This window comes from Dromaius novaehollandiae, chromosome 5 (assembly GCF_036370855.1).
Source record: "Dromaius novaehollandiae isolate bDroNov1 chromosome 5, bDroNov1.hap1, whole genome shotgun sequence".
NCBI classification, from domain to species: Eukaryota; Metazoa; Chordata; class Aves; order Casuariiformes; family Dromaiidae; genus Dromaius; species Dromaius novaehollandiae.
The window spans coordinates 71,441,720-71,556,949 of NC_088102.1; the positions used below are offsets into that span (position 1 = coordinate 71,441,720).

At 48.1% G+C, this 115,230-nt stretch overlaps 5 protein-coding genes across 7 annotated transcripts; all 5 read right to left on the reverse strand.

The window, feature by feature from the left end:
* Window positions 1–2,521: 2,521 nt before the first annotated feature.
* Window positions 2,522–4,907, reverse strand: CHST14 (carbohydrate sulfotransferase 14). Its single transcript, XM_026115526.2, has one exon. It carries the CDS (start codon window positions 4,837–4,839, stop codon window positions 3,721–3,723), a length of 1,119 nt encoding a protein of 372 aa, XP_025971311.2. The 5' UTR covers window positions 4,840–4,907; the 3' UTR covers window positions 2,522–3,720.
* Window positions 4,908–16,482: 11,575 nt separating this feature from the next.
* Window positions 16,483–54,298, reverse strand: BAHD1 (bromo adjacent homology domain containing 1). Its single transcript, XM_064513323.1, has 7 exons — window positions 54,047–54,298; window positions 31,599–33,251; window positions 28,407–28,768; window positions 26,469–26,628; window positions 25,522–25,598; window positions 22,970–23,061; window positions 16,483–19,860 (listed from the first exon to the last, which is right to left on the reverse strand). Exons 2-7 carry the CDS (start codon window positions 33,232–33,234, stop codon window positions 19,671–19,673), a joined length of 2,517 nt encoding a protein of 838 aa, XP_064369393.1. The 5' UTR covers window positions 33,235–33,251; window positions 54,047–54,298; the 3' UTR covers window positions 16,483–19,670.
* A 16,480-nt stretch (window positions 54,299–70,778) lies between these two features.
* On the reverse strand, window positions 70,779–88,534 carry IVD (isovaleryl-CoA dehydrogenase). 3 transcript variants are annotated; one of them, XM_064513325.1, is made up of 12 exons: window positions 88,324–88,534; window positions 86,106–86,195; window positions 84,098–84,149; window positions 81,045–81,214; window positions 78,856–78,949; window positions 78,204–78,340; window positions 77,057–77,153; window positions 74,464–74,554; window positions 73,010–73,091; window positions 72,420–72,524; window positions 71,688–71,760; window positions 70,779–71,539 (listed from the first exon to the last, which is right to left on the reverse strand). In XM_064513325.1, the coding sequence occupies exons 1-12, from the start codon at window positions 88,468–88,470 to the stop codon at window positions 71,406–71,408; spliced, it is 1,272 nt and encodes a 423-aa protein (XP_064369395.1). In that variant the 5' UTR covers window positions 88,471–88,534; the 3' UTR covers window positions 70,779–71,405. The 3 variants fall into 3 exon arrangements, with proteins under 3 accessions (XP_064369395.1, XP_064369394.1, XP_064369397.1); XM_064513324.1 differs by lacking the exon at window positions 74,464–74,554 and adding an exon at window positions 74,342–74,435 and having other exon boundaries at window positions 88,324–88,521; XM_064513327.1 differs by lacking the exons at window positions 74,464–74,554; window positions 88,324–88,534 and adding exons at window positions 74,342–74,435; window positions 86,453–86,576.
* A 280-nt stretch (window positions 88,535–88,814) lies between these two features.
* On the reverse strand, window positions 88,815–94,661 carry KNSTRN (kinetochore localized astrin (SPAG5) binding protein). The gene is made up of 9 exons (XM_026110677.2): window positions 94,545–94,661; window positions 94,283–94,400; window positions 92,797–92,929; window positions 92,588–92,644; window positions 92,265–92,364; window positions 90,614–90,728; window positions 90,281–90,342; window positions 90,059–90,133; window positions 88,815–89,083 (listed from the first exon to the last, which is right to left on the reverse strand). Exons 1-9 carry the CDS (start codon window positions 94,602–94,604, stop codon window positions 88,952–88,954), a joined length of 852 nt encoding a protein of 283 aa, XP_025966462.1. The 5' UTR covers window positions 94,605–94,661; the 3' UTR covers window positions 88,815–88,951.
* Window positions 94,662–95,364: 703 nt separating this feature from the next.
* DISP2 (dispatched RND transporter family member 2) lies at window positions 95,365–110,089 on the reverse strand. Its single transcript, XM_026110680.2, has 7 exons — window positions 109,642–110,089; window positions 107,141–107,170; window positions 104,011–104,134; window positions 102,333–102,448; window positions 101,726–101,844; window positions 100,995–101,092; window positions 95,365–99,740 (listed from the first exon to the last, which is right to left on the reverse strand). Exons 1-7 carry the CDS (start codon window positions 110,052–110,054, stop codon window positions 96,321–96,323), a joined length of 4,320 nt encoding a protein of 1,439 aa, XP_025966465.2. The 5' UTR covers window positions 110,055–110,089; the 3' UTR covers window positions 95,365–96,320.
* Between the last annotated feature and the right edge of the window lie 5,141 nt (window positions 110,090–115,230).

Consider the following 115,230-nt stretch of genomic DNA (forward strand, 5'->3'; position numbering starts at 1 on the left):
AATGAGCACATAAAACACTTTTTTTTCCTTCTTTAGGCAAGCAGGCTTGAAAGGGACTCACAGCAAATTCAAATGACATCTCCTTCTGATAATTTAGAGGGATTTTTTCAGAAGCCCTCCATATAATGAGGAACTACTGAGATGGCTCTGTGTATTTTTGTGTGCTTCCATAGGGAAAAAAATTAGCACTTCAGGGCACAGCCTTCTGGCTTTTCAAGTGCGACCAAGCCAAGGAGGAAACAACTTCCAGGGGACTCCCACTTCCTTCCCCGTGTGAGCATCACTAACGAGTCGGGGAGGGGAACGATTTCCCCGGGCTCGCTGGAAGCCTTCAGATGGCTCAGCAGAAAGGCGCGTTTGCTGCCAGCTCCCTGCAGCGGCGATGCTAAGGGCTCGGCACCGAAGCCCAGCTGGCGCGCGCTGCTGGTTTCTCTGGTTTTACTGATCCTTGAATAAGCAGCACAGCTCTATCCGTGGGCACAGGGGGAATTTTGTGGCTGGCTTCCCAGGTCCGTGGCTGGCCATTGCCAACCTGGGGCAAGGCACGGGCCAGGCAAAACGGATGCAGCTCTGGGATAGTCAGCCCGGAGGCGGAAAGACAGAAGAAGCAGCTCTTTCGATGGTACCGTAGAGTAACCGGCAAGGAGAGCTGCCAACCTGGACCAGGCCCAGAAAGCAGCACTGTTAAACACAGTTTGATCAAACTGAAAGAGTTAATGGCTTTACGGTTACCTCCTCCCAGTTTGTACCAGAGCTGGTATAAAATCCCCCCTCCTGTCTGCTTTTGCATACATTTCCCAGCTGCAGAGGATGGCTGGATCCCGCTCCATGCTTCTTACTTTGAGCAATTGCTGCCAGCTACAGAATCTGCTTCTGATTTATTCTACACCAGGGAAACACTTCACAAAAGAAAGAAATGATACAGCTGCTAAGGGAGACACTTTTTTTTCTTCTTCTACTTGACCAAAAATAATATTGGGGGAAATTGTATCTTTTGCCCATGGATAAAATGAACAGGAACAACCACCAGCTGAAGCCTAAGTGATTTTTCGTATTTGCACGCGGCAGATCACAACTGGCTGACTCGCAGCATACAGATAAGAAAATCCAAGAGAGCCCGTGACCCTGACCAAGTAAGAGAAATTGGGCTTGGATGCACATGGCAGAAATATGTTTTCTCCCCCCGCTGCTTATGGGACACTCTTCCACGTGCCACACAGTTTTGCTATGTACGTGACAAATGTCTGCTCAAGCTGTAAGGACCATCATGGTGCACGCAGGTTTTGCCTGCATTAAAATGTTGCTTACGGGAGGCTGCAAGAAGGTGAGAGGAGGCTATTTTCCCTTATTTGAAGAGAAACAGGCAATCAACGACATCCAGTAAGAGGAGGCTACAAGAAGGTGAGAGGCGACTATTTTCCCTTATTTGAAGGGAAACAAGCAATCAATGACATCCAGTAAGAGGAGAGAGTCAAAGGAAAGCAAAATCCTTCTGTGCACAGAAATTAGATGAAGGGGACCAGAGAAGAAAAAGCTAATCTGGACAACAGAAACTGCAGCAGATCAAACAAGCAAGCATCACAAACCTTTAAAACTATTAAAAAATAAACATTTAATTAAAAACCCAATAGCGAAACAAGTAGGAAACGTTCTTCCCTCAGCCTCCCAGATGCAGACGATAGTAGATCCTAACTTGTTTATTCCGAGTTAGAGAGACCTGAAGGTCGAATTTAATTAAAACTCCGCTTGTCCCATGGTTGGCACCTGTTTTGCAGAATCAAACCAAATCAAATTCCCAACTAATATCGGGTGCATTTGGCTGGAGAACAAGCCAGATATCTCCAGGCAAATTCGGTGATCCCAACAGCGGGACCCAGATGTTCCCACGCTGGCGCAGAAATCAGTGAGAACAGGCAGGAATTGTGCAGGTCACGGCTTAGTCACGCAGAGATCACGATTTCACCGGGGGAATTTACAGCTACGGTAAATCTATCAAGTTACTCGGGTCATGCCCCAGGCAGGATTTTTCATCCCGCCACTTTGAGTTTTCAGGGACGTGGTCCCATGCCCTTCCTTCGGATGATTTTGGAGGCCGGACTGTGGCGAAAGGTGCCACCGCACACGCAGAGAGCTAGCGCTGCAATGAGCACCTGGGAGACGGCAAATTTTCAGCAGTTCTAAAGAAAATTAAGTTCCTTTCCTCTTAAAGAGATCCCGGGAAGCCATCAGCGCTCCGCCGCGCCTATTAACCATCTGTGCTGCTTCGTGTTAATGCCACAGCAAGCAGGCATCTATTTTTCATCAAATTGCCTGCATCGTATAATTGTTCTGTTGTTCTGCTCACTTGTACTTCCTTCTCCACTTGTTACCTCTGGTCTGACACTTAAAAAATCAGTCAGGAATTGCCTGTATTTGGTGATGGCAGTGTACGCAGCGACCTAGCACAACATGTGAAAGGCCTCTCACGGCTGCCTGAATACAAGTAAATACTAACACTGAAGGAAAAGCACTAAGTAACAGATTAATTTACATAGACATTTTATTAAAAATCAGGACACAGCTTCCCAGGAACAACATGGTACAGCGTCTTCCAAGCTTTTGCAATGTAACAGTCCTGATTAAATACAAATAGCTACGGAAACGGTGCGTGCATCTATTAAAGAAGGAGAACTGATCATCCAATTTCAGTTGTTTCAAATGCGGCTGGAGAAGGTAAAACGAGGCTGTAAAGGAGGCACATATAAATTATTTTGGTTGTTCTCTGTCATACGAGCTAGGATTTTTTTATCTTATCAGAAGTCTGTATGGCTTCGAGTCGAAGGGAAACGGAAGAACAAATTGTTAGGACTCAATGTTGCACGAAATATGCTTTGCCGGGTAAACAATTGGCACTTTCAAATCCTAAATCACAGGAAATAAGACAAAGAGTCTTTTTATTGTCTTATCACTGGCTTTATTTAAATGCTAAATAAAAAAACAACCAAACAAGAGGTATTACTAGTGTAACAGAACAAAACCAGACTTATTTAACCACCCTCTCCAGATGAGAAGATAAAGGATAGCAGGGCCTAGCTTACAAAAGCCTTTTTTTCCTATTCCCTCCCCAAAACCTACCTCCAGTCTGATCTACGAACAGTTTTAACTGCCTTGGAGTAACTTTTAGAGCATCAAGTACTATATCAGGTTCTGTCTGTGATTCAGCCAGCACTATGAAACACGGAAATGGAAGAAAAAAACTGCACTTAAAATATGGCTGCTTCTTGATTTTCGTATGGATATTTTCTGTGCCATGCTATAAAAAGAATTTAAAACAAAATAGATATACAAAAGCTATTGTGCTTAATTCAGCGGCATATGTACATATTAAAACTGGAACAATATAAAGACTAAAAAGGTAGTCTAGTAGAAAAGGCAATATATAACATTTAATATAAAAAGTGTTTCAAAAGTATAAAATTAGGAACTAATGCATAGAACAGAGTGTTTCCTTGACCCTGAAGCAACGTATTATTCATAGAAATGGTTATATTAGCAAATGTTTGCAGCGTAGATCGAGTTTACACCAGGTCCTGAAACAAAGCTGACAAAAAGCCCTTTATGTCGGTCTAACTGCTTTCGCTAGTATCAAAACCGACAAAGCAACCCAAAAAATCCACATTGCAGAGTCCTTTCTTGTACCAGCAAAACCGTATTTGGGGATCCCCTGGAGCAGGAAAAAGCTCATTGCCTGCAAAATTCGCTGGTTATGTTTGGAAGAGGATAGGCAAACAAGGAGAAATCCAGGATGTATTTCGGCAGCAGTTCTTTTATAAGCCTGCGCTGAGTATTGCATAGATAGTAATGTAGTGTCTCTGCCGTCACGGGCTTGTACCACGACTGTCTTTCTGGGAAGCGGATGAAAGAGGGCGACTGCACTTGCTCGAGCACATAGTTGGCGTCCGCGTTGAGCCTTTCGTACGAGCCGATGAAATCGTACCGCACCGCGCAGGGCTGGCACAGGTTGTAGATGGGCATCCAGTGCTCGTTCATGCGCTCGGCCTCCTCGTCCAGCAGGTACCGCAGAAACTCGGAGAAGGTCACGTCGTCGCCCGCGGACTGTCCCCCGCCCTTCCGGTACCGCCTCACTATCTCCACGCCGTACTTGAGCTGGTACTCCTTGATTTCTCCAAATTTATTCCGATAGGCCGACAGGAGCCTCTCCATGGGGTTTCGCACAAAGATGAACTTGTAGTAGTTCTTCAGGCGGTAGCTGATCTCGTCGGGCTTCATGTCGCCGAGGAAGACCAGGTCGCTCTTGTGGTCCATCTTGAGCTTGACGTCGACGCTCTCCAGGGCGCCGTCCAGGACCTTGAGGATGCGCTTCCAGTTGGAGCAGGCCACCTTGGGGACGTAGCAGTAGAGGAAGCGGTACTTGTCGCTGACCAGGAGGTGCTTGAGGACGGTCCTCCGCTGGCCGGGCGGCAGGTCCCAGACGCTGCGGGGCATGGCCCGCCGCCCGCACACGGCGCGGATGGTGCGGTTGCGCGTGTCCTGCAGCACCTGGTGCTCCAGGTCGCTGCTGCCGCCCGCCGCCCGCCGCCGCGGGGGCTCGCCGCCCGCCGCCGGGTGCAGCGGCGGCGGCCTCACCTCGGCCAGGATGCCCCTCTCGATCATGAGCAGCAGCCCGCTGGAGGCCACGATCACGGCGAACATCAGCATGGAGGGCAGCAGCACCGCCCCGCCGCCGCCGCCGCCGCCCCGCCGCCGCGGCCGGGCCCCCCCGGCGCCCCGCCGCCCCGCCGCTGCCGCCTCGCCGCCGCCGCCGCGGCCCGCCGCCGGGCACAGCGGCCGCGGCAGCATGGCCGCCGCCCGCGTCGCGGCTGCCGGCTCGGCGGGCAGCGGGAAGCGGGCGGGGCGGGGCCGGCAGTGACGGCGGCGGGCGGGGCCGCGGCCCGCCGGGGGCGGCCATTTCGCGGCGGCTCCGCCCCGCCGCCGCGCGGGGCCGGGCGCTGGCGGAGACGGGTTTACCTTCTGCCCCTCCGGCTCCGGGGAGGCGCGGCGGCTGTTTCGCCGCCTCCGGCTCGTCTGCGGCCGTCGCAACGCGCCGCAGGTGCCTACACGGATGTGTAACGCCCTCCTCTCTCCAGCGGCCACCCAACCCTACCCGAGGCCGACTTTTTAATGTATATTTTTATTAAAAAGACCCTCGGGGTTGGGGCGGTATGCGACGATTTAGGGGGAGCTGAGCCTCCGGGGTGAGCGTTGCTCGCGCGGCGGCTGCTGAGGCTCCAGCAGCGGCCTGGCGTTAGAGCCGGGCCATCCAAGGCTACGCCGCGCACTTGGCTGCTGTGCGGATGCGCGCGGCGACACCGTCTTTAATTACGCGGCTGTAGCCTGTGTTTCCGGCGATACGCCGTGGCGCGTGCGAGCGGGAGTGCTGCTCGGTTTGTGAGTGACCGTTCCACGCTGTGTTTGGCCCTTAGGTGCCAGGCCTCGCCACCGCACCGGGGCAGCTGCCGCCCTCCAAGCCTCGTCAGCTGAAGTCGCACCAAGCTCTCACCAGAGGCTCGTGGTTAGACCCAGGTAGGCAGCCCCCGAGCCAGCCGTAATGCTGAAGCTTCTCAATCTGTGCTCCTTGCTGGAGCACAGATCATTTTGTACTCACGGTGTGGCACGTGTTTTCCTTCGATGCGCTTCTAGCCCAAACCGCAGGGCCTGTGCTTCTAGGACTATCGCTGTCAAAAGCTTTTTTTAAGAGAAAACAGCTTCCACTTAGTTTTCTTTGATCAAAAGCCAAGAGCATTTTGTCCGCCAATGCAGACAAAGCATTTGCAGTGAAGTGTGAGAGCCTGCAGATAGATTATTTTATATTTTACGGTTTAATTGTGATGTAAATATAAGCTTCAGGAAGATGCTGGATAGTCTGCTACGCCAGCAGCAGCACGGCTGTAAATCTGCAGGATCTGTAGTGTTACCAGATTTGTGCTCTGCTTTCAGAGGGCAGATCCTAGGGGCTGATCTTCATCTCAACACCAGAGTAAGATGGAGTTATGCCAGTGTAGATAATCTCTGGCACTGAGATGAGACTCAGGCCTGCTTGGAAAGCCTGCATCTTAGAGAGAAAGACAGACTATAGTAAAGTCCTGCACAGGCACTAGTATTGTTTTCAAAGCAGCTAAGGGAAATTCTTGTTCTTATAAGGCACATTAGTCTGGCACCACTTTTCCTCCTTTGTTCCTGTCACTCCTAATATAGATGGGTCTAGAGTAGTTGTATATGATAACTGAGGTGTTCTGAATATGTATTCAAGACTGCTAGAAGTAGAAGGCAGCCCAAGATGTCTGTGGATTTATTTTTCTCCTAGGTATGCAAGGAAACTTTGATTTAAGGACTGCTCTTAATAGCACAGGTGTCTGATAGGATGCAAGGTCTCTATAGAAACAACACAGCCAAGCAGATACAAGGGGGAGGGGGCATTTTGTTCATTTGCAAGGCTAAATCCCATGTTAACTGAAAAAAACCCTAACTGTGTTTATACCAAGCCTGCCTAGTGCTCACTCTGGATGTTAATACATTTAATCTTCCAAACAGTTAAGCCTGGCAAGAATGTGCAAAAGTATCTTGGAATATACTTTACAATGATATCTATTTCTTCAAAAAATAGATGCATTCAGAACATAAAAGGTCGCTGAGAGAACCCAACTTTAGGCTACTGTGGTTTGCCTATAAACTTAGAGTACAAAGCACAAGTGATGGAGGTGTTTAGTTCTTTCTTACAGATACATATGGAGGATTTATAATTCACAGCACTTCTCAAAATGCTTACAGACCCCACCATTTACCTCTGTTACTTTATTCCAAGTAGCTAAAAGCCACCCCCACGCCCCTTACTTTGGCTTACTAAATATGAATTCTGGCTCTGCCAGAATTACAGGGCTCATGCAGAAGAGGCACATAGAAACCGAAGGTCTGGTGATGACAGCATCTGTGAGCATCTCACTGATGCTAATTAGAAACTGTAAGCTTGGGAATGAAGAAGCTTGCAGATGTGCTATTTCCTCTAACTGATCTGCTGTCTTCGTGGTGCTTGTGCATGATGGACTAACTTTGATGCTCATTTCTGTAATACAGCGAGGTATTTCTGCCATATTCATCATCCGGCTGCCTAGCCCAGACTAGTGCATAATGACTAGCCACAGCTAACTGATGCTATCGCTGAAGCTTGCTGGAGCGTGTAGAGCATTGTGTTAAGAAATTGCCTTCTACATGGTCTGAAATAAAATGTACTTATCTACTCAAATGTAAAATTTAGAAGTGTCTCTTCCTTTGCTTTTTCATGTTTAAAAAGACATCCGTGAAGCCATAAAAACCTATGTCCTCCTGTAACTTGGACAGCGCTTACAGTACACATTGCTGTTTGTCCCCCGTACCGGCAGCACGCACTTACAGCAATGCACAGAACAACCTTCTTGGTCCACCCCCACTGTGAGTGCCTGCGAAAACAGGCAGGCTTTGCCGCATGCCCAATAGATTAACCAAACCCAGCTGTCATTGCTATATACGGGTGAATCACAGCCTGCACTTAAACTGTGCCTTTCATCTGTAGGAACCCAAAAGTCCATATAGACGATGCGGAAGAGAGAGTCCCCAAGTCAGGATAACTTGTTTGCATCCCATGGCCATACGCAGCACCCTGGGACAAGGAAGAGCAGTGCAGCCATGCCCGTGGAGATAGTTTGCCAGATTTTGCTGCGATCCTCACCCACTCCTGGGGTGTAGCTGCAGCCTCTTTGCCACAACTGCCTTTGCCATAAGTGTGCAGTGTTGGCAAACCTGGATATCCCACAGCCAAGCACAACCAAGCTTCTCATTGCAATCCCCGGCAAGACAGTTACTGCCAGCTCAGTGAAGACCTCTCCCAACAGCGGGGGCAGAAAGCCTTAATGCATTACATTAAGCTGGGCTGCCAGCATCATTTATGCAGGGCAAACTCAGGTTTAAAAGCAGGCCATGCAATTGAGCCCTGGCTACCAGAAATGGTGGTCTAATAAGGAAAGCAGTACTTCTTAGGAGGGATGGAGAGAAAGACTAAGAGACACTCCCGTCCTTTCAGCTCAGAGCTAGGTTAGATGCTGATTGTCATCTCAAGCCCGGTCACATGCTGTACCGAGGCTCTGGTGGTCATCTGGATGAGGGCAGATATTTATTTCAATCTGAGAAACAGGAAAAGGAAGAATGCATGAGGCCTTCAAAAGCTCAGTAAGAGAAAGAAGGTTTCTTTAAAGTACAATCGCTTGAGCTGATGCCAACTTCCCACACAAGCAGAGCTCAGGGAATCTATGAGGCTCAGGGAATCTATGAGGACAGGGACCATCGACCCTCATAGGCACGTGGGACTTCTTCGACTGATCTGAGCAGTTCTAGATCAAGAAGTAAAACATGAAACCTTAGGAAGAAGAGATCTGATGTTGTGGCTGTGTGTCCAGAGATTATCCAGTAATTTAGTATAATAAAGCCTCTTAACTGTGTGGGTAAGCATGGTGAGCTGATCATGAGTTCTTATCTCTGGGCAAAAGTCTTTTTAAACAACTCAAACATGCTGGATGAATATGCTACATAATTCAGAGGAGATCATTATGATAGGCTAGGTCTATCTCCCTCATAATAAAACCCACTATTTTCAATGAAAACATGGTGCTGAAGGAGCTGCTTGTCTTGCAACTGCAGATTAATTGATACACAGCTGGCTGAACTTGCAAAGATCTTATGCTGAGCTTAATGCCATTTCTCTATTCAGGTGTGTGCATCTATGCAATTGCTTTTGAACTAAGCAATTTCAGACTTCTAGGTCTTATTCTGGAGAAGTTAGGGGCAAAATATAAAAGGGGAGATGGAGGACACATGGTGCTCCAGGCCTCCGGCCAAGGAGACCCACTGGTTTTGGCCACCCACCTACGTTATCAGAAGCTATAGCGGTTCCTCCCATCTTAGCTTTGCCCAGCTTTGCAACGCAGGGGTGGGATGTGGATGAGGAGAAGGAGGAGGGAGAAAGGGCAGGCATTCAGATCCCTGGGCATCGCACGGATAACGTGACGGAGGGCTCGCAGAGTGGCAGGAGGCCATCCCTGAATGGGCGAGAGCAGGAGTCCTCTGGGTGCTCCCAGCTTGGGGCAGCCCCCGGGGAGACCGGCCCGAGAAGGCAGCTCCAGGAAAGCTTGTGGGCCAGGCTGTGAAGGCTTCTGGGAGCCCGTGGGGAACGCAGAGGCTATATGTTATCCCTGGGGGCAACATGAGCTGTGGAGGAGCCCATGTGCCACACTTGTATCTCCTCCAGCTGGGTAGGAGGCCAGAGAAAGTTCATAAATATCACCTGGGCCAGTGCAATGGGGCCGGCAATTCGGTAACCACATCTCTATGAGTCAGAGCTTTGCTGGCACTGGCTCTTTGGCACTGGGTGCCAAGGAGTGCAGCTACTGGCAGCTGCTCCCAGCCTTGCTCGGAGGCTGGCAGCACCAGTGCAGACACTGATCAAGGCTTTGCATTTCTATGAGAAAACAATATTCAGTTGGAATCAGTAAAATTTCCCTTTAGTGTACTTCCTTCTCAATTCCCAGGTGTTTAGATCATTTCTGGTCCGCGGTGGTTGAGCTGGCCAGGCAAAGCAGGCATTTTAGCATCCATTTTCAATATGCACATTAAATCCAACAAGCCCATGTTGCAAGAGAGTCTCCAAGTCTCTCAACTCATTTGCGGTACATCTAGTGCTGTTTATGATAGGCAATTGCCTGAAGTTCACAAATGGCTCTGGCAGGGCGTAAGGAAGCTCCGAGTCCCACAGGATCCTCTCCGATGATCACCAACAGCATCGTTACTCCTTCTCCATCCAGCCTTGCACACTCAAATAGCACAGGGAGAGTTCAGGGTAGTCACAGCGATGTACGCAAATGGTAGCCGTAACCAACTTCTTGTTCACAGCAAATGAGTTTATTCCTGTTATTTAGCGTTTCCCCACTGAGAGGAACCATATGGTTTAATGTGGCCTAAAGGGCAAAGGCAGGGACACGGCAGTGCGAGAACCAATCCATACACATGGAAATTGCTGCAGGGTTTATGCTTCATTACCTTCTAAATAGTTGACTTAACTGGATTACAGATCCCATATAAATGTGCTAGATGAGGCATTATTTCCAGGAAAAAATAGTTTCAGAAGGGTTGACTGTCTCCTGAAAATACCTTGTTCGCGTTCATGCAAGTTTAGTGGCTGGTTAGCAATACTTCTTCTTCATTACATGTATTCCTCGCAAGCCTTGCCTGAGAGGCAGAGACATCTTTTAAGGAGGTGCAGGAGAACGCTGCATCTGATGATGCTTTTCTGAGTCTGACGCCTCCGAGGAGAACTTACATTCCTTAACAAAACAAAAGCAAACCCAAACATCAGGATGATAAGGAAGAGCAATGTCCTTCCTGGATGAAACAGCAAAATGGACGTAGTCAAAGCTCAGGTTCCTTTACTGTTTGCTGGGTGGCTGGCCAGCATCATCTCTCGGTGGCAATGACAAGACTTTTGGTACTCACTGCTTGAATTTGTTTGACTGATGTTTCTGCGACCCATTTAATTTCAGAGGCAGCTGAGCAAGGACTCAATCTGCTTCAGTGCCTTTAAAACCCGAAGCATCTCGTCTCTGGCACCAAACGTTATCATCACAACGCAAGAAAAATGGTGCGCGGAAAGGGACTGATCATTACCCATCTGACCTCAGCCCTGGTTTGATTCACAATATCTTTTCATGCATTCAGTAGCCATAAACAGCCCACAGACCGGCTGCGTTGCCCCGTGAAATTTGTTGGAGAGGTGATCGTAGATTGGCACCGAATGGGTGCTGGAAGACGAGGGACGATGGTCGTAAGTCGAAACAACAGAGATTCAGGCTGGAAATAAGGAGGAGCTTAACCTCGAGAGGACAGGCGAGCGGCAGAGCCTGTTGCCCAGAGTGCCCAGCAGAGATTGCAAAGAGATTCCCTCATCCAGCAAAGGAAATGCGGCCAGGAGGAAGGTGCCAACTGCTGGTAGCGCTATTCTGCTGGAGAGTTGGCCAAGAAGTAAGGAGAGGAGGCTGCCAAGTCCCCTTTTCAGTGCATCAGGGATCTGCAGTGCCTGCAGCAGGGCAGGACCGCAGGCTGCACCAGTGGTGGCAAATAGCACATGCTTTGCCTCTCAAATGCGTTTGTTTTTTTCTTCCCCCGTCCCAGGCTTCGGACATCAGGAAAAAAATGGTTGGATTTGGGCTTCAGCACAGGCTTGCTCAGCACGCCTGCTTTTCTGGGGCGAAAGCTGAAAAAAGTCACGTCCTTTACGCCAGACCTGGCTTGTCAGTGGGCTGCGGCATCACCGTTAGGTCCTGGGTTTGCTAGGAGGATGCACATTACTCTCCCAGAGGTTCAAACACAACAGGTCCCCTGGAAAGAGCTAGTGGACTAATGAGACCCCAAAGTGAGATGCTGTAAGCAAAACTTTTTAAGTCAACAAAAAAAACCGTACGGTGAACCTTATAACTTGGCACGTAGACAGCGTATTTGGAAAGCTGTGGCCGATGCTGCGTGCAGGCTGGCCCCGCTGCAGCGGGGGGCTTATTAAAAATGGCACAGAGCTATCGTCCGCCGTTTGAGCTTCAAGTCTGAACCTAAGTAGGGAGCCCCAAGCAGCTGCCTGGCAAACAGCTTCGCTATGGGACAATCCTGCGGAGGCCTGCTGCCTGCAACCCTCTCGTCTGGCCTGTGGTAGCCGTTGCTGGCCGTTCCCTTCCCAAAATCTGCCTCGCCAACCCCCAGCTCATCACTGGGGGTTTTGCTAGATATCCTATCGAAAACACCTTCCAGCAAGAGCTGTTGGTTTGTCCATTTTCTAATGCAAATATTGCAGCTCTCTTACCGCCATGGAGAGCACGAAGTGGTCACGGGGATGCCGGCCGCTTTCAGTATTGTTAAATTGATTTGCTTTCAGAAATTACTGGGTAGTCGAACGTCCTCAAATTCTAGCTTGTTTTTGCAGAACGCTCTGCAGAGGTTTATAGAGATATTAAAATTAAATATGAAGCCACAGAATAAACGGTGCTTCCATTCAGCCTGTCTTGTAAAGCCGGCTTAAATTGTCTCCTTTATTAAATATCCTTTCCTCTTAAGAATGGATGAACCGCTGTCACTAGGAGGTCTGATGGAAAAGCCACCTCATCTCTATAGCAGTAAGTTACACGAGTGCAACGCTCGCTTCCCTAGGAGTTCCTCGGCTTAATGCTCCCCATTACCTTGCCCTGTTTTAACATCATGGAGAAAATTAAGTAATTTTAGGCTGCCTTAGGGGATGGTCTAAGGTTTCCCAGAGACTGGAGCACCTGGTGAGCCCTGGCTGGCAGGGAGCCACGTTGTCCCACCTGGGTCCCCGTTGCGTGACCTCCTGGCAGACCACCCTTCCCTGGGCTGCGCGTGCTGTCCCCATCATTAGGGGAGCCGGGCACAGAGTCACCGTCTCCGCTCCCAGCGGCGCAGGCAGACGGATGTCCCAGGTAGGAGAAGCTCCAGCTCCGTATTAAAAGCTAAACCTAGTTTAAGCAGGTTTCAAGGGGGAAGCCAGCGTGGCAGCGCTATGAAAGCCCGTTTCAGGCAGCTGAGAACGCTTTCATGCCAGGCCAAATCCTCCTCCTGTATTGAGGGGGTGAGAAGGGCATGGGAGAAAAGGAAAGGCTCCCATATTTCAACCCCATAGAGGACACCAGGGCTGCAGGGGAGTCCCGTTTGAAGGAAAAGGTGAGCTGGGGTTCGCACTTGTCCTGAGCTGCTAATGCTGCGGGGGGAACATGCAATCACCTCCAGCTGTTGCTTCCTGGTCTGTCGGGCATGGAGATATCAGGAGAGGGTTAGCATCAGCTTTAGCTTTGCTGCATTCCAAAATAAAACATAAAACATGGAGTTTGTGCCAGCAGCTCTGGGACCTGACCATCCTGGAGCAGGCAGAGACAGGAATCAGCTCCATAGCTGATGACCAGCACTTGCAGAGTCCTCCCGGGAACCCCGGCCACAGCCAAGGCACCAAAGAAGAAAAAAATGTTTCCAAGTCACTTTTTCCCCCTCGCAGAGCTGAAATGGCATGGGATGGAGAAGTCCTGTTCGCCGTTCGTTCTTTGCAGGATCGATTTTCAAGGTTTGAGCCCGGCAGGAAGGTGCTGCAGAAGGGCCAAGGCAGAGCACGCTCAAGCACCAGGAGACCCTGGCCGCTCGCTCCGGGGACACGTGGGTGCCCCTTTTTCCCACAGGACGCCAGTGGCCCTGGGGCCTGATCCTGCTGGCTCCAGGACAGCAAGCCTCCTGCAGATACGTGTGCTGCTCCTCTGTCGCAGCTCATTTGTCAGCAGCTGCTTTAAAGGGACCGAGCTGGGAGAGTGACTGAGTGCTCTGTCACGTTAATATGACAGTCAGAATTGCTCCTGTCTCTTGGCTGGGATGAATTTTGCCACAATTACAGTCAATTCCAATTAGTGGCACAAAGCAGCAGTTAAATGTAACCAGGAGCTCCCAGCTCTTGCTCTGATGGGAAGACACTGTGGCAACCAGAAGAGGCCTCGAATGCTGCTTTGGGGTCACTTAGCTGCTAGTTGCAAGGAGGAAGAAAGGCAACGCCGAGCCCCATGGGGAAGCTACCGCAGAACTGCATGCTAGGAGCCCTGCTGGTGTCTTCCCGGGAAAAAGGACCTAGTCCAAAGTGAAGAAAAGCTTCAAGCCATGAAGCAAGTGGATGCACCAGCTTCCCTGAGGCTGCAGCAGTAACGTGAAAGCCTGAACTGTCCCATCCATCTCAAGGGATTTAATTCCCCAAGCATAAGGACACCCTTTTAAACATCTCCCACCCATTTGACATGCTTGTCCCAGCACCCAAACCTCATCCAAAGCCTCTGCAGGTGCCTATAGCCCTGACTGCTCCTTCCCGACACCCCAAGTGCCACCTTCTCCCAGCAATTTCCACAGGGCTGTTGTGCATTGCCATCTCCAGATGCAGCATGCTGAAAGTAAGAGGCCCTGGAGATCCGAACGTTTGCATTAATTACCGTTATAATTGGGTTCATCAAAAATAGCAGGGTTTCCTTCATTTAAGTGGCACCACTGTGACATCCTCAGCTTGCTGCAAAGCGATGCAGGATTCAGGCCCAGCCTGTCGCACTGCACGCCTGCACGCCCCAGGCTCAGGCGCTCACCAGGCTGTCCTGTACAAGGATGATCCCAGCACCAGCTGCATTGCAAGAGCAGGAAAAGTTTGTTTAATGCCAAATCCAGAAGAGCTGGATAGGCTCAGGGCAGCCTCCCTTGGGTAGCTGATTTCAACAGTAAATCCAATTTTCTTTGACGTTAATCCCAACTTTGCAGTCAACCACAGATTAGCCCATTGACAAGGGCTCACTACGCAAAAAAAGCTGGGATAGAGAAGGTTTTTCTGGGTTTGTCCTTTTTATCAAGTCCTAAGAGAGATCGGCACCACCTGGCAAAGCCCAGGAGCTGCCCAGAGGTGTAGGATACACACAGAGGGCAGCTTTGGGTGAAACTTCTGGCCTCCGAGTTACTGAAGCCCACGCTGCTACCCCTGAATCTCCACACACGCCTCTTGTTCCCATTAAATACAACTTAAACGTTTCTCCCCAAGCCGTAGAGGCAGGCGCTTTCCAAACCTGAAGCACTCAAGTAGGTTTACTTTGCAATGAAAAAGGTATGTGCAGGGCAGGGGGTGTAATAATAATAATAATAAATAATAATAATAAATAAAAAGGCAGCAAACTTTGGTTCTTTAGCAAAAAGTGGGGTCAGGAATATCACACCCACTGACCCCATACGAGCTCATCAATTTAAAAGTCGCTGAAAAAGTTCCTTACTCCCTTTGGGAAGGTGTTCACAGCCTAGTGCATGTCCTTATCAAGCAGGTTTCCTTTTTCAGCCTAAAACCTCTCATTTCGATCCACTTCTCCAGGTTTGTGCTTAACCCACCTGCGGGTTAAGGAGCAGTGCTGTTCAGGAAGACTCATTAAATGTGGTAGGTACAGAAAAGCGAGGGCAAAAGAGACCTAATCCCATGAAGCCAGGCTGGAAGCTGTTACAGCAGGGTAGGGGACGGCGATCCAAGGGGCTCGGGAGCTACAGCCGCGGCTCCGTGCACCGGATCGCCTTCAGGTCTGCCGGCAGCGCGTGCGGGGGAGAATCGCGCAGCCTCCCGCTCAAGGGCACCCGGGAGCAGAGGCAGCGATGCCGCTGCAGAAAACCCCATCCTGTTGTTGCACCGCTCCCCGGGTCGCCGAGACGGGCGGCAGGGATGCGAGGCGTAGTTTTAAGGCTGCGGTTACCGTGCCCAGCCCAGCTGCAGTCAACCACTCTGCTTCGACCCGCAACGCAGATGCTCAGCCCAGCCTCGGTGGGAAGGGCACCGAACCCTTTTGCGCTTTCCAGGGATGAGCAGCTTCCCAGCTCTTCCCACGCGTGGGGATTTTCCCCAGAAGCTGCTGCCCTTCACACATGGAGGCAGAGATCGCAGGGCTTCGGGGCGACAGGGGTGCAACGAGGCAAACCAGATTTTTTCCTCGCCCAAGGACAACTCCAAGTTGCTTTGGCAGTTGGATGCCCGCTGAGCTGAGGGGGGGCCGGCAGGCATGAGCACCGGGCCCCAGGAAGCCACAGGGAAGCCTTTCCTGGAAAGCATTCAGTTAACGCTGCAGAAAACAGATAAAGCCAGCGAAAGGCAGTTACCGAGAGCCAAGGGAGCAAGGCGGGATCGGAGGAGTTTCCAAATACCGCAGGAAGTTTTACAGAAGCTGTTTTATTGCTAAGAAAGGGAGGGATGCCCTGGCAGGGGCCCTTGGATGGCTACCTCCCTGCTTTCACTCAGCTCCTGCAAGACAGCTCTAGCTGAGCAGCTACCAAGATCTAAGCGGAGAAGAGCCACGTCGCTTCCCAGGACTGCTTCAGCAGTCCGGCGACTGCGCCCCATCACCCTGCAAAACGCTTTGCCCAAAGCGACGTTTCAGCAGGCTCCCCTCTAGCATTTCTGAAGCACAGGCCGACGCACCGAGATTTGCAGCACTGCCACAAACACCTTCCCCATCTTTAATGCTTTCAAATATTCCTACGAGGGCAGCTGCAGAGAGCAGACCGCAGGAAAACCAAAACAACCCCACTCCCCCCCAAAATGCATCCCCCAGTTGATACCCCTTCCATAGCTCCATCTGCAGTAGACAGCTCAACAGCAGGTCAGCTCCAGGCTGGGTCCCTTTCCTCCTGGGAAAACTTCTTCTCGCTCCCAAACCCTGCCGTCCGCGCTCCCATAGTGAAGCACTGGCGGTTCCCGCGCGACCAACCCCATCCTGCTTTCGCCCCGCCAGCCGCCTGTCCCCGCGTGGGCCTGGGTTGGGATTTCATGTCCGTTTCACGAGAGGAAGAGGAGAAAGCGCAAGGCTGACCTGTTTTCTAAATCAATACGGTTTTTCAAATTTATTTTTTTTTTTTAAGAATTACTTCTAATATATCTTTCTCACAGAAGGGGGGGGGTATAGGGAATGTTCTCATTCCATCTGTAAACACTGAAATACAGATCTGGGAAACCAGGGAAGAGACACAAAAAAAGTGCATTTTACAAAATTATCAACTAAAATATATTTTACATGTATTACGTTTCAATTTAAATTCTACTGACTGCATTTTCAGTTTCAAAAAATATTTCCATATCTAATAGATTAAAAAAGCATGAAATATTTTCATTATGGATAAGACATTTCGATTCATTTACATGCTGGCTGCCCAACAGCATAAGCAACCATGTGAATCTTGAACAACGTTTGTGGCCTGAAGCAGATTCTCACGCCAGAGAAGTCTGGATTTGGCCTCTCCAGACACGGGCCAAAGCCTGTTCCAGACCTGGGGCAAGGACAGTTTCTCTTCTACCTGGAGAGGAGTCAGGACAAAGGTGGAAGCTGGCAGGGAGAGGGGTCACGAGAAGGAATTTCAGCAAGTTACTGTGGTTTCCAAGGCAGGGCTTCAAACCCTTCCCTGACTATGCAGCAATGCTCGGGGTTGGACTGGCAGGTAGTCTTGAAACACGGTGTGTCTGGTGGCACCTTTGCTAGAGGAAGGTAGCTGCAAGCAGCTTGCCTGCTCCAGGCCAGATACCAAAGGAGGCCCTAACGAGTCAAGCATGTGCACTGAGGGGGTCCCCTGACCTTTCACGCCGTCACGGTGAACCACATCCCCCTGGCTGAGCTGGGCCACAAGCACCCCGCGCGATGGGCTGCAAGGGCAGGAGCGGCTCCGCTTCTCCAGCATCCTCCCTCACTGCTAAGGGGAAGAGCCGTTGAAGATATCCTTGCCCATCAGCATCAGCGGCCGCTTTCTCCGGCACCTCCTCGTCCCACCCTCCGGCACTTCCACCCGGCTGAGCCAGAGTCTCTAAAGCAATCCTGGCTCTGTGCCGATACTGCGCTGTTGCAGCTGCGGCCTGACCACATCGCTCCAAGAGACCACCAGCGTCCAAGCTAACTGTTATGGAGAAATCTGAGCAATTACTTCGACACTAACAGTATCTTGAGGTATAAATGAGATTAGATGTTTCACCCATGGATTCTTGCTCACGTACCTAGGATCACACCTCCTACAGCTGGGTGTTTTCCCCGGGGCCACACAGGCAAGAACAACAGGCTTTTCCATCATCCTCTGCAACACTGAGCAGGAATTGTCCACTGAGGCAGGGAGACGCGTGCCCTGCTGTCCTACTGTGGTGGGCATCAGATCTTTTCATCTCAAGTTTTCTTCTTCTAGACATGTTCCCCTCTTTGGTATGTAGAGCAAAACGCTGGAGAGCTCCTGTGTTAACCAACACAGGTTACACAATTTCCATTTAATGGGTTTGATGTTGTGGGGTTCTCTCCAGGCCAGGTAGGTATCAGAGCAAGCCGACAAGCCCTCCATTCCCGACGCGCCAGTCTCCGTGGTGAGTATAGGTAGTGCCACTTCCACTGACAGGACAACGTTAAAGCAGTATGAACACTTCTATCATTTAACGCTAGTTCAGAACCCCCCCCCTCCCCCCCCAAAACTGAAAATGCAGATCCCTAGTTTAAACGAGTGACTCCAGCCAGCAGTCAGCAGATATGAGGACCGATACAGTGCTGATTCACGTTCTTTGAATTAGTGCAATCTACAACCGGATCCCCAGCTTTGTGTGACTGATCCAGTGGACTCTGTTAGGCTGTCCTTTGGTTTGCTTTAGAATTAACTTGAACAGTTTGCGTTAAGATAAACTACAGTCTATCTAGGATCTATAGACATAAGGCAAGAGGCACAAATCCGTAGGAATCAGGTAGCATTTGTCAATGCAAACCTCTCCCTGGTCAGTTCCTTTCAGGAGCCACAAAGCCACTTTGGTGAGCTTGCTCGGATGCCAGGATGAGTTTGGGGCGGGGAGGCTGCAAGGCAGCGCTGAGACAGCACTGCTGATGGCTTCAGCAGTACGCCCAGGGCCAGGACAGTCACCTCGGGGCAGTTTACAAGTCTCCAGAAGAGCAGTGTTTGCCATTTCTCCCCCTGCCTCTAGCTTTCTCAAACACTGAAGACACCGAGGGGCAACAGGGGCTGTAAACAAAAAGTGAACTGAGAAGAGAGAATAAAACCCACTTCCACCACTATGCCCTCTAACAACTGCTGGAGAAAGAGCAACACTTGGAAGGGAAGACGAAGCCTGGTTTTCCCGCAGGGAGCCCACCTTGGGGACCCCCAGCTTTACAATGAGGCATGCCTGCTGGGGCAAGAGATCCTTTGGGGCTAGGTTAGGGCATCTGCAGCAGCCGCACAGCTCTCCGTAACACTGTGCTGCGAGGTAAAGCTTACGATCGTGTTGACTCTCTGCCTGCCTTTGAGCTGGAGGAGATCTCCAGGGCTGGCTGCAAAGCCCCAGTCCAGGGTGGTGAATCACAGAAAAGTTGCGAAGAAGCTGAGGGGAAGAGAAACACTAGGAGAAAAAGGGGCCACTTCTTCCCCCCGACGGAGCAAAACCTACTCAAGCATAACAGGAGGCCACTCCACATCCAGGTAGCTTCAAAGGGAACTGGTGTATTTTAGAGGAGCTCTCACTCACCAAGAATCCTCTGTCTTTTCTGCTGGGCAAAGATGACTATCCTGTGCTCTGCACCAAGGAACTGATCTCAGTCCTCACACTTCACATCAGGACATGAAAACCACAGAACTGTCACAGCTTGACTCATACCATGCACCAAAGCATCCCTCCTGCACCTTCTGACCTTTCCCACTGACGATGGCTCTGGATTCAGGTTACTGGCTTTTATCCCCTGCAAACCCCTCCCAATATATGCATCTCTAGATACATATATAGATATAGATTTACATATGCAAGTACCTATATCTATATACATATATTTATTTTATACGTATATATTTTCATTTATGCTTTTAATGAAGTGCTGTGCTTTGAACTGCTGCCTTCCTCCACAGGGATCTGCTCCTGCACACGCTTTTCAGTCCGAGGAAAGAGCGCTGGGCCCACCCGCTGGCAAGCAGCACAAGCTGTTGAGAGCGCACAGATGTCCCAGACCGTCACCCTGCCATCGGCTCTCCGGTGCCGCTCATCCTCACTGTGGTGCGGCTGAAGAGTTGTGCTACTGTGGGTTCTTCAAGATGCGCCCGTGTCTGAAGTCGTAGACGTGACGACAGAGGAAAACCAGCTCAGGGTCAGTGTCCTCGGGCACCTTGCGGTGCAGAGGTGTGGAGTACTCCTCCGAGGGAGGAACCATAATGGTTTTCCTGCCTGGGATCCCTTCGACTCGACGCTTTGCCAAGGCACAAAATCTGCAATGCAATTACATGAGAAAAGTTGTCATCAACTCATTTAATCTCTTACCGCACAGCTTTCACTATTCATGTCCGTATGTCTCGCAGGAAACTATCACAACAGCTATCCAAGGATACGAAGGGTAGGGGAAGGGAAAAGGGGAAGAGCATGGAAGAGAATTAACCTTTGCTCAAGAGGAAAATGTAAAGTAACTGTTGCTTTTTATCCCACTCTGACCTATGGGCAGTAGCACAAAGGTTTATTTCTGTGCTGGCAGATTCCATATGTTGTACAGTATGAAAGATTACTGCAATTAATCCATCTTGTTTTTACTACCTTGGCCTTGTTTTGGTTAATTAGCCCCAGCAAAAGCTTATACACCAGGCCATCGTTCAGACGGACGCGCCGGTGACTGGGTATGGCAGGGTCACACGCTCCATTTCCAGTCAACAGTTTCACAGCAGTTAGATGAATGCTTGCAAGAGTGAGATGCTCTGTGCTGACATTTTCCATTTACGAGTCAAGTAGCTGTTACAGGAGAACATGCACAACCTTCTACAACATTTCAGAGCAATCCACACTTCCCCGAGTAACCGATAAAGCCATTCACTCTGAGAGAAAGCATCTGTTCGGCCGAGCTGCATTCCAGCTTTTTGCCTTGTGGGCATCCCCGATGGCAGGTATCCCAAACATTTCAACAACAGCCGGAAGAGCACAAAACTGAGGTCAGGTGCAGAACAAGCCAGGCCACCCAAAGAGGGGAGATACCAAGGTGCTCTGAGCTCCAAGCTGGTAGGTACACTGCAGTGACAGCAAGAACAGCCTGCTAAAGCCTCCAGAGAAGTTTCTGCCTTTTGTATTTCCCACAACTCTGGCTAGACAGCAGCAACAACTGCTGTCCAGGTACCTGTTCACCAGGTAGCCACTGCAACTTGGGGTGCGCAGGTGTTACACTCGCAACCAAAGGCTTCTATGACAGCCTTGGTTTGCAGCAGCTGTGTTCCTTCAGCAAGCTGAACCCAAAACCCCAATCTTCTCCCCAGCCTGGACCAAAGCAATGCAACTGAAGGGTCAAACCCAGCAATTTTCCCACCAAGACAGCATCAGGATACAGGCCCCTCAGTGTGGAATATTTTTAGAGTTAAAGCCACTTTTTTTGTGCACAGGATGTATGCATTAGCCATTAATATACACAATCCTCAAGAGGCTCTTTCCACCCTCATCTGAACATGTGCCAGACAGCACCACCACCAAGGATGCGAGGCTCTTGCTGGTGAGGCAAGACTCTCATTTAACCAAGCTTAAGTTCAAAATCACTTATCCACATCAACCGAGCAAGCACCAAGAGAAAGCTAAATCCAAACATACGACAGTCAATCCAACAGTCAGTCTTCCTACCCTAACATATAACGGATTAAGCAGGCTGTTTGAATGAGACCTTATAGCTCATCCTAGCTTCACGTCTGAGGTGCCTCTGAAGGCAGCACACCTTACAGGGGTGATCCTGGAAGAATTTGGGCCAAAGTCAGTTTTCAAACAAGCTCCTGAAACAACCGCTAACAAAAGCTGCCATCCTTTTTGTGACCACTCAGACCAGTCCAGCTCCACACCAAACAGCGGGTACACACAGATCCCTTACAGATACATCTTTCCAACACCAACCGTCCTGTCCGCACCCCAGGCTAGAAAAGCCAGTCGCACTGTGGCAAGTCAAGTAGCTTGGCCTTTGGTCAGGGATAAACTTGTCGGGTGCCGAGCTGTTGAGCCGTTCACATGCACCAGGTAGGAGCAGCAACAGGATATCAACAGCTTCATGATGTCAACCGCACTAGCACTTACAGGATTAATAAACCAGAGCAAGGAAAAAAAAAAAAATCCCTCTTCTAGTTGGCTAGCTGCTTCCAGCCAGGCATCTCAAGCCATGTTAAAAGCCCTTTTGCAGGAGTCTGTGGGTACAGCTGAGGTTTTGTGGCCATGTAATTTTGCAGCCTACATTGGTAAATCCTTTTGAAAAGCTGACCAAGGACAAAAGCTGCCTTTGAAAGTCGTCAGTAGAGCTAGCTTGACTGGCCCACAACTCCTAAATCACTTAGAGCTCCTTCCAAGCTTCTGAGCACCTTTCTCTCCTTGTCAGACTTCCACGGAAAGAGTTCAGGCTGCCTTCAGGGAACATCTGCCCCAAGGGAGACCTCACCCACAACAGCCTGCCAACAACTACTCTAAAGGACTGAGTTGTTGGAAAGGAAGTGAGCTGTCTGAATCCAAAGCTTACCTTGTTTTTAGAGTTTTCAAAAAGGGAGCAAAATTCGGCTTAAAAATAGTTTAGAAAATAGTTTGTTTTTAGAAATCTAAACAGTGGAGCCCTGGGTGAGGAGCAGAAGGACGAAGGAAAGAGCAGTGGGGCTTAATAAATCTTCCTGAAATAAGACTACAAAGTCAACATCAAGGATCCAGCAAAGCCAAAGAGGTCATTTTGCATTTTAACAAGTGTCCATTCAATCCCAGTTTTCATTCTGCCACAGACACCTATCCATCCAAGGATGGCAGCTGTGATTATGGATGGCCTGAGGTTTTTCCTCGCCAAGATTTAATTCAATCACAAGAGTTTAATTGTAGATGCTTTAGCCACTACTCTGCATAATGCTGCTGCCAAAACATCCAAACCTGCACACACGTATACCAGCATCTAGTAGCAATACTGACAGCAGCACATCAGCAGGCGTTTTAGCTAGCTACGGCACACGTGTTCCATAATGAATGGATGCACAGGATGACTTCCAGCCTTGCTCAATTTTTATGTTACTACTTATTTAGCTCCAGCATTACAGGTCCTCCAGTGGTGTCCACATGCTGCGGTACCAATGGCATGCACTCACAGACATTTATAAGCCCCTTAAAGCACCTATAAAACACAGAGCAAGGAGATATTTAATAGAACTTGAGTGCAAGAAGCACTCCTGGATTACAGTACCAAACTGAGTAAGTGTAATCCAACCGACTCCAAGTGGACCCAAAGCCTGAAGGTCACGTAGGGTTCTGCTGGATGATGGCTGGTAACGGAAAGAGTGACAAAAGCTGGAGACAGACAGGTCTGGGGAACAGCAGCAAGTTAAGAGCACCACCTACCTGCAGTACTCTGCAAAGGTCAGCACGTAGCACTTCTCCTCTATGCAGGCAACACTGTTTTCATCCTGATGCCGGGACGCAAAGATCTCATTCTGCAAGAGAAGGTAGAGAGAGGTCACCCAGGTGGCCAGGAGCTGCTCGGCAGGCAGGGCCAGCTTGGCTTCTTCTCCCACAGTCTCAGAGCGGAGGCTATCAAAGCATGCTCGCGGCAGATGCTCTTTAAAGCTGGTTTCACATATCCTAAACACCTTCCAGGTGTGGGTCACGACTTATTTACAGCGTGCAGCATGATTTTGCCCATCAACGCAGAGGCAAAACATTAGGAGCTCTCCCATCATTTAACAACCCCTCAACACCCTTTGCGAGGCCAGGTGTCACAAGCAGTGCTAGCATTTCAAAAGCACTTCAACAGCAAGGCCACTGCCAGCTACACCACTCTGCCTCCTCTTTCCTTCTGGGGGTGACAGACAGCTTGTGGCCTTCTTCCCTGAGAAGTACCCGAGACTACTTTTCTGAATGCTGTGCTAGGAAAAAAAAAAGCAGCATTTTGAAAACACTATTCCAATACTTGGGAATAACAATGTGACAGACGAGAGGAGAAGGCAGAGTTCATCAGCACAGGCCTTGCAGAGGCCCAGGAAACCAAGCAAGAGGAAAACCCCAGCAAGAGGGGCTTTTGCTCTAGCACATCCTAAAATCTGACTTTGCAAACAGACAGACTCCATGCGCAAAGAGCCTTCAGACTGCATCCAGAAAATCCAGTGAGCAATACTCCCGCAGGCAGGAGGTGGGAGCTCTCTCCGCCCACACATTTCTCCAAGCTCCTAAGGACATTCTTCATTCATTTCCCCTTCCCTGCGCTGCTAACCCTTCCAATTCATCTGTACAGCTAAGCAATAGAAATGGAGTTTGAATAGCACTTTGCTATCTTTACTGCTAGCCTCCGATACACTGTCGAAGTCTTTCTAATCCATTTCTGTCTCAAAGATACAGGAACCCCTTTTCTTCCAAATCTTTCCCCATCCCAGTTCAATTAAAAAAAGGTTATTTTAGCAATGAAAGTGGCAATAGCCTTTTCTTCCAGGGTAATTTAGGCAACTTGGCTCTGCTGCAGGCAGGAGTGGTTAGATATGGAGCAATCCAGATGGAGCCAATTTAAAGAATTTCAGGCCTAGCTACAGCAACAAAGAAGATCTCTGCAAATAAAGATGCTCTGCACAAGTCTAAAAGCATTACCTGCAGGCTTTGCTCCTACTTACAGCCCCAAGGAAGCAGGCGAGAAGACTCAGAAAGCAGGGTTACAGTTTGGGGACAGGCTTAATCACAGAAACTGAAAACACCACACCTCGATTCTGTGCGTTAGAGGTTTTGGTCTACTCCTTAAATCAAGATTATCTGAGTCATCTTTGGCAAGCCCATCCCAGCTACTCAGTCTTGCATTTGAAGTGTTGTGTAATTAAGCAGGTGTGCAAAAACCTGGCTTAACTTCTCCTAGCCAAACCTCTGGCTCTTTCTACACTAAAATGCAACTGGTTACAGTCATGCATCATTTATGGACACAGAAAACTATACAAGGTACCGCATTTTGTTTTAGAAACTAATCTGTGCCCTGCAAGTCCGGCAGGTACAATTCATGAGCTGTTTTCCAGTCCTACTCTTCTTTTAAAAAATTAACAAAAGGCACCAAGGACTTCTGGTGGATTGAAAACAGCAGCAAATTCTCTGCTCCTTGTTTAAAAACAGCTTGTTCTGTCACCCAACACAAGCCCAAGCAAAGCAGAGCAAGGCGTGAAGGCATAATGATTCACACATTTTTTTCCTTTTAAAAAGTGAACTCTATTATACTGGCACAACATCCTCAGTCAGCTTCTAATTCTCATCACAAATCTAGATGTAGGGAGAAGGATGCATCCACATTTCTGCACCAAACACACACATTTCTGCAGTTTAAGTAGCAGATTCAGGGTTTTTTTATGATTAAAAAAAAAAAAGGCAGTATGAGACATATCTGCTCCAACATCCTACATGATACAGATTGCAAAAATTCCTGGCTGAAATTCTGCATTGAGCTCAGCATTTCTAGATGAATTGGGATACCTTTTCTTTTTTTTTTTTTTTTTTTTGGAAAGGCATCTGATCTGGTTTCTATATAAATTCATTCTCCCTTGCTTCCAAGGCAGAAGTCAAAGCAACTTTTCACTTGATGCTCAGACTTTTCTCAGAGGGCAAAAGGTGAAACATTAAGACTTAACACAAAGGTGGCCACAGGAAAGATGGAGCCAATTCTTTCATAGCCCAGAGTTTCTGCACAGGACAACAAATTTGGGGAAAGCACATATACAGGACACTGACACATCTGGCAACAGCTGCACAGCGGCCCAGAGACAGCTCCACTTTACTCCAATCAGATCTTTGGGCCCCCTGAGCTTGAGAGGCCATGCAGGAACGTAGGGGGATAGGCATACTAATCCCCTCTTCTCGCAAGAAAATACACACATCAGGAATTGGGCCAAGAGCTCCCTCACCTCCAGCTTAGCATTTGGATGGCTCACCTGGTGCATACTGGGATTGCGGCCTCCCTGAGTGTGCTCCGGTCTGTAATACCACAGGAGGCTCATCATCAGCTCCCCTGCAAGAAGATTTGTTGAAATATATCAAGACTTTAGTTTCCCCTTAGTGTTTTCCCCTTAGCATTCAGCTTCCTCCTTCTGCTTCAGCCCTTTCATTTCCGTAGCTCTCATGTAAAGGCAGCTGTGTCATGACAGTATCTGATGCTGAACTAGGTTTCGTCACGTTACTATTCCATTGTACCTTCACCCCCCACTACGTAAGCTACGTCCTCCCAAAGAGGTCAGTTCTGAACAGAAAAAACAAAAAAAAACCCCAAACATTGCCATATGGGAGAGTATCCATTCCAGCTCGCAGCTGGAAAAGACACTCATCTAAAGATTAGTACTTGCAGCACTAACTTGCAGACCAACACCAGAGTTGCCGCCATTGGGTGACGTGACCAAGGTTGGCCTCACCACACAACAGTCACTTGTTTGGGCACAAGATGCTAGTCAGACGTGGGACCTTAATACCAAACCACGCTACTTCAGCCACCATCTCTAGTCAAGTACCATCAAGAACTTCTGCAGAGAAGCCAGTGTGCCACACCACCTCCCAGCCCAGATGCAGAACACTTGAGTAAACAGTGGCTCCCAAGGTATTTGCTGCAGTGAAATAATAAGATCATTGCTAAGACATGCAGTTGGCAGATATTATGTGCTTTCACAACCAGGAAGGTTTTGATTACCAGTTCCAGGTTAGTGATTAAAGAGCATTTCAGTTCTTGGAACAACCTTACTGTAAAGCCTCTTCCCCTTCATCACCCAATCCGTCAGCGGTGAAGTATCCTAACAAGCTTGCAGCTCTGCCGAGATCCGTCGCTTCCTTATTTCCAGCTTGCCCTCATTTGTCAAGCACAGAGGCAAAACATACTCTTTTGACATAGTACCTGTTTTGGGGTCTTCCCACAATGCCGATATCTTCGCAACATATGGCATAGATTTCTTCCGGGGTCCTGATTTCAAGAGGACTGTATCTCGTACCCGGATAATTTCCCCATCTCTCTCCACAGCCTGATAGCTCTTGCGGACAGCTGGCTCGGGCTCATTCTATAGCATTGGCACAATAAAATAAAATAAAGTTAAATAAAAGAAACACCACAAGTGAACAGGCAAAAAGTTAGTTTATTGTTTGCTAGCCTAATCCAAGACTCCTTTTCTCCTGCTGGAAATTAAAAACTAAAACTACCAAGGCTAAGTGCTTCCACCCTAAGAGAGCTTTGAGAGAAGTCATACAGCCTAAGACCACTCATGGCAACTCTGTTCCCAGGGAGTCAGTTCGTAAAAGCAAAGGTCAGGCCAAACTGTTTTCCTATGAATGCCCTACCTATATTAAAAAAAAAAAAAAAAAAAAAGTAAAGGAAGTTCACCTGGGAATAACAGCCAAATGCCTGCAGGTCATACACAGCCATCATTTTCAAAAAAGCAAGAGAAAACAACTGTTTTGCCCAATACTGCTGGAAGGAAGGATCAGCTCACCCAGCTTGAGAGCAGGTCTCTCAAGAACACCTACTTCTAAAATTAATACCCTTACTTCAAACTAAACCAAAAACGGTCGTTCCCTCTATTTTGCAGGCAGAAAGTCTGCCTTCGGAGGAAGAAAAAACAAAAACAAAACACAACACACACACACACACACCACAGTTTTATCAGCCTACTTCTAGGTCTGCATCTCCTCCACATTCAAAGGGGCTGAAAACTATGCATATTTTGAAGCTATAGGCTTCTTTGATAAGAAAACAAAAAAAAGCAAGAAATATTCACATGAACAGGGCAGGCAGTGCCAGTGGGGCTGTGGAATAAAGCCTTCTGTAACGAGACCACTAATGTTTGCTTTGCACCCACTAACATTACTAAACAATCACTTTTTGGATGGCAAGCTTTGGGGATTTTCTTGATTTTTGGTCGGAAAACTGACTTCAGGGCACCTGAGCAGGATGGGCTTAACCTTCTGCCACATTGCCCGTTGTACGCAGCCCTAAAAGCAGAAGCTCCAGACCCTTTCCCGGGCGATGATCGCTGCAGCTTGAGGTTACAGCAGCGTGCCAAGCGGCCGCAGGCTTGGGGCTGCCGCGCTCTACCACGGTGGGGGCAACGCAGACGAGTCTCCTTGGGCCGTGGTTCCCCTCGCCGCTGACATTTACCGAACGCGACTCAATACTTGGTTCTCTCCCTCCTTTCCAGACAGCAGAGATGGGTGCTAGAGGGCATCCGGTTGGGAGCCGCTCTACTGTCTCGATCATTTGGGCTCTACTTGGGACATCACTGCCGGGCTACAGACACCATCAGCAAGAACAAGCTTTGAAGAGCTTCCTTTAGAAAACTGCTAAAACTTAACTCATTTTTACAAACAGGCTTGCCCTAACCCAGGAAGCAGCTGGAGCACGAACTCTCCCTAGGACGGGCTCATACACACAGCAGCAGGTGCCACCCTTATAAACGCCAAAGCCAGAAGCATTCATCATCAGGGCATTTCACCTGATCTTAGGACAGGAGTAGCAGGTTTTCCTTCCTTTCAAACTGCTTGTCATGCTGTGCAAGGTAATAACAGGACATGAGAACAAATGAGGCCAGCAGCTCAGTCTCCAAGCCCAGCCAAAAGACACTATTTACTGCTCCGACTAGAAATTTGTCCAGGAGGTTCTAGATGGCATTTAGTGACCATTTCTACCTTGAAGAGAGACTAAATGATGCAGCTCTTACTCTTATTCAGCACAGAGAAGTCTTCCTAACCTGACACCTTCCCAAACCTCCACGATCTTAGTCCCCTGAGGATGCTCATATGGGTAAGGCCATACACAGAAAAACAGTATTTCACAGACACCTACCACAACGTAGACAGCCTTCTCGCAGGCTGTGCCGACGGGTATCCAGCCATTGGTAGCTCTCCGCCTGCTAATGCGCTGCTGCTTTGGATGGGAATGGCCTCCTGCCGCTTTACTGTCAGCGGCGTGGAGACAGCCCGTAGTATTTCGGAGGCCGGATTTGGAGCCGCTGGGGGGCTTTGAGCTCTGCGGACATTCTCGGGCCATGGTCTGGGGGTCAGAGTTGGGGGTCTGCAGATGAGGAACTGGTTCTGCAGCCGGTGGCACGCTGGGTACAGGACATCCTGAGAGCGGGTGGGCAGGTGACGCAGGGTGCCCTGCCACGGGGATTGTGAGGTTCAGCTGGTCCAGAGACTTGCAGCCTTCTAGCAGAAGGGAAGAAGAGAGGCATGTATCTCACTTGCAATACAAAAAGACGAAGCGATCAAGACCGTCCTCTGCTCTCCCCTGGAATTCGCTTTATTGCATTACAGCAGCAAACAACCTTCACATCATCATTTGACGCTGATTTTGCACTGTCATTGGATTCTAAAAGCAGAGATATTTCTAAGCCCATGATGCTCCAATATGCTGCTGCTGATGACACTGCACTACAACAAACCCATCTGAAATCCCCCAAAGTAATGCCAGCCAGTAATGCACATAAGGCTGGCCAGTGTCCAAAGCAGTTCCAGCCTGTCAATATGTATAAAAGCACGGAAAGGCATATGAAAGTGATGGGAAGGATCAAACCGCACTAGCAGAAGCGGCCAGCTTCTTTTAAAAAGCCAACACCTAGCAATCGGGGAAAACAGTGAGGAGTCTCTGAATAACTCTGGAGATGTGAAACAACATAGGACAAAATTTGTAAGATGTTGCGTGCTGCTGCCTTCAGCGAAACTCCGTCTCCAAAGCAGACCAACTAACCACAACAAGTTAGTAAGTCACCTGCCTCCCCAGGCACCCCAGAACACCTCATATCCATCCAGCAGGCACAAAGCAAGCGCTCCAGCCCGGACAACAGGTCTGAGGAAAGAACGAGTCAGATCTGAATAACCTCGCATCAGCGGGAAGCCCGTTCCCAGATTAAGGAGCAGACCGATGTCGCGCACCCCTCCTCCCCAACTCCGAACACGTGCCTTTTGGAGCAGCCCAGAGAGCAGCTTCCAGAGAGATGCCTGCAGACAGCAGCGTGACATATCAACCCTTCATTTGCACCAAGCGGACGCCAACGCTGTCATACAAACACCTCAAACGCGCCAAATAAGACGGATACAACACAAGGCATTTGACACGTCAAGCGGGAACCCCTCACCTCGACGGTCTCCCCTACTCAGAGGGAAGCTGGTTGCTTCCAACCAAAGTAATCCTTTTCCTTCGCTGAAATCACCTGCTCTGGGGAAGGATCAGGGTTCAGGGACACACACACACAAAGCCAAGTCCTGAGCATAAATCCCAGTTAACATTCCGGAAGACCTCTGCATACACTGCAGTTTGCAAAGCAAAAAATCCAAACTATTTCAATGTTGCAGGCTTTTGAATGAGAGCTGCTCAGGGGAAGGAAGTGAGACTCAGTGAAGCACTTATACCTTCAGTCGACTTTCACCTGGAACGCACCACGTCCAAAAAACGTGCTAGAAAACGAAATCTTCTCGCCACGGACAAGTCTACGCCGCGAAAGACCTGAGCAGCAGGGTGATGTGCCGCTGCTACGCCTACCTCCAGGGCTCCCGCTGCCACTGCGGGCACCCTGAGAAAGCCCCCCGTTCGCGGGTAGGGCTGAGCTCCGACAAATTCTCCGCCTGCACTGCCGCGATCCCTCTGGCTGCACCAAGCCAGAAGCGTTAGCGTGCAAAACTTCGAGAACAGGGTAGACCGATGAGACCTCAGGGCACTGTACAGAAAACCGCCGGACGAGAACCCGTCGCTGAACTAGCCGTCTCGCAAGCGCTCTTCAGAGAGCATTAAAGCTGCTAGGAAACGCTGTCTAGCCCCTACCGCAGGAAGCGGCACTGTGACAGCGGAGACAGGCAGGGAAAACGGAAGCTATACTTCAACCAAACGCTCCCGAGTTTCGGCGGCTTCCTCAAACGGAGGATGACAAAGCTTCGCTCAAAGCGAGCACTCAGCCAAAGCTTCGTCCACCTACCTGAGAGTAGGTTTTAAGTGGTAAGTTATGCCACCTTTTGACTCATTCACGTGCATGTGGTCAACTGAAACATTGATGTTTACAACCCCGTTTCGACAGCCGAAGCAGCAGCCCTGCCTATAGGCTGCACTGCTTGCAAATGGCAGCGCTGTCTAGCTTGAAGGTTTCAGTACAAAGTCCTGGTGTCTAATAAACCCAGCCCAATCATTCAGTTTTAAATATTTCAAAAGACATTTTTCAATAGCAAAGCTCTAAGGTAAAATCACATTGCAGGACAAAGTCTAAGAAAAACGGGCAGGGGACAGAGGAGAGCCAGGCAGATAGCTACACCACACAGTCACCTGCCTTCATTTCAAGGTCTTGTTTTCAGACATTGCCTAAGAGCAAAGATGGGGTCACTGTTCAGCAAGTTAGCAGTCTACCCAGCACAGACACCACTGCAAAGGAGTTCAAGTATCTGCCCAAACGGTAGCCTCACAAGCTGAAACACCAGACAACCCTGCCAGATATAGATCTGTAAGAACTTCAAAGACCGCGTTGCCCATACAACTTACGCTGGCGAGAGTCTAATAGCCAAGGCAACAGCAGCTTCCTCGCACTGCTCGGCGAGGATGCTCCAGCCCCGAGAACGTGTTTCTAGCGACGGAGGGGTCACGTGGCCAACAGAGTTTTAGACCCTCCGCTCTGCAGTAGGACGGCGGGATAGTGAGAACGCTTTGCAGAGCATCTCTGAACTAAAAATCACTCGTTTACGCACATCAAAGCTAAGCGGTTAGCTTCAGCGTGACAAGTCACAAGCCACTTTCCCGCTGCCCAAATCCTTTCGTTGATTCTAGGCTTTCCCCACCAATCCTCGCAGCGGGAAAAACCCTCAGGGCTAAAAACGGGGGCAGGGGAGGAGAAACGTGGATTCTTTCCGAGCCGTGGTTCAGATCCCAAGCTCAGATGACCTACGCGCAGAGGGAGTTTGCCTCCTGGCAACGAGATGCCTTCATTAGTGACTGCTCTGACCTAACCCTCTTTACCTGGGAACGCCAAACAAGACTGGCGGGCACTTTGCACCTTACCTGCTGCAAAAGGCATTTTGTAGGGGTAGCTGTTCCGTCCTGCGTGCACGCTGCTAATCCTGCCCTCCGGCACATGCACGACTCCACAGACACTGTAACTGTTAATAGCCGTTCCTTCTCCACAACAGTATGGAGAGCTACACCAGTGAAGTGGCTGAAAATGAGCACCTGATGGCAAGGAACCAGGAGATACCAAGAGCCCCTCACAGGTAGCAGATTGTGAAAGCTCGTCCTTGGGGTAAACCGAGCAGTGAGAGTAGCCACTGTATCCACTTTGGCCATAATAAACGTAAAACCCGTTCAATGGAGTCAGATCAGAGGACTCATAGAGACATCCACAATCCGTGTGATTTCCCGGCACAGGCAAGGGAGGGAACTGCTGCGCTGGGAAGGAAGGTTGATGAAATTCCTGTTTGGGAGTCGGGGATTTCTCTCCGGGTCTTCCATACTCTGGCTTCATGGAAGCTTGTCCACCCATAAGCAAAGGCAGTCTGTGGTAGAAACCTTCTGTGCTAGCGTAGGAGTTGGACAGCGATTCGTACGGGACGGGTTCTGTCGTCCCGTAGAGCCTAGAGGAGTCCCGCTGGTCTGCTTTCCCAAAAGCACCTAGAGCAAGTCCTCGCCAGCCATGTTGACCTTCCATTTTTAAACTAGACATTTCCTTTTTGGGTTTGACACAATTCTTCCTATTGGCTTTGGCCCATTTGAGCGTGGATTTTGAACAGTGGTTCTCTGATTTGCCCTCACCATCTGATTTACTCCTCTGCTTCAGGGGTTGGTCTTTCTCATGGGTCAGCTTCAGAAACGCCACAGCGTTCAGACTGGCCAGTCTCTTTGGGGTGGGATGATAGGAGATGGCACCATCGTCCTTCTTCGTCCCATCATCAAAGACCTCATCCAGTGCATGGTCACAGCTATTGCATTTCTGACGGGGCTCATTCCGGTTCTTCCCTTTACCTGTTTTCACAGTATTTTTTTCCAAAGCAGGCCAGTTGTCACCAGCTTTACAATGCAAGCTCTTAATGGTACAGTCTCCGCCGCCTTTGACAGAGTCCCTCCGAAAACGCCTGCCAGATAATAAACCATCATCTCGTTCAAAAAGCAGATTGTTCACTGCCTCTGCATTCAGCGAGGCTAGCCTTCGCTTCCTGGGCTCTGAAGGAGCAGCATCAAGTTCTTGCTCTGTCCCTGGATAAGTTATTGTGCACTTTTCCCCAGAGGAATCGCTCTTCCCTGCTCCCACAGACTGAACTTGTTCCGAGAAAAAAGCAGGTCCAAAACCCTCCATCCAACTGGGAAGGTCCTTTTTTCTACAGCTCTGGCTCTCCTTCGACAGAGATCCAGCAACATCCTCCAGCCTGGTGAGGAGCACTTTGCAGGTTTTTTTGTTCACCGAAGGGAGCAGCCGTCTCCGCAGCGGGTACGTCTTCCGAACTTCCTGCAAATTCTTGCCTTTGCTCGTCCCCACAAACCCACCCGGACAGCTTGGAGCCTCAGTGGCTTCTCTGTCTCTTTGCTCGCCACACTCTGCCTCGGTCCTATCCATCCTTCTGCGGCCCGTTGGTGACAAAGCTTGGCCAGCAGACCTAGCTGGATGTTTCAGAAGGAAAAGTTGTTTCTTCCGGGCATGCGTCATAGGATCAATGTCCAATCCTGAGAGCAAACAGAAAAAAATAATCTATTAATATCGCTGAAAGGGACCCATTTCCTCACAGTGCACCAGCTGCCAATTAGGAAATATTTGGGGAAGCTTGTTTCTATGCACAGTAGAGCCTTTTTGGGTCATAGCCAATTAAGCCAATTAAGAGACAGGATGCAATGAGATGTGGTTTAATATTAAGCCGTAGAACATGATAATAATCAAAGGCAAGGCAGTGACGAAATGCCAAGGAGCCAGGAAAACCAGGGTACGGCCAGAGAGCTATTACGCCCAGCTATGAGTCCAAGTACATTCCCCTGTTCCATCGATCCTGCTTCTAACGCGGTGGCAATTTTCATCCCGTCTACTAAAGCTAACCTGAATGCTGATCCATGGCACACAGCAGAAATAACCTGCAAGTAGTCAAATACCTTGCATTTGCTACAGGCAGGCTGTTTCATTGCCATTTTCTGAAACATTTAAACAAAAGAAAACCAGAAGTCCACCTATTCATGCAAAAGGTAAGCTTTCTCTATTGAATGGAGATCTGCCAACGTTAAAAAATTAATTACATGCAAGTCATTATACAGGTTAGGACCCAGCTACATGCTGTTGTTGTCCTTCCCTACAGCTGCATCTATGAAAGTCATGAATGTTAAACAACCAAGTTGTCAAGCTGTTAGGCTTGAAGAGATACCCCAGGTTCTCCAAATGCATTTATAGGAGGAAAAGAATTCCTCAGCCATATGTCATTTCTGAGTTTTCATCGACATGGTACGTCAAGCCACTGTTCCAAACTGACCCAAAAGTCTAAGCTATGAGAAGGAAGAGAAAAGGAGCTGCACCAGGAACAGGAACTGCTCTTCTCAAGGCATGGCTGGGCTGTGCAATGCCCAGCACCCAGGTGAAACTGCCGACAAGGAGGACTTCTTTGGCACCTGTGGATTTCCCAAGCCAACTTGCAGAAATGGACCAGCTCTGATTTTTCGTAAGAGGGAACTTTTCTTTTGAAGGCAGATAGCACGTGCTGACCTTGGGAGGAGAACGGCCTGCTCCAAGCAGCTCGTAGGGAGCTGCCTGCACGGGAAGGTGGGGAGGGTGAGCTGAGGAAGCACCAAACCCAAAACATCAGTAGCGGAGGTTGGCTGCTTACCTATGGTCACATAAAGAGGCCTTCTGGCCACTTCAAGAGCATGAACTTACTACTAAGGGGCCTCTAAGCAAGCACTGCTGGAGGAACAGCACCATCTGGACAGTCCCTTCAGCCACACGCTGACTTCCCGAGTTATCCACCACCCTAAACCTTTTTTTGCCCTCACCCCCTGTTCCATTTTTAGCAGAACGGTGACTGTGCTTTTGCACTCTTGCATTTCGAATTCAGCAAGTGACCTGTAGAAGGGTTTGGGTCAGATGTTTGAGAAATTAAAACAATTTTGCAGGCTGAAAGAGCACACACTCGCAGGAGAAGCTGCGTGTTAATGCCGAGAAAGGACACACATAGGTGACATGAACCTATAAACATAAGAAAAAAAAACCCTGAGTTATATCAAAATAGTTTCAATTAGGCCTATACTTGAGCACAGGAAAGGACGACCGCCTGCATTTAATGGCATTTATGAAATAGGCAGATTCCTTTTTATCAGCACCAAAGCATCAGTCTTCATATTAGCATCAATCCAAGAGCAAACCAATCTTTCCTGTGTCAGGCATTTGAAGGGAACATCCCACAAGTGGCATCGCAGTCGACGCCGCTCAGACTTTTGATGCTCACAATTAAAGCTACTGTTTTTGCAGTGATTAGACCAAAGCTACAAAATTACACGAACAGTTCATTTGATATGGCTTAATCAAGCTGATAATGAGATTATCTGTTTGAAATAAGCCCAGCGCCTTTCAATTGACTTAGTTATATATGCATTAACTACAAGAAAACTAGAAGTTGAAAGGCATGGTGGCTTGCACATTGCTTTCCCAGAGGCAAGACTCTTCCCGAGATTTCTCAGGGAAGCAGACCCTACAACAGCCCATTACGCCCGGGATAACTGCCGGGGCTAATGCCCAAACAGCAGCGCTCCATGGGGAGCAAACCTTCACGTATATCCGTGTTGTTCTGAGGAGCAACGCAGCTTCCAGAAATTAGGAGGACGGTTTTCAGTTTAGACAGGCAAGTCCCGGCCCACCAAAAAATCAGCACCCTCCACCAGCAGCCAAATTAACTGTGCGTACAACCTTTGGGTTTCTGCAAGAGGACTTGTTTAAGAGGGAATGAAGCAAAGGTGGTGGCGGGCATGGCGATGGTAGGCCAGGCACCCTATACACACTGCCTGAGAAGGACCACTTCTACCAGGCTATGTGGACCATCGCTTTTTCGGCAACTCTCTGATCTTGTTCTCTGCCGGCCCCATCAAGAGACAAAAGCGTTCAGCGGTGTCAAGGGCGGGGGGCAGTTGAACATCCAACCACCCTGGTTGCCCAGAGGAGATCACTTCGGGCCTCGTGTGCCTTTTTCCTCCAGCTCTCACCACACTTCTGCAAGACACTGATCTTCTGGCCACTCACAACACATCCTTCACTTATTCAGGATTTGAATGAGTTAGAACAGCTATTAAAAAGTTAATTGGATACCTCAGATACCCCCTTGTGCGCACTTGAGTGGTCGGTCATCCCAGAACTGCTCTAAAGTTGGAAGAAAGAAAGAAAAGAAAAAAAAAAGTACGGTACAGATTGAAGGAAAGATTTCTCTCACAGTAAAACTGAGAGTAATTAACAGCACAGCAAGCATCTTCCCCATTAGACCCTGCGGCGAATGCCACAACAAACAAGAGTTTAAATAAAATATCTTTTCTGGAACCTAAACATAGGAACGCTTTAAGTCACAACACTCCAGGTGACAACCGATATCTTCCAACGAGCATTTCTTAGAACTGCAAAAGGAGAAGGAAAAATGAAGAAGAAAAGAAAAAAAAGCCTCCCGCTCCAAGCCCTGGAAATAAGATCTACGTTCTAGCACAGAACAGATAGGAATATCTGGCCATGCTGTATTTATAGCCGACACTCAAAAACAGCTTTCGTCGCTGACTGACTACAATCCGGAGCGTCCAGAGAAACCCTTGAGTTTAACACGCAAAGATGACAATAGAGATCTCCAGACAAAAATGCATTAAAAAGGAAGAGCACCGAGACTCCGCGCCACCCATATGGAGAGTTTCAGTCATGTAGGCCCTTTGATACGGTGAGTCTTAGGCACGATAGTAGTTGAACAAGCATGGGCAGCTGCTTTATTGTTTTTATTAAAAGCAGGTTATGTCTGCATGTATCTCCTCTTCTTGTCATCTGCTCTCTTGAAGTTTTTGCTCCCATATTCAGAAGTTAGCTTTGCTCATACAAGGCACTTACCTATGGATGAAGAACTAAATACCCACAAATCTGTAGAAAGCCACAAGAAACCGCACACATTTTGGCATTAGAGCCAAGCAAATCCTTTAAGTGACAGCAAAGAAAACGTCAGCTTTATCCGGCAACAATTTTGCAGTATTTTAACCCTCTGAAGTCTGGCTTTGTAGCAGGAACACAGGACAACACAGAGAAATACAACTGAAGTAACTCAAATAATACCAACTCTATATTTGTGCTCTCAAGAGTTTCCATGACGGGTTCTTTCACTAAACATCATCTCAGCCACGTTTTTCCCCAAGCCTCTCAAGCACTGGGTTTGGAAACCACGAGAAGATCATCTTTCTAGATCCTACTCCCTTGAAAAACTGAAGCCAGGAGTTAGGTGAATTCTGTTCACCTTCAAAGCACAATTGCATCTCAATTGCTCTATGCTGGCTCTAGAATATCAGTAGAAATAAACTGATTTTTTAAGTCTGTAAGTGGATTAGTTACACCACAACATGTGGTTAGGAAGGTTCAGCTTCTACATATGGAACTTGCCCATTTTACCACCACAGTAAGAAAAACTGCCACAACCTGCGGACCAATTTGCAGAAGCCGGAGCAGAGCTTTATTTTTCCTTCTAAGTTTCTCTCTTATTTTCTTTCCCCTGACATAAAATTCTGATGGAAGTGGGACCAATGAGGTTTATCATTCAGTAATGAATCTTGTTATTCCAGGGCAGCTCAGGGGCTACATGCAGTATTCATTTATTATAAGCCATCGTGACTTGAGGCAGGAGGAGAAAAATCCATAGTTGGCTCCATATCTCACAGAAGCCAACTGCAACATCTTAGATCCTGTCTTAGCAGCTTGCTCTACCAAACCCAAAGCTAGCTGTAGCACACTGCAGTACCAAGAAATTGCTGCAAACAACCAAAGTCACTTGTATTACATACGTTGCATCACTCTATGGATTTTCTCTCCCATTCCCTTTTCACCAAGGATAAAATAGCTGAACTGGCTTATCTGTAATTTATTATTCCTTTCTCTTCCCCCAGCGTAATACAGAGGCAGAACTTCCGAATGATACTCAAAACCAAACATCTGCCTGTCAAGTGTATCATGATTTTAAATCAGTCATGCAAAGTCTACCAAGATGAGCTATTTACGGTCTCCTTTCAGTAGGGAAGGGAGGACATCAAGGCTGCTCTTCCTCTTTCTGCTTATGTATTGCTAAGCTCCACAAAGCAAAGACTAAACCTCTGGGCACAGTTGGGTTTTGAGGTCTCAAGAAACCTTGATATAATCTGAAGAACTGCAAGTTCAGACACCTCAGCCAGAACAACTCATTTAACCACTCGTAGCTGAGGAGCTGGATTTATGGCGAGGAAAGATTTCGATCCAGCTCGATCAGGAGCAAGACAAGCTCCACACCACAGCTTGGTCTATCCGGCTGCATCCAGAGCCCAGCAAGCGTTTCAAAGCTAGTTAAAACCACTGACTTCTTCCTCAGACTAGCCCAATTTTAAAGAATTATCTGGACATCTGTTGAACCCAAACCAGAACCCAGAGCGTGGGGGAATTAGACAATGCACAGGTCCAATTTCCTGCTAGAATAAAACTGCTACCCAAACAGCAAAATCAGAAGAGAGTTGATGCCTCATTAGCAGGAGAATAAGCAAGTGTGTTAACAGCTGCATCTTCTGTAATCATGCAGCTGCAGCATCTGTCTCCCCCCCCTCTCTCCCTTGATTGTAAGTGAAATTAGAAGAAACTAGTCTGGGACTACCCTTTCGAGCCCCATTTCCTTTCCAAAGCTTTACTACGGAGATGCACTCGCTCCAAGGAGACGATGCCAAAAGCGAGGAGTTTTAAAGCTTTTAAAGCTGCTCAGCCATTTGGCACCGCAGTAATGCACAAAGAGTTACGACGACTCTTCCGTTTCTGTGCACGGCGTTGTTTGGTCTGCTTTCAGCCCTTGTCTACTTGAAGAAGTTATATCCGTTTAAATTGGTGCGGCTTATGCTATGACGACAGCCCTATAACTGCAAACGTCTTGAGGATTGGCACCTTCCCACACACTGCTTTTAGAGTCAAATGATTCTGGGCGCTATAAAGACCACGTTACGTGAAGGGAGTCTCCTAGGAGCTCTTGGGAAGCACAGTGAAATGTGGGAGCATCAGGTCTCCCCGGCTGAATTACCCAAACGCCAGGAGAGTCATTTCAATCTCAAACGCTTAGAAAAATTACAATTGTTGCGGGCTGCAATTCAGCTTCCCGTGGTCCAGCCTCAATTTTTCTCCAAAGCCCCATCAAAAGCTCAATCATCCACATCCTCCAAAGAAAACTGTTTATACAGAGCTCATTATACTGCCAAAAAGGCTTGTTTTTCTCTCTCTTCAGCACAGACCTAATCATCTGCCAGTGCCTTTTCAAAACCATGCGGATACTGTCCTGCAGGACTCAGTCCGCACCTCCTTAGCTTCAGAGGGACATGGGGAAAAAAGGGATCTGGGGTTATTCTAACTCTCGCACGGTCAAGAGACGATGTCTGGAAATTGTATGGGGCTGAGTACTGCTCATTCCACTCCCTGGTCCTGCACCAGTAATTACAACTTTGCTGTGCTCCAGCCACGTAGCTAGGAGTGTCGTAAAGCATGCGTGGCCCGTGATAAATTGCAGCATTCAAAGCGCTGCAATTATAATCTGATGCTTGGAAAAGACTGCCCTACCTGTCTGAAAGCGATGACGGGCTGCGAACGAAGCACGCGAGGGTGCAGCCCGTAGCTGCGCGGCCGACCGCTTGCACAAACACGAGCTACGGTGAACACCCCGGCAGAGGAGCACGTTTCTTGGGAGGGCCCGTCGCAGCCTTGACTATCTGCTCGGAGATCTTGCCTAGTGGCAGTGCTCCGAAATGCTTCGCAGGGAAGCCAAAATTAGATTTCTCCGGCTGTTTGCGCGCTCTCCGCAGCCTCAGCAAGCAGTGCTCACAAGGAAAAAAAAGAAAGAAAGAAAGAAAGAAAAAAAAAATCACCGCTGTACCACTGATGCCTGACCAGGCAGCATGCATTACTAGCACTGGGATAGGGTTTGCCTGTCCTGGGGAAAGCGGCCTTTTCACATCCTCGAATGCTGGAATTCAAATTCCCTGGCCAAAGCGATTCGGAAAGTCCGAACAGGCAGGTTGTCCTAGCAGGGAAGGCGTTTTGCATCTGCTGCATCTCCTCCACCATCGCTAACGGCTACAAGCCCCGGTGCTAGCTAGCAGCAACACGCACGCTCAGGCTACGATAGCTGCATTTCATTGCGCGGATGGGCCCCCAGCTAGAGGGAGGTTGAGATTCAGACCTTCAAAAGAAAGGCACACGTTGTCCAAGAGGTTTTTTGTTATTATTATTATTATTTTAAATCAACAACTATTCAACCAGCTTGACTTGCAGAACAAGCTTTCGGCACACAAGCCGAATTAAACAGTTTACGCCTAGGTAGTTGGGGAGAGTCTTCTGCTCAATACCAGCGGAAAAGAATTAAATCCTGCAGCAACAGTATCATAAGTCTGGGGGAGATAGGGAAGATGAAACATGAAAATATTTCAACTTGAAACTGATTAAATTGAATTGTAGCGAATTGAAATAGAGGACAAGTTTCTCTTTTTGGGCGGCTACTGTCACATCAGAAACGCACCATCTTTCCTTTCCTCATTACAGATGGTGTAAAGCTGTATTACTGTATTTTGTTGTCAGGGAAAGGCTACCACTTCAGCTAAACAATATTCAGTAAATACTGTAGTAAGGAATAAAGGTGGGAAGTAAAAACATGAAACGGGTCACCAAAACCAGATCAAGCCCTGTAGCCCCAGCCTTGGCTGAGCAGCAGAGTGAAATCGGTCCTGGCGAGCGCAGAGCCCTAGGGGCAACAGCACAGCCACGCTTTCGTACCCTCTCTCGAGCAGCGATGCAAAATGCGATTATCCACGAGAAAAGCCACCCTTGCTCCTTCCTCACCTCCCCCAAGCCCAGCTGAATGCATGAAAACTGCGACTAAATCAGAGCTCGGGCTTTTGCTCCATCCCCTCCATTTGCTCCAAGACGTACAAAACAGCTGGCTGCCCTCACTCGGAGGAGACGCGTCTCTTGCTTTTCAACAGGTTAGAAAGGGCGTCTTGGGACAAGAATGAAGATTTGAGCTACGCGATGCCTTTGGAGCGATATGGCATGCAGCAGTTCCCGATCAACGTTCCCGTTCTGCACCCATCGCCCAGGCACCCTAGCAGATGGCCTCTCAACAGCCACCAGCTTTGGGCAGCCTCACCGGCAAAAAGCGAGATTCCCGCAGCGGCCGGCATCGCTAAGCCCAAGGTCGCTCCTTCTCCAGCGGTCCCCTGCCTTTCTCGCGCTTCAGCGTTTCCATCCTGCGCACGGCGAGGTGGAGCGACAAACGGCCGGCACAGCACCCCAAGCAATTCGGGGGGCCTGGGCAAAGCCAGTAACGCGGTCACGTTAAAGACGATCGTACGAGCAAACGTGCACGCAGAAGACCATCCCCTTTCCCAAGCAGAGCCAGCCATCCTGCTGGATTTAAAGCAAAGGTGCCAAACACTGAAAAGCTGGAGGCAACCCCTGGCGCTTGCAGGTGCAGATGCGCACGTGAAGGTACAAGGCCCGATTTGTCTCCAGATGGACCCTTTTGAACCCAAAATGCTCAAGCTTAAGAGACACTTTGGCATCTGGCCTTAGCCATATCATTCCTCAGCAAACTGGTTATTATGGTTTCCGTTTAGCGAAGATAGGTGGGCTACAGAAGGAAGCTAGACCAGGTGAGCACTGCAACGGGCAGGAGCAGCACCCGCTGGACCACCCGAGACCAAGGAAGGAGAAATTTAACAGATTTTTAAAGCAGAGTTATTGGTACCAAGTCCCATTTGGGAGAGGCATATTTGGATTCGACAAAGCTTAGCTTAGCTTGGCCTGTTTATACCACTGATTTTTAACTACGTAGACATCTGTGAGATACTCTTCCCCTCCCTCTCCAAAGTGTTTATACCAGGAGCCCTACACCCATTTCGCAATTCTTATACGGGAAAAAAAAAATCCCAAAGACCGTCAGCAGCAAGCACTGCTACGTATCACAGATACATTCAATATCAGAGGATTCCCAAGAACTTGAAATAGGCTCAGCACAAAGCTGCCTGCGCGACAGCGACGCGAGCAATCCCCAGTAAGCAGCCTGCAAGCAGTCTGAAAAACCAAGTCAAAAAATATTTCAGCACAGCTTTGACAGTCATGCTTTCAAAGGAACACAAGCTTTGCCAATCAAGTTAATAATAAAAAAAAAAAAAAAAGCAAACCCTCAGCCCTGCTCATCTGATTTTCCATATATTCAAAATGCAAACTAAATTCCTTCGCAGCAGAAGGCTGAGTCTGGTAAAATATCAATCACACGTCAGTTTGCTCAGAAAACTCTGGCACGATTCCTGGTTACGGGGACAAAACGGAATAACAAATTATTCCGCCCTGAATTTATTTCGAAGAACACAGTGCAAAATTTTTTCCTAAGGTAGATATTGCAGCTCTCCTATATATTATAATCGCCCCCCTCGCCCCCCCCAACCAGTCCACAACGGCACTCCAAGCAGTGCAGCTTAAAGAAACCGAGATGCACCATGATCTCACGTGCATGCGCAAAGCCGAGCTGCCACCAGGAACCCAAGGGCAGGTGCCTCCTTGCCAGCTCCTCTCCATTTTGCAAAGCTGCCGTTGCCATCCTGCGTCTGGATCTGGCCTTTCTCTTTCCGTCTCTTCTCTCCGGCAGCTCTGCCTCCGCAAAGGTTGGATCTCTTAACTCTTTCTAGCATGGGAACTCTCGGTACGGCACCCTGGAGATGCCAGGACTATACAAAGTCAAGAGTTGCTTTAGGGAAGGAATACAAGCAACACAGAAAACTCCTGGGAGAGCAGGGCACTCCTTCAATACCATTTAATTAACCGTTGAAAAAATCTGATCCAAAGGTGACTTCTCAGGAACAATTTCTTTTTTTTCCACCCTCCCTTTAAATATCGCAGCTCATTTGCAGAGCTTCAGAGCATCCTTCAAAGCTGCCCGACAAGGAAGAGCCCCACCTCGGTGCCTCAACCCTTCGCGTCACCACTCCAAGAACTGACACCAGCAGTTCTAATCCCCGAGAGAAAAGGGCAGAAGAGAAACTGGATTTTAAAATTTAACAAATTGGGGTGTTTATAGCCTTGGCTTAAATTTCCCAAGCAGGAAAAAAAAAGAAAGAAAAAAAGAAAAGAAAAAAGCTGTGTTAAAGTAACAAGTTCATCTTATATTTTAGAGGACCCCCCTATATATAACTTTTCAAGAGAAAGTCACATTTATATGACTCTATTCTCACTTTCCTGCCATCACTTGAAACATCATGCTCCACACACTTCCCCAGCCTAAGCATACAGGTGACACATTCATGCCGAGCAGGTTTGCACCTAGAGAACTTCAATTCCAGCCCAGAAGTTAAGCTAAAGAAAGACGCTGACAAAACTTTTTCATTCCCACTCGAATCCACACAACCAAGCATTTGCCTTCCCAGTATATCATAAACCACACGGTTGTGCTGAAAGCTAAATGGACCTTAAATCTGAAGCTGACCTCGCTGCGTTTGAACTTAATCCTGGGGGAAAAAAGTTGCAGCTTCAGTTATTCTTGTCCTAAGGCTCCTCAAATTGGAGGAGACTTCTGCAGGTCTAGAAACTTGGATCTAGAAGATGGGAACAGTAAAAGCCCAGGAGAGCAAACCTCTAGGCTACCCGTTACCATTGCAGAACCTACAAACTATTAGTTGTCCACATAAGTCTCTTGAAGAAGCTAGCCAAGCTAAAAGCAGCTCTGTAAAATATTTGTATATGTTTAAATGCATTTTCATGCATATCATCGTGACACAGTTGCAACTAAAGCAGAATGGCACTGCCAGTTCTACCAAAACTTACGCTAACACCTTTCTATCCTTTTTTAGGGAAGGCAAGAAAGTTCCTCTTAAAACGTTTCACAACTCAACTGTTTTAATACATAAGGTCAGTCCCAAAATTATCATACCTGAATGCTGCTGTGGCACCTTGTGATTTCTCAGAGGAGAGCAAGCGGCTTAAATCCTAAGTTGGCCTTAAGACACTCACCTGTATGCCTGAACTCAGATATGCCTTAAAAAAAAAGAAAAAGCACAAATCATGAAGGGCAGCTCTGTTATGGGAACCAGCACACGGAAACGCATGCTCTGATGAGCCAGCGGGCACAAAGACGGAAGATGGCTATAGCCCCAGGGGCTCAACACGCAAACGGGGTGCACGGGAAACCCCAAGGTGCAGTCACACTTGCACGGGAAATAAATGAGATTTCAGTTTTGAAACTGAGGTTATTAACGTCTTCATCAAACTACACCGATGCCCCACCAGCCACTAAGCGCTTCAAGTTGATTGCTTGGCGATTACATTTTTCACTGCTAAGTAATTAGCACTTTGCGGGTTTTAAGTGAGGAGCCTTTGTTGTTTCGCAGAACCGTTACGGGTCCGGGGCAGAGCTGCGCGTGGACCACTTGCTACGGCAAACATCACAGCTGCCCAGCTGCTCCTGGCCAAGGCAGAGCAATCGTTGCCCCCTGCGCAACCCCCCCCCTTCTGATAACTTAAGAGGGGCTCCAAGCCCGCATTGCCAAGAGTGCCGAGCGGAGGAGCGGAGCCAGAAGAGCATTTCCACCACCTGGAACAGCCAGCAGCTGGCACGGTATTGGCATCAGCGACAAAACTCCCATGGAAGACAGTTGGACGTTGTACGTCTCCATGCAAGAACTGTTAAGAGAGATTACAACGCCAGCCGTGGGTAACTCGGACAGCAGCCGCTCTCGAGGGCTAGGCACCCGATCGCTGCTTCTGCACGAGCCAGTTTAACTCCCATCAGAACCTGGCCCAGCTCTTTCAGCCTTTGCCCGCATCATTAGAGCGAGATTTAAATACACGCATTTGCTTGCATCCCAGGTTTGATCAGTCATGGCAACAAATATCACCTTTAAATAGTCTGGACAGCATTTGCAGACCCGTGCTGGGAGTGATTTGTTTTATATCCACTCATTAACCTACATTTATCTACCTACACATGCATGACACTATTTGGCCATTTAGAAAGGGAGTGATTAAATGTGCTTAGTTTTCAAAGCAATAGGTATGATAAGATATTTTCAATAAGCTTAGCCATTTAAACTACCTGAGACTGAAGTAGCTTTCAGGTTGCATTGGCTCTTGCATAGCTGGAAGGAAAGCGAGTTTAAAAAAAAAAAAAAACCCTCCCGCGCAATTAAGGATAACAAATAAATCACACGCTCAGTCCCAGAGCTCTGGACCAAATTATTTGGGGTTTTGGTCGATGAAGGTGACCCGTGGGGGCCCAGTAAGGTTTTGCTCTCTGGTTGCAGCACAGCTCTGTGACCTTACACGGAAAATGAGCTAACAGCAACTGTCTACAACAAGAAATATTTGGGAATCACCTATCCAACCTGTCTCGTTACTGCCATCTCATCTGCCTAGCGCTCAGCAGAAGGAGCAGAGCCCAGTGCCTTGCTCCTCGCTTCTTCCGACTCTCAGTAGCCAACTGGGGATACACGGCTCAAAGAAAACCACCGTAAGGTGAACTCGAAACACAGCCTTTCCCCCAACCTACCAATCCAGCGGCAAAACAGAACGTACTAAGCAGGCTCCCCGGCAGCAGGCCTGAGACTACTCAATATTTCATGAGCAAGTCACGTAACAGACGCACCTGCATGTAATACTAGGCGAGCGCGCAAGCATGTCAGACAGGCTAAGGGTTCAAATAGGCTCTTGATAGACCAGTGAAGCATTTAAAAGATAAAGCAAATGCCAATTGACAGGGACAAATACAAGGTATACACGCTGTACGGGCGGGAATCATCAGCGGCACAAATGCATGATGGGGAAGAGCCAGTCGAGAGCAGCAGGGCTGAAGGACATTTAGATGTCTTCTCCTGCATCTTTCCTTCCTGCTGGGCTAGGAAAGCACCAGACCATCTGGAGAAGTTGCTGATGTTTTTAAAAAAAAGTTAGAAAAATATCCCTCAAGAACATTTAGGTACGCTCCATCCCCTGCCCCATGGCCAGAAGCTGTTTAGCTCACATACATGACAGACAATTTTGGGTGCAGACAAACTCCCAAGTACCAAGAGCTACAATTTGCTTTGAGACCAGAACAGTTTCATTAAAGGACTTGCACCTTCAATGCAAACGGCATCTACAGTTACTCTGACTTTATTCAAACCCGCAAGCTTTGCATGCAAGCCTGCAGCTACAAGACAGGCCCGTTTAGACTTTGGCCCCTTAAGCATTGCCTCATCTCAAGGGCAGCCTGGTAACATCAAGTCTTTGAAGACTTAATTTTTCACATCAGTGCCTGTCACCATGAAGAAGTTTTGAAGTTTTAACTATAAACCAGTATCAGATCTCTGGCAAAGGAGAGTAATTAAGACTTCCTCTTTGGAGCCACAAAGGCTGTAAGCAGCTCAATCTAGATTCATGGAAGTGTCTTGGGTGTCTCCAACCGGATTTTGAGGAAGGTCCCTTGAAGCCAGACTGCATCTTTGAAATATCTGAGCGTATCGAGCACCGGGGGGGAAAAAAAAAAAATCCTACAAGTGCTGTTTTCTTCTGCAAATGACAGTTCTGATATTTCAAAGACACCCTGTGCTTCCTCCAAATTCAGCTTTGAACAAAGCATACTTGGGAAGGGGGAAAGAGCACTTTTAAGGAGCTCCAAGCATTACTGAAGCCAAGAAACCAAAAACCATCAATATTACCCCTCGATCATCAGCTACACGATTTGGGAATACCGACGGAGCTCCTAGAACAAAAATACACCGAGATGCTCGACGGCCAAGACGCTCAGCCCCAAGGACGGCTCCCAAGCACCCGCGCTCGGGTGCCTACCTCCCCACGGCCACGTTGGGCCCCAGCAAGCCTAAACGCTGGAGGTTTGAGCCAAAGAGGGTGTGATGCTGGACAACAGCTGCAGGGAGCTTGGAGCCGAGGCGTTTCTGCCTCGGATTGCACTTACGACACACCAGGATACAATATACCCATGCAGGATATCCCCAGATACCAGGATTTCAGCTTCTGCTTCAGCTATTTGTCACAGTAAAACATTTTAAACCCAAGCACACTAGCAGCATTCTTGAAACTAAAATGACAGATAATATCCTGCATTAGAGCCCCAAAGCGGGAACCTTGCTACTCATTTCAATAACCAAGATAAACATTTTATTTAATGGCTGTATTAACAAGCAAAAAACACATTTCTCTCTGCGAAGCGAGGCAGACTAACAATTTCAGCCTGTATACGATTTAAACTCTCAATTAAAACAGAATTCCTTCCCAACAGGGAAGAAGCCCTGTTTCTAAACAGAAGCCGAGCGCGATTTCGGTCTCCCAGCTTGCAGACTGCTCCCCTGCTCCCTGCTCTCCTTTGCGGTAGCAAAGCCGACTCACGCTACGACGTCCCGCCAACGTGGGACGTGTCGAGAGCCTTACTGGGGGTCTCTGCCGTCGGGGTCGACGGAGCACGCTGACGGGGCTCAGCAAAACGCAGCGGAGAACCTAGGCAGATCTAAGCTTGGTCTAAATGGACCTACACCGCCGCCGCGAGATGCAGAGTTGGGCTCTTCCCCGACATGCCTGAGGACCTCACGGCTCTCCTTGCACACCTCTGAAAGGCCAAACGCGCTCGAGCTAGTAAGCGTTCCCTGGAAGTTGGCGTGCCCTGGGTAAGGCCAGGGTTCGATCAGGTTGAGAGGTCGGAAGCCGATACCCGAATATTGATCGGCTTCCCTAATCCACAGGCAACGCGTATCATTGCCCTGGCCCTCCGCAACAGCACATAAACACTCCGCAATGGGCAGCCCTGCGGTGCTTTGCTACTCTCCTAGGAGACTGCTGACCCAAAACTTTAATTTCCCTTTAATTTTTCCTAAAGATACATGGGAAGGCTCCTTTGGGCAGAACAGGGAGGAAGCATCCTGCAGCTTGCTTTGTTCATTCGAGAGGCCAGGCAGGTTTTCCATACGGTTGCACAAGTTTGCCAGCGTGCCAGGAAGGAAAGAGGAGGAGGAGCACACTATGTAAAACCATCATCTAGATGGGAAAATGAAAAGCCCTAAGAGCTGGAAAAAAAAGCCTCTGGGCCAGCACCTGAAGCCACTTTCCTGTCCTTTTCTCATGCTTTATCTACAGACAACACACAGTCCTCAAAGACGGACCATCTGACTCTTCAGTACTCTGCTCTACATAGGGTTATCACAGCTAACTGGGTTTTAATCATGTTTAAGGACCGAAAAGTAAGAATACTGCTGTTTTGCTGCCTTTCCCTCCACTCTGTGGTCCATTTCCTGCAATTGCCTCTGATGGTTTCCCTGGAAACATATGCAAGCTTAAATTGGATTGACATTCACTTAGTGGACAGATGGAGTTTTCAACAGCCCTACGCCGGAAATTCAAGGCAGAGACTTGGGATAAGTTATGTTATCAGTACCAAAAAAAATAAAATAAAAACCCAAACGTCACAGGAAGGTATGAATTGCCTAATTTGTCCGTGACAGGCTTCAAGGTAGCATCTCATCCAAGGTCGGAGATCACCCGTTACGCTTGCATAAAGGCACCAGGCACTGAGCACTCGGCAACGCTTTTGTTTATGGGGAAGGATTTAATTTTTGTTAAGCACGGAGAAAACAGAAGCCTTAAGCTCTTTAGTGGTTTCAGGCAGGACAACCGCTGCAAGTTATACGCCTGCCCAGCGTAGGCGAGAGCCTTTTGCAGGTAGCAAGGCGATTATCGGTATTGCATTTATACTACCAGTACCAAAAACTTTAGCGCTAGGCGCTGAAGCTGTTCCTAATAACTACGGCATAACAAATGCTGACTGACAGTCTCCAAGCCACATCACACCCCACGTCCTTCCCAACACCGAGAGGCACAGGTTTCATGTCACACCTTCGCAGCCCTAGAGGCCACCGGGCTGCAATTGCAGAAAAGCCGGTAATTTATCCCGGAGCGGCACCGACGGTTCTCCCTCATTCTGGCTCTTCACGCAGTTCCCGAACCCAGACCGGCTGGAAGCCGGGCGGTCTCGCAGCCGCCGTAACCCTTCCAGCGGGAGCATCTCGTGCCACCAGCGTCTCAGCACCACCCGGGGACCTCGATGCTGTGATTTTATGTAAACCACGATAACACAGATGCTGGAGAGAAACCACCAGCTGAGTAGTTTTATTTCGAGGGAACTGAAGGAGGATGCCTCCTTTTTATTCCCCCCCCCCCCCCCAAAAAAAACACACACTGTAAATAAATTTTCAATACTGATACACGTGCAGCCACCGAAACCCAAGGTCTTTGATCCCAATCGAGCCTGCTGAGCTGGGCAAGCCGCACGCTTTCAGACCCGAGCACGAGAAAGCCCTTCGAAAACCGGCTTTAGGAACAATGGGTGCCAGAAAGCATTCCTGCGACGGCGGCGCTTACAAAGGCGGGAGGAAACACCAAGAAAAAAGAAAAAAAAAAAATCATAGTTTTCTTGTTTAGTCGCACCTTTGCTCACAAAAAACGGGACACGAGGCACACAGCAACCGGCAGCCGCGGACTAAAACGTCGCATTTCCCCGAGCTGACACATGCAAAGCAAATGCCAGGCTCTTCTATGCCAAAAATCATTGCGGTTTGGCCACGCGGGAGCCCACCTGCCCGCAGTGCAATTTCTCTAAGCGCTCGCACCCACTGCATGCAGAACCGGACCCAAATTATCAGCGCGTGACAGCGTAACAACCCCCCCGTCCCAACCGCGTTACGCTCCCTTCGACAGGGGAAGGAGCCCGTTGCAATACACGTGCATCCCAAAGCATAAGTAAACCGAATGCCTTCATGAAGGCGCGTCTTTAAATCAAAGTGTAAAAGAAAAAAAGCGATAAAAGCAGCGTTCCTAGCCACGCTCATCGCAGAAAAACTTCGAAGTACGGCCTCTGGGGCATTGCACTGCGTATTGCCCCGTTCCTTCATTCCAGCAAAAAGGCTCTTGCAACCTGCCATAGCCGGAGAGGCCGTTTAACAGCTACCTAGGTACAAACCCTGCTCACCGCTCTGGAAAATCCAGGCAGAAAAAAAATCCCAAGTTGTCCCACATCATGCAACTCAACGCGTATAAATGATGAGCTGGATACGCGAGCAGTAACTGGCCTGCCGGCCAAGTTATCCTCGTGTCAACTATTCCCGTTTAGCCAAATCCGCACAGAGCAGAACGGCTGCCCCTCGCTGGGGGACGGCTGCCGCAATCGAACTTGAAATATTCTTTGCAATTTAAACGATTAAAACAAAGACTTAAGGGGAAAAAAAAGTTTCGGTTTGCTTAATTTAGTCAGCTGACTGCACTCTGCATGTCTAGCCACTTTCTCCATGCACTCCTATATTCTCTATTTTTTTTTATTTTTAGGGGTTTTCACCCACGTTGCAAGAGAAGAGATAACATTCAAGACCAGGCTAATTAAATTCTAATACCACAAATACTGACAGGGGACAGAGAACAGGTGCAAAACAAATCCATTCTTAAACAAGATTTAAATTCATTCTGCTTAATTACATCCTTGGGTTTGACTTTTTACGGTAGCATCAGCCTCACTTGGTTTTACATTAAGATAAATATTTCCCCCATGCTGTTATTGCAATGGAAGATTAAACAAAATTAAAAAAAATTCTCTTGCATGAGAACATTGCTGCAACTTTTTGTTTTATTTCACCTTTTTGTAATCCAAGCATTACCACTTCACACTAGAACACGACGTCTGGAAATTAACTGGGTAATGGCCTATTTCAGTGTCCCAAACAGTTATATTTCTTTCAGCGTTCAGAGATAAAAATAGTAGTATTAGGCTTAAGTGCATTTTCCCCATTTTAAAAACCGCCAGTCACCAGAAGGCGGATCCTGAAGCAAGCACAAAGACTTACAGGGGTAAATCAAAATGGTCTTGTTAGAGTTGCAGATAATTCATCCGCTCATTAAAAACCTCGCCTTTGGTCCAAACAAGAACGGAGACTGCTGTGCTGGACAGCTATGAACATTTCCAAAGAAACATCCTCCGCCCCGAAGGCTCACAGTCTTAAACGCGAAACAAGGGGCACAATTCTTTGTGAGCAATGCCTACAACGCCTTTTTTTTAATTATTATTATTATTTTTAGTGCAGCTCACCTCTAGAAGTTAGGACTGTTCCCTGGCCTTCGCAGTCAGGGGAAAAAAAATCTGAGGATTTTGCAGTAATAAACAATTTACTTGCTGCTTACTCGTCTTCAAACAAAGTGACATGCCAATGCGATAAAAGGTGAAACACAGGCCTAAAACAGACTGGAAGAAATCCCTCCGGATCTGGAGGTAAAGCCCCTGAAGACTATCAAAATTCCCTAATAGTCATATACAGAAATACCTTGGCCGACGGCGTGAAAACACACGGCTTGTATTTTAAGCTCTTTTTGATTTTACTACTTCTTTGGGGTGCTGATTTTTCTATTTCCCAGTTATCCGAACTGTTCTGTATGTTATTAACAATACGATAGTTGCGACTAAACGAGTTGGGCTGATCGGGCCCAAAGCAGGCAGGGTTTTGTTTTTTTTTTTGCTGTAGCTACTTCTACGGGGTATATCGCCACGGTTAACCGAGTATTAGATAAGGGAGAGGGAATCTGCGCGCAGCTGCTTTTGGAGACAGCATTTGCACATCTGAGCATCCCTTCAACTTCTTGCAGCTCCAGAGACAGTCACGGAGAAACCTTCATTTGCTCGGGGTCCAAACCTGGTGACAGAGCGCACCTGCAAGCTCGCCTTCGCCTAGGATCACTCACTGTTTTGCAGTCGTTTACTTGGGACAGGGTCACTGTCAAGAGCTCGGTCTCAGCGCTGGGGGATACCAGACCGGCGTTTGCAGAAGAGCACATTTCCCCCCAAATAATCACCCAGCGCCATCGAAATAAGCCACCCCCCCGCTGCCCCAGCGCAGGCAGCGGAGCACACCGTCGCTATTAACAAAAATCAGTTTACATGTTCTGCCCAGCACAGAGGGGGAAAAAAACGCCCCAAAGAAATAACGAGGCTGTCGGAACGAGGACAGAAAAAAGCTGACGCGGAGCACAGCGTTTCAAGCTAGAAGGACAGAGCGCCTAACCTTAAGCTGCTCGATTTGGTCTGACGGGAAAACCTCAGCAGCTTCTGGTATAGCAACCCGCCAGCCACAGATGCCACCGCACTCTCAGATCAAGCGCGCGCGTCGGCATTAAACCCTTGCACGTTAAGCATCTCTAAGGTGGCAGGTCTGGTTTTGGAGAAGGAGACGCATCACACCAGACTGAGACAGCACTCGTGGCTCAATGCCGACGAACAGTTGCGACCGCTTTTCCCCCCCCCGCAAATACCGTATTTCTCAGGGGCATTACACTGCTCGGTGCGATTGCCGACCGAGAGCAAGCGGAGCGCTCCGAGAGGATCCCCCTCCCACAAAGTTGAGGGAATCATTTTCACCCAAGCGCTCAGCGTTTTTGGGCTGATTTTACAGCTATAAGAAACGCTACGCTTCGCAGGGAGAGCAATTTTGCTCCGCTTGAGAACAGCACTTTGAGAAACTATGCTGCTGCGCTGAACCCGCCAGAAAAAAAACAAACATATATAAACCCACGTTCTTTGCATTTAAGCCAAAAGCGTCCCGTTCAGATTACCAAATTATTTTCTCCCACGAGCGGATATCCACACACCTCCAGCTGAAGCTCGAGGACGATTCAGGTGTGACAAACATGAAAGATGGCTCAGGGTGAATATGTTATTCCCCTTAAAGCGATCCGTAGCATGCCGGCGTTTAAATTGCATTAAGATTTCAAAAGCCTCTGTCCATCACACGGTCCGCGCGCTCGTGAAAGGCACGGCGAGGCAAACCGGGATCCTCAAAATAAGAGCTGGGAGCCCAGACGGCACTTCGGCGCCCACGGCATCAAAGAGCACATGGGTCCCCGGCCAGAAGCGACGGCCCAGCGTAAGCGGTTCCCAGTTGGGGCAAAGCGACGGGCAGATTAAACAACCAGGCTGCCGAACGCCCAGCAAAGCCCTTCGCTCCGAGGTTTGCGGGCCGCGACAGCGGCGCCTTCGGCCAGGGCGCCGGCACGAGGGGCAGCTGGATGCTTTAAAAACCACTAAACCCAAACCGGTGCCTCTTTTCACATAAGCACGCGGGGCAGAGAGGCAAAGGGAATAACCCCCCAAACCGTTAACGCTTCCCCCGTTTCGGTGTCTGCCCTGGCAGGCGAAACCCCCGCGGCAGCCGTCGGGGAGAGGACGGGCAAAGGCCAGCGGCCACCGCGCTCTGCCCGCGCCGGCGTCTCGTCGAAGCAGCTGGAAAAGAGGGAGCCAGCGAAGCCGCCTCCATTAGGAGCTCCGGCTACACAAAAGGAGAAGAGGAAACGAGCTCAGCCGCCACCGGAGCTACCGGCAGGGAAGCGAGATGTCCAGGGGAACAAGGGAAACAGGGGGCGGAAGAAAGAGGATGCAAGAAGAAAAAAAAAACCAAAAAACTGGAGAGCCGCGAAGCTGGCGTAAAACTCCCCCACCGGCCCCCAAACAGGCTCCGCGCCACCTGCGCTTACGCAGCTAAACCGCTCGCAATTTCAGCCCGGGCGCCGATGCCCCGGCACGGATTTACGTGAAACTCGCCCAGGGAAGCCGCCGGCTCAGGCCGCGGTTTTATTTCCCCGCCGCCGTCGGGCTTCGCTGCGACGAGGCCCCCGCTGCCCCCGTCCCCGAGCGAAGCCCGGCCCGGGCGCCGGTTTGGCGGCGCGGCGCTTCGTCGGGGCGCTATGAAAAATAAGATATATGGGGAATCGCCCTGGGGCTGCCGTAAGCGCTTCCCCGAAGGAGCCGACGGGAGGGAGCGACACCTCGCTGCCCCCCCCCCCCCCCAGGCCCGGGAGGGGGCTAAAGCCCCGTCTCCCCCCCGGGCGTCCCCTCAGCGCCCCGGTGGCGGCCGTCGGGGCCCGGCCGGGGAGCCGCTGTCAGGCCGCCGCCGCCGCCTTTGTCCTGCCGCGCCGTCGAGGCCGGACAGCTGCGGCCCGGCTCGCTGCCCCCGGCGGAGCGGCTCCCCCCGGGCCCGGCCCCGCCGCCGCCCGCACCTGCCCCGGCGCGGCGCGGCCCAGCCCCCCCGCCGCCCAGGCCGCGGCGCCCCCCCGCCCCCCCGGGGCCGCCGCCGCGGAAAGTTCCCGCCGCCCCCCCCCCGCCCTGCCGCCGCCGCGGCACCTGTTCCCGGCCCGGCCGCGCCGCGGGGGAAGGCGGCGGCGGCGGAGGCGGCGGCCGCGCCGCGTGGGGACTCACCGGGGCGCGCTCCCGCGCCGCTCCCTGCGCGCCGCGGCCCGCGGCGGCCGCAGGCCCCGGCCGGGGCGGGATCGGGCGGCGGGAGCCCCCCGGCGCGGGGCGCCCGAGCCGCCGGCTCCACGCTGCTGCGTCAGCGCCGCCGCCGCCGCCGCCTCCCCCGGAGCCTCCCGGCTGCGGGATGGGGGCGAGGCGCCGCCGCCCGCCCTCGCCGCAGGGCGCCGCGATGCGGTGCGGCGCGGTACGGTGCGGCGCGGTACGGTGCGGTGCGGCGCGGAGCGACGCGGCGGGGCGCGGCCCGGGCGGGCGGGCGGGCGGCGCGCACAGGCCGGGAGCGGGCGGGGGCCGCGCCGGGGCCGGGGCCGGGGCGGGGGGAGGCGCCGCCGCCGCCGCCGCCGCTCGCCGCGAACTCCCCGAAAGCAGCGAGCCCCTCCGTCCTCCTTCCTGCTTCCTCGTCCGCAGCCAATCGCCGCCCGCCGCTCCGCCGCTCGCTCCGCGGCGCCGGCCAATCGCCGCCGCCCCTGCCCGCCGCCGCCAGCCAATCGCCGAGCCCGCCCCCCGCCCCGGCCCGGCCGAGCCCCCCCCCCCCCTCCCCGTGCCGCTGCCCCCCCCCCCCACCCGCCCCGGCCCCCCCCGGGCGGAGGAGAGGGGGCGGGGCTCCCCCCCCCCCCCGCGGAGCATCCCCGTGCGCGCCCCCCCCCCGCGACCCCCGCCGCCCCCCAAACGCGGGCGGCCCGACGGCGAGCGCGCCCCTGCTCCCCTTGAACGGTCCCCCGCCGGCTTATTAATTAATTAATTAATTAATCCATCTATCCATCTGTTTATTTATTCACTTTTCTGTTTATTTATTTATTTTTCTGTTTGGTTGGCTGGTTGGCTTTCTATCTATTTTTCCATCTATTTATTTTTTTCTATCTGTTTCCCTATTTACTGCCTTCCAAAGAGCGGAGCGGCGTCTTCCCGGCCGCATCCAAACTCTGGAAAAGTTTCAGGTGGCTGGGGGGGGGGGGGGGGGGGGACAGGACGGGACGGGACGCGACGGGACGGGACGGGACGGGGGGGCTTCCAGGTGCGCCGTGCGCCAGCAGGCCCTGCCGCAGCCCGTTTCTTCCCCTTGCCGGCGAGCCCGAATCAACCCAGGCAGGTTATTTAGAGGGACGCGAGGTTTTGTTCGGTTTATGTTATTTTATTCTATTCATTTACAGGGTTTGTATGGGGAGGCGACGCGCGGCTACGCTCCCGGAATGGCGGCAGGGCCCCGGCCGCCTCGCGAACCGTCGGCACGCCGAGCGCTGCGCCCCGTCGGAGGGCCAAAGGGAGGCACGGAGCCCGCCGGCCTCCGGCCCGGCCGCCCGGGAAGCCGTTCCCCCGAGGGAGGAAACCCCCGCGGGCCCCTTCGCCGAGGAGGCGGCAGCGAGCCCTCGGCGATCTCCTCGTTCGAGCTGGAAGAAAAGCAGATGCTCTGGTGGGCTTCGAAGCCGCGACGGTCCCGCGAGGAACAGCGGCGCGGCCGCTTAAGCCCGGTTTCTTTTCGCGGCGGCCGCCTTCTGCTGCGTTTCGGGCCGCCGCGCCCGCGCGAGACCCGTTCGCCTCGCAGGCGAGCTCTTCGGGCTTTCGGCTCCTCGCTGCGCGAGGCTTTAGGCACGCGCAGGAAAAAGAAATAGCCGCCCAAAAGCTCCCATCACGCTGAGGCTGGGGCTTCCCGGTTTAATTCGGGCAGCTGCACGGCACTCCGGAAAGAAGGGCTCCGGCGGATCCTGCGGCCGGCTAAGGAAAGCTGTCGTAAGAGGGTTTCCATCCTCCCCGGAAAACTGTCGCCGCTTCCGTGTTGCGGCATCCTTCGCGGTCGGCTTTGCGGATTTGCAGCCCGGCGGGATTTTCGGCGCTGCCGTACCTGGCGCCCGCGTGTCGACGGGAGTCGGGCGATTCTGCAGAACCCGGGCGGACGCGCACCCAAGGCTCTGGATGCCGAAATGTCCCTAAGACGCTTCGGGGCACGTTTCTGGCTTTACCTAGGCCCCGCTTATCGCGCTACGGAGGAATGCAACACATTATATATGATACAGAGGAATGCAATATATTGTATTTAATATCATCTGCTACTGACAGCGGCTGAGATGGGGCAAACGCCGATGTGCCCGGACAAATCCGGAAGCGAGCCCTCCGACACGTGCGGCTCTGCCCAGCACCAGCACGGGCAAAAATCGGCAAATCAAAGCAAAATGGGCCAAGATCCCGGGGGGTAAGTGGTGGGGATTCCCGGGGGTATGGGCTGGCGGTCCTGCGGGGCAGAGATCCAGGGGGGCACGGAGCCGGGATCCTGGGGGGCACAGCGTGCGGCATCCCAGTGTTTTTTTTTTAAAAAAAGTGGAAATTTTCTTAAATACATAGCCGGGTTTGGGCCGTATTTGGCGAAAACTCGCAAAGCGCGCAGCTGGATGCTGGGGGGGGAAGAGGGACAGCCCCGTCGCTGCTCTTTCCGCGCCCCTCGGCCCGCAGCGGCGCGACGCACCTGCCCGCAGGTTATCCTTGTCGCGAGTCCCCGCCGGCGCGTCGCCGTAGGCTGCTGCCGGCTCTGCCGCCCACCCTCGCCACGTCAGAGCGAGCCTCCCGTTTCTTTATTTGGAGATCGTGCCAGCTCACGTGGCTCCCGGGCAGCTCCTCCGCGGCGTTGCAGCGTCTGGGCTTCCCGTCACGCGCTGGAGGGGTGCGGGAGCGGACGCGCGCTGACGGCTGCCGCTTTGCAGGGAGGCGTCGGGCACAGGGCAGCGCTTCCCCTCCGGAGAAAGTCTTGCGTTCGCTGTTGCAGCTTTGGCGCTCCGCAGGCCGCTGACAGGTTCCCACGGGGAGACGGTTTTTACTTCGTCTCCGGTAGCTTAAGGACAGGCTATAACTTAAGGAGAACAGCAAAAGGAGCAACACCTACTTGGGCTTTTGGCGGAGAGGCGGGAGAAAGCTCGGAAAGCCTCGTTGCAACGAGAGCTTTTGGGTAGCAGGAGGCAAACACGCGCACGCAGCTAATGCATTAACCTCCGCTTAATTCCTTGGGCCCCACGGATGGATTCTGCTTCAGCGTCCTGAAGAGCGTGCGAATGCCGTGGAGTGGCTGAAGGACCATCCCAGGGGCTGCTTTGGTGGCTACGTGTCAGGTACCTGGAGAGCCGCAAAAGAGTTAAGACCACAATAGGGCTTTAATTTTACTGTGGGGCTTGGAGTTTAGCTGTACAAATCCTATTAGCATTAACATCAGCCGGGTGGCTAAATCCATGCATTTTGCACAGAAATCGAATCCCCGAGGGTCTGGCTTAAATCAACAAATGCTGAGAGAGGCAAGATTGACGTTGCAGAGCGCACGTGAAGTTTTGTCCGGGGACGGTAGCTCCCGTGGGAGGTAAATCGGTCGCCGCTGAGGGACTTGGGGCTGCACGAAGGAGCGCTGTGCCCCGAAACACCATTTCTGCCGGTGCTTGCCACGGAAAAAACCTCCGGGGCGGGTGCTGAGGATGGGCACCGGCAACAGAGAAGGGAGGCGAGGGGAAGAGCAGAGCCTGAAACAGCGCGAGCCGAAGGGGAATGGGAAAAAAAGCTAGAAGTGACGGGAAGGAGCCGTTATCGGAGCAGCCGGCAAGAAAAGCAGCGAGGAAAGGAGGAATGTGAGTGAGGAGCTGCAGCAGAGGAGGTCTGTCCTGTAGCCCCCAAAGCAGAAGGAAGGTACAAGTACGTTCAGATCCTGCCGGGACAAAACGGATGGGCAGACCTGGCTAGGAACCCCGGATTTCTGGGAGCTCGCCAGTGCATTTTGGTGTCCTGCCAGTCAGGTTCACGCATGGTCCTCAACGCATGCACGGGCGTCCGCAGAAAGGGAAGAGGAAAACGCAAGCGTCGCAAAGAAGCCCGGACGCGCAATACTTGCCGCGTTGCTTTTGGACGTGCCGGGCAGAGCTGGGCACCCCAGGTGGACACAGGAGGGAGGTGGTGGCCCAACAGCGCGGATTTCCGGTTCAATTCCCGTTCCTGGTCTTCCCGGTGGGTTCAACAAGGGAGACAGCACTTTTCAGCGTGGGGCCCCAAATCTCGTGCAGCAGTGATGCCGAGGATCAGCGTTTCACAGGACATAGATCCCTTTAACTTTCTTTCCGGCATCTGTCCCTGGCCTCCTACCAGGGCTCTGCCTGCCCTGAGCTCTCCAGTCCCTATTTTTCCCTTTTATTTTTGCTGCCCGGGTCTGTCCCCCGTGACAGTGCTGAGCGGCGAACGTCACCAAGCGCCTTGGCAAGGACGGCAAGTCATAAGCAGCAGAGCCTGGGAGCCGACTCGCTTGCCGGGCCTCCTCTTCGCCGGGAATTACGCTGAGCTTTGAAGTAGCCTGCACTCAGCTCCTGGAAAACAACCTGAGGAAATGTCAGAGTGGCTTAAATAAACACCGGAGGAGCGGTCGGCAGGGGTCCACGGGATGCTAACGTGGCGCGGCTGTGCCGAAGGGACTTTTCCGCGGGGCTGGTGGATTTGTGGTGTTTCAGCCGCATGAGGTTCTGGGGGAAGAGGGCTGGTCCACGCGGTGACTCGCAGGCCGGCAGCGGATGGAGAAGTCTTTGCGTGGTGTAAGTGCGTCTTTCTCAAACAGCCAGGGAAATGGCAGCGCCGTTACAGACGCCGATCTTGCCCCAAATCTCCTTTCCAGATGCAGGTGGCAGGCAGCGTCCTGGCTGCTGTTCTTGCTGCAGATGTAGCTGTTAACCCTGCGATCCCCGTTAGATACTCAGAGCACTCCTGCAGTTTCGGCTGGGTGTGGATATTTCTGCGTAGAGTTTTCACAGCATCACAGACAGGTGGAGGTGGGGAGGGACCTCGAGATCGTCTAGTCCAATCCACCTGCTCAAGCAGGGTCACCTAGAGCAGGTTGCCCAGGACTATGTCCAGACGGTGTTCGAATATCTCCACAGCCTCTCTGGGCAACCAGGTCCAGCGCTGTGTTCCAAGGAGTTTTTCCTTATGTTCAGAGGGACCTTCCTGTGATTCAGTCTGTGCCCGTTGCCTCTCATCCTGTTACTGGGCACCACTGAGAAAGAGTCTGGCCCCATCCTCTTTACACCCTCCGTTCAGATACTTAGACATACTGATAAGATCCCCCCTCAGTCCTCTCTTCTCCAGGCTGAAGAGTCCCAGCTCTCTCCGCCCTTCCTCATAGGAGAGAGGCTGCTCTCCCTTAACCTCCTTAGCGGACTTTCGCTGCACTCGCTCCAGTAGCTCCATGTCTCGCTTGTGTTGGGGAGCCCAGCACTGGACCCAGCACTCCAGGTGTGGCCTCCCCAGCGCTGAGCAGAGGGGCAGGATCATCTCCCTCAACCTGCTGCCGATGCTCTGCCCAATGCAACCCAAGGTACCATTGGCCTTCTTGGCCAGAAGGTCACATTGTTGGCTCATGGTCAACTTGTTGTTGTCCTTATGTCAGCACACACATGACGAACAAACCATTTTGGCCTGGATGATCTAAATGCAGACATTAGGGCAATTTTCTCAACAAGCATGGTCAGGAATTGTTTGGGGGAAAATTGAGTCAAATACTGTCTTAGACGGACACACCGTTTGACCATCTATGAGCTTGAAAAAAAAATGCATCCATACTTATCATGGAAACCATGTCAGGATCTACCACGTTTAAACAAGGTGGGTTGTTAGCACTGTTTGGACAGCGCCTTATATCAAAAGCCATTTATTCTGCTATTACTATTCATTATTCCCTTCAGGGTTACCCTGGATGTTTGAGCTGGGATCTGCCTAATCCCATAAAGCTCGGGCTTCTTCTTGTGCCAGACCGGGGAACAAAGTCATAATTCTCCTTTTGCAACCTCGCCGGCCGTTGCTATGGGAATGCTTGCAATATCACGGATTCAGCAGTACAGTTTTACTGTAAGCGCAGGTAGGGGAAGATGATTTTGAAAGGCGAGCTTGCCCTCGTTTGAGTACGGCGCTTTGACGATTAGCCAGGGAAGATACCCGTTGCTCCATCAGAGACCTCGGCGGGAGGTACCTGATGGCCACAGGAGCACCCGTGGCTTTGCATCGGGGTATCTGGGTGCCAAAAAATTCTGGGATTTCCAAGTTCTCCTGGGGTGGTTCAGGGGACGCCCGCTTGCAGTGTGGGCTGGAAATGCCGCCTTTGAACACCCACTGCCTCATCCGTCCCGTGCATTCATTACTGTTCTCCAGAGGAGACTAACAAAGGCTGGATGATATGCAATGCGCTTGCAAAGCAGATATTTAAAGAAATACTCGTTTGTGCTAAACAGTCAGCGCTAGCAGGATTTCGGCAAAGACCAGGAGCGGCAGCCGGCGAAGCCGGTGTAGCGGCTCATTGTGAGCTATTTAATGCAAATCTCTGCTTGCGCTTGCGGCGCGGCGCGGAGCTCTGCAGGAATACCCTGAAACGTGGTGAAACGGAGGCCCCAAATGCTTGGGAATGCCAGGACTTTGCAAAGCAGCACCAGGATGCCCTTGGCCCCAGCCAGCCACTGGCACTCACTGCCCAGAAAAAAGAAGACAACTTTTTTTTCTCCCCCCCCCCAGTGTTCACTGAAACGATGAAAAAAAAATAATAATATTTTTTTCCAGCCTCACCGCAGCAAGATTAGCTTGCCTCGCTGGCAGGCTGGTAACATTTTGATAACGGCTTTGAACGTTGACTGTGCTCGGATGCATACGGAGCACACTGTGGGGGGGAATTAATGCAGCTGCCCTCCTGCCTCCTCTCTTTTTTTCAGTGCTGCAAACTATAGAGCCTTAACGTCGCGTGGGTGCATGTTTTTCCCCCATGGCTCCAGGGAAAGGGCTGCGGGTGCCACCTCTCCGCTTGGAGCTGTCACCTTCCCGCTGCTTCGGGGCTTCCTCGTCTCTCACCTCCTTCTAGAGGGGTGGCAATCGGTCCTAAGGCAGGGTAACAAATCAGCGCTCTTTCGCTAAAGGAGGAGGGATTTTGCTTTCTCAGCTGGATTGTTCCTGCAGAGCCTTAGCGCACAGACACACGGGCTGGGAAAGCCTCACGAAAGCATTTAGTCCTCTCCCTCCCACTCAAGTTGGGTCTGAACGTGCAAGACCATCTCTGCATCTAACCCGTCCTTGCAGTTCGCCAACCAGTGAAAGTCTGCACGTCCTTGGGATAACCTGCTCATCACCCGAGCAACGAGTTTGCTGGTGCCCCTGCAATTCCCTTCTGCTGCACAGGGACGGGGTTTCTCGCCGTCGTTGCTCAAGCAGGCAGGGAAAACAGCAGATCCTTCTTTTTAAAACAACATCCTCTCTATTAGGAGTTTCTTACCGCGATTCCACCACCGTTTCATCTCTGGGCTAACCTCTTCTCCTAAGTCGTGTTGCCAAACCTCTTTGCCTTCTTACCTTGCTCTCCCACGTCAAAAATACTCTTGAAAGACAGGGGCCAAAATGGGACACCATCACGCAGGAGAGCTCTGTTTCATGTCCGTCCAGCTGGCATCCACGCCCGCCCGCATGGCCCCACCGTAGGAGTTCGAGCCGGGTGAGACCCAAGTGCATGGCCACATTTGTGGTGAATTAGCTGGACGGAACGCGTGACGTAGTGTTTCCGCCTGCTTAAGCTCATGCTGACCGTATGCTGGCCGCATTAGGGCAGGTCAGACCACATCTGGCACGAAGCCTGCCGGAGCAAGGCTGCCTCTTCATGTGTTCAAACCAAGCAAGCGACACGAGGAGGAAGAGCTTGTCCCAGATCAGCACTTCGCTTCGTATGGCTGCGTTACGTGTGGCTCCTAATGCGACGCTCTGGAGCTGTAGAGTGATGGCATTGCATATTAACACCACTGCTAAATGCCTCCCAGACTGACACTTGCCATTTTGCAATAAAGCCTGCTCTTTCCCAGTTCAAATTTGTTCAAACCGCTGAAGACTTGGCTTTGTCCCGGCAGACTTTGCAGCAGAACAGCCCTGGCTTTTCTTTCCAGGCAGTGAAGATTGTTTCCGGTTCTCGGCTCGCCCGCCGGAGCCCCCGCCGTTCCCAGCGTTTGGTCTCATCAGTGGACCTTACAAACCTGTTTGCCATTTTATACCACAAATTGCAAAGGGAATGGTGATGAGAAGCAGGCCCTGGGCACGACCCTGTGGACCTCCTTCCAGACGTCTAGCGTGACTCCTCGGGAACTGTTGTCTGGGAGAAAATTTTCAAGGGGCCACGCTGCACGGTGGGGACTGTATCGAGACCAAATTGCTTTATTTGCTTTGGAAAATGTCATGCGAGAGCAGGCCTAGAGCCTTTCTAAAATCAGAACAGATCACATTCACCTCTTCTCCGTCATCCATACGGCCAGTTACCTCGCCAAAGAGGGCAATTTGGGAGGTCTGATGCGATCTCTTCTTGACACACTCATGCTGGGTGTGTTTTTTTGTCACCCTGTTATCTTCCCGGTGCCATCACTTATTCCCATTGCTGTGATGGGTTGGGATGGATAGCCTAGGTGAAAATATTGCGTAGTTGGACAACGGTTATCAGTAGCTTGCTGTCAAATGAGAAAGGTCCTGCAAGGGCCAGACATAGGTTTGGTGCTTATTTAGTATTTTCATTGATAGCGAAACTGGTTAGAGAGCTGGAAACCAAAACTATGAGTAAGGAGAGAGGAATTAGACTTGTCTAAGTTACAGAAAGGAAGACGAGGGTGGGGGCAGGAGACATGCTGAGGTTGTCTCCAGTGCTCCGGTCTCCTGGGAGGCAGCAAGCAGCCACATCCTCACCTTCCATTTCAGTGGGGTGGGTAGGAGGCAAGAGGAAGAAAACATCCCTACCCGCTGCTCCCCTAAGGGAGATGGAGCTCAGGACTTCTCCCACCGCGGAGGCTCTTCTCAGCAGTAACAGCACTGTTTTCTCCTGGAAACTCAGTGAGATCTGCTGAGCTGGGCCAGGCGGGCTGCATCTCTACTGATAGCGCCTCTGATGTGGTCGCAGCACATCAGAAACAAGGGGGAGTGGGTTTCGCTTGCTGCCTTGAACTAAACCCACACAAAGCGGGGAGGTACCATTAAGCTGAGGAGGACGAGATAAGAAAACGCTTACGTAGACTTCAATTTTTATTTTTTTTAATCGGGTGGAACCACTTGCAGAAAGAAAGGGTGGCATGGTACTAAAGGAGATGGGGCAGCTGGGATGGAGTATTAAAAACCCCAAGAGTCCCATTTTGGTAGAAAAAAAGTAAAAAGCCTCCTTCCCAGGCTGTTCCCAGGAACATTGCTCACCTAAATAGCCCACCTTGCAGGAAGACATTTCCTACAGCAATCACAAAGCAATAAATACCTGAGGGCAAGCAAGCAGAAGGGCCTTTCCCCACTTATTTAAGCCCCCACCAAAGCAGCATTCCCAAGTGCAGAGAGAACATGAAGACCACCCCAGCCTGCAACTCAGCTCCATTCAGATATGGAGCAATGGGGAAATGGGCAATTTGCACACCTGAAAGTCATTAGATCCCCAGGAGCTTTCCTTGCGTTGCTCCTCTTTAGCTAAGTGTAGCCTCAGAAGAGCTTGGCCCATCGAGGCCTGCTCACCAGCCTTCCTTTGCTGTGATTATAATCCTTCGCTTCAGATTTTGCCACCTGCACTATGTTTCATAAAATTTTAAAGCTAATGCTCTGCCAAACTCAAATGGCACTAGAGCAGATGTTTAAGTGCAGCCTAGGATGAATAAATTATGGGGCTGTGAGTGAGTTGCAGTGAAGGAAGGAGAGGCTAGATGTTTTTGAATGTGGAGGCAATTGATTTAAATGGCATTGTCCATTGTAATCACCTGGGATTAGCTCTGTGGACGCAGTTAGAATGAGAGATGCAGCAATGAAAGACACTGGGCTAATGACAGCCGTGACTTGTGCGTGTGCAATTCCTAATCAGCCTTTTTTGGGGCAGTTCTGCGGGTCTTATTCCTCCCCATCCTACCTTGAGCGGCAGGCAGGGGAGGAGAGGAAAAACAGGTCTGAATCCTAACTGTGCCCCTGCCTTTCTGCTAATGGCTGTTGTAAGAGCAGCGAGAGACCTCAGCCTGCTGGCTGCCACTTCAATTCGTGGGGTGAGAATTTCTCCTGTCTACCAGGCATCGAATGCTGTTTTCTGGCCTCAGGAGAGAGCCTGGCCTCAAAAGATAGTGGTTTCCCCCCCTCTTGCCAGGTGCTTCATGGAGAAACAAGGACCGATGGCACGGAGAGGCTTCAAGGACGCCCAAGAAGCACGTGAGGAATGTGAGCTGCGGGTGACGGGATAACCCGTTATCCCAAGGGAGCACTGAGAGGAGATTTGACTGCAGTACCTTCAGAGGAGAAAATATGAGGTGTTAAAGAGCCCTTTGATTTTGCAGAGAAAGGCATAAGAAGGATCGATGGCTGGATGCCAAAGCCAGACAAATTCGCTTAGGTGCATTTTTTAAACCATGAGCGTGGTTGCTCCCCCGGGAAGGAGAGGTTTCTCCGTCTTTTGCTGCCCTCAGATCAAGGCTGGGTACCTTCTGGCGGGGGGAAGACGAGACATTCGGCAAGGATGTCACTGGCCTTGGCTGCTAGGTAGTGACTGCTGAGCCTTCCCTCGCTGTGATGAGTCAGTCAGTCCTCCTGAGAGAGGCAGCCAAGCCTGGAAACCAGTGCAGCGTCTCGGGACTTGGAAGCCCCACGGTTTTATTCGCCGCTTTGCTAGAGACTGCTGTAATCTAGAGCAGGTTATTGAGCATTTTTGCATGGCACAGTCCCCTCTGATAGGGTCAGTAACACATTTACCTGCCAGGGCTGAATATATTAGCTTGGGGGAACCTCAGCTGTCGTGAGCGGATGGAGCTGGTTATTCCTTCAGCTCCCGAGAAGTCGCTATTCGGTGATGCTTTCCTGTGCCCTCCGGACAACCTGCCTCCCGGGCGACACTGCGGTAAAGAAAATGTGCGTATGGAGATGCAAGGAGGTTTCTAATAATAAGAGCAGCCGGGTGGAAAGCTGCGAGGAGAGTTTTCTGCTACCGGTGGTGACTGGTTTTCCAAATCGTGCTGAATCAGCGTAAAGGAGGCTACAGGGATCCGCGCGCTGCGGAGGCAGGCGCTTCCTTGGGAGCGAACGGCTGCAGGCGGGAACGCAGCGAGCTCCTGCCCCGCTCCCTTCTCCCCTTCCCGGACCCCTGGCCAACTCGGTGCTGTCGGATATGGTCCCCATAAAACCGCAGGCAAGACATTCCCCATCTGTTTTTGCTATGCGCGCTCGTGCAGCAAGTCCGAAATGAAATTTCCGAGATGAAATCCCCCCGGCAGCGCGAGATACAAAGCCCTCCCTGCGGAGAGCAAGCTGCTACAGACGTTCGGCCCGTGAGCCTTTCCCCGAACGCCGTTACGTCCTTTTATCTGCGGAAAACAGGCTCCGGCTTCACACTGAGGTCAGAGTTGGCCTCTCAAACCTCTCTCCTTATAAAAGTCAAAAAAAAAAAAAAAATCCCCAAACATCCTGGCGTGGGGGAGTTTCAGAGCAGAAGAGCGGCTGCGCAGGGCCAGAGCAAAGCTCTGCCGTGATGCTGCTTCCCAGGGTGACGCTTGCAACCTCCTGCTGTTAACGGGCTCCGGGAGTTCCTGAAATGCAGGTGATCTCTCCGTGGGCTCGCAGCAGGATTTCCCAATAGCTGGGCTTGGACGGCCTTTTGATTAGCCCTAGCTCTGTTCAGCGTTAATAAATAACCTAAAATAGGTGGATGCACTTGTCTAGCTATTTTTTTTTTTTAATGTGAGCAGAACAAGCCGGGGCGATCGCCCTCGCCCCCACCTCCTTCACCCTGAGCTTTTCGGCCTGCACAGATGCCATCGGGCAAGGCAGGATCCGGCCCTGCGGGTTGTATTTCTTACCGGTCCTCGAGGTCACCTCCAATTTTGCAAAGCCTCAGTGCTGCTACTGGGCGCCTCAAGCCACTTGCCAGGTCGGAAAAGTTGGGTCTGGGGCATTTTGGGCAGCTGGTCCCCACCGGGCTGGTCACGGCAGCAGGATGCTCAGCAGAGAGGCGGGATGCGGTTTTTTTTTTTTCCCCAAACTTTCTTTTAAAGCTTCCTAAGGGGCCAACGCGGCTGCTGCAGGGGGTGGTTTGCTCTACAGGGAGCGCGTGGACCCAGCACGAAACCTCGGCGAGCACCCTGCCAGCACCCGGGGCACGTGAGCAGCTGGGGGAAGGCAGCCAGGCTCCCCTCCCCGCGAAGGGGATCCCCCCCCCAGTTCAGGCTGACGACTGGGCCTCAGCATCAGCTGCTTGTTGCTCAGCATCAGCCTTTCAGCAAGAGGCAGGTGCAAGCGGTGCGAGCCCAGGCTGCGCTACAGTAATCCCCGCTCCCCCCCCCCCCCAATGTTGTCCGCTCGGCTCAAGAAGGTTTTTGTCTCCCCGCTCGCCGTTGCGAATTCTTCTCTATTGAAAAGCAATCTTTGCCGCCGTCTTCCCGCCCGGCCCAGCTTTTTTAACGCTGCTCGGTGCCAGTCCACGTGAGGGAGTCGCTCGGAGGAGAGATGCTTGCAAGTAGAGCTCGTCAGGGCGACGCTTAGGAACGGGGCAGAATTTGGCCCAAGCGAGGCTTCACCGTGCCATCTCCGCATAGCGAAAACGAGAATCGCCGCCACTTTCGGTATGTGTCACCTTACGCTGAAGTTGCGAAGCCCGAAGCTGGAGAGAAACCTCCTCCTCCTCCTCCCCAACGCTGCCACAAGCCTGCCTTCCCTTCGCGGACCAGCCTCGCAACCGCATCCTCTGGCGCCTACGTGCACAAACACGAGCGTGAGCGCAGGCGCGACCCGCTGCTGGGAAAGCAGCTGGGCATCTCCCTGCCTTCCCCAGGGCGGCAGCGGGAAGAGGAGGGGGCTCTCCAGGGAGCTGGGGCAGAGCCGGGCTCCGGGGGGAGCCAGGAAGAGCGAGCAGGTGGTCCCGCAGCAAAGCAGCAGCCTAGAAAGCCCAGGAGAAGCAGGGAGAAGCGCTGCCCTGCCTGGGACGCTGCACGCACGCGGCTCCCTCCCCTGCATCTGCTCGGTATGGTTTGACCTTGCCGAGCTACACGGGATCTGCTTTAACCGCCGTTTGAACCCGCACGGTAGCTGTAGCCCCATTTGCAAACGGCACCTTAGATATAAATCGCGGCTGGTCGTGCTGCAACCGTACTCCTCAACGGCGGCAAGCATACTGGAAAACAAACACCCGGTCACATTTGTAAAACCAGTGTTACCCCTGCGCTGTAGGTGTGTCTGCTTAAAACTCCGGTTTTGGACACGGCTTGGAGGAGCTGTGGTCCCATCTGCCCTGAAAAGCATGAGGCAGGAGGCCAGAGATGTAACAGCCTACCTTATCTGCTACGTCTCCCACCCCGGTGGTAGCAAGGAGGATTTGTTCCTGTTCTTCCACTTATCTTTCAACAAGAGTTTCTGCATCGAACACGTATCTGCATGGCGTTCTGGGCAAGCCCTAGCTCGGCACAAGCACAGCTCTTGCAGGACTAGCTTGTGCTTCCTGCACACGGCTCCAGAAAGGACTCCCAGAGCCAAGCAGCATCAATTAAGGACAGGCTGAGCAAAAGTTGCCCCTTGGGAATGCCGTCAGTATTCATCACAACTCAGCTGTGCAGCTGAAGAGCTAGCAGGGACTGGAGCTGTGGCAGGAGGGCATAACCCAGGCTTCCTCCGTGTCTAACACTTAAACGGTTCAAGAACCTGCTCTTTGCTTCCAAAGCTTTGGTCTCGCACTCCCAGCCCTGCTGCCAGAGCTGCGGCTGAGTGAGATCCTCAGATTAGCACATCCTCGGGTCCAAGTTAGCCAAGGGCAAATGTAGCTTTCTCAGCACAACGCCTTCAGCTGCAAAATCCACCCGTAAAAGATCAAACAGAGCCAGAGCTCTGCTACCTTCAGGACATTATACTTGGACTGCTCTTTCATCCGGTTTTCAGCCTTCGGGAATGGAGGTGCAGAGCAGCTCTGATCACACGCTGAAAGAAGTAAGTCACCTGAGCCGGGTTCTTTAGGAGCAAGCAGCTTCAGCAAGCGAGCAGAACATGGTTTTTCTTCCCTCAAGAAATCAATAAACTGCTAACCTGCAAAACCTGCCCAGCTGCTACGGGAGGGATGCTTTCCACATGCAGAACAATTACAGCAGTACCTCAAAACTCATCCGGCTTGCAGGTACTGGTGATCACAAGTTCTCAATCCTATCTTTCCTAGCCTTTTCTTCCTAAAAAGCTAGAAGGAGCTTGCTTACGAAATACCCCTGTTTGAAACCCCCACGTTCTCAGTGCATGCTGTTAAAATGAACTTTATGTTTGGTTTGGTGACTAATTTCCTCCCCTCTCCAAGCTGCTTTCTCTCTCTGACCCAGTTACTCAAGTAGCCAGCTGGCTGCAAACTGGGCAAGTATCTTCGAAACGGAGAGAGGCGCAGCGTACCTAACCCCGCTCTGCAAGCGGCCAAATGCTTATCACGCCAGGACAACTGCCGTAGTAAATTCAGAGCAATAGATACCATTAAGATCGTGTCTAGAGGCGCAGTGCCCTTGCATGTTTTTCCTATTAGCTCTGCTGCTCTCCAGAGGAGGCCTGAGGCACCTGCCAGATATACCACTATATATATATGTATTTTTTTTCTTTTAAAACAATTAAAGCAAGGGGAAAAAAGCTGTGGCTGGTAGGGAAGAGGAAGGGAGGACGAGGGAAGGCAATACTGGCCCTGTTCCCTCCGCAGCAGGTGCCAGACGAGGTCCGTCCCTGCCCTCTGCTGGGAAACACCCCGCAGGAACACGGGTCGCCCAGCAAAAGCAGGTTTATTAGCACTGCCTAGACATTAAACTCGTGGTCCCCTCACAAGCCTTCCCCACTGCGCCAGGAGCCTTTTTATTATTATTATTATTATTATTATTAAATACCGCAGCAAGAACTGCTTGGCCCAAAGAAAGGCAGCCCGTTCAACATCCATGCGGTGCTGCTACAGAGGTGCCTGAAATTTGATTAACGTAACCCTCAAGACTGATGAAGCTCTCCCTCCACCCTACCCCACGGTGTGTTAGGCATTGATTCACTTTACCTTTAACTTGGAGCTGCTGATCAGCCTAGAAAGTGAGGCGTTATTTATTATTTGTATTAAAAACAGGCCACTCCAGCATTCACAGGGCAGGTTTGAAAAGCTGCGGTCCTTTCCAACCTAGAATGTGTCTTTTTAAACAATCCGAGTCTCTTGCAAGATCGTGAGGTTGCATTCATTTCAGAGAAGCTCCTCCGGCCAGACACAGATCACAACACCATGATTCAGAGCCAACGCTCTTTTGAGCGTCTTCGAGCAAAATTACAGTGATTCATTCCCCTGTCAAAGAGCTAAAAAACACGCAGGTAAAATATGAGTTTCCAACATGTGCTAGAGACACTGTGCTCCCACCAGCTCTCAGCTGGAGAGCTGCCGTTTGGCGGAGACACGGAGGCTGCACCTGCTCCCCGGGGCGGAGGAGCCCCGCTGCGTACCCCACGGCACCGCTCGCTGCGTACGTGCCCTGGCCCCAGCTTGCTTGCAATTGGGGGGAGAAAGAAAAAAGGCCAGACCTCAGATCTGGAAGGAAACATGGGTGCAAAGGCAGGGAGGGCATTCTGCTGCGCTCCCCTTTGCTGGAAGATGGGGGGCCACAGCGGCAGGACGAGCTGAGAGCAGCCTCCTCGCCACGCGGGTATAGGCTACGGGACGGGTGCTCGGCCGTTTAGGGCTCATCACCATGGGAATCTGCGATCCAGATCGCTTGGATAACTCCAAAACCTCCTGCTGCGCACCAGACTGGGGTGCAGCAACTGCAGCAGTTTTGTACGCACCTCACTTGCACTGCAAGGCCCATTTTCAAAACATTTTTGGGTGCAGTTCAAGGGGGTACACTTGACAGGCAAAGCCACCTCTGTCCACGCTGTCCTGATGCCCACCTCTCCACTAGCTTTACCCAGAGATTTACACTTACCCAACACTGAAAATGAATCCCTAGGACAACTGCAGAATGACAGCCCTCCTATGTAGCTGAATGTACATGAAGTTTAGGAAGAAGGTACTGCCACCATGATTTTAGAAGCTGCTTCTAGTTCCAGAGGAACTGAAGTTTTATTGGCCTTTCGTATAAATACCTGGTGACCCAGCTGGCAATACAGCAAGGTGAATTTTTCTTCAGTCTGTGGCATTTTAAAATTTAGTATTAGTTTCTGTCACCTAGGACAGACAAACCAAAACCACACACAGCTTTAAGCTTTTCTGTTAAAACTATCTGGAGGTTGCCCATAGGGTCGCTGTTGAATTCATTCCTCCGTCATGTTTACAACAGCCCATTTTCCTTCATGATTCAGTCTTGAGGCTGTAGTATGCACTGCAGTTTTCCTTAATAAGGCTAGGTATACCTTAATTTGATGTATTTAATACTCCCTGACAACACCCAAATACTGTTGCACTCGCTCTGACTCCATTTAGTCAAGCAAGTGTGGAGTGTAAGCACATGCTTTTTACCAAAAGAACAACCTAAAAAAAAAAAATCTCAACCCAAAAGTCAACCTCCTTCTGCCCGACTCATTCTTGGATATCACAATACAGGTCTGACATTCTAACTGTTCCCAGAATGATGGATGGTGACACCTCCGAACGGATAACACAGCAGGAGGCAGTCCGTCAGAAGAGCAAAGACTTCAGGCTGCACTGAAATATCTTGAGAAGCAGCCGGGATAGGAAAGGAAGTATGCAAAGAAACAGAAGTGGTGTTTTAATGAGGTTTTAGCAATCATGGCCTAAAACACTGCCTGTGTGGCTATGATGCTTTGATGTTCATGATAGCTACCCCCCGTGATTTGGCTGCCATTGAGCTCCCCAAAATGGAAGCTATTAATCTCATTGGAACGTCGCAATGGGAAATTCCTCCATCCAGCAGGAGCATGCTAAATGCTAGCTATTTAATGGCACTCAGTTTTTAAAGAGAACAAAATTACTCCCTAGCCCGTTTTTTTGGATTGACTTTCTGTACTCAGCAACAGCCGCCTCCTGTTCCAGGCATACTGTTCAACAGCCTGCTCTGATGGTGATATGTCCCCTGGATGAACCTCAGCTCTGTAGCACTGAGAATCCGGATGGCTTATGAACAGGATGAATCAGGCTGATCATGAGAAGAAAAACACATTTTTCCTTCTATCCTACCGTCTGATTCATTCTGTCAGCAAAGCCCAGCCCAGCAGCATCTGTTCACAGCGCAGACAGGAAAGAGTCCACAAGCGACAATCCCAGAATCACAAGCAGGAAGAAGTTGTGCGCCCCAGCTTTACAGTCAAAGGCCTCTTGGTAGTCAGGGTGCTGTCCCTCCGCTGGTTGATATTACTTAAAAGCAGCGTTAAATGCCCGGCCAATGATAAGTCTGCGCACTTCACTGGTGCCTGCCCCAATCTCATAGAGCTTGGCATCACGCAGGAAACGCCCCATTGGGTAGTCATTGATGTATCCGTTCCCACCTACAACCAAAAAGAAGTCACAAGTCACATCTCTGATTTCAGGGACTAGAGGTGGGAGAGGCACTGCTCTTCACTGTGGTTGCCTCTCTGCAGCAATCGCTCGGTCTCTTCCTCAAAGAAACAAACACTACCAGTGACTGCATCTTACCGAGACACTGAATCCCATCCAGAGCCACCTGGGTAGCACACTCTGCAGAATAGAGGATCACTCCGGCACAGTCCTAATGGAGAGAGAAAAATCACTGATGGAGTCAGGAAGGGTGTGACCTGCCCTTCTCCAATCTCCTTGTTGCTCTGACCTTTCCATTACTCTGCAAACACCTGCTAACAACCCTGAACTACTTCACCACAAAGGCACAGATTCATTCCCCAGCATGGGAAAAAAACCTCAGCAGTCTTTCTGTCACTGCAGAAGACTTGTGTCGGGTCCGTAACGACCACATGAAGATGGAACAAAAGAATGCAGGAGAGGAGTGGGTCTCTCACGAATGCCTGTCATGCCTAAAGGACACCAACGTGAGTGATTTGATACGGGATGCAGGGCTCTGTTCTCCAACTGTTGAACACTTTGTCCCCTCCTCTGACTGACATGTGGTGACAGTGACAGTTGCAGAGATGACACCACCTTGGAATGACTGCTATAACTCCTTACAATAGCCAGGATATTGTGCTTTGGCTCCCAATAAACACCTACTCAAGTGCTAAATTTGCTGCCTTGTGGAACTAGGCTTTCTTTTTCTTTTGGGGGGGGGTCAGCAGGATGTACTTGGAGAGCTGTGAGCTGAAACCCACAGCACAGAACCTCCACCCCACTCACAATTTGGGGCCAAAGTGAAAGGAACTGCCCTGGCATACAGAGGCCATGTGGAAGCAAGCTCACCTTTGCATTGAAATGGCCTCGGTCGCAGGCCTTCGCCACGTTGTAGACGTACTGCCGACATGCCATCAGCCGGGTGTACATATCAGCCATCTTGCCTTGCATGAGCTACACATCGCAGCAGAGACAAGAGATGTTTTACGGGTATTAAAACAATGTGAGATCACAGAGAGTGAGGGGAAGATTATTTTCTGCATGAGCACTGGGGACCGGAATGGTTCTTACAGGGCATTCCCTGTGCTATCGAGTAGAAACTGGACAACTGAAAAGAGGTGGATGCAGTGAGGAAGCCAAAGGGTCTGTTGATTCATGAACTCCCAGATATCAAGGCCAGCAGAAACATGCCATTCCCAGACCTTCACCCACTAATAGCGGCCTCAGATAAACAGGCTTATAGGGATGCTTTCACCTTCTCATCACATCATTACATCATGCAGCCCCAGCAAAACCTTCAGACATCTTTCTCCGTGCAAAGCCCCAGTTCTCCCATGACAGAGCAGCTTGTCTTGTCAGGGTGCTTTTTTTTTTTCTTTTTTTTCTTTTCTTTTTAAAAGAGAAAACAAACAGTATTTGTAATCACTTTCCTGTCTCACCTGAAAGTGGCCAATTTTCTGTCCAAACGCTTCTCTTACATGTAGGTATGGAATTGCGTGATCAAGAACAGCTTGCATGAGTCTAGGAAAGACACAGATATGGAGGAAGGGAAAAGGAAGAGAAGGAAAGTATAGTTAACAGACAAGCAATAATTAAGTCTTGGAAGCTCAATCTAAGACAAAAAGGTTCTCAGGCACCTAGAGAGGGATGCTACTGCCTTCCTATAGCTATACTCAATGCTAAAAATAAAATCCAAAGATCCCAGTTTTCTGCCTTATGCTCTACACACTGCTCATTTGGGACACATCTTGTGATAAGGTCTTACCTTCTTAATTCAGGGGACTGAGATGGAGGGTTGAAGAGCTCTCCTACAACTGTAGCTAGGACAGTTTGTGCTGCCTTGCATCTCCAGAGAAGACCAACTCAAGGAGTACTAGCTAATACTATAAAAAAAAGTGCAGACGAAAATGAGAATAGTGAGAAATCCCCTTCCTGCTTTATGGAAGTCTTTCGATATAAGGGTTAGCACAGAGAGACCAGACCACCTGGGGGGACAAAGGGACTGTAAGGTAAAAAGAATTACTAGGGAGCCTAAGGACGGAGTAAATGAATAACAAACTTTTTCTTCAGCCTAGTGGTCCTTCTATGTGAGAGCCTGGATAATGTTTTAGACTTTCAAGAAACTGTGCCATAAACAAGGAGTTGGTTATTCCAAGCACGGTAATGCCATCCCTGAAAGCGTTTAAATCAAAACTAGTTTTTTTCAAAAGTATGCTCTAGAGGGTTGGTCCAGGGAACAGCATAGTCTGTGCTACACTGGAGGGCAGGAATTTTCAAATTTTCCTTTTGACATCGTGTCCTCTGCCCCTTGTCCCTCAGAATATGTTCCATATAGATGTTCTCAAGCTGAGAAAAACAGCATGAGCAATGGGGAGGTGAGGAGAGCTAAAGGAAAAGGTGAAACACATGCAGAGCAGAAGCAGAGTGAGCTGTGGTTGCCAGGGGGGTGCCAACTGAGTGACTGCCTCTCAGCAGGGCCCTCAGACAGGAGACGATTACAGGCATGAACAGCTACAACACAGCTGAATAATTCTCAGCAGCCATGGCATCTCCCTGCTTCTGCCTCCTCCACTACCTGCATCCTTTGCACAACTCTGACCCAGCCACCTCCTCCCAGCTGTACGTTGCTCCCCATGGCTGCCCAGCAACTCAGTTCTCCATCCAAAACATCCTTCTGAGAGATGCAACCCCAGTTTGAGACCCACCGCACTAGGTGACCAGAAAAGACTCTTCTGGCCTTAAAAATCTATGAAAGATGAAAGAACCCTTACCCCAGTGGCCCACCAGACAGCACAAGTCTCTCCAGGTCCAAGCCGCTCATCAGAACGTAGACTCCTTTGCTCAGCTGCCCCAAGACATTTTTGGCTGCAATCAGCAAAGGAAAGCGACTTACCTATGTGCAAACTGAGAAGATAAGTGGTTGTCTGAGGGTCTACATTCTCTGGGGAGAGGATTCAAACCATCAGTCACTTTTGCCTTCCTTTCTGGCTTGAGACACAAGCATTTAGGATGAGCTAGACAGGCTGAGTCTTGACACATATCCCTCCTATTACTGAAGTAGCTTTTCAATCCAACCGAAGCCAAAAAGAAAAGGGCAGTAAAGGGTTAAAATGTGCATTCACAGTCGCTGCTATTCTATTGCCTGCTTTCTTAAGAGTAAGGTGCTCTACAGAGATCCTCCAGGCCTAACATTTGCATCAACAAGAACAGGGAACTTAATAGCCTGGGAGGACAAAGTGAGAGTCCTCTTCTCCAACCCATTAGTTTCTGTCTAACTCAAACTGAGTGACCAAAAGTCGTTACCATATGATGCCTACTAATCATGTATTTGAAACAAATGCATCCCGCTCTGATATACTCAGGTCACTTTTCTGGGCATTCCTAATATAGAAAGCAAAAGTAACACAGTCAGCCAGCCAAAACTCACCACTTATCATGGGTTGGGATGATAAACACTGGCTTTCTGAGATTGAAAAATACAAATGGGCATTATCCCCCTTTCTGTGAAGGGGGCTGAGCAGAACACTGCAGTTGTTACAAATGCGTGTTTTAAAAGACAAGTATTATTCCTGTGAAAATGGAACAGGAAAATAGCCACATTAGGTAACGGGTTGAGAAGAAAAAACTCGGAAACTCATGTCACTTAGGGACGATCTAAAGCATGTGCTGATGTTCACAAGCATAGAAGGAGAGGAATAAAAAGACTCATCTCCTCAGCACGGATGTCCCCTTACAGTCAGAGCGGAACTTGAAGCCTAACAACTGTGCTCGGTAGATAGACAGGGACTATCCACAGATCATGCCGTATAGAAGAGCTGACATATACTTCAGGCTTTGATCACAAGAGATCTGAGCAATGTGATATGCAAACTTAAAGTGAGACAGGACTTGTGGACAGAGGCAGATATTCTCCTGAAACAAACAGTCTGTTTTTCAGTGGCAGAAGCTCAAAGACTGCAATATCTCCTGCTTATTGAGGAGCGTGTTGATGGGTTGTATAGAGAAGTGCAGCCTCTGCAGGACTGTTATCATGTTAAGGGAGCTGGAAAGAGGAAGGAGAATGAAACTTGGCTCTCTGAGAAAAAGCTTAGGACCTCTATAGATGAGAAAGAAAAATACTAATAGCAAGTGCTACTTTAAAGAACAGAAACACCACCACCAGTAATAATAAAATGATGAAGCTGCTCATGAGTGATGACACCTCATAGCTGAAAAGAGGACTGGGCAGCCCGAACATTTTCCTGTATGCCCAGGGAAAAGGGATGGGTAAGCATGCAGTGGGCTGAAGGATGTGTATGCTGACTGCACCGGGCGGGGGGGCAGGGGGAGGGTCTCATGGCATAAAACTATCAAGGCTCCGAACCCGCTTTTATCAATGCAACACAACAGAGTGAATCCACAGAAAACACTTACTGCAAGAGAAACACCAGACATTCAGTGGAGCACAGCAAAACCCTCATATTTTAAAGCAGATAGAACTGTAGTACTAGAAGACACTTTGATCAATAAGAGAAACATCCTGCAGACATATGAAAAGGCATCAGACTGGTTCAGCTTCCAATGTCGAAGATCAGAAGCTGCAATAATGGCTAAAGTGCAAAGTGTGCTAGCTTTCAACACTGCAGTGATGCACCTCTGAGTTATCACAAAATGGAAATCCTGTTACCATAAGAACATGCTGTTCTGTACGCATGATTACCCAGGAGATGATCTGAAGGCTCAAGCACTGGCCTTTCTGCTTTCAGAGTGGAGGGATCCAGTAAAGTTAAAAATGTCAGATTTCAGCTGACACTCTTCTGCATACTGCAAAGCAGCTTTCATTAGTATACGGGAAGCAGAGGAGTTACTTGTTCTGCAGATTCATGATTCTGATTTTCAGGAATTCAGATAAGGCATCACCTCCATTTGCTATAGAGTGGCTCTGAATTTTCTTCTATCAACAAAAATGACTATTTTTGTTATTCCAATGGCTATTAGCATTGCCCCTCATAAGGCACATCCACAATCTTGCTGTTCTAACTAAAGGGGACGTGATGTCCTTTTTCAGGCCCTAATCCCTGGTGAATTTAGAAATGTTACAGGCAAACCAAAAATCTGTGAGGCAGTCTCCAGTGATTTTGGAGAAAAACTTCAGGGCTAATATGCTCTTCTGTATACTAGATGGGGAGCTCTAAAGTCAACAAGATAATCAGCAGTTTCTTTAGAAGCCTCATGCAGGCTTTGCAAAAGCAGTAGTTAAGAACCGTGTCCCTGAGGGTGAAACAGGAGTGATCTAACAAGGGACACGCTCATTCGACAGAATCCACCAGGGAGCACAGCACTTTTCTGATTTCACTAGCTCTCCCGTGCGGCTGCCAAAGAGCAGATAGCTATCTGGAAAGCCCTCTAGGTCACTCTGAACGTGCATGTAATTGGTGATCCAGGTTGTCTGACCAAGAAGAGAGGGACCCATCACATACATATGGCCATGATTTAACTCAATGCACCTGGGATCTTGCAGTCTTCAAAGATCAATTCACAGGTATTAGACCCTCTCATTCCCAGCTTATCAAGCTTCTGGGCTGTGCTGAAACCTGGCATTCCCTGCAAAGCCAAGACAGGAAAAACAGATTTCAAACCTCTCAATTCTGAAAGGCTAAATAAAATCATTACAGCCTTATAAAATCTCCCTAAGCACATGAACGCACACAGTGTACCAGAAGGGAGTCAAAGTGAACTACCTGCTCCTGGAACAAGCACAGGTGTAAGTGCAAGTGGGAAGGAAGCAAATGAACAGGGAAACATGCATACCTGGGGGCACCATGCTAACTAGGCAAATGAGTCCATTTTCTAATGCACATAAATAGTGAATAAGTAATGATCTGGCCAGCTGCCAACACTGGCACTGCTCTAGAATAAGAATAACAAGCTTTGGCCAGTGACTGAACTATTCTAGCTGCTAAGCTGGGTAAGTCCAGCACAAGGTTTTCACTGAACTCAGATTTCTACATTTCCAGTATCATTTCTTTTATCATAGCTTCCTGCCTTCATGAAATGCCTTGTTCTTTCTTCCTTGTGGTAACAGAGCTGTGCATAGCATATCCCCAACTAACTAGAAAGAGAGGAGGAAAAGAAAAAAAAAATCCATGTTTCCCAAGGGCTCCCTGTATGAAGGCCTTTGGCATGCTCTGCATGCGTGCTTCTGAAGGGACAGTGCAAGAAAGACCAGAAAATTAATAGAGTTATTTTGATGTCTCAACCTTAAAAATGCAAGAAAAGATAACTGGATAGTATGGCAGATCTACAAGGCCTCCAATACCCTGACAATTTTTGGAAACACGCAAGCCCTTTCATATTAGGCTTTTGTCCTTTTTCTCTACATTTCTAGAGCAAAAGATGAGTTATGTGCACAGATACCAAAATCCAAAAGCTCCCAGCTCATAGTGCAATATGCCATATCGCTGGGGCTGGGGACTAATCTCATGGGTTTGTAAAATTCAAGCAGGAGGTAGTTTGCCTTTGAGCAAGGGGCTGGCAGCTTAATCAAGAGAATACTAGCTGATTTCTAAGTGAGCCAGTTAGGGGGAAGGACAGCAGCTCCAAAACAGACTAAAATAAAATCAAGAGGCTTATTACACAGTAACTTAAACCTACCTTCTCCACAATGAATGCAGTTATACCTCGGGAGGCTGGAACAGCATTAAGGTCAGTTTTAGCATAAACAATGAGAACATCTGCATCTGGCCCATTGGTGATCCAAAATTTGCTCCCATTCAAAACAAAATAGTCCCCTAGAAGCACAGAGATGCATACAACCTGTTAGCTCGCAACAGAACAGCACCTATCCCTTCACCCAAACTATTTCAGAGCAGGCTTCCAAGGATGCTCTTTAAGACTTCACAAACAGCATGCACTGAGTCCTTCCCAAATTCAAGAAAATTTCTTTCCTTTGTTTCTGGAGTCCAAAGATTGAGTTTAATGAATGCCTGATAAACTAAGGTACCTGGCACCAGTTCCACCATACCGCTACCTTCCACCTCCATAACCAGAAGTGAGAGACCAAAGATGTGTCCACTTCCGTACATCCAACCACCCATCCCATGTCTTCACTATCTTGCTTTATCATACACTGACTTTTCTGGGAGGCAGCACAAGCAGGAGCTTGGGAACACAGCTGGGGTATACCTGAGATTGAACACTGTTCAGAGTATTGTGGAGGTTAATATAAATTTAGAAGATACATTATTTATGCTGGCCAGGAGAAACACTGGCATGACCTATCCAGGTAGCATATTGCATGGTTTACCTTTTTTATCTGCCTTCAGCTTCATGGAGACAACATCAGATCCAGAATTGGGTTCACTCATTGCTAATGCTCCAATGTGCTCCCCACTGATTAGCTGGAAGGAAAGACAAACATAAGAAAGGGAAGGACAATAGTACTGTTGTATTTCTGTTCCCTCTTCAGCCTGTCTTCTTCTGCACTGAATCTCAATAGTAGCTGTTCCACTTAACCTGCAAGTGAGGACTATACCTTGTTTTCACTACAGTCTTTGCAGCAAGCTCCCTTGTGCTGCTGTGCTGAGGGAACAGAACCAAATCACAGTGGGATGAGCTAGATGACTCAACTCATGTCTGAGTTAGTGTTTTAAAAGCAGAGCTGTACTCATCTATCTCCAGGAAGCTGCCAAAAGAACCATGCAGGCAGCCATATGCCTCTCCCAAACTCCTTGTTCTGTGCTTTATGACTGCCCTTTTAAATAAACTGCAGTGGTTAAACACAAAAGGCCAGTGAGGGGGATGAAAAGAGACTGCAAAGTGCTTAGCAATGTGCTCATAGCCTGGTCCCCCCCACACTCGTGCTAGCATAGCAGATGGGCACCCTCCTTCTGTGCCTGCTCATGCCAGGCTCTGGCATAGCTGTTGCTTCCTCTTCTCTGTTCCTTTCATCCTGCCCTTTTCTCCTTGCCTTTTCTTTTTTTCCCCTGTGTACTTTCTTCCATCTTCTCCTCCTTTTGATCTCTCATTTTTAAAAAGCAGTTTCAATACTTAAGATATATGTTCAACCAACTCAAACCATCAGTGGATTTTAACAGAAGCCTTGATGTCATGCTGAAAACTAGTTAGTGTCACCGTACAGAACAGCGAGACTTGTCTTTGGCTTACCATTAAGTCCTCTCTTAAGAACCAGGATGAGTTAAAAACTAAAATGGTTGCCTATCTCATAGTGAAAGCCAGTAAATGAGGGCATTAAAATACAGCTGAGGAACAATGATGACATCTGGGGTTATGTACTGCCAGACTGCACAAGAATGCTTTGAGGAAGCAATAGAGCACTTTCTATGCAGTTTAATTCTGTTTTTTGGGGCTAATGATTTTAATGGCTGGGATTCAATGTACCGGCTTTGTTTCTGTATATGTTTAAATACTGAAATCTCTTTAACAGACTTCTGGGTTACAAACACGAATGCCCCTGAATGATGAAGATGCTTCCATATAATTAATTAGCATAGGCAAACCAAGCATTCAGACAGTGAAAATGCAGAATGTACAACACAGCAAGTTTTGTCCAGAAATCTCAAAGTGCTTTGGGAAGTTGGAAAAATACCATCCGGCATCACCTGACAGCCCCATTTTGTAACACAGAGAGACTGACTGCCTACCCAAGGTCACCCAGCCAGCCGCGGGTCACACCAGGAATAACTTAGTTACTACTCTATCCACTGGACTATGCTGCCTACAAGCACTGACCCTGAAAAAACTGAAATGTGATGAATAAACGAGCTTTGTGCGGAATTCAGAACTATGTAAATATAGATTAATAGGACAAAAGCAATCATTAATCTGGGGCAGGGAAAATTTGGTAAGTATAATATTTCCTAAAGGTTGGAGCACTGAACCACCTGGTCCTTAAAATGCCTCACACCATGAAAGACAAACTCATCCTTGCACACAGCTGTACAGGAAAGAGATACAAATCTGCTGGCTTGCTGTGTGCTAGAAAACTTTGAGGGTCTCGTTCTGTTGCTACCTACTTGAAACAAAGCAGAATTATCTCTTCTCTTCTTCTGAGAGTCTTTTCATAAAATAATTCATGCCACAGGAGAAACATGTGATAGACACAGTGATAACACTGACTCTTCTCACCTGAACTGTACATAAGAGCCTGATCTCCACAAGATCTTTCCTGCTAAAAATTAAGGGGAAGAGGCTGTCACTGAACCAGTGTAGGAAATGACAGCCGCAGAAGCTTCAGCCCAGCCCAGCGTATACAGCTGATAGGCACACAAAACCTGCTCTGAGACAAAAGAGGTAGTGCCAGACCAGATCAGCAATTGTAAGCTGTGATGTCCAGTGAACTTCCTCATACTTTTAGTGTCCTAAATCCCACAGTACTGCAAAATGCATTATATTTTCCTCACAAGCCTCATGTTTCCTCACACAGTGCCAAAAAACCAGATCTTTCTAATTTCACCTTCTCTCCCAGTTGTATACCTTGGGTAAGTATTGCTCTTTTTGTGCTTCGTTGCCATTCCGCACTAGCTGGTTAATACAAAGGTTTGAGTGGGCACCGTAACTGAGCCCAACAGCTGCTGATGCACGAGAAACTTCCTCCATCACCAGCACGTGGTCCAGATACCCCATAGCAGATCCACCATATTTTGCTATCACAAAAAAAAGAAAAAGAAATACTCACATTAATCATCATGGAGAAGATAACACATGCACAAGACTCCGAGGCTGGGCTGTCTTGAGGGATGTCTGAGACACATGAGGGCTTCTGTTTCTGACTGACACTATCCTTAAGCTGCCAACACTTGCACAACAGTGCAGCTTTCACGACAACCACACAAGTGTGACGTTAATGCTGTCATGAAGATTAAATCACAAATATGTAGAAAGAACAAATAGAGAAGACAAAATCTGTTTCAGAGAAGAGTCAGTATTAGACAACCTGTGGGAAGGAAGCTAGCAGAGGGAAACATCAAGCCACTTCCAATGGCAGGGGCTTCAGGAGAGACCAATTTTATACTAGTCAAACAGAGAAGTGGCAACTTGTATTAGGTGAAGGAACAAAGGAGCAGCGGCAAAATATGTGAAGTCCAAACGTTTGTCATAACAAGCACCCCAAAACAAATAAGAAACCCCCAGGCTGCTCAAAATGTGGGACATTAGGGATTTCTCTATGTCCACAAGTGTGTAGGAGACCAGCATTTCGAGTGACGACCAATTTGGAACAGGTAAGATCCTGAGATTAAACTGCTATAATCCAACAGGGGCAGGAGTATGGAATTCAACATAGGGTGAAGTAAGACAGAGCAGCACAACTGTCATAACTGGGAATCTAGTGAGACATGCTGAGCTAAGTCTAAAACTGGTGATTGATAAGATTAAAGACAGGGTAGAATAGGAAGAGAGAAGGTAGGAAAAGAGAAGGCTGAGAAATACATAATGGCCTGGATCAGGCTGAGAACCCCTTATAAATATATACACATTATACATATATAAATGTATATATATATACACACATACATATATGTATGCACACACCACACACACAGAATCACATCCAGAAGTAAAAGCTTGGTTTTACAGGCAAGAAGTGATTGTATTGGTAAGAAAGGAACTAAAACAGAAGGATGCAGACACTGCAAACTAGTCAGAGAGGTCATCTGGGAGCACTTAATGGTCATCAACATGAATGCTTTAAGGAAGCAGCAACAACAGTAAGAGCAAATATGTTTGTATGCTCAGCAGAGTGCTCAAGAGCTGAGTGCATAACCTGGGCTGAAAGAGAGCTACTGCCCCTAACTCAACAAATGCAACAGCCCCCGGCATCACGTACAGCCTTTCAGTACTCATTTTGTCTCCCATCTGTATCTGCAGGGCACTTTATCTGAAATCTCTCTCTACTCCAGAGTTTGTGTTTTTACTATCAATATCCTGGAAGAAGGGAATCCTGGAAGCAAACAGGAATGTTGGACACAAGGTGAAGGTAGGTGAATGCAGATAAATGGAGTTTCTCATTTCTAGTTGGGCACTATCACATTTAACAGCTTCTCATGTACACCAAAACAAGAGAGTTTTTTGCTCGTATACTACTGGCTAGGCTGGATGCTATTGCCTCAAAAAAGGAAAGTTAACTGCCTGCTTTAAGCACTACAGGGCTATGAATGCTCTGCATTGCAAAAGCTACAAGAAAATAATCCTGCCAGACAGCTTATGTAATACAAACTACAGATCTAGGGATGGTGCACTTTCAAAATGACTCTTTATACATGGCATGCCTGCATTATCATTCCATAGAAGCTATATATTTGCATTTCCTAACTTAGCTCTTTATAAAATAAATGAAAAATTACATCAAAGCAACACAGTGTGCTTAGTTTTAGAAGTGAAGCAAAAAGCACTGTCATTTCAAATGTTCCCTAATAGAGCTGATCCACTGGTGCCCATCTAATCAATCATGTACCCCCATAAGGTTTCACGTTATCTCCACATCCTCAGCTCCAGTCTTTACCGCCTACAACAAATCTGACGCCAACAAGGAAACTGCACATAATTATACAATGAAAAATCATAAGACAAAAAACTTTGGGTATAGAAAAGTTTTAAGAGGTAAATCTTTGAGGAAATCAAAGTGGATAGGACTCATGAGGAGATGGCTTATTTATAATGTGGGAAACTGCTGTAAGCCTCAGGCACAACATCGAAGAAGAAAGAAGGTAAGAGTGAGAAAGAGCAGGAGCAGCAGTAAATTGGGAAGAGTAAAGAGAAAGAAAGCAGAACTACGGACTCTTTCAAACACTCTCAGCGCCACTGAAAGAAATGCAGAGGCATTATTTCAATGCATTGCTATTCAGCTTGCTTCTGCAGAAGCCTTTGCACATGCACATCTAGAAACACAGACTTTACGATGGGGAAATAAAGGCCTCATTGGTTGCTTTTCTCCATTAAGGGTTTCTCTTCATTATACTCTGTAGCAGCATTCAGCATGACCAGAGCAGTCTCAGTAATACACAACATTAATCAAATGCTTTAATCTAGACAAGGCTGAACAAAATTTACCCTGATTTTTTCTGACTGGTTGGATGCAGTCAGCCCTCCATTAGCTATCACAACTTTCCATAGCACTGTTCCATACCCTGTAACTCCTCCTAGTAGAGACGAATATTTGTTCTAGGATACTTTAATCTACAGCTCTTTCTTTAAAATTTACAGTAAATGCTTCCTATCGGAGAAGCACAAAAATATATGAGTTAGGTGTGTTAGGTTTGGGAAAACCATTTCTGAACAGTACTTTTAAATTGTAAAGATCATTTTATAATTGCCCAAAAATCCAACACGAGAAAAAGGATTCTGATTCTGTATAGAATAACAGAAGTGTCCAAAGAATGTTTAAGAAAGTGTGGAAATAGGCGATTCTGGACAAAAAGAATGTTACATCATGTACAAGTTTATTATGAACCAGAAGGGGTAAGCTTAAGCATTCTCCCTTTTGTTTGAAGAATCACCCAACAGATGGTATAAAGTGGGAACAGACTTACCAGGAGCTGTGATCCCCAAAACTCCCAGTTCCCCAAGTTTCTTCCAAAATTCCTACAAACACAGAACAAGCAATCAGTCCAGAGCCACAGTCAGGGCAGTAGGATGAGAAGCCTTCCCAGGTAGCTCACCGGACACAGCTATTTGCCTTATTCACAGGAAACCTCAGTGATAAGCACGCTGATTCCTCCTGCAGCAGCAACTCCATGCTTTGGACTCTCATCCCACAAGACTTAAGGACACTAGTTACACTGCCCATAAATAGTCTGTTGACTTCAGTGAGATAATTCACAGTGCTAAATTTCATTCTGCAGGGACAGGTCTTAAAGGCCCAGTTTAAGAATTTTGATGAATTAAAGCCTCTCATTAACTCCAAAAACTGCACTTTCATATACTATCTCTTCCTAAAGAGCAATTTGGATCTTGTGACTTAAGTCATTCATGCTGGCCTTTACCTCCCACATCCTTGTCACAGGGCCTGCACCTAATGCTTTGGCAGCACTGCGTAGGCCTACTAGCTCCATGGTTGCCATGAACAGCAGTTAGCATAAGTAATCCATGACCGAACCCCAGGAAATACTGAGAAGAGTTGCTATCACTGGGTGATTTATGACTCTTCCAGTAAAACAGAAGCAGCTAACTAAAGCTGAGGCAGCATCCTTGGAGAGATAAAGACAGGAATGTTACAGTTGGGGGCAGGAAAAGCTTGGGCAAACAGTGCTACTGCCTGCCTCACGCAGTACTGGAAAAATTATAAAAGGGGACCGCAACAAAGAACTTGTGAATACTTTGGATTTGTGAAGCTAAAGGAGCTGAATACAGGGCCACTCACGTACATTACCTCTAGTTCCCAAGACTGCCAGGACACCAGAGTCACATAGGGACTTCATAACATTGCTTAGCATTGCATAGTTGGACACACATCCTCTGAAGCTCCTCTGCTAGCGGACAGGCTGCCTTTGGCTGCTGACTGCTCGACTTGCTGTTACCTGGATTTATCACTCTGGCAACACCACCGCCCAGTGACTGCTGTGCTGGAGCCACAAGCACAAGGCATGGAGCTGCAGGCTGATCTGAGCCGTACAGATCAGCTGTGTCTGGCACATGGTGTCAAAGAGCGAGAGGGAAGCCACAGCACAACACAGCAGCAGAGGATGCCATCAGTTAGGGGCACATCTGCTACAGGGGACATTTCCTTGGTGCTGCCTCAGACAGCAGCCTCTCTGCTGCACAACGGACAGGCAGGCAGATGCTTGTCACATAGCCTCAGGGTCCAGCAATAAGAAAGTTATCTGTGGATAGTCTTCAGAGACTTCAAGAAGTATTACTCAATAGCTCTGATGCATTGGACTAAGTTTATACGCTTAACTATGTGTGCATCCCTGAAAATGTCAACATCAGAGCTCTGGGAAATCCTAGCAGTTGTCTGAGCTTTAAGTCTTGTGGAGCTTATGAAAACCAGCGGTGAGATCTCTCATTTTCATCAAACCGTCCTGCTTCGTGGAACTTGACATTTTTGTTAGGAAGATAAATTTCAGCCTCACAGTGAAACAACTCTACCTTTCAGCACCTGTGCACACTATTTCACAACAAATTTGACAGGAAACTCTCAGATGTCTGAGAAAGGGTTGTGCACAAAAGAATTCCCACACCTCACACAGTAGCTAGGAGAACACAAAGTACGTATTAGGGAAGGAGTCTTTGAAGAGAGCCAGACAGAAACATCACGATGGAAATCCAAACAAGCAAGTCAGAGGCCCAACCATTATCACTCTACCTCCATTTTTTTTGCTAGGTGCTGACTAGTTTCTTCCCTGGGGTGCTGAATGTTAATAACTTTTTGATCCCTTGTTTTTATTCCATTAACATTTTATGACTTTCAGGTTTAAAAAGCTGAGAAGTATGTTCCCACAGTGTGGGCTGGGATTCCTTCTCTGGAGTAAGGTACAGCTCAAAGCACAGACAGGCTTCGACTACCATCTATTTCAAATGCACTCAGGAAATGCTTACCCGCATATCTTTGAATTCATTCTCCTGGTCAATTTGTTGGGCTTTTGGAGCCAAATGCTCCTGACAGAACTTTGTCATGGTTTCTCTAAGCTGGGAAAAGAGGGGAAGACAAACACGCATGTTAAACACCATCAATATATTGTCATTCTCTTCCCTGGGATACTTCCAACATTCCCTTGCCAGACGGTTGCAGGATCCCAAACCCACAAGAGTAGAAGCAGCACAAGAGTATAAGGAAATCAGTTTTAAGTCATAAATTAAAAGACAATATGAAGGCCCTTTAGTTTCTTAAGACAGGGTGCTAACAGACCTAAATTTCACCCAGAATCTAATGTTAAACATCTTACCCCAACACGAGAGAATGCTGCTGAACTACTCCTGAACACTAGGTTTTGGTGGGATGTTTTTGGTCAGGAAACCTTGAAAGCTGATGAACAGATTATGATGTATTATACTAACCCAGTCGTTGTTGCTGTATACTTTTAATAATACGCAGATACCTGTAATAAGCACGCATAACAATTAAAATGTGTCCGTATACCAAATTAGAACTACATTAGCTATCCTGGTATTTCCCTACAGAGGGGAAATCTGAAAGAAACAGGTATGCTAGTTGTTCTAAATGCTAAAATTTCCAAATCCTTTTCTAAATTATAAAATCTGAATACTTACCTGTATTTTGCAGAGATCTATATGCATACTAAAAGCATGAAAAACATGTACAATATCTTAAATGTATACAAGATCTTAATAAAGAGATTTAAAAACTTTAAGTACTATGGTAGGGCTTAAAAATTCTATTCTTTCCTTTTGGTTCTTCATCTGCACGTGTTAGTGCTAACAAAGGAAGTAAACTGACAGTCTTAGAGACTGAAGCCCTCTGCTGTTTAACCAAAACCTGCAGAAGGGGCAGCAGCCACAAACCAAAATATACCCAGGATGCTCTGCCCCTCTCAATCCACACCAGAAAGCTTCTTCTTTAAAAATAAGAACATATTTTAGTTTCCATGGTCACACAGATCTTGAAACCCAGTACTGCCAAGCAAGTTTCTCCTCCAAGACAGATTTTTTATTTTTAATGTTTGATGCTTCCAGTAAGACAAAGCTGACATCAGCAAAGTTGTTGAGCATAAAACTACAAAAATACACCATATTATCATAATAATAATAATAAAAGCTTATAATCATTACAGACTGGGGGATGGACTCAAAGAGGGATCCCAAACTCTCCAAGCAGGCTTGTAACACTTAGATTGCTCTTAACACTAAACAAACTGTGGGTTACCAAATATCTTTTTTTTTTTTTTTCCTCCAAAGCTTTTTCACAAAGGAGATAGAGGCTACGGAAATATTTCCTCCTTTTATACCTACTGAATATAGAAGCACAGGGAAACACCACATTTATTCAGGACTGAGAAGGCTATGTCACATACACCATGAACAGAAGATAGGTACAGAAAAACACAGCATTAAGAAAGAAATAAAAATGAATATATTTATTTCACACATCTGTGCACTTGCACTATAATATCTAGAAGGTATGGGCTATACACCCAGCTCTGAGCAGGCTAAGGAAATATTTAGCTTAATTGGCAAAATCTGTTTGGACTAACACTTCGAAGATGCTGCCTTTCACACCATACGCTGGGGCAGCAGGGAATAAACACTGTGATGACTAGCACTAGCTTGGCTTTGAACACAAGAGAAACTCATAAAGCTAAGAATTATTATCCTAAAGCTGTAGGTCCCCAACTATAAAACGGACAGGAGAACAAGCTGGGAGAGCTGCAGTACTTCTTTTGAGAGGATGTGACTGGGCCGCAACTCGTTTTGCTTTATAGGTGCCGGATTTCTGATCAGACTACGCTCACGCAGGGCTCCGTCTGGCAGCATTTGTGGCGAGAAAGGTGGAAAGGAGAAGCCGAGCAAGGTGGCCCTGGGGCTGCCTTTCGGCCGGGGGGACCCGGGGCCGCGGCCGTCCCGCTGCTCCGCACACGCGTGGCCCGGGCGCGCCCTCCCCGCGCGGGGCCGCGCCCCCACGGCGCGCCGCGGGATTGGCTGCGGCGGCCGGGAGCCGGCCTATCAGCGCCCGTCTTCCCGCCACACCCCCGGGGGGGAAGGCGCGCGGCCAGCAGGCGGGGGCCGCCCCCCCCCTTCCCGGCCCGCTCGGCCGCCCGCCGCGGACGGCGCCCGCTCCCCGGCCCGGCCCGGCCGGTACCTGCCGCTGCTCGTCGCTCAGCCCGTTGACCGTGTCGTCCACCGCCAGCCCCGCGCTACCCCGCCGCAGCAGCCCCAGCGCTTGGCGCCGCCGCGCTCCGCGCAGCCCCGCGCCTACCGCCGCCCTGCCGACCAGCGCCGCCGCCATGCTCGCCCCGGGCCGGCCGCGACGCGCAGGCGCAGCCCGGCCCCAGAGCGCGCCCCGCCCCGCCCCGCCCGCTCCCCCACCGGCGCGGCGGCCCCAGCTCGCTCCTCAGGCGTTTGATACGCTGAAGCTACTAACGGTAACAGCGTACATACGGATTACAACACGTGCACCGCTCACGACAAAGGTACGCACTGGGAGACAGGGCCCAGGCTACGCTCCAGCCCCTTCCGGGAGAGCAGCAAGCGCTGGCCCATGCGTAGCAGCTCGTTGCCGCTCTCTCCTAAGCCACCCGTCCCATCCCCATCAGTTGCTACCCCACCACAGACAGCTCGGTAACGTCCATCCAGATGCCACAATGCCCAGCTCATTGATTCAGGCTGCCAGACGTAAGAGCTAGGTTTACAGTGTGAAGAGATCATTGAACTAGGAGTAAAACACATACATATATAAAAAAAAAGCCAGCACAGCCAGTCCTTGAGCCTCACATAGCCAGAAGCAGCTCCAGCTGATCAAGCATTGCTGAACATTGCTCCATTTCTGCTTGAAAGGAGGAATGCTTCTCCAGGGACTGGTGTCTCTCTTCTTCTGCTGATTTCCACTTAGCCATTGCTGTCTGTACAGAAAAGTCAGTGCACGCAAGATTTCACTAACACAAGAGTGTTACTCAATAGCAAAGCTAAGCTCAAAAATAACTCCAACTAGAACTGGGAAAAACTTGAGATAGCAAGATAGCTCATTCGAACTCTTCAGCACAGTCTTGCTTGCTAAACTAAGATTAGTCTAGCTTGACTGGGATGTCTTTTCCCTTGCTTCTTTCAGGAAAATGGCAGTTTAATCAAAGACTAAAGTTTAGGAAGAAGTCTTAAGTAAAGCAGTTTCATTAGGTTAGCTCTTAAACTTCTTACCAAGAATTCCAGAGCTGGAATTTAAACAATTATTTGGGTCAGTATATAGATAAAATGCTTACAGTATAACACTTACTGAACCTACTTGTGATTGCATGCTTCCTAGTTCCTAGAGTGACTACATGAGGTCACTGGTCCACCACTGACTCCAAATTAGATCAAGTCTTCTGAGTTCCAGTATAACAACCAGACTACTGGATCAGTGTTCTTCTAGTGGTGTTTACAACCATCTGCAATACAGGCTTGTAAAACCTTCCCTGAGAAGAGCTAGTCTTAGCAGAAATAGCTCCATTTGCCTATTAGTATCCATCTTAATCTTGTGACTGATTCAATCTTACTTGAAGATTATCAGCCATTACCGTCACTTCCTAAGGCAGTTTCTATTTTTTATCTTGTTTAAACTTGAATTATATACAACTCAACTTAAAATGACTTTGATGAGAATTACCATTGCCTCATCATGAACCTTGCTATAAATTCCTTCGTTTAGAAGGAAAGTAACATCTACAGTTTCCTTATTATGCATTTATTTATAATAAAATATGAATAATGCCACAGGCATTCACTGTCTAGTTTATCTGAAGAATGGGCCAGCATAGGGAGGGGGAAAACAAGCTTCAAAATTTCACTCAGCACCAGATGTTTGTTACCTGGTTGACTGTGAAACAAAGTTATGGTCTTACCTGAAGCACTTCCTTTTCTTTTGCAGCTGTTTCATTAAATAGCCTCAATTCTGCTATGAGCTTCTCAGTTAACAGCTGAAAAGCCAAAGGAAGATAGTTTAGTGCAACACAGATAAATGCAAACTGCAGTGACTGTTTCCACAACAGTGGCAGTAAAGAGCACGCAGACTCCTTGCTAACAAAGCCTGTTTAACTCGTATCACAATTTCAGTATTTTCTTACCGTTGTCTGCTTCCGACATTCCTTTGTCTTTTCTTCCTCCTCCAAAATGTTGCTGCCTGTAACTGATTTATGAGATACATTAATGAATCTCTAATATACAGATGACTTTGCTGTAAGAACAAAGGTGTAACAGCCTTTTTTTTTTTGGTAGCTTAAGTGGGGGAACACACACAGAAACCGATGTTACCTCAGTATTTCCTGGACAAGGAATCAGAGGCTAGATGCCTTATGAACACAGTTGCAATTGGAAATAAAAGGATGTTCTGCAAAATAAGTACCAGTATGGTATATGGTACTAGCTTCTTACTGTTAGTACTGAAATGCAGTCCTTACCTGGATCAATGTTTCTGCTTTCTAAAATCACCATGCAGGTCTCCTGAAATTTCTTGAGCTTCTCAACTTCTTGTGCCAGGCCTTCATTCTCCTCCCTTAGCTCTTTTATAGTGCCCTGTAATTAACACAGGTCATAAGTGAATCTAGTTTCCAAGGAGAGTTTCTTCGTGGTAGTTAGTAATACTGACTGTGATACTAATGGTTCAGCAGGTGCTCTCCTAGTACCAAGAATCAGATCTTGCCCTTCTAGCTTTACCACTACTGCAGATTAATCTGTTTCAGATGCTGACTCCTGCTCCTTGACTGGATTAATACATTTATCACATGCAGAAGCCACAGCAGTTGCTAAAAAATTTGATCCTAAAGATACTTTCCTTTTAGACAAGTCTATCATGTCTATTCTTGTGCTATACACATTTCTTAAGTTTTATGCACTGAAGAGCATAGAACATAGGGAAGAAAGGGGCATCCTGGAGTCTTTGAGTTACACCATTATTCCCTACACAATTCAGATATTACCAGGCAATCTGATAAGCTGATCAGCCTCATAAGTCTACTACAATTCTCTGAGAGAATCAACAAGCATGTGGATTACGGTGATCCAGCTGATAGTATCAGAAGCTTTTTGAGCATACCACATGAGGTCTCAAAGGCTCTTAAAGAAATTAAACCATGAGATAAAAGGAAAGATCATCTCAAGATTAGTAACCGGTTGAGAACTAGGAAATAAAGTGAGCTTTTACAACTGAAGGTTACCAGCAGGGCCTCTTGCACATGCAATAGAATTTGTGCTGTTAAGTGTGTCCTAAAGTGACCCGTGAAAGGTGGTGAATAATGAAATACCATTCAGGATGGTAGAATCTTAGTTTGATAAAGCCTGCCAAAGACTAGCATTATACTAAAAGACTAGGCAACAATATGGCACAACAGCACATGGAAGAAACATAAGCTTACGTACACCGAACTCTAATTGAGTTAGCAATACTCAGAAAAGAATGATGTCAGTGTCCCTCAAGTCCTTAGCGCACAGCAGTGACCAAAATCCAAGTTCATAATTACTAAAACGCAGGTACATACACTCCTGAAGAACCCTCATCTTCAATACTGTATGCAGTTCCACACCACACTTTTTGTGATGGGGTAACAGAAGTAGGAGAGATTTGGCAAAGGGAACAAGGATGATCTAAGAAACTGAATAGCTTATCTGCTGTATGAGGAGGGATGAAGTATGTTAGGAGGTAAGGATGAAAAGAAAGGATTAATAGACCTCAAGTCTTGAGTGGCGATTACAGAGAGATTATTTACAGTTTCTCATAATGTAACAAGGGAGCATCTGTCAGCATTGAGGTTGATTTATGCAAGTGTATAATTGTGAACTTAAACTCATTGCAGGAGAATGTTTCCAGATGGAATTGGAGCACTGGTGACTATTTAACAATGATCTGGATGCATTATCTAGCTAAATATGTCTGCAGTTCTGCTGATTGAGCGGTTCTAGTAGGATATCATTGGTCTAAGAAGAAAAAACCCAGCCTACTCTTACACTCTACTGGCTTCTGATGGAGACAGGACAATGAGCAAGATAATCCTTTGATCTGACCCTATAGAGAGCAAAATATAAGGATTGCTCAATTAATGTTTTACTCCTTACCTGTGCTCCTGCTAGTCGAGAGTGAAGTTGTTGTTTGGCTGTTTCTAACAGCTGATTCTTGGTCTTCAGCTCTGCCTCTAATTTGTATCTGCTTAGAGGTCTGTAGAGTCAAACATCAAAGACTTAGGTGCAAAGATATCAGTGTTACACACTTGCTCTTTAACTTTCACTAAGTGCCCTCCTTTAAAGTATTAGCTCTTGTTCATGAGTTTTCATCAGCATACTTGGCACAAATAACTGTATATGGATGAAAGCTCATCATAACTCTTTGAGATAGAACATTATTGCATGAGAGCAGCTAATAGCTCTTTGAGGAAACATACCCTCTTGCAGCTGTCTTTTTTGAAACGGGTTCTGTTTTCTTGGCAGATTTAGGAAACCTTAAAAGACAAGTAGAATACGATTACCACAGAAAGACACTGTATATTTACAGATTACCAAGTCTGTTGGTTTGACAAAAAATGTAAAACGCTAAGCCACATTTAGGACATTTATCAAGCAATAAATTCATCACTACTTTACTTTCACTTACCCTTGGTTTGTAGCTTTGAAGACACCATCTCCTGGAATACTTGAGCTAAAGTTAAAATTGGGATCCTTGCTGAACTCCAGATCAGCTGCTTTGCTGACACATTGTTTCTTGGAAGGAAACACCATTTGCATTTCTGCAAGAGAAAGACAACAATGAAAACACCACTATCTACAAGAGACACCATAATATGCAGAACTACTGGATCTACTAAGCTTTCAATTTCACAAAAGTCATCTTATCAGGTTAGAACTGAGAAAGCAACAACTAAGTGCAGTCTTCAAATTCTATCCATGGTCCAAAACAAGCCACAGGTAGCTCATGGTAGACAGTGTTAAAACATAGCTACTAGGCTAGCGCTAATGGCAGAGAGTTTGAAAACAATAACGCAAGCATGATAGTAAAGGAGGTCTCAACATCAGGCAAACAGCAAGCCACAGCGTTCCAAGCAAAGTTGTCCAGCACTGGAAGCAAAACATGTACAGCCCACTTGAAATTCTCAGTGTAAGAGAACTTTGCATTTCAATTTACTATAGATAGATAAACTTTTAAAATAACTTGAGGGAGCGCTAGCTTTCTATGTGAAGTTTATTCAGTCATAAAGCATAGCTATTTGAGTACATAAAACTGCTTTTATGTAGTGACTTTTGGGAGGTTTTTTCTTTTCTTTTTTTTTTTTTTTTGCAAGCTAAAACTTTCTCTAATGACATATCTATATCCAATTCATACAGTTACAGAGGGCAGGTGGGGATGTTTTACTCCTACACAGCAGTTCTCATGTTTTAAAATTTAAGTCTAGGGGCCTCATACATATAAGAGGTAAAATGCTGCAAGCAGTATCTGAAGACCTATAGAAGTAAGAGCCTCTGAAGGAAGGTATTTTTAACCTCTGGTGGCCACTGCATTCAGATAAGCAGGAGATGAACCCTCAGCAGGCCTAACATCGCTGCTAAACTGAGCCTTTTGAGATGACTGCTGCTCGTGATTCAAATAGCTACAGGTTCCCCCCCCCCCCCCCCTTGATCAAAAAGGCAGGTTTAAGCAAAAAATTCTAACCACAAAGTCTTAAGCAGAGACAAAGCAGGTGTATAGTGTGAATTCTACCGGAAGGTAGCCTAGCTCATTAGCATGCACAGCACTCGTGGCTGTACCAAAAGCCACATTTTCATTCATGGACCCATACCTGTTTCCCATGGTAACTATTTCAGCTGTTTTCACTGACAAAAAGCATTAAGTATCTGCATATGAGCTTCAGGGTGTCACAACTGTGTATTCAGCATTAAGGCTGTCCTAATGTGGTAGTGTTACAGTGAGAATTCACAGTCAGGAGGAGAAAAAAGAAGCTTTTGATGAGATTTCCTAACTACAGATCAAGGCAGTGCGGGAGCTCCCTGAGAGGTGCCCGCTGGCCCTCCGCGCTGGCCTAAGGCGGGCCCCGAGCACTGAGGGCCCGGGACCTCGGGGCAGGGCAAGGCGGGCCGGGACGCACCTGCGGGGCCGCCGCGGTGGAGCGCGCCGTACACGGGGATGCGGGAGGGCTCGCTCTCCATCCTGCGCCACGCCTCAGCGGCCGCCGGCCCGGGAACGCCGCTCCGACGGCTGCTCGCCTGCAGGTCGCGGCACAGACACCCTCACCCAGAGGCATCGCACGGCTCCGCTCGGGCGCTAAGGCCCATTCCCGCCCGCACAGCCGCCCAGAGCCCCCCCCCCCACCGCCACGGGAAGGGAGGGAGAGGGGAGCGGGCACCTACCGCGCTCGCGCCGCCGTTTGAATTCAAGCCGGCGCCAAACGGCTCGCTGGCCCCGCACATGCGCAGCCGCCGCCCGCGTGCCCGCCCCGCCCGCAGCGGCGGCGCGCGCAGGCGCAGTGCGGCAGCGGGGCTGTTGGTCGGGGGGGGAGTGCGCGCGCGGCACCCGCCTCCTCTCGCCTCAGGGGAGCTGCGGCGGGCGGCGATGGGGAAAGGCGTCGCGCTGCGGCTGCCTGCAGCTCACAGGCCATACGGGCCGCGCCCTGGGGGAACTGAGGGTGCCCCCGGCCTTTCGAGCTGTTAAAATTGCCTTCCCCTTGGCCCACAGTGGAAGGCAAAAGGAGGCCCCCCCATAAAGTCCGCTTACTTTCTTCCGTGCTCTCCCTTGTGTTTCCACGCACGGTTTTCCAAAGGATTCGGCACATCCCTCCCAGTCACAACGGGCAGCTCTCATGCGGAGAGGGATCGGCTTGGCGGTGGCTCGCGGCTCGAGTGCAGGTCTGTGCACCCAAATACTGAGCTGAGCACCCAGGATGAGAGCGGCTCTGCGAAACTGCAAACCCCGCTGGCGAAACTGAAATAAGTTACACATTTTGAGTTGAGTTATTAGCTTTGAGTTTTAGCTTTGGGCTGATTCCGAATCTGCCTGAGAGAGCCATGGTCTCTTTCCCACAGAGCAGGCAAAATTACTTGAGGTTGTCAGAAGAACAAATCTCCTCAGATGCACATCTTCCTTTTGCTGGTTATATTGCAAAAGACATTAGACACATAAGAGATGAAGAAAATGAACGACAGTATAGGTAGAAATGAAGCATCACACAGATTTAGGAAAGTTTGTCATACGCATTTATTTTATGTTAATTTGTAGAGAGAATTTTTTTTTCTTATTTCAACAGATAAAGGCAAGGAAGTGTTTGTTTTTCTGATTGTTTCTGGTAGAGAAAAAAATGTAAAATTCAAGAGTCGTCACATATGCAAATTTTAAAAAGTTATGTGTTTGTCTAGAATACCTTGACTGGAAACAAGCTGTGAAGACAAAACACAAAGTGCCCAAGTCACTGAGGGGACAAGGATACTGGTTTCTCAAAGGGAAAATCTCTCGTTGAAAACCTTTGGCTGTACCAGAAGGAATTTCTTCTGTTAAAACAAACTGAAATTGTTACTGAAAATATATTTGGGCTGGCTTCTATAGCCTCCATGATCAGTAAGAGACCATATCAACTGAAAAGTCTTGATGAGATTGTTTAAAATATCTGTTTTGTAGAGATCTGTGAACCTGGACTTCACATAAAACAGTTTCTGATTCAGTAGAAAAAAACGAAAGCCTTTCTTTTTGTTAACAACTCTCTTCACTTGATATCTAGATTGTTAATATTTGTGGGTTTTTTTAAACATGACCTCTCTGTCTTTAAATATCTAGAGAGAGTCATCTCTCATTATTTCTCTCCTGTGTGGGTTTGACAAGAAAACAAAATTTAATCACCTCATAGAAAATGACAAAGAACGTGTACTTGATAAGCTCTGCAGTACAGCTGAGTATACAGAACAGGACACTGGAAGGTCAAAGAGCTTGTACTGTGTTAAGATTGATCTTACATCCTCCCCTCACTAGTATTGGATTTGCTGGTTCTGTGAAAACACAGGTTTTTGCACAGCTGAAATACTAAGAAGTAGTCTCAGCTCTAGGAGAGATGGGAGGAAAGATTTGATATTTACAGTTCAGAGAAGATTCTGACTTTCCCCTTTCCCTTAGCAGTGCGGTTTATTTCCTGCAAAATTTCAACTGCTGTAACCTGAATTTTGTGCACTAGATCGTTTGATCCAAACATCAGGCATATCTGGTTGGCTGTTTGGTAACACAACTGGATCTTCACTCCCTAATCCAAATCGATTTTTCCATGAAGAGCTGTTTTGCTGTGATGCTACTGGAGACATATCGAACACAGTCTCCCTCAGCTCCAGCCGCAGGGTATCTCTCTTCCCGTTCAAGTAACCTCTCTCTGTTTGACTGTATGAATCTGACAGCTCTAAGACATCCGGACAAGAACTGGCTGATTCAGCAAGTTTTAGGCCTTGCTCAAAATCACTAATTGACGTCTCACTGGAAATGTTGAGCATGTCAAAAGAGCTGCCAAGAGAACAAAGGCATCTGTGAATTTTGTAGATGTCAGCAGCAGGAAGATGACTGTTGTCTGAGGTATAATCTGACTGCTGCTGGGCAGTGTCACTAGAGCACTGTGATTTATTGAGCTGCCTGTCGTCTTTCACACCGGCTGGTTGGATATGGTCCAGCACAGACCCATCCCAAGCTTTTGGACCATACTTTCGACATTGACAATCTCTGCAGAGCCTCTCCCTATGAATTTCTGCTCCTGAGCTGCTGTGCTTGTATGGAGAGGATGTTTGCAAGGCAGGACACTGACACAGGCCAACCTGCTGGTCTCCAAGAGCATCCTGCAGATCCTGTCTTTCTCTTTCAAGAGAAGGGTGCGTTCCTATTCTGGGGCATCTGTTGTCTTCAAGTTGCGTGTCTTCAGACAGTACTGACGGCCGGTTGGACAACTTGCTTGTGGAAGTGCTGTTGTCAAAACTGTCACTGAGTTTTCTGGACAAGGGCTGGAGCTCGTATTGCTCATTTGCAGTGTTGGACTCCTGAACCTTACGCAGTCTGTTTTGCTTCTCACTTCCCCCACAGGCAAAGCTTCCATTCAGCCCAGAGTCATCAGAATAGTCTTTCATGGTGTGGGCACAAGGCCAAAGGATCTGTCCGCAGTTCTTCTCTGGGCCAAAGAAGCAGCACAGTGACTGGAAGAAGAAACTGGCAAACCCACAGCTGATACACTTGATCATCATTATGAATATCCCCAGCTTCCTGTACGCCAGGACAGTAGCCGGCAACATGATGACCCCTGCAGAGAACAGAGCAGAAGCTGCCATGGCTGTGGCACAGCTCATCTGCTTCAGGGAAAAGGCCACTCGGCTCAGGCGATCAGAATGGGGGCACAAATGGTAGGAGATGCAGTAGTTCACGGTAAAGTCAACGGAGAGACCTACTGCAGCTGAAATGAAGAGAGATTCCACTGCATTGAGCTGCCATTCCAAGAGGACCAAAAGGCCAACGGTTACCAGGACGGTGCCTGCGATAGCGGTAACGGAGAAAACGCTAAGGAGAACGTTCCAAGTGGTGAGCAGCAGCACTACAAAGGAAACGGCTATGGAGAGTCCCATGACCACCATCATTTCTGTGCTAAGACTGTGCTGAAGATTGTATAGCTCTAGCTTACTGGTAAACCATCCATTCTGAAGCCCCATGGGGGCAGTTTTCATTTCCTCTGTTACCCAGAGGTTGATTTCCTCGTAGAAGTGTTTGGCTTTGCTGTAATTGAAGGTATAGTGGTAAATAGTTTGAAACTGTAGCACTAAGGCAGCGAGATTTCCATCTCCGTCAAACCTGAGACCCAGATCATATGTTTCGGCTCCTTCCCTGCTTTGTTCCAGGAGCATCATTTTGATGCAGTGTAGGAAGACTTCGCTTCCGTAAGGGAAAGAGAACTGGTTACAACAAAGGTTGAAGCTGTGGTCTCGTTGGGAGCACTGGCGACTGTCCATCCACCTGAGAAACTCCTCCATGAAGCATACAGTGGATTTCTGCTCTGCATCGGGGTAATAGAAAGTTTTGTTCTTCACTTTCTGGCAGAATTCGAGGAGCCACTTCTGGGCATCGGGATTTTGGATTGTAAAGGTGATATCTGTCACGAGGGTGCCATTGCTTTTTGGGTTGAAGTGATCTCCATTATCCACAGGCAGAATGCCCCATACTATTGTGACAGGCATACGCTGTCCTTCTCCATGCTCCAGCCTCTCAAACATGAATTGGTGACAGTACTCAGAATCATACCTCTCAAAAGGATGGCTCAATCTAAACACCTGAACAGACGATGTCTCAAGAGTAGGGAGTTTGAGTTTAGGGTTGGAACAAGAAATGTAGGCCCCTCCTATTGCTAAGGCTGCAAACCAGCAGATCCAGATGTACCGAAACTTTATGACCCCGCAAGGCAGAAGCTTCTCAAATAACAGCTTGGAGGTTTCACACAACGTGTTCTGGAGACCCCTGAGAATGTAATAGAGGGAGAGAAAAGCTCTCTTATGGCCAGTGTTGTTCCAGTAGTCTTCTGGCTTGTAAATGCAGTTTGTTGCTATGTAGCGCTCATACAGGACAGCAGAAGAAGGAAGCCAAGTCATCATGAATACCAGGTTTACCAGCACAGAGGTGCCCATGTAGATAGCAAAGCAGCGGATGGCTATTATATTGCTAATGTAGCTGGCATAGAAAGCAGCACCTGTTGTGAAGCAAGATGCCAGCATTAGATATGCAAAATGGTGCATGGTTTGACTCACCCACTGAGGAAGCCCAGCAGAAGGGTTCTGGCTCTTGCTGAGGTTCCAGAGGTCAAAAAAGACAAAGGTATGATTGGCACAGATGCTGCTGAGGATTACAATTGCTGTCAGGTTTACAAAAGGGAAGTAGGTGAATCTGAAGGCCACCTTGTACAAGAAATAGGAGATCATCAAAGAACTGACAACAGCGAGCAGGACCATAAATGTAATAAAGACTGAGCGCAAGTAAAAAGAAATGCTTAGAAAAATGGCTAATATTGCCAGGACTGGATACTTAGTATCCAGTAAAAGATAGTGCTGGAATAGTTTCTGTTTAAGCCCCAGGTCCATTCCAGTGATAGATGTATAATTATCAAACAGATCCCAGGATTCAAGATTGTCTAGGTAGATCCCCATCATAGATGCACCTTTCCTTGTAGGCAAAAACAGAAGGCTGTATTTGAGAGATGGCACTTGGTACTCCATTGTCTGGGGACTAAGGAAGTCTCTGTCGACCAAGAAGTGAAGAAGCTGGTAAATAGCATTAAACCGGGTACACTTTTCTGGGACTTTAGCACACTGGGAGTGTTTCTGTCTCACAGTCTCAGGACCTATGCAAGATGGAGTAAGGATACCTTTGTGGTAGTCTGGAGCGCAGGAACGGAGGAGGGCCAAGGTATGGGAAATGTCTCCTTGGGTTATCTCCAAACAAGAAGACCTGTTGTACAGGACAGCAATATAGTTCCCCAGAGACCAGCTTGGGCAGCATTCGTTAGCCTCAGTACGTTGACAGAGGTCTCTAAAATGAACATGTGAGCGTATCTGAAAAACAGCCAAGGGAGTATCACGTTAGATCCTCTCTGCACACTTCATCTTGCATCCCCTCTAGTGTTTCCTACTTTTTACAGTGATGTTCTCCTCCCTTCCAGGTTTACAAGCCATGGTTCCCCATCCTCCCAAGGACAGACTGCAAATACTACAGCCATGGAAACACACTAGCCTTTTGCAAAAATTAAACCCTGTCCATTTGTATTGTATAATATCTGATTTGAACATTTGGATCCTTCTCCACTCTGTTGCTCTTCTTTTAGTAACGGCAGTGCCCTTCATTTCACAATTGTTCTCAGAGAACAGAGGGCGGAGATGCTTTTTCTTCCTTTCCTACCCCTCCTGACCTCCTTTATCCCTTCTGCCTTGACTGTTTTTTCCCTACCCCAGAGATGTCCTTGGAGGACATCAGCTCCATGTGCAGTGATGTGATCACCTTCCTACTGGCAAATATTGAATCCTCAACACCACTTCTCCAGTAACTGTATAGGGCAACTGTGCTATTTTCTTCCTGTCCCAGAAGCTGTTTTGTTGGGCATTTGCAAGACCAGAGATATGGCTTTGGAAGACTTTCCAGTGGTTCCAGTTTCCATTCTTCAAACACACTGCCCATGGCCTACTTGGCAGCCCTTACCATCCCTCAGAAACCCATGGCAAGCCCCCCCACTTCCCAGCTGGTGCCCCTTCTCCCTGCTCTACCTGGTACTGTTCTAGCAAGGATGCTTGCCAGGATCACTGAGCTGTTATTATCGGTCTTGCCAGTACTTGGTGCATTGTACACATACCACCTCCCCTCAACGGGATGTCAGACTCTTGCCGTACAGCTTCCCAGGGAGTCTGATCACTAATAGTATTAAACATCTTATGGCAAACATAGCTAATCCAATTAAACTTTCCACTTGCAAGACTTCCTTTGGCAGTCTCCAAGATGATAGCTCCATTTCCGTAATTACATTCTGCTGCTCAAAATCCTCAGCAGCTTCTGATGGGCATCTTTGCCTTCTGGACCAGGCTTTTGTTCAGTGTCAGTTTATTCTTGTTTAACAACAGCTGCTACTTTGCAGCTGGATTTTAGTGACAGGCGAAGTCATTCTTGTATTGCTAAGTATGTGTAAATGCTTAGGAGTCTAGGCTGAGGGTTCTGTAGCTTACATTATTTTTGTCTTGTTTCCTTTCAGCTAGAGATTAAAGATAATGACAGTCGGAAAACAGACAGCGTGTATATATGTTCTTCCTGACATTACTAACCTTGTCTTGTTCAATTTGACACATGGACTGAATAGCTTGCAAGTTCCATAAGCTCCCAGCAGTTGTGGACATAAATACCAGCTGGGAATAGCTCTTTTCTGAAAAAAGAAACGTATTAGGTAATGAAGATGAATCAGCCAAGCTGTTTGGAGTAGTCCCTGAGTGCATTAAAAATATATATATATCTTGCTGTCTGTTAGACAGCTATGGAAGAACTCCCTGAAGGGAAGCAGGTCACAAAGACAGTAGCTCATAGTGAGTGGTAGCATCTGCCTTGTGTGATCTGACCCCTGCTCCTCGCCAATCTGTCAGCAGTGGGAGAGCAGGAATGTGGCATGTTCAAAATATGCTCTCCCTGCTATGAACATCCTTTTAGTGACAGTGTTGGCATCTGGTTCTGTACCCCCTGTTACAAAGTGAGGAACTGAATTTAATAATCATCATGCTAGTTCTTTTTTAATTAAATGCAACTTTTCAGAGAAAAATAATACCATAAAAACATAGAAATCAATATTATTAAAAATAGATGGTAATAGTTCCCATTTAGTTATGAAGGGCTGAGAAATGACTACATGAAAGGTGGTTTAGTGTTCACAGAATGGTATTATATGCATTACTTGCTTGGAGGACTTTCAGAACATTTCCCTATATTTTAAAATAATTTGACAATTCTGTATGCTGTTGGGCTTCTGGATGTATAATATTTAATAACCCACCAAGATTTCACTCACCTGGGGGACCACAAAAGAAACCATCTGCTCCATAGATTTGTTCCACCATTCTCCGTGTCCTCGCTTCCTGTTCACCCGGAATAGCCTTCTGTCCTCTGCTAATGCCCATGTCATCATAGCTAGCAAGAAATCAGAATATTTATATAACTATATACATCATCTAGCTATGAGTTATGTGACTGACCAGGCTCTAGTGCCACACACAACCTTTCTACAGCAAAAGGAGTGGGCATAGCCTTAAAAGACAGCATTCCTGGGATGAGATCATTTCAATACCAGGTGAAAAGCAGGTCTGACTGTTGCCCTTTACAGTAACCTGGTTGAGACTAGGAGCGAAACTGCATCCACTTCTGCAGATGTGTTGACTCCCCTCCACAGTCTCTGAAAGGTAATCAGTGAAGGTAAGCGATGAAGAATTTAGAGCCTAATTCCTTTTTTCCAGAGTAGGGAGTCCAAGTCGCATTGCAAGTGAACAGACTTTAAACTCTCCAATGCTTTGATCGTTTTTGAGCATAGGATATACGTTGTAATTCACATAGGTATCTTTGATCATTGAATCTACCACAGCTGACTTTTTCCCTGAAACCCCCAATCCAAACCCAAATACCTGTTCTTCTCAGTATAGGGAGAAAGGGAAAAGGTCTTCTTGTAGCCTGTATGGCTCTCTACATTCTTCCACACGATAAGCTTTCTGCCAATGTCGGTATCTCGTGGTTCGAAACCCTGCAGCCAGGAAAAAGGGGTTTGTCATCAGCTTGTGTTTTAGTTTAGCTTAGCTTTCCTTAATCCTCCTCCTAGACACAGAAACTGTATGGGATTATTACTGCATCTTGGAGATATGCACAAATTGAGTTTCTCCTGGAAAGAGTTGTACTGCAACCCAGAGCTGACAGAAAAATATTTCTCCTTCCATTTTTGGTCAATGATGGCTTAATTTCTCTCTCCCTGGTCTTGTAAGACTCCTCTCCTCTTCTTTAAAATAATCAGTTACAGAAATGGGAGTTATTTTCTCCTTGCTGGACATACTCTAGTCCGTTCTTATTTTTTCAGGACTCTACCACTAATGGAAAACAGGGATGACTTCAGAAAATGTGGGGTCCTGTGTGGAAAGCAGGACCATGTGCAGCAGTTCTCAAGACTCAACAGTCTCCCCACTTCAGGAGTCTTGCACACAGGCTGTAGGAGCCAAAGACAGACTCTCCATCCAATCTCCGCGCCCCCCCCGGCTAGTTCTTTTGGGCAACTTCAGCCTTCCACCACCGGAGGAGGAGCAAAAGGAGTAATCACAGTTTGTGTTGGAAGTGAGCCAGCTCTCGCCAAGGGAACAGCAGACCGATTGGAGAGACAAGCGGCACTCTGGATGCCTGCACACTAGAGTAAATGGTAGGCTGTAGCCTCCCACTGGGACAGACCCGCCCCCCAGCCAACTGAGGAGATGAGGACTTTCTTACCCTGCAGCAACACTGTGAATCCATAGCGTTGCTGAGAGATGTTTGGCGGCTGCTGTTGGCACAGGCTGCACTCCCTCTCTCAGGCTGGACCCAAACCCAGCTTAGAAGTGAAGCTTGGTCCCTTCCCTAGGGGCCAAGTGCAACCTGAAGTTTGCAATGCCCAGGTGGTACATACATACTGCCAGTGAGTCCTGAGAGGTGATTTTTCTCTCAAGAGAGACTACTGGAGACATATCTCCATATGCTGCAGGAACCAGTTTTCAGGAGGAAGTGGAAATGTTTAGAAGCTGATGAAAACATACTACTAGAGCAGCATGCTGGACCTCAGTGAGGGACATTTAACACTGAACACCAACAAAAGTACTTCCATAGTGGAAGCCACTAAGCAGTTAAAAAGCGAAATAGAGAGAAGTGAAAGCCTTTCACTGGTGTCCTTTAAAGATATGACAGGTCAAGTAATGGCACATGCACTAGATACAGTCCTGTCTGGACAAAAGAATGGGTGAAGTCACTATTTCTGTTTTTGGTGACTGTGGTATCAAAGAAAGAGTAAGTACTGTACGCTACTCTGTAACATTATGACCATCCGGAAGGAATCCTGCGTTGGTTGCACACCGTGAAGATGAAAGGAAAAGACAACAGATCACTGATAAACATTGCCATCTTTTCTAGTGGCTTTTATGTCCTCTTTGATTTACTGTCCTGCCTTGCTGCCTCTGTCTGCAGAGAAGCAAGGAAGCATATGCTGGTTTTATATGGGAGAAAGAATGTATCATCGGTTGGCCCATGGATTTTCCGTATGTTCATTTTGACATGTTGTCTGCAGGAACTTACCATTAAGGGTTCTGAGAAATCTGGCAGATTTCCAACAAGCAGGCCAGCTAAAGTACAAACCACAGCTGTCACTGAACACAGCGCCAGGACAGCTACAGGCCACTCGGCGATCATTTGAGAATAACTGGAATCAACAGGAGAAAAAAAAATGCAACTATTAAGGCAATTAATGCTAGTAGCATGAAACCTGCTGTTGAACCAACAGCATTAGAAAAAGGAAGTAAAAGAATTAGGGCTTTCTGGTTTGGGCATTTATTTATTGAAAAGCTTAGAGGCTCTAGAACAGCTATTAATGAACATAGTCTACCTCCAACTGGATGTTTGCAGGCAATTCTAATTAACTCGGGTAATTACATTTTGCCTCCCTATATTCTCCTGCCTTTTCAATCAGAAATAATAAAAACCAGACTGTTGCATCCTAAAGGCAAAAAGAAGCTTTAAATATTTAACTTAAAAGATTCTGTTTAAAAAGAGCTTCTTCCCTCCCCTCCCCCCCCCCACTGTACAAGCAAAGCTAGTAGCTGCCTGACAGTTTGGCCTGCAGATTTTCACCTTGTGGACCCTGAGGAGTCTATGGGCTATTCCAAAGATTCCTAAAGATAACTAGGTAAAGCAAGTCTATTGTTATTGATCTAAATTCGCTCGTTATGTAGGGGTCTGCCTTTCTGCTGGGAAATGTGTAGACTTTGGCAAAGCAAAAAACGATGGAAACCGCCGATTTAACATGTGACTGATTGTCAGCAGCATTCACAGAGTGGATAAGCAGCTTCTGCAACTGCCAGACGACTGAATCTCGCTCTGATCTCAACCTCAAAAGCAAATGCCAAACATACAGTAAGAGCATCTGCAAATGTCTCGCATAGCTGACCGTGGTTATACTTCATGGTTCTGAAAACACAAATAACTCAGTAGGCCAGGGCTATGCCTAGAATATATATGAGTGTGCTATGGTGGCACGTGCACTTTTAATGACATTTCTGTACAAAGAAAAGCCCTTCTAGACAAGCAGCTTGCTTAGGCCAAAAGTATTTCCACCTGTGCAGTTACGTTTGTGCTAAGAGCTTTTCTAAAATTTCCACGGAAAGCCTATTTTTTTGTTGGTACACACTGTCTCCCCTATAGGATGGCCTGTTGAAGTGGCTACCCCACATGGTAGGGGTATAGTATAGGTTTTAGTGCCTCAGATTTTTGTCTTCCTCAAAAACATCTGTTGGAGACAAGATACTGGAATAGGTTCCTGCTCTGGTTTGGTGGGTTTCTAAATATTTCCAGTGTTCTGAAGTATAAGAAATTCTGTGTTCAAAAACAGTTGACAAATAGTTGAGCTTCATGGGGGAAGTGTAATATTTATGAACCTTAGACAGAGCAGCTGTGCCAGTGCTTATCAGTCTTGAGATGTAATGTTCTTGCTTGGCGAGTCTTTTGCTTCTTTTACTCCAGGCTTCACTGAGTCAAATAATACAGCTTTTTCTCTTAATTAGAAATAATCATAAGCCCTTCAAATGGCTTTTTACATGACTTTAGATCAGGCCTTTTGTTTTGTTTTAATTTTTCAATTTAGGACTTCTTTGTCAAGTTTGTTTTCCTAGATCAGATCCTCACTATGAGAATGTACAAAAATTACCCTTTACATGTTAGATTACTTAATTGCTGGAGACTGTTTCTGGTAATTCCATGTCTAATTTATCAAAAAAGAAAAAGAGCAAACTGCAATATCTAGTGGTGAAAGATGCTCAGCCAAACCTCCCAGAAAAAATAGTTTACAAAAATCAGTTTTTAAACAAAAGTTGAAAGCAATCAATGTATTTTAATCTTGAGAAATGTATTAAAAGTGATCTTTTGAAAAGGCAAACTTAATTATTCTTTTTAAAGGGGGTAAAAACAATTACAGAGATGTTTTCGTGATTTTTCAACTTAGGTATTTCAACTGAAGTCATTATTTAGAAATTTTATGTTCTACTATACACCTAAATGCAAAATCCATGTTCTTTAGGAAGAAGCAATTTCCCTGTTGCCTGTTTCTATTCCCTGAGAGCTTTCTAAACATTGTGAAGAAGCTCAATAAAGATAAAAATTGCTATAAAGCAACTACACTGAAAACTGTTATCTCCACATTTATTTCTGAAAAACAGGCAATCTTTATATTTTAATAATCTAATTTATGGTGTTTATACAATTTTGGGGAGTATTAAATGTGATCTTCCTGCTGGTAGTATATCTATGTGTTCACCTTCTTTTGGTTGAAATTTGAAAACAGAAGACTGGAGATAAAGGAAACAAATAATTATTGTATTTGTCTTTTCTATTAAAAATGTTATTTTCTCAAGGATGACTAGACTAGCCATAATCTTTTTCAGTATCAGGCAGCATCGTATTTTTTTGCTCAGGGATTGCCTTTTGCAGAAAGCTGGAATTGCATTTCCTCGGCCTAACCTCCTCTGGATATTTTACATCTCTTAATTGCAGCTTTTCTGGTATATAACTCTATGAAAAACTAGGAAGCATTGCACATTATCTTGAAACAGATCTCTTCCACTGTGTCCTGCGAGGAAATGCAGGGCTCCACTGTTATTGCTACCCTCACACAAGCAAGTTTCAACTGAATCTACTAATCAGTAATATAATAACAGCAGTCCATGTATCATGCTTTTATTTCTCGGCTCTCTATCCCCAAATGCTTAAAAATGTCACCAAAAAAACACTAGTTCTTTTTGCAAAGGAAGAAGAACTGAGGCACAGAACAGTGAAGTAACCTGACTAAGGTAACATGCAGAGTTAGCGGTAGCCCTGGAAATGCCTTCCAGACATCCTCATTCCCCATCTGGTGGGCTAAGTAGGATAAGTCCATTAAAAAAAAAAGCTATTGTATGGACTAGAGCCAGGCACCTGCCCTGAGCTCAGCTATCAAGACAGCGTTGCTATTCATTAATGCAGGTTAAATTGATCTTGCAAGCAAATTGAGATTTTTACAAGTGAATGGGAAGCCCTGAGTGGGGAGCTCTGACCTTGCCTCCGATGCTGTGCCTGCCTGGAACGTTACCTGCAATAGTACGCTACATTTCCTAATAGCAGGGTAGGAGAGCAATGATAATAGGGTAGAAGGACAGGAAGCTTTTGATATTAAACATACCTTTTTGGCATCCTGAAAGCTTTGTCATGTCTGCAGACAGAGAAAAAGATGTGTTCATTTATTATTTTTCTACGAAGCGAAGTGCTGTGCTGTTAATGAGCAAGTTAACCCTTTCAGGATCTGTAAAACACCAAACTGAGCAATTGCTGCAAGTATAGCTGCAGCAGCAGAATACTGCCTGGCACTGCATGAATCAGACTGTCTAATGAATAATAGTCTCTTCCTCTTCCACTGGCATTTTAATTGAATGTGGTGGGAAGACATGTAGTCACTCCTGATTTTTGCCCCTCTAGAAAACCCTGTAGAATGTAATGGACATAATATAATCCCATAGAAATCACACTGTAACTCTTATCCATAAAAACCTATCAGTTTTAAGCACTTTCCTAGTGATTATGTAATTGTTTTGTGACAAGGGCATAATTCTTATTAAATTTCTCAAGTTGAGTTAACAATGCCTATAGATAATTTTTATTTCCTAAGCTCAGCAAGGATTTTCCAAAACAATGAATCTCGTTTTTTTCCTGGGCACTTCCAAAGGCAACATTCATACAGTTTAGAGGAGCAGAAGGCCAATGGAGCTGTTCAAAACATTTTACAGGGGCTTTCTTCACAGAGGAGCATTTGTAATTCCTATCGGTAGGGCCCTGAGGAATCAAATGAAGCAGCCTTCCCCAGGGGACCCAAGGTTACCTTTGTTATCGAATCCTTGAGGCCAAGTTGACACTGGCATAATAACAGAAAAACTCAGTGGGTCACCATATCTGAAGGGCTTTTTCCTTCTGCACTGCATTTCCCCTGAAACATTTCTTTGAAATACGCTCCAGCCAGGCATGGCCCCGGGTTGCTCAACATGTTGTTGCATTACCAGCAGACTCGTGCCTGCATGGCAGCAGGCAGCACGGTGCCGGCTCGCTTTGGAGCCACCTGGGCAAGGCGGCCTCCAGCAAACTGCTCCCAGCTGCTGCCTCCTCCTCCCATGAGAGCCGCGTTGTGCTCAGCTCGGCAAGGGCCTCCCTCGGCAAGTGGCTCCCTGCTTCGCCCCGGGCAGCCAGGTGCTGTCCTCCAGGAAGCCAGTGACCCTGTGGCAGCTCATCCCTCCTGGCACATTGTCATGAATGGAAGGATGGAAAAGCAACGAAGAAAACATCCCCCTGGAAGAGGCACTCTCGGTGGCACATGTTATCATGTACATCTTCCTCATCATACTCATGCTCCATAGATTTGGAAGAGAGGAGAGCAAAGAAAAATCCTCACTGGATTATTAAAGGGAGGTTTCATTCTGGTAGCACACTGCCCACTCCTCTGCCTCTGTGCTAATTCTCTCACAATGGCTTCTCAACCAGATTTGCTCAGATTAAAAACCACATTCTGTCATTATTATGATATTGCTTTTCTGTCTGCCAGTGCTGCCCATTCTGCCAGGGATTTGCAATCCAGCTGTATTTGCTGCCTAAATAACCTGTTACAGAGAATGTAGTTGACAATTCTATTGATAGTGAATGAGCTAGAAAGGATCCAGGCTCCACTCCTCTGGCTGCAATTGCTCTGCACTGCAAACAGAAGCAAATTAAATCCGCTGTTAATGATTAGAAAATGAGGCCATAAAGGGCTTTTGTGCCTAACGCTGCATCACTATGCAAAGGCAAGGAATTCAATGCTGCCTCTTACTGGACTTTGTTTGGTGCCTTCTGCTGTGGTAGCAAAGGGATCATGGTCTTTAGTGCCAACAGTGGACTCCAGAGGGCACAAGAAGCAAGGATGGATGAAGCTGGCTGGAAGGGGCAGAGGATGTTTTTCAGCCTGTTAAGGACGCCAGTGCTGAATGCATCATTACATGCTGCCTGAAAAATGTCTACCATCCAAGCAAGTCACTGGGTGCTCTGCACGCAAATGAAGTTTGCCTGATTCCGTCATGGGCAATACAGAATTTACACCCTCGTCACTGCCCAGCCTGGGAAACCAAGTGATCTTCCCCACGTTTGTACTTCTCACTGCTCTGCTGTAGCCAGTGCTTATCCCCTGCTGCCTCTCCACTCCAGCACAGGCAGTAGCTTTGGTGGGGGTAGACAAAGAAATTAAGTGTGCTCTTATCACTCAGAAACTCTTGCCAAGCTAAAGGATTAGCCATCTGGATATCTGGATATACATTGCAAAAGAAGAAAATACTAGGGTCACAGAAGATGGGCATGGCTGCAGCTGGATGAATCCAAGAGCGACTGAGTGACCTGAGCTTTATCCAGTGGGTGACCTTGAGAAGCAAATCCTGCCTCTTCCTGGTGTGGGAATGGAAGGTGCTAGCAGCTCTGTACATCCTCCACCGAGGTGGGGAGAGCAGCCTGGATCCCTCCATGCTCTTTGGGTTGGCTGCTCCCCAAAACTGAGGAGGCAAAACCATGTTTCAAGCATCCCAGATCAGACCCTTCTTATCCCACTGCCCACGCCGAAACCCGGGAGAGGCTCTCTGCAAGCCTCTGAGATGCTCTCCAGGTGCCTCTTACCTGACTGTTACAATGTGATGCTGCACTGGCTGTGAGGGTCGCTGGCCAGGAGACCACTGTTTCCAGGGGGTTTCCGAGACATCGTGGTGGGAAGCTGGCGTGGGATCACCGCTGGAATGGTGGGAACACAGCATGGGCCTCTCGCCATGCCCTGGGAGTGGGGGCAGGCCGTAGCTGCCTCTGGGCTCCTGCTGGTTGCAGGGGTAATACACGTGAGGCTGCTGTGAGTCCTGGGAGCTGGATGGCACCTGCCCATTCGACTGGGTGGAAATTGGTCCAAGCGTGTGGCTGGAGGAGGGCAAGTGGTCTCCCCCCAGCCTGGGGGAGGCAGGAACAGGGCAGTGATGGACTGGGCAGATTCCTTCCCAGGAAGTTCCGCTGTAGCTGAGCTCAGTGTTCCCAATCTCTGGCATGGCAAGACAGGTCTGGCAAGGTCCTGCATTTCTTTTTTCTCTGCGAGAGAAAATAAAGGGTATGTTAAAACCCTTCTCTGTTAAAACACTGGAGCAGTAGAAGGGCTGTGCAGAAGGACTGCATCTTGCAAACTGGAGCCTCTGACAGGCATCCAGTGTGCCACAAGCCTTGAAATCTCACCCAGTATTTCCTATATCACAGCCAGTCTCGGGGCTGAGCTGGACTATGCTTTAACAAAGACATCCATAGCTCAGTCAGAGACTCCAAGTGGTGGAGAATCTATCACATCTTTGTGCATGTTGCTTCAAAAATTGTGAAAAAAAGGGTAACATCTGCTTGAACAGTTTTCAACTCCTGTAGTGGCTGTGACTACAATGCATGTTTTTAGAAGCTGGGTATGGTTAAAATGTGTAGGCAGAATTAGATTTTGTTTATGGTATTTTGGTTAGATGGGCCCTCATCGTCCCCTCTTTTTTCTCCGTGATAGTTCACTGTGGAAGGGGTAGGACGCACTCTGGTGATAATGGTTGGATCCTAATCCAGGAGCACAGAGTGACTGCAGAGATCTAGTGAAACAGAAACCAAAGGTGCCCGTGTGCGAGGAAGATATTAAGATATCTGGACTTCTCAGGAGGATGAATTTGTCTGATTGCTCAGCACAAAGACTCTTGCCTCCACATTAGGACACTAGGAAAGTGAATCATCCTTAACAGTAAAACTGTACAGTGAACTTGATGGCTGCCCATAGTGTGAAAAGGGCTCCAGCCTCCAGCCTGGCACAGGCTGTGATGGCTCCCATGTCCTGTGGACTCTCTGTTGGACTCTTTAGGAACAGTTTAGACAAGCATCTCTAAGGAATAAAGGCAACAGATGTTATTGGTCTTGGTATGCAGCAAGGGGATGGAGTAGGACCTCTCAGGATCTGTTGAAGGTTGACTTTCCTCTGACTGCTCAATTTACTGAGACAAAACATTTGCAGAGATGACAGACTTCCCTTCCCAAATAAAGAGGCCTCTGCAGGAAACACTGTCTTCTCTCAATGGAATTTTAAAAATAATTCAATTCCTGGAATTTTTGAATTATGGCATTTGAGAGATTTTTCTAGTCTGGAGAAAGCTTGAATAATGCATGGAAGGACCGATTAGTCTGTGTGCCATCAAAAAACCCCTCCACACCCAGCTGAATGAGGCTGCACTGACTCAAAAAAATGCCTTATAAATTGTCTAAAGGGATGCAGCTGGTCAAGGTGTCAGAGAACTTCAGCAGCACTGTATTATCTGAAGTGCAAACAGAGAGCACAATATGGAAATCCTGAAAGATTGGTCGTTGTTCAGAGCACGTGCCATGGTGTCTATAGCTGACTTATGTGCCTGCTCTGGTGTCTGGCATCTAGAATTAAGTATGATGAACGATTCAGGTCGCCTGGAATCACAAAGTGTCTGAAGTCTTCAAAGAATTATGAGTGCTGGAGCGAGACAAAAATGAGATGAACTTTAGCCTGAGGTAGTTGATAGAACGTTTGAAAAAAGAAGGCAAAAAAATGTTTGAAAAGGGAATGTTTTCTAAAATTTGCAGAATTCACCTCTTAACTTTCTGAGACAGCCAGTGGAAAAGGCATAATTTTAGCAATTACAATTTTAGCAATTACAATTTATGGATCACAAGACGAAGCTGAAGTTATACAGAAGGCACCTTGGCCTGTGTTGTGGCTTTGGAGTGGTCAGATCCCAGCAAAGCCTTTTGCTCCTCGTGGTGACTTTTACCCCTCACCATGGGGTAATGCAGACTAGCCAGAGATGGTGATTGTCCCCAGAGACCACAGAAACTTTTTCTAAGAAAGATTTACAGCCTCTGGCAGGATCTAATGCATGATCCTCTGAATGACTTTTGGCCAGGAATCTAGCCATGACTTTGCCTGTCAAACAAGAGCAGTAATTTCATATAGGATGGGGATCCTCCCCAGAGGCCCACTGCATTAAAACCTCTTCAAGAGACCATGACTTTGTCCAGACTGATAACAAAGCTTTCATTTTAGCCTTGGATATTAAAAATGTTCACCAATATCTCTGTGGAAACACAGTTTAGAAATCATCCAATTCTAATTTTCATTTTTAAGTCAGAAGACAACTGCAGCACAGTTCCAGACATGGGCCAAGTTCATGGGTGCTCACTATGACACTATCTTCAGAAGTAATAACCAACATTCAAATGCAGATTTTTCTGATGCTCAGGCAATGCAGGAGGTGGGAACTACGTAGCGAATTTTGTCTGGGGATGTGAAAATCCTTGCCTGGATATTTTTTAGTGGTGGCCAGGAAAGGAGAGAAGAAATAGCAAAATGGTATCACAATAGTCAGAAAATATCAGCGTCTGTATAAGTGAGCTTCTTTGCATCTTTGGGAGTGGGCAGACACCTAAAGGAGCAAAGACAGAATCTGCGAGACTGGTTATGGGGCATATGTTTCCTGTGACGATAGATGTACAAAGTGGCTGGAAACTAGTCTAAGCGTGCACTGATGCAGGTGCCAGAAAACCCATAAAGAGATGTGTGTACATCTCATTGAAATACGCTTGGCAGCTTGCTCCCCATGGTTTCAGCACTCAGTTGTGGCTGGTCCGAAATATGAGTTACTAATGTAAACTTCAACTAATTCAATGCACTGAGAGGGAGTGCTGCTTTCCAAGGCAGGAGCTCCTGAACAGATTTTTGCCAATGATATCCCATTCACCTGCAGGATTTGTCAAAAGAAATAATATAAAACACATCACATGAGCTCCTTGCTGTCCTGTCACAGATGGATTAATGGCAGGATTGCCCAGATGTTCAAGCAAGTGATTTATAATATATGGCTCTGTGTTAGGGTAGCTTACAACAGAAGACTACAAATTTACCATTGGTATATATGAACGCAATACATGAGGCTATAAATCAAATATCAGCAAAACTGTTTATGAGATATAATTTAAGGTCTTGCCAGGCCTTGTTAGAGCCTCGTTAGAGTCACTCGTGCCCAGGGAGGTTCAGGTTTCCTAGCACTGCAGAGGGCAGGTGCAGGGTAGACACATGCAGGAAAGATTGTGATCTATGGTAGTCCACATATAAAATGGCATATTTAAGTAGTAATTGCTCATCTATACTAATTATAGAACCAACTCGTCTGGGACGTATTAACCCCCAAATTGCCTATGGCTCTGGTGAGCTGCAACAGCAGAGTTCGTTTGGGAGAGCCGGCCTGGAAAGTACCACTTTCTTGGGTTTAAAGCTTATTTCATCTCACTAAGTTCCTTCCAGATTTCCAGTGAATGAAGTGTAGGTGCTGTTTGGGGGGTCAGGTTTGTAGCTTTGTAGCAACAGAGAGCTGGGTCAGGGAATTTTCACCACAGAGCCAGAACTGTGGTTGTGTTCTACTTTGGCTAGCTCTAGATCTTTTCTCACTCCCTTTTTGAAGTTTCTAAGTTACTCTTTTCCCTGAACCATCCCTGATCCCTGATCCTGTCATTTTCCCTAATTTAGGTGCACTTTAAATACACAATAGTTTCCTTCAACACATAATAATTCAAAGAGAGACTGCTGCACTTCTGGTAGTCCCACACCTGTAAAATATTTGCGGGGGGAGTTCAAAGTAGAAGAAGAAAACATAATTCTTTTTCCTTTAAATTGTTGGATTTGCATAGGAGATTGAAACCAAAGGCTGTTCCTTGGGTTTTCATACCTGAGTTTCTTTTGTAACTACGCTGCTGTATCTGTTTGCCTCATCTAATGGTGAATATGTAATGCTGGACAGAAAAAGAGCGCTTCCACTTCTGAGTGGGACTTGAAACACTTCCAAGCACCAAAACGCACTTTGAAGGTGGTCACGGAGATGCAGGAAAAAGGCAATGAAAAATTCCTTCTCCAAAAAGCCCTCAGCTACAAAGCCTCCTGATGGGGAAAACAGACAACAAACTCTTGGATATAGCAGGCTGCTCCCAATTTTTGTGCATATTCGTTAATTTATTTGATGCTAATAGTTCACATGAAATTGTTTACCATATTTGCTGTCAAATAGCGTCAAGTTCTAGTCTTCCTCCATATGTTGCCTCTTAACTCAATCCCCGGCTGCTCAGTGACATCGTATTTTAGAATAACTTTAGCTATTTCAAATCATTCACTCATGACTCTTCTTCATTATCTCTTTTCAGACTAAACAATTCCAGTTCTGTCAATCACCCTACAGATATAAGTTGCCTTACGCTCTGCTCTCTCCAACTCCATGACGATAGGACCTAGGTTATTTAAAATCTCCAGGGAAACGTGGAGCTCACAAATAATGATAGGTTTGAATAATCACTGGTGTCAGTTCTGCAGATTGCAAGTCTTCAGTTGCTACGATCCCAATTCGCCATAGAGCTGGCGGGCTTAACATCTTATATGCTGAGATCTGTGCCAGAGATGCAGGCTGGTCCTGGTTTGCCTGCCTGGAAACACGTCGCTATTACTTTTCGGGGGCCCCAAGACCCAGAGCTATGTTTGAAGAATGGCTGTGTGGGAGTTTCTGCTATCTATTTCTTGTCAAGCAGGAGAAGAGGTGGGCAGAGCACTGGGCTTACGAATCTGCTTGCCATGCTGACACTAACAAAACCTAACATCGGGGGAAGAGAAACTTTTTTTTGCTCATTCTCAGTCCCAGCAGTGTCAAATATTTGACATCTTTGGAGCTGTGTGGGCAGAAATGGTCTCTTAGCCACAGAAAAGCCTACAGGAGCAGCCTGACAGACTCTTTTTGTTTTTTTTTTTCCTTCAAACTTAGCTAGATGCAACAAAAGAGAAGTGGAGAAGAGAGAGAAAAGGGAGACAGGGCACTCAATGGGCTGAAGTTGACTGCTCCCGTTACCCACTGCAGTGAGCTACTTGCTTCCCCATCCCTTCCCCGAGATGTCTAGACAGTATGATAAACTAATTTATGAAACGAATCAGAGTGAGCGCAGCAGTGCTTTTCTGAGACAAATACCAGGGCATAGGCAGCCCACCTGATGTGATGGAACCAGCAAAAGGACTGAAGCTTCTTCCCATAGGAAAAGAGGCATCTAAAGAGATGGCTTTCTGCTATTTCACTCCTGCTGGGATGCAGAGCAGCGATATAGGCATTGCAGAGTTTGTGGCAGGAGCCAAGGGCTGAATGCAGCTGTCACACA

What these genes read in the sequence shown, in the direction of transcription:
- KNSTRN (XM_026110677.2), bottom strand. Translation starts at nt 94,604, where the DNA reads ATGTGCGGGGCCAGCGAGCCGTTTGGCGCCGGCTTGAATTCAAACGGC. An exon ending in AAAAAGACAGCTGCAAGAGG is followed by an intron (nt 92,365 to 92,587) that starts GTATGTTTCCTC and finishes TTGACTCTACAG; the next exon opens with ACCTCTAAGCAGATACAAAT. An exon ending in AATGTCGGAAGCAGACAACG is followed by an intron (nt 90,134 to 90,280) that starts GTAAGAAAATAC and finishes TTGGCTTTTCAG; the next exon opens with CTGTTAACTGAGAAGCTCAT.
- CHST14 (XM_026115526.2), bottom strand. Translation starts at nt 4,839, where the DNA reads ATGCTGCCGCGGCCGCTGTGCCCGGCGGCGGGCCGCGGCGGCGGCGGC.
- DISP2 (XM_026110680.2), bottom strand. Translation starts at nt 110,054, where the DNA reads ATGCCAGAGATTGGGAACACTGAGCTCAGCTACAGCGGAACTTCCTGG. An exon ending in CATCACATTGTAACAGTCAG is followed by an intron (nt 107,171 to 109,641) that starts GTAAGAGGCACC and finishes CTCTGTCTGCAG; the next exon opens with ACATGACAAAGCTTTCAGGA. An exon ending in CCCTATACTGAGAAGAACAG is followed by an intron (nt 101,845 to 102,332) that starts GTATTTGGGTTT and finishes ATTTCTTGCTAG; the next exon opens with CTATGATGACATGGGCATTA.
- BAHD1 (XM_064513323.1), bottom strand. Translation starts at nt 33,234, where the DNA reads ATGACGCATGCCCGGAAGAAACAACTTTTCCTTCTGAAACATCCAGCT. An exon ending in GTGGGAAGACCCCAAAACAG is followed by an intron (nt 25,599 to 26,468) that starts GTACTATGTCAA and finishes ATCTTCTTGCAG; the next exon opens with GGGAGCTGATGATGAGCCTC. An exon ending in GCAATCCCAGTATGCACCAG is followed by an intron (nt 23,062 to 25,521) that starts GTGAGCCATCCA and finishes CTTCTCTTGCAG; the next exon opens with AATGAGATCTTTGCGTCCCG.
- IVD (XM_064513324.1), bottom strand. Translation starts at nt 88,470, where the DNA reads ATGGCGGCGGCGCTGGTCGGCAGGGCGGCGGTAGGCGCGGGGCTGCGC. An exon ending in TTTGGGGATCACAGCTCCTG is followed by an intron (nt 81,215 to 84,097) that starts GTAAGTCTGTTC and finishes TTTTTGTGATAG; the next exon opens with CAAAATATGGTGGATCTGCT. An exon ending in AAGAGCAATACTTACCCAAG is followed by an intron (nt 78,950 to 81,044) that starts GTATACAACTGG and finishes CTTTCCTTCCAG; the next exon opens with CTAATCAGTGGGGAGCACAT.